Source organism: Bufo bufo, chromosome 4, assembly GCF_905171765.1.
Source record: "Bufo bufo chromosome 4, aBufBuf1.1, whole genome shotgun sequence".
Lineage (NCBI taxonomy): Eukaryota > Metazoa > Chordata > Amphibia > Anura > Bufonidae > Bufo > Bufo bufo.
The window spans coordinates 13,947,340-14,055,673 of record NC_053392.1 but is presented as its reverse complement, the minus strand read 5'-3'; the positions used below and the strand labels follow the sequence as shown (position 1 = coordinate 14,055,673).

General features: G+C 44.2%; 3 protein-coding genes across 3 annotated transcripts; all 3 read right to left on the bottom strand.

Annotated features, from left to right (window-relative positions):
• Positions 1-39,856: 39,856 nt before the first annotated feature.
• On the bottom strand, positions 39,857-98,196 carry LOC120998343 (oocyte zinc finger protein XlCOF7.1-like). The gene is made up of 4 exons (XM_040429008.1): positions 98,146-98,196; positions 68,558-68,713; positions 68,351-68,474; positions 39,857-42,004 (listed from the first exon to the last, which is right to left on the bottom strand). The coding sequence occupies exons 2-4, from the start codon at positions 68,579-68,581 to the stop codon at positions 40,716-40,718; spliced, it is 1,437 nt and encodes a 478-aa protein (XP_040284942.1). The 5' UTR covers positions 68,582-68,713; positions 98,146-98,196; the 3' UTR covers positions 39,857-40,715.
• On the bottom strand, positions 60,161-62,065 carry LOC120998367 (zinc finger protein 501-like). Its single transcript, XM_040429037.1, has 2 exons — positions 61,863-62,065; positions 60,161-61,759 (listed from the first exon to the last, which is right to left on the bottom strand). The coding sequence occupies exon 2, from the start codon at positions 61,507-61,509 to the stop codon at positions 60,295-60,297; it is 1,215 nt and encodes a 404-aa protein (XP_040284971.1). The 5' UTR covers positions 61,510-61,759; positions 61,863-62,065; the 3' UTR covers positions 60,161-60,294.
• On the bottom strand, positions 85,682-87,211 carry LOC120998372 (zinc finger protein OZF-like). Its single transcript, XM_040429041.1, has 2 exons — positions 86,493-87,211; positions 85,682-86,414 (listed from the first exon to the last, which is right to left on the bottom strand). The coding sequence occupies exons 1-2, from the start codon at positions 87,196-87,198 to the stop codon at positions 85,906-85,908; spliced, it is 1,215 nt and encodes a 404-aa protein (XP_040284975.1). The 5' UTR covers positions 87,199-87,211; the 3' UTR covers positions 85,682-85,905.
• Positions 98,197-108,334: the final 10,138 nt, after the last annotated feature.

Below are 108,334 nucleotides of genomic sequence, written 5' to 3'. Positions count from 1 at the left end.
GTATTCTGGGGGACATGAGGGTGTAGATCTGGGGAGGGGGGCTTTATGGGGTGTAAATCTGTGAGGGGGGCACGTGGTGTCATTGGGGGACATGAGGGTGCAGATCTGGGGAGGGGGGCTTTATGGGGTGTAAATCTGTGAGGGGGCATGTGGTGTATTCTGGGGGACATGAGGGTGCAGATCTGGTGAGGGGGGCTTTATGGGGTGTAAATCTGTGAGGAGGGGGCATGTGGTGTATTCTGGGGGACACGAGGGTGCAGATCTGGGGAGGGGGCTTTATGGGGTGTAAATCTGTGAGGGGGCATGTGGTGTATTCTGGGGACATGAGGGTGCAGATCTGGGGAGGGGGCTTTATGGGGTGTAAATCTGTGAGGGGGGCATGTGGTGTATTCTGGGGGACACGAGGGTGCAGATCTGGGGAGGGGGGCTTTATGGGGTGTAAATCTGTGAGGGGGGCCATGAAGGTGCAGATCTGGGGAGGGGGCTTTATGGGGTGTAAATCTGTGAGGGGGCATGTGGTGTATTCTGGGGGACATGAGGGTGCAGATCTGGGGAGGGGGGCTTTATGGGGTGTAAATCTGTGAGGGGGGCTATGAAGGTGCAGATCTGGGGGACACGAGGGTGCAGATCTGGGGAGGGGGCTTTATGGGGTGTAAATCTGTGAGGGGGCATGTGGTGTATTCTGGGGACATGAGGGTGCAGATCTGGGGAGGGGGCTTTATGGGGTGTAAATCTGTGAGGGGGGCATGTGGTGTATTCTGGGGGACACGAGGGTGCAGATCTGGGGAGGGGGGCTTTATGGGGTGTAAATCTGTGAGGGGGGCCATGAAGGTGCAGATCTGGGGAGGGGGCTTTATGGGGTGTAAATCTGTGAGGGGGCATGTGGTGTATTCTGGGGGACATGAGGGTGCAGATCTGGGGAGGGGGGCTTTATGGGGTGTAAATCTGTGAGGGGGGCTATGAAGGTGCAGATCTGGGGAGGGGGCTTTATGGGGTGTAAATCTGTGAGGGGGCATGTGGTGTATTCTGGGAGACATGAGGGCGTAGATCTGGGGAGGGGGGCTTTATGGGGTGTAAATCTGTGAGGGGGGCTATGAAGGTGCAGATCTGGGGAGGGGGCTTTATGGGGTGTAAATCTGTGAGGGGGCATGTGGTGTATTCTGGGAGACATGAGGGCGTAGATCTGGGGAGGGGGGCTTTATGGGGTGTAAATCTGTGAGGGGGGCATGTGGTGTATTCTGGGGGACACGAGGGTGCAGATCTGGGGAGGGGGCTTTATGGGGTGTAAATCTGTGAGGGGGGCATGTGGTGTATTCTGGGGGACACGAGGGTGCAGATCTGGGGAGGGGGCTTTATGGGGTGTAAATCTGTGAGGGGGGCATGTGGTGTATTCTGGGGGACACGAGGGTGCAGATCTGGGGAGGGGGCTTTATGGGGTGTAAATCTGTGAAGGGGGCATGTGGTGTATTCTGGGGGACACGAGGGTGCAGATCTGGGGAGGGGGCTTTATGGGGTGTAAATCTGTGAGGGGGGGCATGTGGTGTATTCTGGGGGACACGAGGGTGCAGATCTGGGGAGGGGGCTTTATGGGGTGTAAATCTGTAAGGGGGCATGTGGTGTATTCTAGGGGACATGAGGGTGCAGATCTGGGGAGGGGGGCTTTATGGGGTGTAAATCTGTGACGGGGCATGTGGTGTATTCTGGGGGACATGAGGGTGCAGATCTGGGGAGGGGGCTTTATGGGGTGTAAATCTGTGAGGGGGCATGTGGTGTATTCTGGGGGACATGAGGGTGCAGATCTGGGGAGGGGGGCTTTATGGGGTGTAAATCTGTGAGGGGGGCATGTGGTGTATTCTGGAGACATGAGGGCGCAGATCTGGGGGGGCTTTATGGGGTGTAAATCTGTGAGGGGGGGCATGTGGTGTATTCTGGAGACATGAGGGTGCAGATCTGGGGAGGGGGGCTTTATGGGGTGTAAATCTGTGACGGGGCATGTGGTGTATTCTGGGGGACATGAGGGTGCAGAGCTGGGGGGGGGCTTTATGGGGTGTAAATCTGTGAGGGGGGCATGTGGTGTATTCTGGGGGACATGAGGGTGCAGATCTGGGGAGGGGGGCTTTATGGTGTGTAAATCTCTGACGGGGCATGTTGTGTATTCTGGGGGACATGAGGGTGCACATCTGGGGGGGGCTTTATGGGGTGTAAATCTGTGACGGGGCATGTGGTGTATTCTGGGGGACATGAGGGTGTAGATCTGGGGAGGGGGGCTTTATGGGGTGTAAATCTGTGAGGGGGGCATGTGGTGTCATTGGGGGACATGAGGGTGCAGATCTGGGGAGGGGGGCTTTATGGGGTGTAAATCTGTGAGGGGGCATGTGGTGTATTCTGGGGGACATGAGGGCGCAGATCTGGGGGGGGGGCTTTATGGGGTGTAAATCTGTAAGGGGGCATGTGGTGTATTCTGGAGACATGAGGGTGCAGATCTGGGGAGGGGGGCTTTATGGGGTGTAAATCTGTAAGGGGGCATGTGGTGTATTCTGGGGGACATGAGGGTGTAGATCTGGGGAGGGGGGCTTTATGGGGTGTAAATCTGTGAGGGGGGCATGTGGTGTCATTGGGGGACATGAGGGTGCAGATCTGGGGAGGGGGGCTTTATGGGGTGTAAATCTGTGAGGGGGCATGTGGTGTATTCTGGGGGACATGAGGGTGCAGATCTGGGGAGGGGGGCTTTATGGGGTGTAAATCTGTGAGGAGGGGGCATGTGGTGTATTCTGGGGGACACGAGGGTGCAGATCTGGGGAGGGGGCTTTATGGGGTGTAAATCTGTGAGGGGGCATGTGGTGTATTCTGGGGACATGAGGGTGCAGATCTGGGGAGGGGGCTTTATGGGGTGTAAATCTGTGAGGGGGGCATGTGGTGTATTCTGGGGGACACGAGGGTGCAGATCTGGGGAGGGGGGCTTTATGGGGTGTAAATCTGTGAGGGGGGCCATGAAGGTGCAGATCTGGGGAGGGGGCTTTATGGGGTGTAAATCTGTGAGGGGGCATGTGGTGTATTCTGGGGGACATGAGGGTGCAGATCTGGGGAGGGGGGCTTTATGGGGTGTAAATCTGTGAGGGGGGCCATGAAGGTGCAGATCTGGGGAGGGGGCTTTATGGGGTGTAAATCTGTGAGGGGGCATGTGGTGTATTCTGGGAGACATGAGGGCGTAGATCTGGGGAGGGGGGCTTTATGGGGTGTAAATCTGTGAGGGGGGCATGTGGTGTATTCTGGGGGACACGAGGGTGCAGATCTGGGGAGGGGGCTTTATGGGGTGTAAATCTGTGAGGGGGGCATGTGGTGTATTCTGGGGGACACGAGGGTGCAGATCTGGGGAGGGGGCTTTATGGGGTGTAAATCTGTGAGGGGGGCATGTGGTGTATTCTGGGGGACACGAGGGTGCAGATCTGGGGAGGGGGCTTTATGGGGTGTAAATCTGTGAAGGGGGCATGTGGTGTATTCTGGGGGACACGAGGGTGCAGATCTGGGGAGGGGGCTTTATGGGGTGTAAATCTGTGAGGGGGGCATGTGGTGTATTCTGGGGGACACGAGGGTGCAGATCTGGGGAGGGGGCTTTATGGGGTGTAAATCTGTAAGGGGGCATGTGGTGTATTCTAGGGGACATGAGGGTGCAGATCTGGGGAGGGGGGCTTTATGGGGTGTAAATCTGTGACGGGGCATGTGGTGTATTCTGGGGGACATGAGGGTGCAGATCTGGGGAGGGGGCTTTATGGGGTGTAAATCTGTGAGGGGGCATGTGGTGTATTCTGGGGGACATGAGGGTGCAGATCTGGGGAGGGGGGCTTTATGGGGTGTAAATCTGTGAGGGGGGCATGTGGTGTATTCTGGAGACATGAGGGCGCAGATCTGGGGGGGCTTTATGGGGTGTAAATCTGTGAGGGGGGGCATGTGGTGTATTCTGGAGACATGAGGGTGCAGATCTGGGGAGGGGGGCTTTATGGGGTGTAAATCTGTGAGGGGGGCATGTGGTGTATTCTGGAGACATGAGGGTGCAGATCTGGGGAGGGGGGCTTTATGGGGTGTAAATCTGTGAGGGGGGCCATGAAGGTGCAGATCTGGGGAGGGGGGCTTTATGGGGTGTAAATCTGTGAGGGGGGCATGTGGTCTATTCTAGGGGACATGAGGGTGCAGATCTGGGGAGGGGGGCTTTATGGGGTGTAAATCTGTGAGGGGGGCATGTGGTGTATTCTGGGAGACATGAGGGTGCAGATCTGGGGAGGGGGCTTTATGGGGTGTAAATCTGTGAGGGGGGCATGTGGTGTATTCTGGGGGACACGAGGGTGCAGATCTGGGGAGGGGGCTTTATGGGGTGTAAATCTGTGAGGGGGCATGTGGTGTATTCTGGGGGACATGAGGGTGCAGATCTGGGGAGGGGGCTTTATGGGGTGTAAATCTGTGAGGGGGCATGTGGTGTATTCTGGGGGACATGAGGGTGCAGATCTGTGGAGGGGGCTTTATGGGGTGTAAATCTGTGACGGGGGCATGTGGTGTATTCTGGGGGACATGAGGGCGCAGATCTGGGGGGGGCTTTATGGGGTGTAAATCTGTGAGGGGGGCATGTGGTGTATTCTGGAGACATGAGGGTGCAGATCTGGGGAGGGTGGCTTTATGGGGTGTAAATCTGTGACGGGGCATGTGGTGTATTCTGGGGGACATGAGGGTGCAGATCTGGGGAGGGGGCTTTATGGGGTGTAAATCTGTGACGGGGGCATGTGGTGTATTCTGGAGACATGAGGGTGCAGATCTGGGGGGGACTTTATGGGGTGTAAATCTGTGAGGGGGGCATGTGGTGTATTCTGGAGACATGAGGGTGCAGATCTGGGGAGGGGGGCTTTATGGGGTGTAAATCTGTGAGGGGGGCATGTGGTGTATTCTAGGGGACATGAGGGTGCAGATCTGGGGGGGGGGCTTTATGGGGTGTAAATCTGTGAGGGGGGCATGTGGTGTATTCTGGGGGACACGAGGGTGCAGATCTGGGGAGGGGGGCTTTATGGGGTGTAAATCTGTGAGGAGGGGGCATGTGGTGTATTCTGGGGGACATGAGGGTGCAGATCTGGGGAGGGGGCTTTATGGGGTGTAAATCTGTGAGGAGGGGGCATGTGGTGTGTCGGACCCATGCAGATCAAACCAGGGGCCCTCGTGCTGCTGTCTGTGGGAGAGGGGTGACATGACGAGTGGCTCTGGCAATGTGGGGGTCAGTGGGGTATGTGTGGGTATATGTGACCCATGCAGAAGTACTTGTCCTGCTGTCTGCTAGAGTGGGGTGGCATGAGGAGTGGTCCTAGGACTTTTTAGTGTAGTCTCTAAAGTCAGGAGGCCGTCAGATGTAGTATGTTTATGGGGTATAGGAACTACACCGTCTGGAGTAGGGGGTGTTGCTCTGAATTAGGTCAAGGCAGTTACAGGGAATTGTACGGCAGGTCTGTCTGGAATGTGGCTCCTAGGTTTGGGCTTCATGTAGTGGTTTGGAGTTTAATGCCTCATCTAAAATTTTCTACTTATGTGGCTGTGGTGACATTTTTGTGTTTTTGCACCCCATAAATCTTATTCCTAGTAGCTTAATGGCACAAGAGAGGGGTGTCCAGTCACTAAAGCCAGTGGTGAGGAGCGCTCCAGTGCTGGATCCTGTACAGACAAAGAGGAGCGCTCCAGGGCCGGACCCTGTACAGACGCAGAGGAGCGCTCCAGTGCTGGATCCTGTGCAGACGGAGAGGAGCGCTCCAGGTCCGGACCCTGTACAGACGCAGAGGAGCTCTCCAGGGCCGGACCCTGTACAGACGCAGAGGAGCGCTCCAGGGCCGGACCCTGTCCAGACGCAGAGGAGCGCTCCAGGGCCGGACCCTGTCCAGACGCAGAGGAGCGCTCCAGGGCCGGACCCTGTCCAGACGCAGAGGAGCGCTCCAGGGCCGGACCCTGTACAGACGCAGAGGAGCGCTCCAGGGCCGGAGCCTGTACAGACGCAGAGGAGCGCTCCAGGGCCGGATCCTGTACAGACGGAGAGGAGCGCTCCAGGGCCGGATCCTGTACGGACGGAGAGGAGCGCTCCAGGGCCGGACCCTGTCCGGACGCAGTGGAGCGCTCCAGGGCCGGACCCTGTCCGGACGCAGAGGAGCGCTCCAGGGCCGGACCCTGTCCGGACGCAGAGGAGCGCTCCAGGGCCGGACCCTGTCCGGACGCAGAGGAGCGCTCCAGGGCCGGACCCTGTCCGGACGCAGAGGAGCGCTCCAGGGCCGGACCCTGTCCGGACGCAGAGGAGCGCTCCAGGGCCGGACCCTGTCCGGACGCAGAGGAGCGCTCCAGGGCCGGACCCTGTCCGGACGCAGAGGAGCGCTCCAGGGCCGGACCCTGTCCGGACGCAGAGGAGCGCTCCAGGGCCGGACCCTGTCCGGACGCAGAGGAGCGCTCCAGGGCCGGACCCTGTCCGGACGCAGAGGAGCGCTCCAGGGCCGGACCCTGTCCGGACGCAGAGGAGCGCTCCAGGGCCGGACCCTGTCCGGACGCAGAGGAGCGCTCCAGGGCCGGACCCTGTCCGGACGCAGAGGAGCGCTCCAGGGCCGGACCCTGTCCGGACGCAGAGGAGCGCTCCAGGGCCGGACCCTGTCCGGACGCAGAGGAGCGCTCCAGGGCCGGACCCTGTCCGGACGCAGAGGAGCGCTCCAGGGCCGGACCCTGTCCGGACGCAGAGGAGCGCTCCAGGGCCGGACCCTGTCCGGACGCAGAGGAGCGCTCCAGGGCCGGACCCTGTCCGGACGCAGAGGAGCGCTCCAGGGCCGGACCCTGTCCGGACGCAGAGGAGCGCTCCAGGGCCGGACCCTGTCCGGACGCAGAGGAGCGCTCCAGGGCCGGACCCTGTCCGGACGCAGAGGAGCGCTCCAGGGCCGGACCCTGTCCGGACGCAGAGGAGCGCTCCAGGGCCGGACCCTGTCCGGACGCAGAGGAGCGCTCCAGGGCCGGACCCTGTCCGGACGCAGAGGAGCGCTCCAGGGCCGGACCCTGTCCGGACGCAGAGGAGCGCTCCAGGGCCGGACCCTGTCCGGACGCAGAGGAGCGCTCCAGGGCCGGACCCTGTCCGGACGCAGAGGAGCGCTCCAGGGCCGGACCCTGTCCGGACGCAGAGGAGCGCTCCAGGGCCGGACCCTGTCCGGACGCAGAGGAGCGCTCCAGGGCCGGACCCTGTCCGGACGCAGAGGAGCGCTCCACTGAGTGTGATAACAGGATGTATAGGGCTGTGTGGTTGAGTCTCTGAGCCGGATATGTCATTTTCAGAGCCTTTGGATTATAGTTTTATAGAGTGCAAACATTAGTGGAGGGGGCAGTTTGTGAGGGGGTGAGCGGAATGCAGAGCAGTAAGGAGGCTGTGTGTGCGTGGTCATGGAGGTCTATTCTGTGTGAGGCAAGGACACTCTATAGACAGCTGTTCAGGATCACTTTGTTGTCAGGTGGCATCTTTGTATAATGAGAGAGTTGTGGAAAAGTGTGGGATATAAACTTCTAGCTGCTTTTAGCTCTTCTAAATCAGAAAAAACAGAGCCATTTTATTTTGGGCATCGGTTTGTCCAGGGACGCACCGCGAATTAGACGAGGTGAGGCGATCGCCTCAGGCGGCGCGGCCCTGGTGACAAGTAGGGGGCGGCAGGTGACATTGTGGAAGTGTTCATCTCTATACTCATCTGTATCGCCATCCTCAGGACAGTAATACGGATGGCTGTGCTGTGGGGCAGGCGAGAGGCGTCTCCCTTCCCCGATCCTCTGATAGAGGCCTGTGCAGGCGGTGCAGTGATGTCATCGCGCCGCCTCAGCCGTACAGAGCAGGACACGGGCCTGAAGAATATTGTGAAAAGGTTGAATATTCTCGGCTCAAAGTGTCACCCTCTAGTCCGCTAATTAATCCGTACCCCCTGAGCAAAGGGGACCTGAGATTGTGACTTTGGGGTTTCATAAGCTATAATCATCCGAATGATTACAAACCAGCAGAAGGACCCGGCGTCACACGGGATAGTCATCTATGTAATGTCATCCTTCTGTGTGTCGTAAAAGATATCAATAGTAACCCCCATAACAGTGACATCTACAGCCCCCCACTGTCTGCTGTGTATCTAATCCTATCCTGTGTGATACTGTCTGCTGTGTATCTAATCCTATCCTGTGCGATACTGTCTGCTGTGTATCTAATCCTGTCCTGTGTGATACTGTCTGCTGAGCTGTGTATCTAATCCTATCCTGTGTGATACTGTCTGCTGTGTATCTAATCCTATACTGTGTGATACTGCCTGCTGTGTATCTAATCCTATCCTGTGTGATACTGTCTGCTGTGTATCTAATCCTATCCTGTGTGATACTGTCTGCTGAGCGATGTATCTAATCCTATCCTGTGTGATACTGCCTGCTGAGCTGTGTATCTAATCATATCCTGTGTGATACTGTCTGCTGAGCTGTGTATCTAATCCTGTCCTGTGTGATACTGTCTGCTGTGTATCTAATCCCATCCTGTGTGATACGGTTTGCTGAGCTGTGTATCTAATCATATCCTGTGTGATACTGTCTGCTGAGCTGTGTATCTAATCATATCCTGTGTGATACTGTCTGCTGTGTATCTAATCCTATACTGTGTGATACTGTCTGCTGTGTATCTAATCCTATACTGTGTGATACTGTCTGCTGTGTATCTAATCCTATCCTGTGTGATACTGTCTGCTGAGCGATGTATCTAATCCTATCCTGTGTGATACTGTCTGCTGAGCTGTGTATCTAATCCTATCCTGTGTGATACTGCCTGCTGAGCTGTGTATCTAATCATATCCTGTGTGATACTGTCTGCTGAGCTGTGTATCTAATCCTATCCTGTGTGATACTGTTTGCTGAGCTGTGTATCTAATCCTATCCTGTGTGATACTGTTTGCTGAGCTGTGTATCTAATCCTATCCTGTGTGATACTGTCTGCTGAGTTGTGTATCTCATCCTATCCTGTGTGATACTGTCTGCTGAGCTGTGTATCTAATCCTATCCTGTGTGATACTGTCTGCTGAGCGGTGTATCTAATCCTGTCCTGTGTGATACTGTCTGCTGAGCTGTGTATCTAATCCTATCCTGTGTGATACTGACTGCTGAGCTGTGTATCTAATCCTATCCTGTGTGATACTGTCTGCTGAGCTGTGTATCTAATCCTATCCTGTGTGATACTGTTTGCTGAGCTGTGTATCTAATCCTATCCTGTGTGATACTGTCTGCTGAGCGGTGTATCTAATCCTGTCCTGTGTGATACTGTCTGCTGAGCTGTGTATCTAATCCTATCCTGTGTGATACTGTCTGCTGAGCTGTGTATCTAATCCTATCCTGTGTGATACTGCCTGCTGAGCTGTGTATCTAATCCTATCCTGTGTGATACAGTCTGATGAGCTGTGTATCTAATCCTATCCTGTGGGATACAGTCTGCTGAGCTGTGTATCTAATCCTATCCTGTCTGATACTGTCTGCTGAGCTGTGTATCTAATCCTATCCTTTGTGATACTGCCTGCTGAGCTGTGTATCTAATCCTATCCTGTGTGATACTGTCTGCTGAGCTGTGTATCTAATCCTATCCTGTGTGATACTGTCTGCTGAGCTGTGTATCTAATCCTGTCCTCTGTGATACAGTCTGCTGAGCTGTGTATCTAATCATATCCTGTGTGATACTGTCTGCTGAGCTGTGTATCTAATCCTATCCTGTGTGATACTGTCTGCTGAGCTGTGTATCTAATCATATCCTGTGTGATACTGTCTGCTGAGCTGTGTATCTAATCCTATCCTGTGTGATACTGTCTGCTGAGCTGTGTATCTAATCCTAACATGTGTGATACTGTCTGCTGAGCTGTGTATCTAATCCTATCCTGTGTGATACTCCCTGCTGAGCTGTGTATCTAATCCTATCCTGTGTGATACAGTCTGCTGAGCTGTGTATCTAATCCTATCCTGTGTGATACTGTCTGCTGAGCTGTGTATCTAATCATATCCTGTGTGATACTGCCTGCTGAGCTGTGTATCTAATCCTATCCTGTGTGATACTGTCTGCTGAGCTGTGTATCTAATCATATCCTGTGAGATACTGCCAGCTGAGCTGTGTATCTAATCCTATCCTGTGTGATACTGCCTGCTGAGCTGTGTATCTAATCCTATCCTGTGTGATACTGCCTGCTGAGCTGTGTATCTAATCTATCCTGTGTGATACTGCCTGCTGAGCGGTGTATCTAATCCTATCCTGTGTGATACTGTCTGCTGAGCTGTGTATCTAATCCTATCCTGTGTGATACTGTCTGCTGAGCGGTGTATCTAATCCTATCCTGTGTGATACTGTCTGCTGAGCTGTGTATCTAATCCTATCCTGTGTGATACTGTCTGCTGAGCTGTGTATCTAATGCTATCCTGTGTGATACTGTCTGCTGTGTATCTAATCCTATCCTGTGTGATACTGTCTGCTGTGTATCTAATCCTATCCTGTGTGATACTGTCTGCTGAGCGATGTATCTAATCCTATCCTGTGTGATACTGTCTGCTGAGCTGTGTATCTAATCCTATCCTGTGTGATACTGCCTGCTGAGCTGTGTATCTAATCATATCCTGTGTGATACTGTCTGCTGAGCTGTGTATCTAATCCTATCCTGTGTGATACTGTTTGCTGAGCTGTGTATCTAATCCTATCCTGTGTGATACTGTCTGCTGAGCGGTGTATCTAATCCTATCCTGTGTGATACTGCCTGCTGAGCTGTGTATCTAATCCTATCCTATGTGATACTGTCTGCTGAGCTGTGTATCTAATCATATCCTGTGTGATACTGCCTGCTGTGTATCTAATCCTATCCTGTGTGATACTGTCTGCTGAGCTGTGTATCTAATCCTATCCTGTGTGATACTGTCTGCTGAGCTGTGTATCTAATCCTATCCTGTGTGATACTGTCTGCTGAGCTGTGTATCTAATCCTATCCTGTGTGATACTGTCTGCTGAGCTGTGTATCTAATCCTATCCTGTGTGATACTGTCTGCTGAGCTGTGTATCTAATCATATCCTGTGTGATACTGCCTGCTGAGCTGTGTATCTAATCCTATCCTGTGTGATACTGCCTGCTGAGCTGTGTATCTAATCCTATGTGATACTGCCTGCTGAGCTGTGTATCTAATCCTATCCTGTGTGATACTGTCTGCTGAGCTGTGTATCTAATCATATCCTGTGTGATACTGCCAGCTGAGCTGTGTATCTAATCCTATCCTGTGTGATACTGCCTGCTGAGCTGTGTATCTAATCCTATCCTGTGTAATACTGTCTGCTGAGCTGTGTATCTAATCCTATCCTGTGTGATACTGCCTGCTGAGCTGTGTATCTAATCATATCCTGTGTGATACTGCCTGCTGAGCTGTGTATCTAATCATATCCTGTGTGATACTGTCTGCTGAGCTATGTATCTAATCCTATCCTGTGTGATACTGTCTGCTGAGTTACTATTATCAGTAATATAAGCTGCAGAGATGTTAGAAGGAGGTCCTCCTCTATTATCAGTAATATAAGCTGCAGAGATGTTAGAAGGAGGTCCTCCTCTATTATCAGTAATATAACCTACAGAGATGTTAGAAGGAGGTCCTCCTCTATTATCAGTAATATAACCTGCAGAGATTTCAGAAGGAGGTCCTCCTCTATTATCAGTAATATAACCTACAGAGATGTTAGAAGGAGGTCCTCCTCTATTATCAGTAATATAACCTGCAGAGATGTTAGAAGGAGGTCCTCCTCTATTATCAGTAATATAACCTGCAGAGATGTTAGAAGGAGGTCCTCCTCTATTATCAATAATATAAGCTGTAGAGATGTTAGAAGGAGGTCCTCCTCTATTATCAGTAATATAACCTGCAGAGATGTTAGAAGGAGGTCCTCCTCTATTATCAGTAATATAACCTGCAGAGATGTTAGAAGGAGGTCTTCCTCTTTTATCAGTAATATAAACTGCAGAGATGTTAGAAGGAGGACCTCCTCTATTATCAGTAATATAACCTGCAGAGATGTTAGAAGAAGGTCCTCCTCTATTATTAGTAATATAAGCTGTAGAGATGTTAGAAGGAGGACCTCCTCTATTATCAGTAATATAACCTGCAGAGATGTTAGAAGGAGGTCTTCCTCTTTTATCAGTAATATAAACTGCAGAGATGTTAGAAAGAGGTCCTCCTCTATTATCAGTAATATAAGCTGCAGAGATGTTAGAAGGAGGACCTCCTCTATTATCAGTAATATAACCTGCGGAGATGTTAGGAGGAGGTCCTCCTCTATTATTAGTAATATAATCTGTAGAGCTGTTAGAAGGAGGTCGTCCTCTATCACCAGTAATATAAACTGCAGAGATGTTAGAAGGAGGTCCTCCTCTATTATCAGTAATATAAGCTGCAGAGATGTTAGAAGGAGGTCCTCCTCTATTATCAGTAATATAACCTGCAGATATGTTAGAAGGAGGTCCTCCTCTATTATCAGTTATATAAACTGCAGAGATGTTAGAAGGAGGTCCTCCTCTATTATCAGTAATATAAGCTGCAGAGATGTTAGAAGGAGGTCCTCCTCTATTATCAGTAATATAACCTGCAGATATGTTAGAAGGAGGTCCTCCTCTATTATCAGTTATATAAACTGCAGAGATGTTAGAAGGAGGTCCTCCTCTATTATCAGTAATATAAGCTGCAGAGATGTTAGAAGGAGGTCCTCTATTATCAGTAATATAACCTGTAGAACTGTTAGAAGGAGGTCCTCCTCTATTATCAGTAATATAAGCTGTAGAGATGTTAGAAGGAGGTCCTCCTCTATTATCAATAATATAAGCTGTAGAGATGTTAAGAGGAGGTCCTCCTCTATTATCAGTAATATAAGCTGCAGAGATGTTAGAAGGAGGTCCTCCTTTATTATCAGTAATATAACCTGCAGAGATGTTAGAAGGAGGTCCCCCCCTATTATCAGTAATATAAGTTGTAGAGATGTTAGAAGGAAGTCCTCCTCTATTATCAGTAATATAAACTGAAGAGATGTTAGAAGGAGGTCCTCCTATTATCAGTAATATAAGTTGTAGAGATGTTAGAAGGAGGTCCTCCTCTATTATCAGTAATATAACCTGTAGAGCTGTTAGAAGAAGGTCCTCCTCTATTATCAGTAATATAAGCTGCAGAGATGTTAGAAGGAGGTCCTCCTCTATTATCAGTAATATAAGCTGTAGAGATGATAGGAGGAGGTCCTCCTCTATTATCAATAATATAAGCTGCAGAGATGATAGGAGGAGGTCCTTCTCTATTACAGTAATATAAGCTGCAGAGATGTTAGGAGGAGGTCCTCCTCTATTATCAGTAATATAACCTGCAGAGATGTTAGAAGGAGGTCCTCCTCTTTTATCAGTAATATAAACTGCAGAGATGTTAGAAAGAGGTCCTCCTCTTTTATCAGCAATATAAGCTGCAGAGATGTTAGAAGGAGGTCCTCCTCTATTATCAGTAATATAAGCTGCAGAGATGTTAGGAGGAGGTCCTCCTCTATTGTCAGTAAAATAACCTGTAGAGCTGTTAGAAGGAGGTCCTCCTCTATTATCAGTAATATAACCTGCAGAGATGTTAGAAGGAGAACCTCCTCTATTATCAGTAATATAAGCTGTAGAGATGTTAGAAGGAGTTCTTCCTCTATTATCAGTAATATAACCTGTAGAGATGTTAGAAGGAGGTCCTCCTCTATTATCAGTAATATAACCTGCAGAGATGTTAGAAGGAGGTCCTCCTCTATTATCAGTAATATAAGCTGCAGAGATGTTAGAAGGAGGTCCTCCTCTATTATCAGTAATATAAACTGTAGAGATGTTAGAAGGAGGTCCTCCTCTATTATCAGTAATATAAACTGAAGAAATGTTAGAAGGAGGTCCTCCTATTATCAGTAATATAAGTTGTAGAGATGTTAGAAGGAGGTCCTCCTCTATTATCAGTAATATAACCTGTAGAGCTGTTAGAAGAAGGTCCTCCTCTATTATCAGTAATATAATCTGCAGAGATGTTAGAAGGAGGTCCTCCTCTATTATCAGTAATATAAGCTGTAGAGATGATAGGAGGAGGTCCTCCTCTATTATCAATAATATAAGCTGCAGAGATGATAGGAGGAGGTCCTTCTCTATTACAGTAATATAAGCTGCAGAGATGTTAGGAGGAGGTCCTCCTCTATTATCAATAATATAACCTGCAGAGATGTTAGAAGGAGGTCCTCCTCTTTTATCAGTAATATAAACTGCAGAGATGTTAGAAAGAGGTCCTTCTCTTTTATCAGCAATATAAGCTGCAGAGATGTTAGAAGGAGGTCCTCCTCTATTATCAGTAATATAAGCTGCAGAGATGTTAGGAGGAGGTCCTCCTCTATTGTCAGTAAAATAACCTGCAGAGATGTTAGAAGGAGGTCCTCCTCTATTATCAGTAATATAAGCTGCAGAGATGTTAGAAGGAGGTCCTCCTCTATTATCAGTAATATAAACTGCAGAGATGTTAGAAGGAGGTCCTCCTCTATTGTCAGTAATATAAGCTGTAGAGATGTTAGGAGGAGGTCCTCCTCTATTATCAGTAATATAAACTGCAGAGATTTCAGAAGGAGGTCCTCCTCTATTATCAATAATATAAGCTGTAGAGATGTTAGGAGGAGGTCCTCCTCTATTATCAGTAATATAAACTGCAGAGATGTTAGAAGGAGGTCTTCCTCTTTTATCAGTAATATAAACTGCAGAGATGTTAGAAGGAGGTCCTCCTCTATTACCAGTAATATAAACTGCAGAGATGTTAGAAGGAGGTCCTCCTCTATTATCAGTAATATAAGCTGCAGAGATGTTAGAAGAAGGTCCTCCTCTATTATCAGTAATATAAGCTGCAGAGATGTTAGAAGGAGGTCCTCCTCTATTATCAGTAATATAAGCTGCAGAGATGTTAGAAGGAAGACCTCCTCTATTATCAGTAATATAACCTGCAGAGATGTTAGAAAGAGGTCCTCCTCTATTATTAGTAATATAAGCTGTAGAGATGTTAGAAGGAGGTCCTCCTCTATTATCAGTAATATAACCTGCAGAGATGTTAGAAGGAGGTCCTCCTCTATTATCAGTAATATAACCTGCAGAGATGTTAGAAGGAGGTCTTCCTCTTTTATCAGTAATATAAACTGCAGAGATGTTAGAAAGAGGTCCTCCTCTATTATCAGTAATATAAGCTGCAGAGATGTTAGAAGGAGGACCTCCTCTATTATCAGTAATATAACCTGCGGAGATGTTAGGAGGAGGTCCTCCTCTATTATTAGTAATATAATCTGTAGAGCTGTTAGAAGGAGGTCCTCCTCTATTATCAGTAATATAAGCTGTAGAGATGTTAGAAGGAGGTCCTCCTCTATTATCAGTAATATAAGCTGCAGAGGTGTTAGAAGGAGGTCCTCCTCTATTATCAGTAATATAACCTGCAGAGATGTTAGAAGGAGGTCCTCCTCTTTTATCAGTAATATAACCTGCAGAGATGTTAGAAGGAGGTCCTCCTCTATTATCAGTAATATAAGCTGCAGAGATGTTAGAAGGAGGACCTCCTCTATTATCAGTAATATAACCTGCGGAGATGTTAGGAGGAGGTCCTCCTCTATTATTAGTAATATAATCTGTAGAGCTGTTAGAAGGAGGTCCTCCTCCATCATCAGTAATATAACCTGCAGAGATGATAGGAGGAGGTCCTTCTCTATCACCAGTAATATAAACTGCAGAGATGTTAGATGGAGGTCCTCCTCTATTATCAGTAATATAAACTGCAGAGTTGTTAGAAGGAGGTCCTCCTCTATTATCAGTAATATAAGCTGCAGAGATGATAGAAGGAGGTCCTCCTCTATTATCAGTAATATAAGCTGCAGAGATGTTAGGAGGTCCTCCTGTATTTGCTGTGGCTTATTGAATTCATATTGGTCCTCTCTGTGGAGTCCTTTATCTAGTCGGCTGTGGCAGATTAAACTGTGAAGTTACCATATTTTTCGCCCTATAAGACGCACTGGCCCATAAGACGCACCTAGGTTTTTGAGGAGGAAAATAAGAAAAAAAATATTTTGAACCAAAAGGTGTGCTTTTGGTAGGTTTTAAACTAATTGTGGTCTGTGGATGGCACTGTTATGGGGGATCTGTGGGTGACACTTATGGGGGATCTGTGGGTGACACTTATGGGGGATCTGTGGGTAGCTCTTATTGGGCTCTCTGGATGGCACTGTTATGGGGGATCTGTGTATGACAGTTATGGGGGGGATCTGTGGATGACACATATATAGCATCTTATGCTATGTGTCATCCACAGATCCCCTCCATAAGTGTCCCTGTAGTGAATGACCCTCAATACACGGGCTGGGGGCCGGCATCTGCTTTTATAATGACAGCGGGGCCCGTGCAGTGACTGTATTCTACTACACGGGCCCCGCTCACTGTATAATCCTATGTCTAATATTTAATTGTAATTGTATGTAATCACATAAGGAGCGCTGTGTATTACCGGTACTTATAACTACAAGCGCTCGCCGCTCGGTAGGTAGCAGAGAGGAGGGAGGAGGCAGGCCGGGAGGACGGACGCTGGCAGCGTGAGTCATACGTCATGCGCCTGCTTCATTCATAAAGTGGGCGGCGCAGGCGCATGACGTAGTGACTCACGCTGCCAGCGTCCGTCCTGCCGGCCGGCCTCCTCCCTCCTCTCTGCTACCTACCGAGCGGCGAGCGCTTGTAGTTGTAAGTACCGTAATACACAGCGCTCCTTATGCGATTACATACAATTAAATATTAGACATAGGATTATACAGTGAGCGGGGCCCGTGTAGTAGAATACAGTCACTGCACGGGCCCCGCTGTCATTATAAAAGCAGATGCGACCCCCAGCCCCTCCTCCCTCACAGCTGATACACCCGCTGCACGGCATCGCGGCGGGTGTATCATTGAAAACTCAGCAAAATCAGCAGCATTCACCGTATAAGACGCACTGCTATTTTCCCCCCACTTTTGGGGGGGGGAAAAGTGCGTCTTATACGGCGAAAAATACGGTAAATACATGAAGGGTGTGTTCACGTGGTGGATGTGGCTTTAGAAGAGGCATTTTGATTGACTACGTGTCTTGGTGGTGTTTTATTGGCAAAACCACACAGCTATAAGAGGGTTAGCGGCTGCGCATTTTTGCCACAAAATGGCCGTGCTGTGTGAACACAACCGTAAAACTCTGAATTTGATCATGTATTGAAAAATGTATGGGGTCATTTATTAAGACTAGAGTTTTAGACGCCAATAGTAACCCTGCGCGGGCGCTTGATGCGCCTCAACCGGCGTACAACAGCCTGAAATCTACACCGGCTCCGTTACTGCCTTAGACTTAGACCATTTTCTAATGATAAATGAGACGGCCGGGCCACCCCTCCCCCGCCCACCGCACTTACTTACTTTTATACTAGTGTGAGGGACTTAGAAGGGGAAGAAGTCTCAGATTTTGCCGCAAATCACCTTTGTGAAAAAATCTGCGCCAAATATACACCAAAAAGTGGTATATATTCGGTCATAAATGACCCCCTTAGTTCTATTTTTATTTATGTTTGAAAACAAGCAGAATGGAGATTTTTTCTATTGCATCAATAAAAATACATGTGAAAAAATAATGATATAGGAAATACATAAATCTAGTGAAACAGTTTCCTGAATTAAGAACAGGAGAACCTCCTCCTGACAACTCCACTCTAGTCTCAACCCACAGCAGTGACTACCGACCAGGACCTGCTCTGGATCTGCTGCACTGCAAGAGCTGAAGGACCTGGGATTACGTCACTGTCATGTGATCAGGAGGGGCGGAGCTCAGCAGTAGAAAAGGACCTGGGATGATGTCACCGTCATGTGATCAGTGCAGGGGGCGGAGCTCAGCAGTAGAGAAGGACCTGGGATGACGTCAGCGTCATGTGATCAGTGCAGGAGGCGGAGCTCAGCAGTGGAGAGACGAGAACAGAATTCTGTGAAGGAAATTTTAACTCTTAGTGTACCGTCATGTGATGCTTTGCAGAGACTAGATATACTGGGGTGTAATGCTCTGCAGAAACTGGATATCCTGGGGTGTAATGCTCTTTAGGGACTGGATATACTGGGGTGTAATGCTCTGCAGAAACTGGTTATACTGGGGTGTAATACTCTGCAGAAACTGGATATACTGGGGTGTAATGCTCTGCAGGGATTGGATATACTGGGATGTAATGCTCTGCAGGGACTGGATATACTGGGGTGTAATGCTCTGCGGGGACTGGACATACTGAGTGATGCTCTGCGGGGACTGGATATACTGGGATGTAATGCTCTGCGGAGACTGGATATACTGGCGTGTAATGCTCTGGGCGGGACTGGATCTACTGGGATGTAATGCTCTGCGGAGACTGGATATACTGGCGTGTAATGCTCTGGGCGGGACTGGATATACTGGGATGTAATGCTCTGCAGGGACTGGATATACTGGGGTGTAATGCTCTGCAAGGACTGGATATACTGGGGTGTAATGCTCTGCAAGGACTGGATATACTGGAGTTTAATGCTCTGCAGGGACTGGATATACTGGGGTGTAATGCTCTGCAGGGACTGGATATACTGGCATGTAATGCTCTGCAGGGACAGGATATCCTGGGATGTAATGCTCTGCAGGGACTGGATATACTGGGTGTAATGCTCTGCGGGGACTGGATATACTGGGGTGTAATGCTCTGCGGGGACTGGATATACTGGGGTGCAATGCTCTGCGGAGGACTGGATATACTGGGTGCAATGCTCTGCATGGACTGGATATGCTGGGGTGTAATGCTCTGCGGGGACTGGATATACTGGGGTGTAATGCTCTGCAGGGACTGGATATACTGGGATGTAATGCTCTGCAGGAACTGGATATACTGGGATGTAATGCTCTGCGGAGACTGAATATCCTGGGATGTAATGCTCTGCAGGGACTGTATATACTGGGGTGTAATGCTCTGCAGTCACAGTCCGTCAGTTTCTTTTCACTGTATTGTGTTTATTCTCTTTTCTTGTGCATGGCGGATCGGGCGGACAGGGGGGAGGGGCTGGAGAAGGTCCAGCGGTCACGGTCCATATCGGAACCAATGACAAGGTTAGCGGTAGGTGGAGCCTCCTAAATAATTTTAGGGATTTAGGTCACAAGCTCAGGGCCCCGGCAGGGGACAGATGGGAGAACCGTGTTACCGGCTGGGTCCCGATCCGGAGCGATTCCTCTCTATATCCATGGAAAAGGAGGAAAGTAAGATGTCAGACTGCAGAGACTCTGGTCGGAAAGAGAAGAACATCTACATCAGAGGAGACGTCACTGGATGTAGGGGGCGCCGTATTCTCCTGTATGTTTGATAGCACCAAATATAGTGTGTCTGTAAACCTCAGTGCTCGGTACAAATGTGTATAATATGTAAGTGGAGGAGGTAAGTCTACCGTAAGTGCACCTCTGTGTAATGTATAGACTGTATGATGTATATTGTAGACCAACCTCACATCTAATGTGTAGATGACACCGGGGTCCAGCAGAATATACTGAGCCAACGCAAGAACAGAACCAATAACCCCAAAGGAAGATGGGAGAGACGCACATATAAAACATACAGTACAGACCAAAAGTTTGGACACACCTTCTCATTCAAAGAGTTTTCTTTATTTTCATGACTATGAAGGCATCAAAACTATGAATTAACACATGTGGAATTATATACATAACAAACAAGTGTGAAACAACTGAAAATATGTCATATTCTAGGTTCTTCAAAGTAGCCACCTTTTGCTTTGATTACTGCTTTGCACACTCTTGGCATTCTCTTGATGAGCTTCAAGAGGTAGTCCCCTGAAATGGTCTTCCAACAGTCTTGAAGGAGTTCCCAGAGATGCTTAGCACTTGTTGGCCCTTTTGCCTTCACTCTGCGGTCCAGCTCACCCCAAACCATCTCGATTGGGTTCAGGTCCTGTGACTGTGGAGGCCAGGTCATCTGGCGCAGCACCCCATCACTCTCCTTCATGGTCAAATAGCCCTTACTTTCAAAGTTTTCCCAATTTTTCGGCTGACTGACTGACCTTCATTTCTTAAAGTAATGATGGCCACTCGTTTTTCTTTACTTAGCTGCTTTTTTCTTGCCATAATACAAATTCTAAGGCCTCTTTCACACTTGCGTTGTCCGGATCCGGCGTGTACTCCACTTGCCGGAATTACACGCCGGATCCGGAAAAACGCAAGTGTACTGAAAGCATTTGAAGACGGAACCGTCTTCCAAATGCTTTCAGTGTTACTATGGCACCCAGGACGCTATTAAAGTCCTGGTTGCCATAGTAGGAGCGGGGAGCGGGGGAGCGGTATACTTACAGTCCGTGCGGCTCCCGGGGCGGTCCAGAATGACGTCAGAGCGCCCCATGCGCATGGATGACGTGATCCATGTGATCACGTCACCCATGCGCGTGGGGCGCCCTGACGTCACTCTGGAGCGCCCGGGGAGCCGCACGGAAGGTAAGTACACTGCTCCCCGCTCCCCGCTACACTTTACCATGGCTGCCAGGACTTTAGCGTCTTGGCAGCCATGGAAACCATTCAGAAAAAGCTAAATGTCGGCTCCGGCAATGCGCCGAAACGACGTTTAGCTTAAGGCCGGATCCGGATCAATGCCTTTCAATGGGCATTAATTCCGGATCCGGCCTTGCGGCAAGTGTTCCGGATTTTTGGCCGGAGCAAAAAGCGCAGCATGCTGCGGTATTTTCTCCGGCCAAAAAACGTTCCGTTCCGGAACTGAAGACATCCTGATGCATCCTGAACGGATTTCTCTCCATTCAGAATGCATGGGGATAATCCTGATCAGGATTCTTCCGGCATAGAGCCCCGACGACGGAACTCTATGCCGGAAGACAATAACACAGGTGTGAAAGAGCCCTAACAGTCTATTCAGTAGGACTATCAGCTGTGTATCCACCTGACTTCTCCTCAACACCACTGATGATCCCAACCCCATTTATAAGGCAAGAAATCCCACTTATTAAACCTGACAGGGCACACCTGTGAAGTGAAAACCATTTCAGGTGACTACCTCTTGAAGCTCATCAAGAGAATGCCAAGAGTGTGCAAAGCAGTAATCAAAGCCAAAGGTGGCTACTTTGAAGAACCTAGAATATGACATATTTTCAGTTGTTTCACACTTGTTTGTTATGTATATAATTCCACATGTGTTAATTCATAGTTTTGATGCCTTCATAGTCATGAAAATAAAGAAAACTCTTTGAATGAGAAGGTGTGTCCAAACTTTTGGTCTGTACTGTATGTCATTCATTAAGACATGATCAAAAAACAGACCATATATAAGACATAAGGCACAGGGGTACAGGAGAGGGGGGGACCTCATGTGAGGAGGTCATGTACAACCTCCCTCCCAAACACCCAGCTGGCAGGGAGAAAGAGGTCACAGTCCTGGGTATACACCAGCATGGAGTATGTGAGAACTGGAGGTTCACTCAACGTAACAAGAAAAAGTAAATAAACAAAATGCACGAAAAGACCACACATGGCAGACAAGCCCACCCAGGGGCCAAGGATAGCCGCATGAAATATGCAAATAGCCTGTGAGCTGTAAATACAAGCAGAGGCAAGTGTGGACAGTGATAAAAAGTGACAGGTAACTGAGCATAGCAACATAACATATATTACCCATGATGTGCTGGACCCAGGGTGTGTGTGACCAAGAGCTGCACCTCGACGTACGTTTCACCTGGAGAGGCTTCGTCAGGAGGTATATTGTATACATGATATATGTGAGTGTAGTGACTATATAGTCTATATGTGCAAACCTCCTAACCGCCCCGGGTCCAGTATAACTACTGTGTGTGGAGACTAAGCAGCGGTGGGACATGGACGGACACCGGGTGGAGTTAGAGCTCTGGGTCAGCAACGCTGATAGTTTGGCTCCTTAGGCTTGTTAAAAGTTGGGTGGTATGTGTGTAGTGTATATATGGTGTGTGTAGTGTATATATGGTGTGTGTAGTGTATATATGGTGTGTAGTGTATATATGGTGTGTGTAGTGTATATATGGTGTGTGTAGTGTATATATGGTGTATTACTGTATATGTAGTGTATACTGTATATGGTGTGTGTGTGTAGTGTATACTGTATATGGTGTGTGTAGTGTATACTGTATATGGTGTGTGTGTATACAGTATATGGCGTGTGTGTAGTGTATACTGTATATGGTGTGTGTAGTGTATACTGTATATGGTGTGTGTGTAGTGTATACTGTATATGGTGTGTGTAGTGTATACTGTATATGGTGTGTGTATAGTGTATACTGTATATGGTGTGTGTGTAGTGTATACTGTATATGGTGTGTGTAGTGTATACTGTATATGGTGTGTGTATACTGTATATGGTGTGTGTGTATACTGTATATGGCGTGTGTGTAGTGTATACAGTATATGGCGTGTGTGTAGTGTATACAGTATATGGTGTGTGTGTAGTGTATACAGTATATGATGTGTATGTAGTGTATACTGTATATGGTGTGTGTAGTGTATACTGTATATGGTGTGTGTGTAGTGTATACTGTATATGGTGTGTGTGTGTAGTGTATATAGTATATGGTGTGTGTGTGTGTAGTGTATACAGTATATGGTGTGTGTAGTGTATACTGTATATGTGTGTGTGTGTGTGTAGTATATACTGTATATGGTGTGTGTGTAGTGTATACAGTATATGATGTGTGTGTAGTGTATACTGTATATGGTGTGTGTGTAGTGTATACTGTATATGATGTGTGTGTGTAGTGTATACAGTATATGGTGTGTGTAGTGTATACTGTATATGGTGTGTGTGTAGTGTATATAGTATATGGTGTGTGTGTGTAGTGTATACTGTATATGGTGTGTGTGTGTAGTGTATACTGTATATGGTGTGTGTGTGTAGTGTATACTGTATATGGTGTGTGTGTAGTGTATACAGTATATGATGTGTGTGTAGTGTATACTGTATATGGTGTGTGTAGTATATACTGTATATGATGTGTGTGTAGTGTATACAGTATATGGTGTGTGTAGTGTATACAGTATATGGTGTGTGTGTAGTGTATACTGTATATGGTGTGTGTAGTATATACTGTATATGATGTGTGTATAGTGTATACTGTATATGGTATGTGTATAGTGTATACTGTATATGGTGTGTAGTGTATACAGTATATGATGTGTGTGTAGTGTATACTGTATATAGTGTGTGTAGTATATACTGTATATGGTGTGTGTGTGTAGTGTATACTGTATATGGTGTGTGTGTAGTGTATACTGTATATGGTGTGTGTGTAGTGTATACTGTATATGGTGTGTGTGTAGTGTATACTGTATATGGTATGTGTATAGTGTATACTGTATATGGTGTGTAGTGTATACAGTATATGATGTGTGTGTAGTGTATACTGTATATAGTGTGTGTAGTATATACTGTATATGGTGTGTGTGTGTAGTGTATACTGTATATGGTGTGTGTGTAGTGTATACTGTATATGGTGTGTGTGTAGTGTATACTGTATATGGTGTGTAGTGTATACTGTATATGGTGTGTGTGTAGTGTATACTGTATATGGTGTGTAGTGTATACTGTATATGGTATGTGTGTAGTGTATATGGTGTGTAGTGTATACTGTATATGGTGTGTGTGTAGTGTATACTGTATATGGTATGTGTATAGTGTATACTGTATATGGTGTGTGTGTAGTGTATACTGTATATGATGTGTGTATAGTGTATACTGTATATGGTGTGTGTGTGTGTATACTGTATATGGTGTGTAGTGTATACTGTATATGGTGTGTGTAGTGTATACTGTATATGGTATGTGTATAGTGTATACTGTATATGGTGTGTGTGTAGTGTATACTGTATATGATGTGTGTATAGTGTATATGGTGTGTGTATAGTGTATATGGTGTGTGTATACAGTATATGGTGTGTATGTAGTGTATACTGTATATGGTGTGTAGTGTATACTGTATATGGTGTGTGTGTGTAGTATATACTGTATATGATGTGTGTGTAGTATATACTGTATATGATGTGTGTGTAGTGTATACAGTATATGGTGTGTGTAGTGTATACAGTATATGGTGTGTGTGTAGTGTATACTGTATATGGTGTGTGTAGTATATACTGTATATGATGTGTGTATAGTGTATACTGTATATGGTATGTGTATAGTGTATACTGTATATGGTGTGTAGTGTATACAGTATATGATGTGTGTGTAGTGTATACTGTATATAGTGTGTGTAGTATATACTGTATATGGTGTGTGTGTGTAGTGTATACAGTATATGGTGTGTGTGTGTAGTGTATACTGTATATGGTGTGTGTGTAGTGTATACTGTATATGGTGTGTGTGTAGTGTATACTGTATATGGTGTGTGTGTAGTGTATACTGTATATGGTGTGTAGTGTATACTGTATATGGTGTGTGTGTAGTGTATACTGTATATGGTGTGTGTGTAGTGTATACTGTATATGGTATGTGTGTAGTGTATATGGTGTGTAGTGTATACTGTATATGGTGTGTGTGTAGTGTATACTGTATATGGTATGTGTATAGTGTATACTGTATATGGTGTGTGTGTAGTGTATACTGTATATGATGTGTGTATAGTGTATACTGTATATGGTGTGTGTGTGTATACTGTATATGGTGTGTAGTGTATACTGTATATGGTGTGTGTAGTGTATACTGTATATGGTATGTGTATAGTGTATACTGTATATGGTGTGTGTGTAGTGTATACTGTATATGATGTGTGTATAGTGTATATGGTGTGTGTATAGTGTATATGGTGTGTGTATACAGTATATGGTGTGTATGTAGTGTATACTGTATATGGTGTGTAGTGTATACTGTATATGGTGTGTGTGTGTAGTATATACTGTATATGATGTGTGTGTAGTATATACTGTATATGATGTGTGTGTAGTGTATACAGTATATGGTGTGTGTAGTGTATACAGTATATGGTGTGTGTGTAGTGTATACTGTATATGGTGTGTGTAGTATATACTGTATATGATGTGTGTATAGTGTATACTGTATATGGTATGTGTATAGTGTATACTGTATATGGTGTGTAGTGTATACAGTATATGATGTGTGTGTAGTGTATACTGTATATAGTGTGTGTAGTATATACTGTATATGGTGTGTGTGTGTAGTGTATACAGTATATGGTGTGTGTGTGTAGTGTATACTGTATATGGTGTGTGTGTAGTGTATACTGTATATGGTGTGTGTGTAGTGTATACTGTATATGGTGTGTGTGTAGTGTATACTGTATATGGTGTGTAGTGTATACTGTATATGGTGTGTGTGTAGTGTATACTGTATATGGTGTGTGTGTAGTGTATACTGTATATGGTATGTGTGTAGTGTATATGGTGTGTAGTGTATACTGTATATGGTGTGTGTGTAGTGTATACTGTATATGGTATGTGTATAGTGTATACTGTATATGGTGTGTGTGTAGTGTATACTGTATATGATGTGTGTATAGTGTATACTGTATATGGTGTGTGTGTGTATACTGTATATGGTGTGTAGTGTATACTGTATATGGTGTGTGTAGTGTATACTGTATATGGTATGTGTATAGTGTATACTGTATATGGTGTGTGTGTAGTGTATACTGTATATGATGTGTGTATAGTGTATATGGTGTGTGTATAGTGTATATGGTGTGTGTATACAGTATATGGTGTGTATGTAGTGTATACTGTATATGGTGTGTGTGTAGTGTATACTGTATATGGTATGTGTATAGTGTATACTGTATATGGTGTGTAGTGTATACTGTATATGGTATGTGTGTAGTGTATACTGTATATGGTGTGTAGTGTATACTGTATATGGTGTGTGTGTGTAGTGTATACTGTATATGGTGTGTGTGTGTGTAGTGTATACTGTATATGGTGTGTGTGTGTAGTGTATATAGTATATGGTGTGTAGTGTATAGTGTATATGGTGTGTGTAGTGTATACTGTATATGGTGTGTGTGTGTAGTGTATATAGTATATGGTGTGTAGTGTATACTGTATATGGTGTGTAGTGTATACTGTATATGGTGTGTGTGTAGTGTATACTGTATATGGTATGTGTATAGTGTATACTGTATATGGTGTGTGTATAGTGTATACTGTATATGGTGTGTGTGTAGTGTATACTGTATATGGTATGTGTATAGTGTATACTGTATATGGTGTGTAGTGTATACTGTATATGGTATGTGTGTAGTGTATACTGTATATGGTGTGTAGTGTATACTGTATATGGTGTGTGTGTGTAGTGTATACTGTATATGGTGTGTGTGTGTGTAGTGTATACTGTATATGGTGTGTGTGTGTAGTGTATATAGTATATGGTGTGTAGTGTATAGTGTATATGGTGTGTGTAGTGTATACTGTATATGGTGTGTGTGTGTAGTGTATATAGTATATGGTGTGTAGTGTATACTGTATATGGTGTGTAGTGTATAGTGTATACTGTATATGGTGTGTGTAGTGTATACTGTATATGGTGTGTGTGTAGTGTATATAGTATATGGTGTGTAGTGTATACTGTATATGGTGTGTGTGTAGTGTATACTGTATGTGGTGTGTGTATAGTGTATACTGTATATGGTGTGTGTGTGTAGTGTATACTGTATATGGTGTGTGTGTAGTGTATACAGTATATGGTGTGGGTAGTGTATACTGTATATGGTGTGTGTGTAGTGTATACTGTATATGGTGTGTGTGTGTAGTGTATACTGTATATGATGTGTGTGTGTAGTGTATACTGTATATGATGTGTGTGTGTAGTGTATATAGTATATGGTGTGTGTGTGTAGTGTATATAGTATATGGTGTGTGTAGTGTATATAGTATATGGTGTGTGTGTAGTGTATACTGTATATGGTGTGTGTGTGTAGTGTATATAGTATATGGTGTGTGTGTAGTGTATACTGTATATGGTGTGTGTGTAGTGTATACTGTATATGGTGTGTGTATAGTGTATACTGTATATGGTGTGTGTGTGTGTATACTGTATATGGTGTGTGTGTAGTGTATACAGTATATGGTGTGGGTAGTGTATACTGTATATGGTGTGTGTGTAGTGTATACTGTATATGATGTGTGTGTGTAGTGTATACTGTATATGATGTGTGTGTGTAGTGTATATAGTATATGGTGTGTGTGTGTAGTGTATATAGTATATGGTGTGTGTAGTGTATATAGTATATGGTGTGTGTGTAGTGTATACTGTATATGGTGTGTGTGTGTGTAGTGTATATAGTATATGGTGTGTAGTGTATAGTGTATATGGTGTGTGTAGTGTATACTGTATATGGTGTGTGTGTGTAGTGTATATAGTATATGGTGTGTAGTGTATACTGTATATGGTGTAGTGTATAGTGTATACTGTATATGGTGTGTGTAGTGTATACTGTATATGGTGTGTGTGTAGTGTATATAGTATATGGTGTGTAGTGTATACTGTATATGGTGTGTGTGTAGTGTATACTGTATGTGGTGTGTGTATGTGTATACTGTATATGGTGTGTGTGTGTAGTGTATACTGTATATGGTGTGTGTGTAGTGTATACAGTATATGGTGTGGGTAGTGTATACTGTATATGGTGTGTGTGTAGTGTATACTGTATATGGTGTGTGTGTGTAGTGTATACTGTATATGGTGTGTGTGTAGTGTATACAGTATATGGTGTGGGTAGTGTATACAGTATATGATGTGTGTGTAGTGTATACTGTATATAGTGTGTGTAGTATATACTGTATATGGTGTGTGTGTGTAGTGTATACTGTATATGGTGTGTGTGTAGTGTATACTGTATATGGTGTGTGTGTAGTGTATACTGTATATGGTGTGTGTGTAGTGTATACTGTATATGGTATGTGTATAGTGTATACTGTATATGGTGTGTAGTGTATACAGTATATGATGTGTGTGTAGTGTATACTGTATATAGTGTGTGTAGTATATACTGTATATGGTGTGTGTGTGTAGTGTATACTGTATATGGTGTGTGTGTAGTGTATACTGTATATGGTGTGTGTGTAGTGTATACTGTATATGGTGTGTAGTGTATACTGTATATGGTGTGTGTGTAGTGTATACTGTATATGGTGTGTAGTGTATACTGTATATGGTATGTGTGTAGTGTATATGGTGTGTAGTGTATACTGTATATGGTGTGTGTGTAGTGTATACTGTATATGGTATGTGTATAGTGTATACTGTATATGGTGTGTGTGTAGTGTATACTGTATATGATGTGTGTATAGTGTATACTGTATATGGTGTGTGTGTGTGTATACTGTATATGGTGTGTAGTGTATACTGTATATGGTGTGTGTAGTGTATACTGTATATGGTATGTGTATAGTGTATACTGTATATGGTGTGTGTGTAGTGTATACTGTATATGATGTGTGTATAGTGTATATGGTGTGTGTATAGTGTATATGGTGTGTGTATACAGTATATGGTGTGTATGTAGTGTATACTGTATATGGTGTGTAGTGTATACTGTATATGGTGTGTGTGTGTAGTATATACTGTATATGATGTGTGTGTAGTATATACTGTATATGATGTGTGTGTAGTGTATACAGTATATGGTGTGTGTAGTGTATACAGTATATGGTGTGTGTGTAGTGTATACTGTATATGGTGTGTGTAGTATATACTGTATATGATGTGTGTATAGTGTATACTGTATATGGTATGTGTATAGTGTATACTGTATATGGTGTGTAGTGTATACAGTATATGATGTGTGTGTAGTGTATACTGTATATAGTGTGTGTAGTATATACTGTATATGGTGTGTGTGTGTAGTGTATACAGTATATGGTGTGTGTGTGTAGTGTATACTGTATATGGTGTGTGTGTAGTGTATACTGTATATGGTGTGTGTGTAGTGTATACTGTATATGGTGTGTGTGTAGTGTATACTGTATATGGTGTGTAGTGTATACTGTATATGGTGTGTGTGTAGTGTATACTGTATATGGTGTGTGTGTAGTGTATACTGTATATGGTATGTGTGTAGTGTATATGGTGTGTAGTGTATACTGTATATGGTGTGTGTGTAGTGTATACTGTATATGGTATGTGTATAGTGTATACTGTATATGGTGTGTGTGTAGTGTATACTGTATATGATGTGTGTATAGTGTATACTGTATATGGTGTGTGTGTGTATACTGTATATGGTGTGTAGTGTATACTGTATATGGTGTGTGTAGTGTATACTGTATATGGTATGTGTATAGTGTATACTGTATATGGTGTGTGTGTAGTGTATACTGTATATGATGTGTGTATAGTGTATATGGTGTGTGTATAGTGTATATGGTGTGTGTATACAGTATATGGTGTGTATGTAGTGTATACTGTATATGGTGTGTAGTGTATACTGTATATGGTGTGTGTGTGTAGTATATACTGTATATGATGTGTGTGTAGTATATACTGTATATGATGTGTGTGTAGTGTATACAGTATATGGTGTGTGTAGTGTATACAGTATATGGTGTGTGTGTAGTGTATACTGTATATGGTGTGTGTAGTATATACTGTATATGATGTGTGTATAGTGTATACTGTATATGGTATGTGTATAGTGTATACTGTATATGGTGTGTAGTGTATACAGTATATGATGTGTGTGTAGTGTATACTGTATAGTGTGTGTAGTATATACTGTATATGGTGTGTGTGTGTAGTGTATACAGTATATGGTGTGTGTGTGTAGTGTATACTGTATATGGTGTGTGTGTAGTGTATACTGTATATGGTGTGTGTGTAGTGTATACTGTATATGGTGTGTGTGTAGTGTATACTGTATATGGTGTGTAGTGTATACTGTATATGGTGTGTGTGTAGTGTATACTGTATATGGTGTGTGTGTAGTGTATACTGTATATGGTATGTGTGTAGTGTATATGGTGTGTAGTGTATACTGTATATGGTGTGTGTGTAGTGTATACTGTATATGGTATGTGTATAGTGTATACTGTATATGGTGTGTGTGTAGTGTATACTGTATATGATGTGTGTATAGTGTATACTGTATATGGTGTGTGTGTGTATACTGTATATGGTGTGTAGTGTATACTGTATATGGTGTGTGTAGTGTATACTGTATATGGTATGTGTATAGTGTATACTGTATATGGTGTGTGTGTAGTGTATACTGTATATGATGTGTGTATAGTGTATATGGTGTGTGTATAGTGTATATGGTGTGTGTATACAGTATATGGTGTGTATGTAGTGTATACTGTATATGGTGTGTGTGTAGTGTATACTGTATATGGTATGTGTATAGTGTATACTGTATATGGTGTGTAGTGTATACTGTATATGGTATGTGTGTAGTGTATACTGTATATGGTGTGTAGTGTATACTGTATATGGTGTGTGTGTGTAGTGTATACTGTATATGGTGTGTGTGTGTGTAGTGTATACTGTATATGGTGTGTGTGTGTAGTGTATATAGTATATGGTGTGTAGTGTATAGTGTATATGGTGTGTGTAGTGTATACTGTATATGGTGTGTGTGTGTAGTGTATATAGTATATGGTGTGTAGTGTATACTGTATATGGTGTGTAGTGTATACTGTATATGGTGTGTGTGTAGTGTATACTGTATATGGTGTGTGTATAGTGTATACTGTATATGGTGTGTGTATAGTGTATACTGTATATGGTGTGTGTGTAGTGTATACTGTATATGGTATGTGTATAGTGTATACTGTATATGGTGTGTAGTGTATACTGTATATGGTATGTGTGTAGTGTATACTGTATATGGTGTGTAGTGTATACTGTATATGGTGTGTGTGTGTAGTGTATACTGTATATGGTGTGTGTGTGTGTAGTGTATACTGTATATGGTGTGTGTGTGTAGTGTATATAGTATATGGTGTGTAGTGTATAGTGTATATGGTGTGTGTAGTGTATACTGTATATGGTGTGTGTGTGTAGTGTATATAGTATATGGTGTGTAGTGTATACTGTATATGGTGTGTAGTGTATAGTGTATACTGTATATGGTGTGTGTAGTGTATACTGTATATGGTGTGTGTGTAGTGTATATAGTATATGGTGTGTAGTGTATACTGTATATGGTGTGTGTGTAGTGTATACTGTATGTGGTGTGTGTATAGTGTATACTGTATATGGTGTGTGTGTGTAGTGTATACTGTATATGGTGTGTGTGTAGTGTATACAGTATATGGTGTGGGTAGTGTATACTGTATATGGTGTGTGTGTAGTGTATACTGTATATGGTGTGTGTGTGTAGTGTATACTGTATATGATGTGTGTGTGTAGTGTATACTGTATATGATGTGTGTGTGTAGTGTATATAGTATATGGTGTGTGTGTGTAGTGTATATAGTATATGGTGTGTGTAGTGTATATAGTATATGGTGTGTGTGTAGTGTATACTGTATATGGTGTGTGTGTGTAGTGTATATAGTATATGGTGTGTGTGTAGTGTATACTGTATATGGTGTGTGTGTAGTGTATACTGTATATGGTGTGTGTATAGTGTATACTGTATATGGTGTGTGTGTGTGTATACTGTATATGGTGTGTGTGTAGTGTATACAGTATATGGTGTGGGTAGTGTATACTGTATATGGTGTGTGTGTAGTGTATACTGTATATGGTGTGTGTGTGTGTAGTGTATAGTGTATATGATGTGTGTGTGTAGTGTATACTGTATATGATGTGTGTGTGTAGTGTATATAGTATATGGTGTGTGTGTGTAGTGTATATAGTATATGGTGTGTGTAGTGTATATAGTATATGGTGTGTGTGTAGTGTATACTGTATATGGTGTGTGTGTGTGTAGTGTATATAGTATATGGTGTGTAGTGTATAGTGTATATGGTGTGTGTAGTGTATACTGTATATGGTGTGTGTGTGTAGTGTATATAGTATATGGTGTGTAGTGTATACTGTATATGGTGTAGTGTATAGTGTATACTGTATATGGTGTGTGTAGTGTATACTGTATATGGTGTGTGTGTAGTGTATATAGTATATGGTGTGTAGTGTATACTGTATATGGTGTGTGTGTAGTGTATACTGTATGTGGTGTGTGTATGTGTATACTGTATATGGTGTGTGTGTGTAGTGTATACTGTATATGGTGTGGGTAGTGTATACTGTATATGGTGTGTGTGTAGTGTATACTGTATATGGTGTGTGTGTGTAGTGTATACTGTATATGATGTGTGTGTGTAGTGTATACTGTATATGATGTGTGTGTGTAGTGTATATAGTATATGGTGTGTGTGTGTAGTGTATATAGTATATGGTGTGTGTAGTGTATATAGTATATGGTGTGTGTGTAGTGTATACTGTATATGGTGTGTGTGTGTAGTGTATATAGTATATGGTGTGTGTGTAGTGTATACTGTATATGGTGTGTGTGTAGTGTATACTGTATATGGTGTGTAGTGTATACTGTATATGGTGTGTAGTGTATACTGTATATGGTGTGTGTAGTGTATACTGTATATGGTATGTGTGTAGTGTATACAGTATATGGTGTGTGTAGTGTATACTGTATATGGTGTGTGTGTAGTGTATACAGTATATGGTGTGGGTAGTGTATACTGTATATGGTGTGTGTGTAGTGTATACTGTATATGGTGTGTGTGTGTAGTGTATACTGTATATGATGTGTGTGTGTAGTGTATACTGTATATGATGTGTGTGTGTAGTGTATATAGTATATGGTGTGTGTGTGTAGTGTATATAGTATATGGTGTGTGTAGTGTATATAGTATATGGTGTGTGTAGTGTATATAGTATATGGTGTGTGTGTAGTGTATACTGTATATGGTGTGTGTGTGTGTGTAGTGTATACTGTATATGATGTGTGTGTGTAGTGTATACTGTATATGATGTGTGTGTGTGTAGTGTATACTGTATATGATGTGTGTGTGTGTAGTGTATACTGTATATGGTGTGTGTGTAGTGTATACTGTATATGGTGTGTGTGTGTAGTGTATACTGTATATGGTGTGTGTGTGTAGTGTATACTGTATATGGTGTGTGTGTGTAGTGTATACTGTATATGGTGTGTGTGTGTAGTGTATACTGTATATGGTGTGTGTGTGTGTAGTGTATACTGTATATGATGTGTGTGTGTAGTGTATACTGTATATGATGTGTGTGTGTAGTGTATACTGTATATGATGTGTGTGTGTGTGTGTGTGTAGTGTATACTGTATATGATGTGTGTGTGTAGTGTATACTGTATATGGTGTGTGTGTAGTGTATACTGTATATGGTGTGTGTGTGTGTGTAGTGTATATAGTATATGGTGTGTAGTGTATACAGTATATGGTGTGTAGTGTATACTGTATATGGTGTGTGTGTAGTGTATACTGTATATGGTGTGTGTGTGTGTAGTGTATATAGTATATGGTGTGTAGTGTATACAGTATATGGTGTGTAGTGTATACTGTATATGGTGTGTGTGTGTGTGTAGTGTATACTGTATATGGTGTGTGTGTAGTGTATACTGTATATGGTGTGTAGTGTATAGTGTATATGGTGTGTGTAGTGTAGTGTATACTGTATATGGTGTGTGTGTAGTGTATACTGTATATGGTGTGTGACACTGTTCAGAGAGGTGTACTGTTTTCCCTCCTTGTAAATCTCACATTTGATGATGGACCACAGGTTCTCAATGGGGTTCAGATCAGGTGAACAAGGAGGCCATGTCATTAGATTTTCTTCTTTTATACCCTTTCTTGCCAGCCACGCTGTGGAGTACTTGGACGCATGTGATGGAGCATTGTCCTGCATGAAAATCATGTTTTTCTTGAAGGATGCAGACTTCTTCCTGTACCACTGCTTGAAGAAGGTGTCTTCCAGAAACTGGCAGTAGGACTGGGAGTTGAGCTTGACTCCATCCTCAACCCGAAAAGGCCCCACAAGCTCATCTTTGATGATACCAGCCCAAACCAGTACTCCACCTCCACCTTGCTGGCGTCTGAGTCGGACTGGAGCTCTCTGCCCTTTACCAATCCAGCCACCGGCCCATCCATCTGGTCCATCAAGACTCACTCTCATTTCATCAGTCCATAAAACCTTAGAAAAATCAGTCTTGAGATATTTCTTGGCCCAGTCTTGACGTTTCAGCTTGTGTGTCTTGTTCAGTGGTGGTCGTCTTTCAGCCTTTCTTACCTTGGCCATGTCTCTGAGTATTGCACACCTTGTGCTTTTGGGCACTCCAGTGATGTTGCAGCTCTGAAATATGGCCAAACTGGTGGCAAGTGGCATCTTGGCAGCTGCACGCTTGACTTTTCTCAGTTCATGGGCAGTTATTTTGCGCCTTGGTTTTTCCACACGCTTCCTGCGACCCTGTTGACTATTTTGAATGAAACGTTTGATTGTTCGATGATCACGCTTCAGAAGCTTTGCAATTTTAAGAGTGCTGCATCCCTCTGCAAGATATCTCACTATTTTTGACTTTTCTGAGCCTGTCAAGTCCTTCTTTTGACCCATTTTGCCAAAGGAAAGGAAGTTGCCTAATAATTATGCACACCTAATATAGGGTGTTGATGTCATTAGACCACACCCCTTCTCATTACAGAGATGCACATCACCTAATATGCTTAATTGGTAGTAGGCTTTCGAGCCTATACAGCTTGGAGTAAGACAACATGCATAAAGAGGATGATGTGGTCAAAATACTCATTTGCCTAATAATTCTGCACGCAGTGTATACTGTATATGGTGTGTGTAGTGTATACTGTATATGATGTGTGTGTAGTGTATACTGTATATGGTGTGTGTGTAGTGTATACTGTATATGGTGTGTGTGTAGTGTATACTGTATATGGTGTGTGTGTGTAGTGTATATAGTATATGGTGTGTAGTGTATACTGTATATGGTGTGTAGTGTATACTGTATATGGTGTGTGTAGTGTATACTGTATATGGTGTGTGTGTAGTGTATACTGTATATGGTGTGTGTGTGTAGTGTATATAGTGTGTAGTGTATACAGTATATGGTGTGTGTGTAGTGTATATAGTATATGGTGTGTAGTGTATACAGTATATGGTGTGTAGTGTATACTGTATATGGTGTGTGTGTAGTGTATACAGTATATGGTGTGTGTAGTGTATACTGTATATGGTGTGTGTGTAGTGTATACTGTATATGGTGTGTGTGTAGTGTATACTGTATATGGTGTGTGTGTAGTGTATACTGTATATGGTGTGTGTAGTGTATACTGTATATGGTGTGTGTATAGTGTATACGGTGTGTGTAGTGTATACTGTATACGGTGTGTGTAGTGTATACCGTATATGGTGTGTGTAGTGTATACTGTATATGGTATGTGTATACTGTATATGGTGTGTAGTGTATACTGTATATGGTGTGTGTGTAGTGTATACTGTATATGGTGTGTGTGTGTGTAGTGTATATAGTGTGTAGTGTATACTGTATATGGTGTGTGTGTGTAGTGTATACTGTATATGGTGTGTAGTGTATACTGTATATGGTGTGTGTATAGTGTATACTGTATATGGTGTGTGTATAGTGTATACAGTATATGGTGTGTGTATAGTGTATACAGTATATGGTGTGTGTGTAGTGTATACAGTATATGGTGTGTGTGTAGTGTATACTGTATATGGTGTGTGTGTAGTGTATACTGTATATGGTGTGTGTATAGTGTATACAGTATATGGTGTGTGTGTAGTGTATACAGTATATGGTGTGTGTGTAGTGTATACAGTATATGGTGTGTGTGTAGTGTATACTGTATATGGTGTGTGTGTAGTGTATACTGTATATGGTGTGTGTAGTGTATACTGTATATGGTGTGTAGTGTATACTGTATATGATGTGTGTGTGTAGTGTATACTGTATATGATGTGTGTGTGTAGTGTATACTGTATATGATGTGTAGTGTATACTGTATATGATGTGTGTGTGTGTAGTGTATACTGTATATGATGTGTGTGTGTGTGTAGTGTATACAGTATATGGTGTGTGTGTAGTGTATACAGTATATGGTGTGTGTGTAGTGTATACAGTATATGGTGTGTGTGTAGTGTATACTGTATATGGTGTGTGTGTAGTGTATACTGTATATGGTGTGTGTATAGTGTATACTGTATATGGTGTGTAGTGTATACTGTATATGATGTGTGTGTGTAGTGTATACTGTATATGATGTGTGTGTGTAGTGTATACTGTATATGGTGTGTGTGTAGTGTATACTGTATATGGTGTGTAGTGTATACTGTATATGATGTGTGTGTGTGTAGTGTATACTGTATATGATGTGTGTGTGTGTGTGTAGTGTATACTGTATATGGTGTGTAGTGTATACTGTATATGATGTGTATGTGTGTAGTGTATACTGTATATGGTGTGTAGTGTATACTGTATATGATGTGTGTGTGTGTAGTGTATACTGTATATGATGTGTGTGTGTAGTGTATACTGTATATGATGTGTGTGTGTGTAGTGTATACTGTATATGGTGTGTAGTGTATACTGTATATGATGTGTATGTGTGTAGTGTATACTGTATATGGTGTGTAGTGTATACTGTATATGATGTGTGTGTGTGTAGTGTATACTGTATATGGTGTGTGTAGTGTATACTGTATATGATGTGTGTGTGTGTAGTGTATACTGTATATGATGTGTGTGTGTATAGTGCAAGTGTTTTTTTTTTCTTTTTTTACTACTGTTTTTCTTGTTTGGATCCTTCCCCTACCAGTTACAGGGATACGGAGTGATAGACTTTCATGTTGGCTCCTGCCTTAGGGCTCCTTGAGGTGGAGCTGGTTGTAAGGCCCTCGGCCCCTCTTCGTTTGGCCCATATCTTGTAGACTGCCAGGCTTGGCCTCTTTTCTCCACCTGGTTATGTGTGCTGACGAGCACCATGTTTGTGCTTCTCTTACGTTGTTCTGACACTGGTTTTTCTTTTGGTTTGTTGGTTACCGCTGGTCATTTGTGGGTTGTATTTGCTCGGAGGCTCCTGCAGATGGCGACGTTGGGTGCCTTCCCGGACCCATACAGCTTTCAGTGTTAGGGTCCATTCACACGTCCTTATGAATGGTCTGGATCCGTTCCGCAGATGTGGACCCATTCATTTTCAATGGGGTTGGAAAAGATGCGGACAGCACACAGTGTTCTGTCCGCATCCGCATTTCCGGTCCGCGGCTCCGCAAAAAAATAGAACATGTCCTATTCTTGTCCGCAGCTCCTCTATATAGTGCCGGTGATGTGTGGTGTCAGTGTTTTGCGGTCCGCGTCTGAATGGACCCTTACTCAATTAGGTGTACGATGGTAACTCACAATGTAAAGGGGTTTAACTCCCCGCAGAAACGCAAAATGGCGTTCTCCACCTCCCTAAAACACGCGCCCGATGTCGCCTGTCTGCAGGAGTCCCACTTCACCCCGACTTCTCATCTGAAATATCTCCACCGCCGAACACTAGATGTTTCTCTTCTACATACATGCCTTTGAATCCCTCTCCGTGGCGGACACGTGGAGAGAACATGATGGCCCCAGAGGAGTTATATTACTCTCCAGTCCATCAGCTACAGACCCGCATTGGTATGATCTTGGCCTCTACGTTGGGCACATTGTGTCCCCATGGTCTGATCATGATGTAGCCTTGATGGAGTTTGCCTTTTCGAGACCGGGCTCTATACCGTTCTCCTGGAGATTGAACAAGTCTCTTTTAATTCGTCCCATTTTACACGATCAGTTCCACTCTGAGCTGTTGACCTTTTTCACAGAGAATGCCACCCCTGAGGTAGACCCCATGTTAGTTTGGCTGACTCATAAAGATTTCATGCGGGGGAAAATTATAGGAATAGCATCCCAACACGAGAAGGAACAGGACTTTACTCAGAGTGGGTTGGAAGCTAAACTTTCTAGGTTGGTTCAGGCCCATCAAAGGACTCCATCGCTTTACCTCTATTCTGCCTCGACGACTTAACAGGTTCTTACCGGATCTAATTTATGAAGATCAAGTTGGCTTCATACCAGGTACGAAAGCTCCAGATAACATTCGAAAAATTTAGAACTTAGTTTATGCTGGTAATAAGTCCCTTGTCCACTAGCGGTTTTAGATCTTGATATTGAAAAGGTCTTCGACACCGTGTCATGGGACTATCTCTCGCACATTCTGGGTGCTATGGGCATCAGGGGATCTTGAAACTCATCTATCTGAAACTCCCTGCTACCCATTTCTCACCTATTCAGATCCAACATGGTGCTCCTCAGGGTTGTCCCCTGCTTTATTTGGCATTGCAATGGAGCCCCTTCTTATTTATAATGGATCTCACCCCAACATTGCTGGTCTTTCTGTGGGTAATACTGAGAAGTTGAACCTTTTTTCTGATGACCTCCTTCTCCCCCTCACTTAACCCATCATGTCACTTCCCGTCCTGTTAAAGGTGTTGGAATCTGTGATGGACTGAACCGTCACTGGGGCTGCTGGAGACCCTGAGGGCTAGCATCCTTCCTACAGACTATGGACCCAGAACTATGGAGACCCCCCTCAGAACTATTAACACTGATTTATGTGTGGAGTTTATAGGCCACCTCTTTCCTATTGCCCATTAAAGGTGCAGGGTGTGAATCCAGCAACACAAAAAGTGTTACCTCTGCACTGAGACTCCCAATGAATGTGTTAGTTTATTTGTCCCTTTGTTCTATTGTGTTAGTGATGGGATTAAGAAGTAGCCAACTCCGGTGTAGAGGAGTAGATCACCCTATGATACACTCAGGAGATAATCCCATCACGTGTCTCCTCTCTCCCTATTCTTTTATTAAGATACTGGGGAGGGGATGTCTGTTTGCATGCTGTTCATGTTTGATTGAGTTATGTTGTTAGACTTCTTGAACTGTATATATACTGAGTTGGTCTTCAATAAAGTCAGTTCTTGATTTACTCTTCAACATTGGTGTTGGCTGATTGAGGAGTTTAGCTTTCTGTCCTCATATATTGGCTCTGTCCAATTATTAGGCAGGTTTGGGCTTAGGACACTGGAATGCGGGTTCCAGCGGAGCTGTTTTCTGACGGAGGTACCCAGTCAGGGTACTAGGCGGTCCGTCACAGAATTTTTCTCCGCAGTCTCGAGGCAGTCTATCAACCACTCTAAATCAGAGCTTCTTTGCAATGTCACACATCAGACCAGATCCTTTCCCTCTCAAAAGTTCCCATTTCGCTCTCAAAAGTTCCTATTTCAAGTACACTTGAGCTGTCAGATCAGAGGTACACACGAGCGGTCAGAACAGAGGTACACACGAGCGGTCAGATCAGAGGTACACACGAGCGGTCAGATCAGAGGTACACATGAGCGGTCAGATCAGAGGTACACACGAGCAGTCAGATCAGAGGTACACACGAGCAGTCAGATCAGAGGTACACATGAGCTGTCAGCTGACGGAATTCAAAGAAAACAAATGTCACAGTTTGCAGACTCATTCTTGTTTCTCAGAAAGGGCTGATCATTTTTAATAAAGATCAATTGGAAAAAAGATTTTTAGCCCAAAATGATTAAAATGCAATCATAGCAAATGCCCCCAAAGGTGTCCATAGCCTTTGACTTATTACTTCTTAGTTAGACTACTGGGGAATGCATTAGATGGAGCGCTCCTCTAATAGTTTGCGTCGGATCATATATTTGTCTCCGTTACCTGCGGCCCGATTTTCGTATTCTCATTTAGATCTAGGAGTGATTTCATTTCCCGTTTGCTTAGGTTCCACTTTATAAAAAGGGGACTGAAGTTTCTATGTCCTTATCTGTGTCGTCAATAAGAATCAGGGACTTCGGGGGTTTCTAGGAGGGATGAGACGTGGGTTGTATAGTGAAATTGGCCATATCTAGATTACTGTTCTGTCCGTTACTAGTAGATGGTGTAGTAGGTCCAGGGGTGGAGTACAGATGCACATGCCTTTGGTATACTAGTGGATATCCCTAATTTAGCTGGAGTGCATGGTGCGCTGTGATCGAACCTGCCTTGTACTGCTGATGTTTGGCCTTTATAGCTTGATATCTTTCCAGAAAAGTGGTCAGAGATAGCTTGTACTGCGACCTTTGGTTGTGGATTCCATAGAGTATGTATCTTCCAGGCAACTAAAGCCTCCTGCCTGAAAAGCAGGTATGCTAGAGTAGGGGTGCACCACCGATGAGGCCAGGTGAGGCAATAGGGGGGCAGCGAAAGGGCCATCGGCAATGAGCGATTTCATTGTGGCAAAGGGGTTGGGTTAAGAAATTGGCATTGGCGGGGGGTGCCGTTTCAGTTTTCATATCAGGCAACAGAAAGTCTAGGTGCACCCCTGTGCTCGAGGTGTCAGGTGGGTTTCTAGGCTTGCGGTTTGAGTAAGTCAGAATGATTCAGATGGTTATCAAAATGCAGAGCCTCTGGGGATATGTGGCTTGTTGTTCTTCGCTAGGATTGTCTTAGCAATATAGTGTTAGAGTTGGTACTAAATGTCCAGCATTAGGATTGTATGGTTTATTAAACTGTTGGAAGATACATGTCGTGGATTCATGTTGGTTTCTCCCCTGTGTGACATCTCTGATGAACCTTGAGCTGGTTTTTAGTAATAAAATTTTCCCCACATTCTGAGCATGAATACGGCTTCTCTACTGTGTGGATTCTCTCATGCCTCACAACTTGTGATTCATACATAAAACATATTCCACATTCTGAGCATGAATACGGCTTTTCTCCTGTGTGAATTCTCTGATGTCTAAGAAGACTTGCTTTATCTGTAAAACATTTCCCACATTCAGAACAGGAATACGGCTTCTCTCCGGTGTGATGTCGCCGATGCTTGACAAGACCTGATTTATCTGTAAAACATTTCCCACATTCTGAACATGAATATGGCTTCTCTCCTGTGTGAATTCTCTGATGAATTCTGAGGTTGTCTTTAGTAATAAAACCTTTTCCACATTCGGAACATAAATATGGTTTTTCTCCTGTGTGACTTCTCTGATGGACCTCGAGCATGTTTTTAGTAATAAAACATTTCCCACATTCTGAGCATGAATATGGCCTCTCTCCTGTGTGAATTCTTCTGTGTTTATATAGATTTGAGAGGTTTGTATACAGTTTTCCACATTCCCCACACTGATGCCTTTTACCCCCCAGGGTATATGTGGTCATCTGTGATTGGTCAGGAAAAGGTTCCTCATTATTAGAATTATTTGATAGATATAGATTTGAGGTAATAATCTGTGCTTGGTCAGGAGAAGGTTCCTCGTGATTAGGGGAATCGTACGATAGGTCTGTACTGTGAAGTCCTAGATGTACATTACAAGTGATTAGGTTCTCTCCTGAAGAACGCTGCCTGATATCTTCATCTACTACTTCATAATCTAGTGATAAGTTTATGACATTCTCTTCTGAAGTGCACGGCCTGATATCTTCATCTTCTACTTCATAATTTAGTGATAAGGTTGGGAGGTTTTCTTCTGAAGTGCACGGCCTGATATCTTCATCTTCTACTTCAGAATTTAGTGATAAGTTTATGATGTTCTCTCCTGAAGAGCGCGGCCTGATATCGTCATCTGCTACTTTATAATCTAGTGATAAGGTTGGGAGGTTTTCTTCTGAAGAGCGCGGCCTGATATCGTCATCTTCTACTTTATAATCTAGTGATAAGGTTGGGAGGTTTTCTTCTGAAGAGCGCGGCCTGATATCGTCATCTTCTACTTTATAATCTAGTGATAAGGTTGGGAGGTTTTCTTCTGAAGAGCGCGGCCTGATATCGTCATCTTCTACTTTATAATCTGGAGATAACATGCCCTCAGAGTTCTTTCTAGGAATTTCTGTTAAGATAAAAAAAAAAAGTTTTTTTATCCAAACCACACACATTTATAACCTTTCTACTAAGCTGGAAGCACACATGCAGTTTTTGAATAAGACAAAAAGAAGTAGTACAAGTCCTTCCTTTATATTCCCTTTTCAATTTAAATCCACTCCTTGCTTTGGGTAAAAAAAAACAACTAAAAACTTGCCTGTGCGACTCCTCCCTTATAAATCTCTATATAACACTTTATAATGGATGGGTGATAAAGTCCAGGACTCTGCTCTACACTCACTGATCACTTCTATTACATAAACCGACCTGAGAACATTCAGAAATCTAAAAACCACAACCTTCTCTGACAATCAGGTCTGTCCTCTGCCAGCACATTAGGCCGTTCAATACCAATTGGGCATGACTTTAATACAATAACTTAACCCCTTAGAGTCCAGCCCATTTTGGGCCTGAAAGGGGTTCTTCAGTTTCATAATGACATTTTTTTTAATCTGCTTAGAATACCCTAAACATTGCAAATTTTTGCCCCATATACCTGTTTTTCATGTCAGAGATTTCCTTCCCCTGTCCTCCGTATCAGCTCATCTGGGCAGGATGTTTACATGCAGAACTTCCTGCTGAGTTTTTTAACCAAGTCCAGCATGCGTTTGATCTTTAATATTTCACAGGGCTTGCTCCACTTGGCTGACATGGAGAGGGGAGATGTAGGGGGTGTGATTACTGCAGATCGAAGAGTGCATCACGTAGAGCAAGTCCTATGAAACATTACAGAGCAAAGCATGCTGGGTTTGGTTCGGAAACCCAACAGGAAGCTGATGACAACAGGAAGTTCTGCATGTAAACATCCTGCCAAGATGCAGTGATACTAAAAAGAAAGGAGAGGGAAAATTCTGACATGAAAAACAGGCATATGTGCCAATAAGGTATTTGAGGTACTCTAGGCAGGTAAGAAATGTCATTACTAAAATGGAGAACCACTTTAATAACCAAATTGTCCCATTCTGAGAACAGGGAGGCAGAGGTGAAGGTGGATTATCAGCTCGCTCAGGTTATAGCTGAAGTTCATAGAACTTCAGGTAGAGGGGAGAAAGCAGCATGATAGAAAAGTGAAAAAGATGAAACACCCAGAGCGGAGTCAGCATGAGAGGAGCGTCCTCTGGTTCATTTATACTTTGTGGACTCTCAATACCAAGAAGGCGTCCCCTATTATATTTCTCACTGGACACAATCCTGAGGAATCCTGTGTGGATATAAGGGACTTTTCCTTCTGAAGGAACCATATCATTTCCTTTGAATCTCGTTTGCATCAAGTCTGTTAAATAACTTTCTTTGTAGCTTTTAGCAATAAAATGGTGGAGTGACCTCTACCCTCCAACCTGCTTTAAGTGCATTTTTCTTCTTCCATATAATTACCAGTATCAGAGCCCGCCCGCAGCGCCCGGGTACATTCACCCACCGCTATATTGGTATACTTTACCTCTTTGTGTATTAATACTACCTTTCTTGCTGGATTTGCGCTTCCCTATTCCACAGTACTAACTGTGGTTTTTTTGTTTTATATTTTTGGCGCATCATATATTGTTACCACACAGTGTTTTTTTGTTTATTTATTTTTAATATCGGGAAGGGTGCGATTTACATTTATCTTTTATTTATTTATTTTTAACGTCCCCATAGGGGACTTGAACATGTGATTGTCTGATCTCTTCTCCCATGGACTCCAAGAATTAACATTGCAGTCTATGGTAGATTAGCTATGTTCTTATCTGCCACAGGAACGGCTACGGCCACACAGAGTATTTTGGAAGAGGTTTTTAGGCAGATCTGCCCGCAGTTTTTCCAAAGTCAAAAGTGGATTTGAAAGGAATCAGAAATATGAAAGGAAGAATTTATACTTCTCTTTCCTGGTGAATCCACTTCTGGCTTTGGCCTACTTTGGCCTACCCAAAGGCTCCCTTGATCTCGACTGCTCAGATTCAATGGACTCAACTGACCACGGCATCTGAGGGGTTGAATGTCCATGATCGGTGATGCTGCCGATCATAGACATTGCCTAAGTAAGTGTTTTTAATCTTATTTGTTTCCATGAATTAAATAAAAATTTTACGAATTGCTAGATACTGTGTCTTCTGTGGATCTCACAAGGCCTCGCAGGACTTGCTCAGCTGAATGTAATGACACCGTTCACTTAGCGATCCGTTGTGTCAGTCTGGAGATAATGAAGATTTCATCTACATGCGAATGAGCGGTTCAGTGCACTGAGGGTGGTCCATGGCACTCTGTGCCTCCTCCTGCTTCCTCTGCCGGCCCCTCCCTCTCCTTTTAGATTGGCAGGGCCTCTTCAGATGACTATTGAGAAGTCAACTAACCTCTTGGCTCCACATGATCTCATGATGGGGTGAGAGACGCAGCTTCCTCCCTCATTCTAACCATTTCAATGCTGTGATCAGCACTGACAGCAGCATCTAAGAGGCTAAACTCTGATCCCAGCAGTATGATAGTATACGATGGTGTGATCAGCGCTGACAGCAGCATCTAAGAGGCTAAACTCGGATCCCAGCAGTGACAGCAGAGTGCCAGCTGTATGATAGTATAGGATGGTGTGATAAGCACTGACAGCAGCATCTAAGAGGCTAAACTCTGATCCCAGCAGAGTGCCAGCTGTATGATAGTATAGGATGCTGTGGACACTGCCACTGTGCGCCAACTACTTACTTCAGTGCTGCCCATGTCCGGTGCAGAGCATCACCTGACAATAACCTGGTGACAGAAACCCCCTGTCTGTGCTCCACACTGCAGGTCTGGGCAGGCGGCGGGCGGCCAGCAGCACAGTCTGGGGAACGAGGTGAGTATATGGAGTATATTATTTTTACTGCCCGTGAAGGGGGTCACAATCCTGGGCATATTACTGTGAGGGGGCACACATCTGGGCATATTACTGTGAGGGGGCACACATCTGGGCATAGCTACTGTGAGGGGGCACATATCTGGGCATAGCTACTGTGAGGGGGCACATATCTGGCCATAGCTACTGTGAGGGGGCACATATCTGGCCATAGCTACTGTGAGGGGGCACATATCTGGCCATAGCTACTGTGAGGGGGCACATATCTGGCCATAGCTACTGTGAGGGGCACATATCTGGGCATAGCTACTGTGAGGGGGCACATATCTGGGTATAGCTACTGTGAGGGGGCACATATCTGGGCATTGCTACTGTGAGGGGGCACATATCTGGGCATTGCTACTGTGAGGGGGCACATATCTGGGCATAGCTACTGTGAGGGGGCACATCTGGGCATTGCTACTGTGAGGGGGCACATCTGGGCATTGCTACTGTGAGGGGGCACATCTGGGCATTGCTACTGTGAGGGGGCACATATCTGGGCATTGCTACTGTGAGGGGGCACATATCTGGGCATTGCTACTGTGAGGGGGCACATATCTGGGCATTGCTACTGTGAGGGGGCACATATCTGGGCATTGCTACTGTGAGGGGGCACATATCTGAGCATAACTACTGTGAGTGGGCACATATATGGGCATAGCTACTGTGAGGGGGCACATATCTGGGCATAGCTACTGTGAGGGGGCACATATTTGGCAATAACTACTGTGAGGGGCACATATCTGGGCATAACTAGTATGAGGGGGCACATATCTGGGCATTGTTACTATGAGGGGCACATATCTGGGCATAACTACTAAGAAGGGCAAATATCTGGGTATAACTACCATGAGGGGCACATATCTAGTCATCGCTACTGTGAAGGGGCACATATCTGGGTATAACTACTGTAAGTGGGCACATATTTGGGCATATATACTGTGAGGGGGCACATATCTGGGCATAGCTACTAGGGATCGACCGATATAGATTTTTTAGGGCCGATACCGATAATTTGTGAACTTTCAGGCCGATAGCCGATAATTTATACCGATATTCTGGGAATTTTCATTTTTGAGAAAAAAAAAATTCCTACACAAATCTGCTGAAAATTAATATGTTTATTGTTAATGTGTATTTTTTTTTGTTTATTGTTAATGTGTATTTTTTTTTTATAAATCTTTTTCATTTATACTTAATATTTTTGTGTTTTTTTTTTTACTAACTTTTAACCCCCTTAGGGACTAGAACCCTTGTCCTATTCCCCCTGATAGATCTCTATCAGGGTGAATAGGATCTCACACTGTCCCTGCTGCTCTGTGCTCTGTGCACACAGCAGCATGGAGCTGAACATGGCAGCCAGGGCTTCAATAGCGTCCTGGCTGCCATGGTAACCGATCGGAGCCCCAGGCTTACACAGCTGGGGCTCCGATTGGAGGAGCAGGGAAGAGGGGATCCTGTGGCCACTGCCACCAATGATTAATACTGGGTGGGGGGGGGAGCACTGCGCCACCAATGTTTTTACTATTGGCCGGGATTGGGATGGGGGTGGGGGGCGCACTGCGCCACCAATGATTAATATTGGGGGGGCGCACTGCGCCACCAATGAAGATAAGTCTCTCGATCATTCATATACAGGAGGCGGGAGCTGGCTGCAGAATCACATAGCCGGCTCCCGACCTCTATCAGCGGTAGCTGCGATCCGCGGCACCTGAGGAGTTAACTACCGCGGACCGCAGCTATTGCTCATAGAGGTCGGGAGCCGGCTATGTGATTCTGCAGCCAGCTCCCGCCTCCTGTATATGAATGAATGAGAGGCTTATCTTCATTGGTGGCGCAGCGGCCACAGCCCCTCCCCTCCTCTTGTCCTCCCTCCTCTCATTGGCGGCAGCGGCAGCACAGGGGGAGGAGACACTGCTTCCTTCTCCCCTGTGCTGCGGAGGGAACACAGAGAGCGCTGAGAGCAGCGCGTTCTGTGTTCCCAATACGTTATCGGTATATCGGCAAAATAGATGCCGATACCGATAACGTTCAAAATCCTCAATATCGGCCGATAATATCGGCCAAACCGATAATCGGTCGATCCCTAATAGCTACTGTGAGGGGCACATATCTGGGCATAGCTACTGTGAGGGGCACATATCTGGGCATAGCTACTGTGAGGGGAACATATCTGGGCATAGCTACTGTGAGGGGCACATATCTGGGCATAGCTACTGTGAGGGGAACATATCTGGGCATAGCTACTGTGAGGGGCACATATCTGGGCATAGCTACTGTGAGGGGCACATATCTGGGCATTGTTACTATGAGGGGCACATATCTGGGCATAACTACTATGAAGGGCAAATATCTGTGTATAACTACCATGAGGGGCACATATCTGGGTATAACTACTGTGAATGGGGCACAATGCTGGCATAACTACTGTGTGGTGGCATAAAGGGGTAATGGGAGAATAATTACTATGTGGGTGGCATTTAGCGGACTGGGTGGGATCAGGTGCTTAGTTATGTTTTGGGCGAAGTTAGAGCCGTGGCCTCGAGCAGGAAACATTTGCTTCACGCGCTGCACATAATCCTCCTCTAACTTCTTCTCAAAAGCTGGGAGGTTTCCATTATTACTGCTGCCTATGAGCAGAAGCTCCTGTCTCCATGTGCAGTCTATGGGCAGACATGACAGCAGCTCCTCTCCACCCAGCACCTCAGAGACAGCTGAGAAGTACAGACAGAGACAGCCGAGAATTACAGACAGAGACAGCCGAGAATTACAGACAGAGACAGCCGAGAATTACAGACAGAGACAGCCGAGAATTACAGACAGAGACAGCTGAGAATTACAGACAGAGACAGCAGAGAATTACTGCGCAGCCCAGTATCACAGAACATGAGCGCGCTCCTGTCAGCGCGCCATGTTCCCTCCGCAGCACAGTGGAGGAGTCACTCTCTCCCTCCCCCTGTGCCACCGCTAACAATAAGAAGAGAGAGGGGCGGACGCACTGCGCCACCAATGATAATTAATGTCTAATACAGATACAGGAGACGGGTGCCAGCGGCAGAATCACATAGCCTGCACCCAACCGATGTGACAGGGAGCTAGGTGCAGCACCTGAAGGGTTAACTTCCGCGGATCGCAGCGCCCTGTCACAGAGGTCGGTGCAGGCTATGTGATTCTGCCGCCGGCACCCGCCTCCTGTATCTGTATTAGACGTTAATTATCATTGGTGGCGCAGTGCGCCCCCCTGCCTAGTATTAGAGTAATTAGTGGCGCAGTGCGCCCCCCCAGTATTAAAATCATTGGTGGCAGTGGCCACAGGGTCCCCTCCTCCTCATTGGTGGCAGTGGCAGCTTCTGATCGGAGCCCCAGCAGTGTAATCCTGGGGCTCCGATCGGTTACCATGGCAGCCAGGATGCTACTGAAGCCCTGGCTGCCATGGTAACCTCCCTGCTGCTGTGTGCACTATACACAGGGCAGCCGGGACAGTGTGAGGTCCGTCACCCTAACAGAGCTCTATCAGGGTGAATGGGACAAGGGATGAAAGATCCCAGGTTCTGGCCCCTAAGGGGGGAAATAGGTATTAAATAAACTGTAAAAAACAAACAAACAAACACCAAAATATTAAGTATAAATCACCCCCTTTTCCCAATTTTACATATAAAATATATAAACAGTAAATAAATAAACATATCGCCACGCCCGAAAAGTCCGTACTACTAAAATATAAAAAAAATCTCCTATGCGGTGAGCACCGTAACAGAAAAATAGTCACCATGTCCCCCCAAAAAATAGGATCGGACTGTTCTATTATGGGCCGGACGTTCCATAAAATGTAGAATACACGCGGCTTTTTTTGGTGTTTTATTTTTTCCGCGTGGTATCAAAATCGAATCAAAATTTTGGTATCGCAACAACCCTAGTGTGTGTAATGCCGTCCAGCACATCCATACGTCAGCGCTATATAAGTGCAGAAAATAAATCCATCCATCCCCTGCTGCAGGAACATCCACATTCTGATACACAGGACGGACTTCAGGTGCGGAAACCTCTACAACAAACCTGCCATGTGTGAACACACCCTAATGCAGCAGTACAGTAAAGCGAGAAACGTGTGTGTGTGGAGCTCAGGGATCGGCCGCTGATCGGGGACGTCTGTCACCCCCCTATGTATCCTGGAGCAGATACTTAGAGTAGGAGAAAGCGGAGCCCATGACATATTGTGGAGCCTCCGCAGCCTGAACACTCCGGGCCGTACATCTACTGCTAGAAGACACATGTCCGCTCTGACAGGACCATCAGACTGGAGGAGGAGAGAGAAGAGCCCGGTGATCCCACCTTCTCCTCCGGTCACACATAGCACCTTGTGTCTTCTCTGCTTGTGGAGTGACTAGAGGATCCCAGACATGAAGGGAGGAGAACTACTGGAATAAGGATGTGTTCACACCACGTCTGAGCCTTCCATCAGAGGTAGATAACATGTGGAGCTCCTACATCACATGTCATTACACGCGTGTACACACTGCACATGACCGGACTGAGGCTCTAACACGGCCTCTTCTCACCTCGTCTCTTCTTACCTGGTGATGTCAGAGGTCGGGGAACCTCCATCATGGCCTCCTTGTACAGATCCTGGTGTCCTTCTACGTACTCCCACTCCTCCATGGAGAAATAGACCGCCACATCCTGACACCTTACAGGAACCTGACAACACAATGACACCGTCATCACCCAGACCCTCCAGTGCTGTTACTGGAGAATTTCCCAGCATTCCCAGCAGTGTCACCTCTCCAGTCAGCAGCTCCATCATCTTGTGGGTGAGCTCTAGGATCTTCTGCTCATGTATCAGGGGAGGAGGCTCTGTGATGGGGGTCCTGCTCCACCCTTCTGACTCATGGAGGATGGGAGTCCCCCCCGATGTCTTCTTCACTATGGTGTAATCCTGTGGATGGAGAGAGACACTTAGGGAAAGAAATTCCTTCCTGACTCCAGATCTGCACTCAGAATCCCTCCCTGGATCATGGCCCCATCTCCAGTAATCTAGTCACTAGAAGCTGGGATATTATTACCCTCCAGACCTCCAGGCCCCTTCTGGACTCTTCTAGAGAATCCCCCATGACGCCTTCCTCTGGCAGAGAGCTCCATAGTCTCACTGCTCTTACAGTAAAGACTCCTCTTCTATGTTGGTGGAGAAACCTTCTTTCATCTAGATGTAGTGAAGGCCTCCTTGTTATAGTCCAGTATCATCTAGATGTCAGACTAGTGGTAGAAATCCTCCCTCCAGGCCACACTCCGGCCATCTCCTCCTCTGCTTCCTCTCCTCCTGGGTACAACGTGCCTACTTACCTCCTCATGGCTTCTACAACATGACTATTGGTCTCCATGATCCATCACTGACCATACTGGTGGCTGATCTTCAGGTTCTCCATCACTTGGAAGGTCTGGAGGCCGTTCTCCAGGACCCTGGACTCTTCCTATCACTTCCTATGATGGATTCTCCTTCCCAATGTCTGACTTTTTACAGAATACAATAAAGAGGAGAGAAATCTAGAAAAGTTTACCTCTCCGCTCAGCAGGGAGATGATCTCCAAGGTGAAGTCTAATATTCTTCTGCTGATCTCCTTCCTGTCCATCCTTGGTGGTCATTCAGGAGAAGAAGAGAGACCTGGAGGAGCTGGAGGCTTCTAGTACTGCAGGCGCCTTTATGAGGAGAGGAGAGGCTGGAAATCCTCCAGGGACAAGAGCATTAGTGAGATCCAGAACCGCACTTACTGCTCCTGGAGAGACCCCGCTTCTCAGAGCCCCCAGCACCAGGGATAAAGGGGGATTCTGGAGAAATGGCTGATACCAGAGAGAAGAAGAGGCTCCAGACACCACAGCAGTGACTACCGACCAGGACCTGCTCTGTATCTGCTGCACTGCAAGAGCTGAAGGACCTGGGATGACGTCACCGTCATGTGATCAGTGCAGGGGGCGGAGCTCAGCAGTGGAGAGAAGTAGTGCTGAAGGACCTGGGATGATGTCACTGTCATGTGATCATTGCAGGGGGTGGAGCTCAGCAGTGGAGAGAAGTAGTGCTGAAGGACCTGGGATGTTGTCACTGTCATGTGATCAGGAGGGGCGGAGCTCAGCGGTGGAGAGATGAGAACAGACTTCTGTGAAGGAAATTTTAACTCTTAGTGTACTGGCTCTGCAAAGACTGGATATACTAGGGTGTAATGCTCTGCAGAGACCGGATATACTAGGGTGTAATGCTCTGCAGAGACCGGATATACTGGGGTGTCCATTGCGGGATCATGCTCCGTTTATGAGCATGATCCTCCGTTCTGGACTTGCAGGAGTGTCGGGCAGTACACTGATTTATAATGCTGTGTGTCTCTGCCTGATGTAGTGTCCCACTAGGTAAAGGTGGGCACTACACAAGGGTTAATGTGTTTATTGCATTTACTGCCATGTGTTGTATTCCCCTGTGTTAGCTGGGTGTCAGGCCTGTCAGGATGCAGTTTAGCCTCCCAGGCGTTAGAGGGAGCTAGAGAGCCCTGGTTATATATAGGTAGGCCCAGACAGGGGAGAGTTAGTGTATTCCAGGGGACTAGAGGAGTCACTTAGTCGACCTGAAGCTCCTGAGGCTAGGCTTAGCTCAGTGGAGACACCCCAGTAGTAGGAATGGACCTCCTGGGAGAAACCTGCAGCTTCCCTACCAAGCACTGCAAAGTATTAGTTGTATACCCTCCAAGTATCATGCATGATTTATACTTGCCATTATATGGAAAGACAACCTGCTTGTGAAGTATTGTTCAAGGGACTGCATTACCGTCTACTGTAACTGTCTGTACAAAGTTGGACTGTTTTTCCACCAAGTAAAGCAACGTTTGGTTTACCAACTGCGTACTCTATTAATCCTCCTATAAATCGGTGTGCCACCGTTACAGGCACTGGCGTCATGAACCTTAAAGGGACCTTGCCTCAGGCACTCTAAACACCTACAACATCCAGGATACCTCACATACCATCAGGCCTGGTCTCTACATCCCGAGTGTGCCCCAGAGGAACTAGTGTCTGCCTCTCCTTCATTGCCGCATGCCTGCCCAGGGTTCTCCTCAGAAAGGTGAGTAACCCTCGATTGCCCGTACCGTGACCTCCCTGTCGCTATACCCTGCAGGTCTGGCGTGCTGCACTGCCTACAAAAACTGAGCCCCCACACATCTCCGTAGACATAACTATAAAAAGTTATGGGGGTCAGAATATCACGATAAAAAGAATTTGAGTTCTGACGTTTACAGCACTGACTGACGGGGTTTGCTGCAGTGAGTGGGCCTGGTCCTGAGCGGGGGTGCTATCACGGTTGACACCTTTCCCAACAAAAAATCCACGTCAAGTTAAAAAGGTTGACGTGGATTAACACAGGTGTTATTTAACCCCTTCAAGACCAAGCTAGTTTTTACCTTCCTGCCCAGGCCATTTTTAGCAAATCTGATCAGTGTCACTTTATGTGGTAATAACTTTAAAACGCTTTGACTTATCTAGGCCGTTCTGAGACTGTTTTCTCGTCACATATTGTACTTCATGACAGTAGTAAAATTGAGTCAAAAAATGACATTTTTATTTATAAAAAAAATACCAAATTTACCAAAAATTAGGAAAAATTAGCAAATTTCCAAATTTTAATTTCTCTACTTCTATAATACATAGTAATACCTCCAAAAATAGTTATTAATTTTCATTCCCCATATGTCTACTTCATGTTTGGATCATTTTGCGAATGCCATTTTAATTTTTGGGGACGTTAGAAGGCTTAGAAGTTTAGAAGCAAATCTTTTATAAAGCTTGCATAATAGAAACCACCCAAAAATGACCCCATTTTAGAAACTACACCCCTCAAGGTATTCAAAACAGATTTTACAAACTTTGTTAACCCTTTAGGTGTTCCACAAGAATTAAAGGAAAATGGAGATGAAATTTCAGAATTTCACATTTTTGGCAGATTTTCCATTTTAATCTATTTTTTCCAGTAACAAAGCAAGGGTTAACACCCAAACAAAACTCAATATTTATTACCCTGATTCTGTAGATTACAGAAACACCCCATTTATGATCGTAAACTGCTGTACGGGCAGACGGCAGGGCGCAGAAGGAAAGGAACTCCACATGGTTTTTGGGGGGCCATGTCCCATTTGAAGCCCCCCTGATGCACCCCTAGAGTAGAAACTACAAAAAATTACCCCATTTTGGAAACTACGGAATAAGTTGGCAGTATTGTTGGTACTATTTTAGGGTACATATGATTTTTGGTTGCTCTATATTACACTTTTTGTGAGGCAAGGTAACAAAAAATAGCTGTTTTGGCACCGTTTTTATTTTTTGTTATTTACAATTTTCATCTGACAGGTTAGATCATGATCTATTTTTATAGAGCAGGTTGTCACGGACGCGACAATACCAAATATGACTACTTGTTTTGGTTGTTTATTTCAGTTTTACATAACAAAGCATTTTTGAAAGCCGTAGTTTTATTTACTTTTTGGGCGAATGTCTTATGTAGGGTCTCATTTTTTGCAGGATGAGATGACGGTTTTATTGGTACAATTTTGGAGTGTGTATTACATTTGATCGCTTGGTATTACACTTTTTGTGATGTAAGATGACAAATATGTATACTTTTTTTATTTATTAAAGTTTTACACAATAACAGCATTTTTAAAACAAAGAAAATCATGTTTTAGTGTCTCCATATTCTGAGAGCCATAGGTTTTTTTATTTTTTGGGCGTTTGCCTTAGGTAGGGTCTCATTTTTGGCGGGATGAGATGACGGATTGATTGGTATGATTTTGGGGTGCGTATGACTTTTTGATCGCTTGGTATTACACTTTTTGTGTTGTAAGGTGACAAAAAATTGCTTTTTTACCACAGTTTTTATTTTTTTACAGTGTTCACCCGAGGGGTTAACTCATGTGATATTTTTATAGAGCAGGTCATTACGGACGTGGCAATACCTAATATGTCAACTTTTATTAAAGTTTTATACATTAATATTTTTGAAACAAAAAAAATCATGTTTTAGTGTCTTCATAGTCTGAAAGCCATATTTTTTTATATTTTTTGGGCGATTGTTTTAGGTAGGGGCTAATTTTTTGGCGGGATGATGTGACTGTTAGATTGATACTATTTTGGTGGTGAAAAGCCCTTTTGATCGTTTGGCGTTGAACTTTTAGTGATGTAAGGTGACAAAAAAATGTTTTTTTTAGCACAGTTTTTATTTTTTGACAGTGTTTACCTCAGGGGTTAGATCATGTGATGTTTTTATAGAGCCAGTCTATACGAACGCGGCGATATGTAATATGTCTACTTTTCTTTTCTTTCTTTTTTTTTTTTACAAAAATTTTTTACTTTATTTTGGAAAAAGGACATTTTTATTTTTACTTGAAACTTACATTTTTTTATTATAACAAAAACACTTTTTTTTTCCCTTTACTTTTTATATTTGTCCCACTTTGGGACTTCACCACTGAGAGTTGCCTAGGAGACCCAGTGCTCAGGCTGGATTTCCTTGGCTTCCGTAGGCTGGCAGCTCCGATGCCTGTGTAAGGCATCGGGGCTGCCATGGCAACCATCGACCCCCTGCCAGCGCAGCATAGGGGGGCGATGGAGTCAGAGGGAGCCCCTCCCTCTGTATACCCCGCACGTGCCGCGGTCAGCGCTGACTGCCGCACGTGAAATGGTTAATCCGCCGGCATCACCACACAGCGATGCTGGCGGATGCAGCAGGGGCCCGGTTATCAGTAACAGCCGGGCCCGTGCTGCAGATCGGGCGGGTGCAGCTCCTGCACCCGCCCGATCCCATCACGTACATGCACGTGAGGATGCAGCAAGGAGCCACATTTGCTCATGTACATGTACGTGAGGATGCGGGAAGGGGTTAATCATAATTTACGTTTTGCTCTATTTTATTTTTCAATAAAGTCAAACTTTTCACTCTTGGGGACACCCTGTGTATTTAAGTTTAATTTAGCCTCTATTTTTTAAAATGTTTCTACTGGGATTTGAACTCACAGCCATCTATTTTAAAGGCAAGAACCTTAACCACTGAGCTATAGAGCTCAACGTTAAACTGCTGAAAATATATTATGGCTAAAAACCTCAGTAGTAGTTTTCCATGTATTGTACATTCATATATATCAGAGGTATCATTTTATATTTTTTTTAGTAATTACGTATTTATTTTTGTACCATTACTAAAAAAATATAAAATAATACTTCTGCTGTATATGAATACCTAATACATGACAAACTACTCTGAGGTTTTTCTGCAACAGTTTCACATTGAGCTCTATAAACGGTCTCTAGAAAAGTTTCAAAAAAAGGAGCTAAATAAGACTTGAATACACAGGGTGTCCTCAGCATATGGACAATGCTTGGGTGTACCCCCTTCATGTTCATAGCACTGACTCCATATATGGACACAGCCATATATAGAGTCGGAGCAGGGACTCCTGAACCAGGGACTGGAGTCCTGACTAGGTCCTGTCTGTCAGTGGTTTGCTGTTCAGCAGCAGTGAAGCAGGGGACTGGCCCTGCATAGAGGATCTGTACCAGGATCAGTGGATCTGTAGAGACCATAAGAATCTGTACTGGGAGCAGTGGAGACAACAAGGATCTGTGTCAGGTTAGTTTCACACTAGCGGTAAATTCTTCCAGGAGGCTGTTCCAGCAGGGAAACAGGCTGCTGAAAGACATTGTATCCAGCATCACCGAATACTACCGGATTAGCAGGGATCCAGCTTGTTTCTGGCATTAGTGCCAAGATCTGTCCTGAAAAAAAATGCTGGGATTTAGGTCAAAAGCTGAGGGCAAGGACCTCAAAGGTAGTATTTTCCGAAATACTGCCTGTACCACGGGCCACACAAGAAAGGCAGCGGGAGATTAGGGAGATTAACAAGTGGCTCAAGAACTGGTGTAGGAAGGAGGGGTTTGGGTTCCTGGAGAACTGGGCGACTTCTCTATTGGCTACAGGCTCTATCGTAGGGACGGGCTGCACCTCAATGGGGAAGGGGCAGCTGTGCTGGGGAGAGAGAAAGATGGCTAGAAGGTTGGAGGAGTGTTTAAACTAGGGACTGGGGGGGAGGGTAATTACGTTATAGGAGGGGAAGATAGTGCAGATAGAGACCGGGGGCAGGTAATAAGAATGGGGGAGGAATGGAAGGAGGGACTAGAACAATTCAGAAGGAAAGGTGTAGGGTAAAAAATATACATAAACCTCTCAAATGTATGTATACTAATGCCAGAAGCCTGACTAATAAAACTGGGGAACTGGAATTAGTGATGTGTGAGGAGGACTATGATATAGTGGGAATAACTGAGACATGGCTGGATGATAGCTATGACAGTGGGAATAACTGAGACACGGCTGGATGATAGCTATGACAGTGGGAATAACTGAGACACGGCTGGATGATAGCTATGACAGTGGGAATAACTGAGACATGGCTGGATGATAGCTATGACAGTGGGAATAACTGAGACATGGCTGGATGATAGCTATGACATAGTGGGAATAACTGAGACACGGCTGGATGATAGCTATGACAGTGGGAATAACTGAGACACGGCTGGATGATAGCTATGACAGTGGGAATAACTGAGACATGGCTGGATGATAGCTATGACAGTGGGAATAACTGAGACACGGCTGGATGATAGCTATGACTGGGCGGTTAATGTACAAGGTTACAGTCTGTTTAGAAAGGATCGTCAAAACCGGAGAGGGGGAGGGGTCTGCCTTTATGTAAAGTCCTGTCTAAAGCCCACAGTCCGAGAAGATATAAGTGAGGGACATGAACATGTGGAGTCACTGTGGGTAGAGATACATGGAGCTAAAAACAACAATAAATTACTAATAGGAGTTTACTATAAACCACCTAATATACCAGAGTCCACAGAAAATCTACTACTAAACGAGATAGACGAGGCGGCAAATCATAATGAGGTGGTTATTATGGGGGACTTCAACTACCCAGATATAGACTGGGAAACTGAAACTTGTATATCTCATAAGGGAAACAGGTTCGTGGCTATAACCAAAGACAATTACCTCTCCCAACTGGTTCAGGACCCGACTAGAGGGACGGCCATACTGGACTTAGTACTAACCAATAGACCTGACAGAACAACAGACGTGCAGGTCGGGGGACACCTGGGAAATAGTGACCATAAAGTAATAACCTTCCAATTATCATTCAAAAGAGCGTTTCTACAGGGAGGAACAAAAATACCAAACTTCAAAAAAGCTAAATTTAGCCAACTAAGAGAGGCCATAGGCCAAACTAACTGGGACAAAGTCCTCAAAAATAAAAATACAGACACAAAATGGGATATCTTTAAAAACATCCTAAAAACTCATTGTGAGAGGTACATACCATATGGGAATAAAAGGTTAAGGAACAAAAAGAAACCAATGTGGATAAACAGAACTGTAAAGAAAGCAATAAATGACAAAAAGAAAGCATATAAAACACTAAAACAGGAGGGTTGCACGGAAGCACTGAAAAACTATAAGGAAAAAAATAGAACATGTAAAAAACAAATAAAAGCGGCCAAACTAGAGACCGAGAGATTAATTGCCAAAGAGAGTAAAACTAACCCTAAAATGTTCTTCAATTATATAAATGTTAAAAAGTATAAAGCTGAAGGTGTTGGCCCTTTAAAGAGTAATGAGGGGGGAGTCGCAGAGAGCGACGAGGAGAAAGCAAAGCTGTTAAATATTTTTTTCTCCAATGTATTCACTGAGGAAAATAAATTGTCAGATGACATGCAGAATGCAAAAATAAATTCCCCATTAAAAGTGTCCTGTCTGACCAAGGAAGAAGTACAGCGGCGTCTTAAAAAGATTAAAATAGACAAATCACCAGGACCAGATGGCATACACCCCCGTATCCTAAGGGAATTAAGTAATGTCATAGCCAGACCCTTATTTCTGATATTTGCAGACTCTATACTGACAGGGAATGTCCCACAGGATTGGCGCGTGGCATATGTGGTGCCAATATTCAAAAAGGGGCCAAAAACAGAGCCTGGAAACTATAGGCCGGTAAGTTTAACATCTGTTGTGGGTAAACTGTTTGAAGGTTTTCTGAGAGATGCTATATTAGAGCATCTCAACGGAAATAAGCAAATAACGCCATATCAGCATGGCTTCGTGAGGGATCGGTCATGTCAAACTAATTTAATCAGTTTCTATGAGGAGGTAAGTTCTAGACTTGACAGCGGCGAATCAATGGATGTCGTATATCTGGACTTCTCCAAAGCATTTGACACTGTACCGCATAAAAGGTTAGTATATAAAATGAGAATGCTCGGACTGGGAGAAAACGTCTGTATGTGGGTAAGTAACTGGCTGAGGGATAGAAAACAGAGGGTGGTTATTAACGGTACACACTCAGATTGGGTCACTGTCACTAGTGGAGTACCTCAGCGGTCAGTATTGGGCCCTATTCTCTTCAATATATTTATTAATGATCTTGTAGAAGGCTTGCATAGTAAAGTATCAATTTTCGCAGATGACACTAAACTGTGTAAAGTAATTTACACAGAAGAGGACAGTATACTGTATATATACTACAGAGGACAGTATACTGTATATATACTACAGAGGACAGTATACTGTATATATACTACAGAGGACAGTATACTGTGTATATATATACTACAGAGGACAGTATACTGTATATATATACTACAGAGGACAGTATACTATATATATACTACAGAGGACAGTATACTACTACAGAGGGATCTGGATAGATTGGAGGCTTGGGCAGATAAGTGGCAGATGAGGTTTAACACTGATAAATGTAAGGTTATGCACATGGGAAGGAAAAATGCAAGTCACCCGTACATACTAAATGGTAAAACACTCGGTAACACTGACATGGAAAAGGATCTAGGAATTTTAATAAATAGCAAACTAAGCAGCAAAAACCAGTGTCAGGCAGCTGCTGCCAAGGCCAACAAGATAATGGGTTGCATCAAAAGGGGCATAGATTCCCGTGATATGAACATAGTCCTACCACTTTACAAATCACTAGTTAGACCACACATGGAGGAATGTGTACAGTTCTGGGCTCCTGTAAACAAGGCAGACATAGCAGAGCTAGAGAGGGTTCAGAGGAGGGCAACTAAAGTAATAACTGGAATGGGGCAACTACAGTACCCTGAAAGATTATCAAAATTAGGGTTATTCACTTTAGAAAAAAGACGACTGAGGGGAGATCTAATTAATATGTATAAATATATCAGGGGTCAGTACAGAGATCTATCCCATCAGCTATTTATCCCCAGGACTGTGACTGTGACGAGGGGACATCCTCTGCGTCTGGAGGAAAGAAGGTTTGTACACAAACATAGAAGAGGATTCTTTACGGTAAGAGCAGTGAGACTATGGAGCTCTCTGCCTGAGGAGGTGGTGATGGTGAGTACAATAAAGGAATTCAAGAGGGGCCTGGATGTGTTTCTAGAGCGTAATAATATTACAGGCTATAGCTACTAGAGAGGGGTCGTTGATCCAGGGAGTTATTCTGATTGCATGATTGGAGTCGGGAAGGAATTTTTTATTCCCCTAAAGTGGAGAAAATTGGCTTCTACCTCACAGGGTTTTTTGCCTTCCTCTGGATCAACTTGCTGGATAACAGGCCGAACTGGATGGACAAATGTCTTTTTTCGGCCTTATGTACTATGTTACTATGTATATTTGTCCAGCCGAATCCCACACTAATGCCGGAAACAGGCCGGATCCCCCTCCAAGTCTGGGCCTTTTCCAGCTGTGCCGGATATGATGCATTTAGGAGGCTATTCCTCTGCCAAAAGAATTTACCGCTAGTATGAAGCCTTAGGCCCAATTCTTTTTATCAGTAAAGTGTCAGATTGTGCTGATACAAAACTGTAGAATACTGAGTAGTTATGAGCGAGCCTAGGATGCTACATCTGACATCGCTTTGTTCAAGACTTCGAATTAATACTGTACGGAGATCCGTCTTCGTACAGTATTAGAATGTACGAGCTCCGATTGGCCGAATTAAGTTATTCACGAAGTCGCGTGTGACTTCATTGAATAACTTCGGTAGTTGGTTTTTAAAGTGGAAAACCACTTTAAAACTTAAAGCGAACTCGGCTTCAGTTCCGACTTGTACCAAAGTTACTCAACGAAGTCTCATGCGACTTCGCGAATAACTAATTTCGGCTCAATGGAGCCCAAACATTTTAATACTGTACGGAGACGGATCTCCATACAGTATTAATCTGACGTTTTGAACGAAGTGAACATTTCCCACATCTCTATATGTATAAAGCTTCTCTCAAGTGTGATATCTCTCATGTCTAACAAATTGTAATTTATTTGTAAAGCATTTCTAACATTCTGAACTTTAATATGGCTTCTCTTCTTTGTGAATTCTCTGATGTTTAACAAGACTTGATTTATGTTTAAAACATTTCCCACATTCAGAACATGAATACAGCTTCTCTCCTGTGTGATGTCGCTGATGCATGACAAGACCTGATTTATCTCTGAAACATTTCTTGCAGTCTAAACAGATAAATGGTTTTTCTCCCGTGTGAATTCTCTGATGAACCAAGAGCTTGTCCTTAGCAGTAAAGGATTTCCCACATTCTGAACATGAATACAGCCTCTCTCCTGTGTGAATTCTCTGATGTTTAACAAGACTTGGTTTATGTTTAAAACATTTCCCACATTCTGAACATGTAAATGGTTTTTCTCCTGTGTGAATTCTCTGATGAATCTTGAGCTTATCTTTAGTAATAAAACATTTCCCACATTCTCTACATGAATACGGCTTCTCTCCTGTGTGACTTCTCTCATGTATATTGAGTTGTGATTTATCTGCAAAATATTTCCCACATTCTAAACATTTAAATGGCTTCTCTCCTGTGTGACTTCTTCCATGTTTCACTAGTTCTGACTTATCTGTAAAACATTTCCCACATTCTCCACATGAATACGGCTTCTCTCCTGTGTGAATTCTCTCATGTGTAACAAGACTTGACTTTTGTGTAAAACATTTCCCACATTCTAAACATTTAAATGGCTTCTCTCCTGTGTGACTTCTCTCATGTTTCACAAGATGTGATTTATCTCTAAAACATTTGCCACATTCTGAACATGTAAATGGTCTTTCTCCTGTGTGAATTCTCTGATGAATCTTCAGCATGGTTTTAGTAATAAAACATTTCCCACATATTGAACATGAATATGGCTTCTCTCCTGTGTGAATTCTTTTGTGTTTATGCAGATTCGAGCTGTAGGGAAACTGTTTTCCACATTCTTCACATAGATACATTTTACCCCCTTTCTTCTTGGTACTTGTGGTAACAATCTGTGATTGGTCAGGAGAAGGATCCTCATGATTAGGAGGATTATATGATAGATCTGTTCTGTGAAGTCCTGTATGTACATTATGGGTAATGAAGTTTTCTCCTGAAGAGCCATGCCCGATATCTTCATCTTCTCCTTTAAAATCTAGTGATAACATGAAGATTCCCTCAGAGATCTTACTGGGATGTGCTGTTAGGATTAAAAAGAGATTTACTTTTTTTTTATCCAAATCACAACGTAGACACATTTCCTATTAAGATGGAAACACACAGGTACTTTTTGATCCAGTTTTTGAGCCCAAATAAGAAGTGGATCCAGCAGGAAGAAGTATAAGCCTTTACTTTATATTTCACATTCCATTCAAATCCACTCCTGATTTTTGTTTAAAAAAGCTGCATTTTAAACTGCATGTGTGACTGCAGCCTTATACACCTCGGTAGAACACTTTATAATGGATGATAAAGTACAGGATTCTGCTCTACACTCACCGAACACTTCTATTACTTAAACCCAGAACTGAGAACATTAAGAAATCTGAGAATCACAGCCTTCTCTGACAATCAGGCCTTACCTCTGTCAGTACAGTTGGCCCTTCAAAACCTATTGGGCATGTCTTTACTACAATAACCTAACCCCTTAGTAACCATTCCATTTAGGGCCTGAAAGGGTTTAGGGTTCACATATTTTTTGCCCCATATACCTGTTTTTCATGTCAGGGCTTTCCCCTGTCCTCCGCATCAGCTCATCTTGGCAGGATGTTTACATGAAGAACTTCCTGTTTTCAACAGCTTCCTGCTGTTTTCTAACCAATTCCAGCATGCTTGCACCATAATGTTTGAAGGGCTTGTTCCGCCTAGCTGACATGGAGAAAGGAGGTGTAGGGGATGTGACTATTTCAGATTGAAGAGTGTGTCAAGTAGAGCAAGTCCTGTGAAACACTACAGAGAGAAGCATACTGGGATTGGTTAGAAAACCCAACAGAAAGCTGATGAAAACAGGAAATTCTGCATGTAAACATCCTGTCAGAGAGGGAAAATGTTAACGTGAAAAATAGGTATATGGGTTAAAAATATGCAGTATTTGGAGTACGAAAATGGAGAACCCCTTTAATAACCAAATTGTCCCATTTGGAGAGTAGGGCGGCAGAGATGAAGATGTATTACTACCTTGCTGAGAAATCAGGTTATAGCTGCAGTCCATAGAACTTTATGTAGAGGGGAGAAAGCAGCAGCTAGAGGGAGAAAGAGGCAAATACACACACACACACACAGAGGCTGCTACTAGTTCCAGTAAGTGTTTTACTACCTCACACTTAGACTGGATTTACAACTACACTGCTCAGTACAACTGTATCTTCTTTCTACTTCCATCATGAGTGAGAGGAGAACACTGGTTTATGCATTTAGGGGCTTCGTAGACCTTATTGGTCTTTTAGGCCAGTGATCTCAAACCTGCAGCTCCCAAGCTGTGTGCTGGGCTTTCTGTATCCTCCTACTCTTGCTTGGATGATCTGAGCAAGTGAGGGAGATGGCCTGCACTAAAAATCTGTAAATTCCCGTTGGCCCGCTGATGAAGGAGAGAAAATGCTTATTAATATTGATAATTGTAATCAAATATTACCAATTATCAGATGACAACGGTCATGGGATTGTTCTCAGTTTATACTTCAGCTACAGTATGTTGCCTCGGTATCAACCAGGAATAACACAAAACTCTGCAAATGTAACATAAAAGACACCTTTACAGAACTCTGAACTACAATGTACATATACACATACTAGCTATATCATGGTGATATCAGTATACATCCACCATGTAACCGCCCTATAGTCTATATACTATCAGTATCATGGTGATATCAGTATACATCCACCATGTAACCGCTCTATAGTCTATATACTATCAGTATGTGTGCACATTTACCCAATGGGCCGTAAAGGACATGTATTGTCCTTGACCATAGTTACAGCTCCACACATCGGCACTGCCGTGCACTTTGGCAGACACCGACAGGCTCAAGGACTGGCCCACCTTCTGTTCTACATATGTGTGCAGGGCTGGTACTGCCTTTTTCACAAAGAAATGACAGCTTGGGACTCTCCACCTCGGCTCGGCACAAGCCACTAGTTCTCTGAAAGGTGCAGAGTCCACCACTTGGAAAGGGAGGGACTGCAGCATCAGCAATTTGGACAGGGGCACATTCAGCTTCTGCGCCGTTGGATGAGTGCACGCATACTGTTGTCTCTTGGCAATCACTTCGGTGATCGATTGCTGACGGAATGACTGACAAGGAGTGGGAGGTCGAGGAGCAGGAGCATCAGGACCAGCAGATGATGGGAAGGACTACATAATCATCATCCATTACTGTCTGCACTTCACTGATGTCCCTCTCAACGGTCTCAGGGCCAGGAGCCTGATCGCTCACAACTGCTTCCACGCAACTCTCATTATGACTACCGGAGGAAGCGGCGGATGTCTCCTCCAGATCTTGGCTGGCCAGTAGCTGCTGACTGTCCTCTAGAAGCTCGTCCTCACTGTATAGTGGAGCTGAGCCCACAGAATACAATACTTCTCGCGCTGAGGGAACTGAAAACGACAGAGGTAGGTTCAGGACTGGTAGGGGCACAGGGCCTGCTCCCGGGCCATGCCAACTAAGCATTGTGTCAGAGGAACCCCCGACTCTTGGCTGGGGCTGTCTAATGTCACTTGTGATGAAGTCGAAGACCGAGTCAACCATTCAAGAACCGCTGGGTTGCTGGTCAAGACACGAGCGCTAGATGACACCGAGAGCTCAGGCCAATCGCTGCGACTCCTGCTGCCTGCGACAGAAACATTTTGGCCATTGCCTGTTCCCTTTGAAGGGCCTGTTACCTGTCTGTCTGACATACTGTATAATAAAAATAATTTGTTAATTGATTTTTCAGCACAATAAAGTTTTTTATAGCACTGTCCCTACCGCCTGCTGACGTCTCTCCCTGCACTAGAAAATGGCAGAATCCAAGATGGCTGAGGCTATTTATAGGGCTGTGACATCACAGGGCTGGCTGGCTGCTGATTGGCTGAATGCATGGCATTATGGGTGATCCTTCGTTCCCAGAGTTCTTTGTTCAATGTTCTAAACACATGCAGCAGCCATTTTAGGAAAAAATGTGATTCGTTACCACTAAGCGTGAGGAAATTCATCTTCGGTGTGAATCGAATTATTCCTGAAATTCGGATCGAATTCCACTTCGATTCCCTCATCTCTAGTCATGGCACACGGTTACCTGGGTAAGGGGCCCACTTAGTTGTCGTGCTTCGCACTCCTCAGGTTCTGCTCCACTAGATACACCTCTGTTTTAACCAGACAGACTAAGGCAGTTTGTGCAGGATAAATAATTCAATAGTCTGGATGAAAGTGGCGATACTAATCATGTGTTTTTTGTTTATTGTCATATGAAATGCGGAAAAGGGGGTATGAATGAAAAGGTTATTAAACTTTGTCTTTATGTCCCAGTAGGGAACGTGAACATGTGGTCACTAGGTATCTCTGTACTGCATGTGACCTCCAATCCCAGCACCAGGCAGGTCTCCAATGTAAAATACAGCCAGCAACATCCACGTATGGAGCGGACTCAGCTTACTTTACTGGAGCCTCACCTGAAGAAACCTCCCAATTCCCTTCCTCCATTCATTACTCTATACCTGTGGTCACATGGACTGGAATGTCCTCCTCCACCTCACTCTTACACGGGGGATCGCCCATCATCCGCTCTTCTTCTTCCTCCACTTTAATATCAGTCACATCTTCCCCCTGATTTGTCATCTGTAACAATTCAGTACAATACAGCAGACAGGTGGAAAATCTAACAGATCCACATAAGAGACCCCCACAATCTATGACCCCTCTATGACTGCAGGACCCCCCTATATAGATGTGTATAGGGCTCAGCTCCATCTACCTGATGGTTCTCTGGAAGCTTCTCCTCTGGACAGTCCTGGGAATACAGAGGACGGGGACATCTCTCGGGGGGATTTCCTTCTATGAGTCCATCTGTAGGAAACACACAGGGACAGGAGAGATTATTACATGTGATGAGATGATGATGGGAGTAGCATCTATATGACCCTGAAAACAGACATGAAAGTCACCACCCTTCTTACATTGCTGATCGCCCCATACATCCATCTCTTCTTCTTCAACTTTAACTTCAACCTTAATATCAATAAGATTTTCATCCTGAAGAAGAAAAAAATGTAAAATGATCTTTGGTTCAATCACTTTCAAATCAAATTCTGGGGAGACTTCAGCTCCATCTACCTGATGGTTCTCTGGGAGCTTCTCCTCTGGACAGTCCTGGGAATACAGAGGACGGGGACATCTCTCGGGGGCATTTCTCCTCCTGGATCCATCTGTGGAGACACAAGCACACAGTGACTGAATACAGTAACAATTCACTATTCTTGCATGTTTTCCAAAGCGAGGAATGTGTGTGTGGAGCTCAGGCATCGGCCGCTGATCAGGGACGTCTGTCACCCAGGGTACACCTAATCTTTGCTGCCTGAGGCGAAAACTAAAATGCCCCCCCCCCCCAATGCCATATTCTTAACCTAAACTCTTTGCCAGAATAAAAGCACTCATTGCCCATGGCCCTTCTGCTGCCCCCCTCTTGCCCCTACCTGGTGCTGCCTGAGGCGATCGCCTCACCTGGCCTCATTGGTGGTGCACCCCTGCTGTCACCCCCTCAGGCTGCCCAATTCATCTGCACCCCTCATGTCACCCCACTCCTATGTATCCTGGAGCAGATCCTCAGAGTAAGCGAAAACGGAGCCCATGACATATTGTGGAGCCTCCGCAGCTAGAACACTCCGGGCCGTACATCTACTGCTAGAAGTCACATGTCCACTCTGACAGGACCACAGACTGGAGGAGGAGAGAGAAGAGCCCGGTGATCCCACCTTCTCCTCCGGTCACACATAGCACCTTGTGTCTTCTCTGCTTGTGGAGTGACTAAAGGATGCCAGACATGAAGGGAGGAGAACTACTGGAATAAGGATGCGTTCACACCACGTCTGAGCCTTCCATCACAGGTAGATATCAGGAGGGTTTCCTAACGTAGTGACGTCTCCCCTGTACAGTCCTATCATTCTATATAGTCACACAGGGGCAGACGTCACCCATAAGCCCCATGTATACAGCACGGCGCAGGTTTTCCTGCAGGATCCTCTATATAGAATAGTGTCATCTATTGTACCGGCCGATGGAGGCCAAGAGGATACTATATCTGTCAGGGGGATGGAGCCTATGGAGAAGTGTGATGTACAGTGGGATGCGAAAGTTTGGGCAACCTTGTTAATCGTCATGATTTTCCTGTATAAATCGTTGGTTGTTACGATAAAAAATGTCAGTTATATATATCATATAGGAGACACACACAGTGATATTTGAGAAGTGAAATGAAGTTTATTGGATTTACAGAAAGTGTGCTATAATTGTTTAAACAAAATTTGGCAGGTACATAAATTTGGGCACCACAAAAAAGAAATGAAATCAATATTTAGTAGATCCTCCTTTTGCAGAAATTACAGCCTCAAAACGCTTCCTGTAGGTTCCAATGAGAGTCTGGATTCTGGTTAAAAGGTATTTTGGACCATTCCTCTTTACAAAACATCTTTAGTTCATTCAGGTTTGATGGCTTCCGAGCATGGACAGCTCTCTTTAAGTCACACCACAGATTTTCAATTATATTCAGGTCTGGGGACTGAGATGTTTATTCCAGAACATTGTACTTGTTCCTCTGCATAAATGCCTTAGTGGATTTTGAGCAGTGTTTAGGGTCATTGTCTTGTTGAAAGATCCAGCCCCGGCGCAGCTTCAGCTTTGTCACTGATTCCTGGACATTGGTCTCCAGAATCTGCTGATACTGAGTGGAATCCATGCGTCCCTCAACTTTGACAAGATTCCCAGTCCCTGCACTGGCCACACAGCCCCACAGCATGATGGAACCACCACCATATTTTACTGTAGGTAGCAGGTGTTTTTCTTGGAATGCTGTGTTCTTTTTCCTCCATGCATAACGCCCCTTGTTATGGCCAAATAACTAAATTTTAGTTTCATCAGTCCACAGCACCTTATTCCAAAATGAAGCTGGCTTGTCCAAATGTGCTTTAGCCCACCTCAAGCTGCACTTTTTGTGCTGTGGGCGGAGAAAAGGCTTCCTCTGCATCACTCTCGCATACAGCATCTCCTTGTGTAAAGTGCGCCGAATGGTTGAATGATGCACAGTGACTCCATCTGCAGCAAGATGATGTTGTAGGTCTTTGGTGCTGGTCTGTTGGTTGACTCTGACTGTTCTCACCATTCGTCGCTTCTGTCATTCCGAGATTTTTCTTGGTCTGCCACTTCGAGCCTTAACTTGAACTGAGCCTGTGGTCTTCCATTTCCTCAATATGTTCCTAACTGTGGAAACAGACAGCTGAAATCTCTGAGACAGCTTTCTGTATCCTTCCCCTAAACCATGATGGTGAACAATCTTTGTCTTCAGGTCATTCAGGAGTTGTTTTGAGACCCCCATGTTGCTACTCTTCAGAGAAAATTAAAAGAGGACGGAAACTTACAATTGACCCCCTTAAATACTCTTTCTCATAATTGGATTCACCTGTGTATGTAGGTCAGGGGTCACTGAGCTTACCAAGCCAATTTGAGTTCCAATAATTAGTTCTAAAGGTTTTTGAATCAATAAAATGACAACAGTGCCCAAATTTATGCACCTGCCTAATTTTGTTTAAACAATTATAGCACACTTTCTGTAAATCCAATAAACTTCATTTCACTTCTCAGATATCACTGTGTGTGTCTCCTATATGATAGATTTAACTGACATTTTTTATCGTAACAACCAACGATTTATACAGGAAAATCATGACGATTAACAAGGTTGCCCAAACTTTCGCATCCCACTGTATATGGGAAATGTAGGCTCTAACGTGATGTGACGGGAGAATAACATGTGGAGCTCCTACATTACATGTCATTACACGCGTGTACACACTGCACATGACCGGACTGAGGCTCTAACACGGCCTCTTCTCACCTCGTATCTTCTTACCTGGTGATGTCAGAGGCCGGGGAGCCTCCATCATGGCCTCCTTGTACAGATCCTGGTGTCCTTCTACATACTCCCACTCCTCCATGGAGAAATAGACCGCCACATCCTGACACCTTACAGGAACCTGACAACACAATGACACAGTCATCACCCAGACCCCTCCAGTGCTGTTACTGGAGAATTTCCCAGCATTCCCAGCAGTGTCACCTCTCCAGTCAGCAGCTCAAGCATCTTGTGGGTGAGTTCTAGGATCTTCTGCTCATGTATCAGGGGAGGAGGCTCTGTGATGGGGGTCCTGCTCCACCCTCCTGACTCATGGTTGATGGGAGTCCCCCCCGATGTCTTCTTCACTATGGTGTAATCCTGTGGGTGGAGAGAGACACTTAGGGAAAGAAATTCCTTCCTGACTCCAGATCTACACTCAGAATCCCTCCCTGGATCATGGCCCCATCTCCAGTAATCTAGTCACTAGAAGCTGGAATATTATTACCCTCCAGACCCCCATGACTCCTTCCTCTGGCAGAGAGCTCCATAGTCTCACTGCTCTTACAGTAAAGACTCCTCCTCTATGTTGGTGGAGAAACCTTCTTTCCTCTAGACGTAGTGGAGGCCTCCTTGTTATAGTCCAGTATCATCTAGATGTCAGACTAGTGGTAGAAATCCTCCCTCCAGGCCACACTCCGGCCATCTCCTCCTCTGCTTCCTCTCCTCCTGGGTACAACGTGCCTACTTACCTTCTCATGGCTCCTACAACATGACTATTGGGCTCCATAATCCATCACTGACCATACTGGTGGCTGCTCTTCAGGTTCTCCATCACTCGAAAGGTCTGGAGGCCGTTCTCCAGGACCCTGGACTCTTCCTATCACTTCCTATGATGGATTCTCCTTCCCGATGTCTGACTTGTTACAGAATACAATAAAGAGGAAAGAAATCTAGAAAAGTTTACCTCTCCGCTCAGCAAGGAGATGATCTCCAAGGTGAGGTCTAATATTCTTCTGCTAATCTCCTTCCTGTCCATCCTTGGTGGTCATTCAGGAGAAGAGGAGAGAACTGGAGGAGCTGGAGGCTTCTAGTACTGCAGGCGCCTTTATGAGAAGAGGAGAGGCTGGAAATCCTCCAGGGACAAGAGCATTAGTGAGATCCAGAACCGCACTTACTGCTCCTGGAGAGACCCCGCTTCTCAGAGCCCCCAGCACCGGGGATAAAGGGGGATTCTGGAGAAATGGCTCCAGACACCACAGCAGTGACTACCGACCAGGACCTGCTCTGTATCTGCTGCACTGCAAGAGCTGAAGGACCTGGGATGATGTCACTGTCATGTGATCAGGAGGGGGTGAGTCTAATCTGTGAATAGGAGAAGTGTTGCTGAAAGACCTGTGATGACATCAACATTATGTGAGCAGTGGAGAAGGGGGCAGAGCTCATTAATGGAGAGAAGTGGTGGTGGTGAGGGACCTGTGATGATGTTACAGTCATGTGACCAGACTCCCATGAGGGGGGAGATATTTAACTCTTAGATACCTGCACATGGGTGCAGATAAACATGCAGAAGATCCACACAAAATTCCTTGCTGATTTCTGTGCATTTCTGCACCAATCCATATTAAAATTTGCATGTGTAATGAATAGGAGTTCTGCATTTACAATTCATCTCACCAACTGGCTGCACAGGGACATGGGACAGTTTCCACCCCAAACACATAAAAAACTCCATCTACAGTCAAGCTATCAGATCCAATGGCATATGTTCAAACTCTGCAGACAGAGATGATTACTTTGGAAACCTCAAAAAGACATTTTGGAATCAGGGATACCATCCAACTACATTCGGAAATCAAATTGCCAGAGCCACCAGATTACAAAGAGTGAGCTCCTAAAATACAAAACAAAACAAGAAAATCATCGGGTACCTCTAGTAGTCACCTACAACCCAAATCTGGAAATTCTAAGAAGGGTTGCTCGGAGACTGCATCCAATACTACAAAAGATGACTGATTAAGATCCATATTTCCGGACCCCCCACTCCTGTGCTACAGACAGCCCCCTAATCTCAAAAACATCATTATCAGAAGCTCACCGTCCTCTCCAACAACAACAGGAACATTCCTCGGCAAACAGACCAAATGTAAGACCTGTCCATACAGAATGACCACTGAGAAGATGAAGGTTCCCAATACAGATCAGGACTACAATATCCCAGGTACGTTCACCTGCACCACGTCAAATGTGGTCTATCTGACTGTATGTACCAAACGTCCTACTGGAGGTCTCTATGTCGGTGAAACTGGCCAGAAACTCAGAACAAAGAAGGAAAGGAAAGGTTTTCCTGCACCGAAACACTTTTGCAGCCATGACCACAACATCACAGGCATGAAAGTGTTGATAGTAAAGCGGAATTTCAAATCACAGAGGGACCGGAGAATCTGAGAATACAAGTTCACAATGACCTTTGACACACTTAGATCAGGAATGAATGTCTCTCATGGATTTATGTCCACCTACATCTCTTAAGGAATGTGGCTCTCAGATCTCTTTGGTTCATCACATTCATGGACAGAACATCAGAGGACAATAAAACTTTCACACTTCTTATCTATAATCCTCATGTAGAAATGCTCCAACAATTTACTGTTACAACTGTTTGTTTCCTCCTCCATCATACTGATGTGCTGTACATCACTTGTCTCGTCTACCTCATTGCTCCTATGTACTTTGGTGTGTACATTTGTGGATCTTCAGACACTGTCTGACGAAGAGGCCCAAGTAGCCTTGAAAGCTTGCAATTTTGGCATCATATTGTCAGTTAGCCATTAAAAGGGATCAACCACTGAGGAAACTCAATCTTTTTTTATCCAATATGTCTCACACATCCCTTTGTCTCTCTTATTGTAGGGTCATTTAGAATTAATAAGCTGTGTCTATAGGATGGTTCATACTGGACAAGACCAGATCATACTGGTACAGTATTGGGGGCAGGAGACCCTCCGTGTGGACATATATGTCCCCCGTGTAATCTCCGTCATGTCCAGTCTTCACAGTAATAGGTAAATGTGCGGTTCTGCCTTACACTGATGTGATGAATGTAATCCGCCTGATTATGTCTGCTGATAATAAATTACTCTCCAGTTGAAGACACCTGGAATCATTGTATGTGTGTCTATAGGATGGTTTATACTGGACAAGACCAGTTCATACTGTATAAGGGATCACTCTCTCAAGCAGGGTTGCGATGACAGATTCCTCCTCAGACAATGGGGTTCAACAAGTCCAAATAGTGCTTTATTTTGGCTCTTCAGCACCAGCACAAACATAAACCAAAATTCAACACCTGCCCATCTAGGCACTACCTAATACATACAGGGAGTGCAGAATTATTAGGCAAGTTGTATTTTTGAGGATTAATTTTATTATTGAACAACAACCATGTTCTCAATGAACCCAAAAAACTCATTAATATCAAGGCTGAATATTTTTGGAAGTAGTTTTTAGTTTGTTTTTAGTTTTAGCTATTTTAGGGGGATATCTGTGTGTGCAGGTGACTATTACTGTGCATAATTATTAGGCAACTTAACAAAAAACAAATATATACCCATTTCAATTATTTATTTTTACCAGTGAAACCAATATAACATCTCAACATTCACAAATATACATTTCTGACATTCAAAAACAAAAACAAATCAGTGACCAATATAGCCACCTTTCTTTGCAAGGAAACTCAAAAGCCTGCCATCCATGGATTCTGTCAGTGTTTTGATCTGTTCACCATCAACATTGCGTGCAGCAGCAACCACAGCCTCCCAGACACTGTTCAGAGAGGTGTACTGTTTTCCCTCCTTGTAAATCTCACATTTGAGGATGGACCACAGGTTCTCAATGGGGTTCAGATCAGGTGAACAAGGAGGCCATGTCATTAGATTTTCTTCTTTTATACCCTTTCTTGCCAGCCATGCTGTGGAGTACTTGGACGCGTGTGATGGAGCATTGTCCTGCATGAAAATCATGTTTTTCTTGAAGGATGCAGACTTCTTCCTGTACCACTGCTTGAAGAAGGTGTCTTCCAGAAACTGGCAGTAGGACTGGGAGTTGAGCTTGACTCCATCCTCAACCCGAAAAGGCCCCACAAGCTCATCTTTGATGATACCAGCCCAAACCAGTACTCCACCTTCACCTTGCTGGCATCTGAGTCAGACTGGAGCTCTCTGCCCTTTACCAATCCAGCCACGGGCCCATCCATCTGGCCCATCAAGACTCACTCTCATTTCATCAGTCCATAAAACCTTAGAAAAATCAGTCTTGAGATATTTCTTGGCCCAGTCTTGACGTTTCAGCTTGTGTGTCTTGTTCAGTGGTGGTCGTCTTTCAGCCTTTCTTACCTTGGCCATGTCTCTGAGTATTGCACACCTTGTGCTTTTGGGCACTCCAGTGATGTTGCAGCTCTGAAATATGGCCAAACTGGTGGCAAGTGGCATCTTGGCAGCTGCACGCTTGACTTTTCTCAGTTCATGGGCAGTTATTTTGCGCCTTGGTTTTTCCACACGCTTCTTGCGACCCTGTTGACTATTTTGAATGAAACGCTTGATTGTTCGATGATCACGCTTCAGAAGCTTTGCAATTTTAAGAGTGCTGCATCCCTCTGCAAGATATCTCCCTATTTTTGACTTTTCTGAGCCTGTCAAGTCCTTCTTTTGACCCATTTTGCCAAAGGAAAGGAAGTTGCCTAATAATTATGCACACCTAATATAGGGTGTTGATGTCATTAGACCACACCCCTTCTCATTACAGAGATGCACATCACCTAATATGCTTAATTGGTAGTAGGCTTTCGAGCCTATACAGCTTGGAGTAAGACAACATGCATAAAGAGGATGATGTGGTCAAAATACTCATTTGCCTAATAATTCTGCACTCCCTGTAGGTCGTCTCTACCTCACCTATAGAGCACAGTTCACACACAGAGTTCAGACACTCAGCAGGTCATCTCACCAGGCACAGTCCCACACAGGGTAGAGATCCGGGTTCACACAGCCTCGTGGCCCCTCAGCCCTCTTTGCTGAGACCACACAGAGCCTCAGAGGCTTCCCCCTCTCTAGGGTCACTTCCTCTCCCCCAGACTCATACACTGAGGGTTGGTTTATCCCTTATTGATTACAGCCCAGTTGGCCTCACTTGTGATCTCCTCAGCTAAAGGCAATATGTGTACTGGAATGGTGTGGACTGGCAGATCCCACTACCAAACCATAAAATCCAGCCCTGAACAGAATCTAGATAAACCTGTCTCAGCAAACTACACTGCATCTTTCTGGATTTTAGTTATCTCACCCAGCTGAGGTATCTGGGTGGGATATACACGCCCTCCAGCACTATACTGCACATATTACCACAACTGGTATAGTACTGGGGCAGGAGACCCTCCGTATGGACATATATGTCCCCTGTGTAATCTCCGTCATGTCCAGTCTTCACAGTAATAGGTAAACGTGCGGTTCTGCTTTACACTGATGAGATGAATGTAATCCGCCTGATTATGTCTGCTGATAATAAATTACTCTGCAAGACATTGTTCCCCAGAGAAAGACAGGAAACATTGTATCTACGTCTTTCTTTCTCTCAGGTGCACTGTAACAGACCCAATTTTATCCACGCTTACAGACTTGGAGGCCCTATGAAGTCTCTCCTAAATTCCAGAGAAGAGGGTTTCCATAACAGTCTATGGTGTTAGAAACCCAGGATGGTCAACAGACTTCTTTTGGCTGACCAGGAGGATCTTCCACGATATTACTGAAATTGAACAACTGCTGTGGGTAACCCTTTGTGTTACTATGCCTTTCAGTACTCTGTGGTGGTCCGGGACAGGCAAGCAGGGGTCTAACAAGACTTTCTTTAGTGAACCTCTATCAACCAACTTAGATGACATAGACTCCCCCTCCCATGTTCTAAAAAGAAAAAATCTCTACTAGTGTCTTCTGAAAAGTCTACTAGACACTTGGGAACCACATGAATCCACTACTGTTATATTGCAGAGTGTGGATGATCTCTTGCTATGTTGTGGAACAGTGTCCTGTTAAGGCAAAGTCACTTCTTTTATTTTTGGCTGCAAATTGGTGTAAGTCTTCGAAAGAGAAAGCATAGCTTAGTCAAACAACAGACACCTTTTTAGGTCATTGTCTATCTCCAGGCATTAAACATTTGACAACTAGTAGACTTGAGGTCATAGCCAAAGTCCCACTACCAAAGTCTTCAAAGTCAATATGTCCCTTTTTTAGTCCTCATACAGTATTGTTGCCTTAGGAAACGTAATTCCTCCGGTACAAAGGTCCCTTCCTTTGCATGCCTCAAGTTGAAAGTTTACATTCATTTATCATGAATAAGCAGGGCAAGCCACTGGGTTCGGGATCAAACACAAGGGCAAGCAGAGACCTTTGGGAAACCATTCGGCCACTCTGGATGCCGTAATCCCCTTCCTGAGTACAAGCAGTTGCAACTGTAGCTGAATTAATCAAGAAGACAGTGGACATGGTCCTTGGAAGCCCTCTCATATTGCAAGGGCCCCATTTGGTGTCTAAAACCTTACAGCAAGCCCAGACCAAACACCTTTTCTCTTTTTTTTTATGTGTGCAGTAGTCAAAAGTATAATGTGTATTGACACCAATGAATTAGGTGGTGTTAATGGCATATACAAACTAGGATTACATCTACTAACATTATCAATGTAATTAGATGTAATGTACAGGGTGGGCCATTTATATGGATACACCTTAATAAAATGGGAATGGTTGGTGATATTAACTTCCTGCTTGTGGCACATTAGTATATGTGAGGGGGGGGAACTTTTCAAGATGGGTGGTGACCATGGCGGCCATTTTGAAGTCGGCCATTTTGAATCCAACTTTTGTATATTGACATCTATGAAACATGTGGTATTAATGGTATACAAAAGATAGAGTAACACCTATTATAAGGTGTATTGACATAAATATAGAATGCAGTAGTCTATTGTATAATGAGTATTGACACCTATGAACATCCGCGGTAGTCAAGTCATGTATTATGTGCATTGATATAAATGCGGTAGTCAAATGTACAATGTGTATTGACACCTATGAACTAGGTAGCATCTGTGGTATAAAAGATAGGAGAACATCTATTAATATTATCAATTTGTGATAGTCAAATGTATTATGTGTATTTACACAAATGTGGCAGTCAAAGGTATAGTGTGTACTGACATCTAACATTTATGGTATAAAAGATAGGATAACATCTACTAAAATAATTATCAATATAAACTAATGAGATAACTAAATGTATCATGTGTATTGACACAAATATGTAATGCGGTAGTTAAAGGTATAATATGTATTGACACCTATGAACTAGGTTGTTCCCATCATGATCCGGTCCGGAAATTGAAATTGACCCAGAATAGTTTAAAACTCGGCCGTCAGGTTCAAGCAGCCTTTCATTGCCCTTTTACCACTGAAGAAGGAACTACTAGTCACGAAACGCATCTGGTGGTGGTTTCTGAACGGACGGTGTGGATTGTCATACATAAAGAATTTTGGCATAGCGCAACTCCGGCTATTTGCTTGGTGTCCCGGCAAGTCCAACACGCATGCCTGAGAAGACGCACAGCAAGGAGCGATACAATCAAGCCATCACGATCCAAGGCAGGTTGGAGGTAAAGCAGCGCAGACTGTACCAAGATCATGAGTAATATACACAGCGAATGCCGTGGAAACCAATTGTGGATCAATAATAATATGCCGCTAATATATGTGCCTAAGGAATGAGCTACTTGAGAACTGGCACTGCACATTCAAACAATATAACAGATCGCGAGGAAGCTTTGCAAGCCTATAACTTATCGATAGAACTATGTGAATGCATACATAACAACTAATATTACTAACCACACGTCCAGAGTGAAGCAACAAATAAGGAAACAGTGTTTTTATCTCTACTTTTTTTATTATTTTTTGATACATGCGTGAGCTCTGCATTTATAGGGACCTTGTTCATGAAATGGACGATATGAATTGTGTTTTTCAGACAATATAAATGTAGAGAGTTTTTAATGCATTGTGTTTTATATTAAATGGTGGAATTGTGTGCAAATTACTGTGAGCTAGCCATTATTATTACTATTATTTTGGTTATAGCAATTCTGAGGGGTGGTCAGTGGGCTGGGCTCCAGGGTAACTGCTGAGCCTCCTCTACCATATTAAAATTTTGCTAAATTATTTTGCACATTTTGTCTTAATTTTCTCATTATGGAGGATTGAATGCAGAGTGATGGGGAAAAACTTGAATTATTTTTATTTTAGTATAAGGTCACAACATAACAAAATGTGAAAAAGTGAAAGGGTCTGAAGACTTTCTGAATGCATTGTAGATCTGCCAGTGCTGTCAGTGGCCCAATGATGGAACTGCAGCTGCCAGTCCATCATGTTCTTTACTGTATTACTACTTTTCTGCCACAGCTGCTGCTCCCACTACTGCCCCTGCACAGCCACATATTTCCTGCCCGTCAGGTTCCATACTGTACTGCTGCTCCTCTCCCCCAAAAAAGGAGATATTTCTGGATGCTTGTTCAGAACAAGAAACTGCTTTTTTCTTATACTATAGATATGTATAGACCAGGCATCTGTGGTATATAAGGCATCATTTTTTTTAACCACTTGTTTATAATATTGCTTTTTACATCACTACCATGTGTGCATAAACACCAACGGGCATCTTCCCTCTATAAGGAACAATTTTTTGAGCATTTTTTAATTTTAAAAAGCATAACAAATGAAACTGCACAGCGTACTTTTAAGCAGGCTGTTTGTTAACACGGTCAACCATACGCTTACCCATAGCTATACAGTGGAGGAAATAATTATTTGACCCCTCACTGATTTTGTAAGTTTGTCCAATGACAAAGAAATGAAAAGTCTCAGAACAGTATCATTTCAATGGTAGGTTTATTGTAACAGTGGCAGATAGCACATCAAAAGGAAAATTTAAAAAATAACTTTAAATAAAAGATAGCAACTGATTTGCATTTCATTGAGTGAAATAAGTATTTGAACCCCTACCAACCATTAAGAGTTCTGGCTCCCACAGAGTGGTTAGACACTTCTACTCAATTAGTCACCCTCATTAAGGACACCTGTCTTAACTAGTCACCTGTATAAAAGACACCTGTCCACAGAATCAATCAATCAAGCAGACTCCAAACTCTCCAACATGGGAAAGACCAAAGAGCTGTCCAAGGATGTCAGAGACAAAATTGTAGACCTGCACAAGGCTGGAATGGGCTACAAAACCATTAGCAAGAAGCTGGGAGAGAAGGTGACAACTGTTGGTGCGATTGTTCGAAAATGGAAGGAGCACAAAATGACCATCAATCGACCTCGCTCTGGGGCTCCACGCAAGATCTCACCTCGTGGGGTGTCAATGGTTCTGAGAAAGGTGAAAAAGCATCCTAGAACTACACGGGAGGAGTTAGTTAATGACCTCAAATTAGCAGGGACCACAGTCACCAAGAAAACCATTGGAAACACATTACACCGCAATGGATTAAAATCCTGCAGGGCTCGCAAGGTCCCCCTGCTCAGGAAGGCACATGTGCAGGCCCGTCTGAAGTTTGCCAATGAACACCTGAATGATTCAGAGAGTGACTGGGAGAAGGTGCTGTGGTCTGATGAGACCAAAATAGAGCTCTTTGGCATTAACTCAACTCGCTGTGTTTGGAGGAAGAAAAATGCTGCCTATGACCCCCAAAACACCGTCCCCACCGTCAAGCATGGGGGTGGAAACATTTTGCTTTGGGGGTGTTTTTCTGCTAAGGGCACAGGACAACTTATTCGCATAAACGGGAAAATGGACGGAGCCATGTATCGTGAAATCCTGAGCGACAACCTCCTTCCCTCTGCCAGGAAACTGAAAATGGGTCGTGGATGGGTGTTCCAGCACGACAATGACCCAAAAAATACAGCAAAGGCAATAAAGGAGTGGCTCAAGAAGAAGCACATTAAGGTCATGGAGTGGCCTAGTCAGTCTCCGGACCTTAATCCAATCGAAAACCTATGGAGGGAGCTCAAGCTCAGAGTTGCACAGAGACAGCCTCGAAACCTTAGGGATTTAGAGATGATCTGCAAAGAGGAGTGGACCAACATTCCTCCTAAAATGTGCGCAAACTTGGTCATCAATTACAAGAAACGTTTGACCTCTGTGCTTGCAAACAAGGGTTTTTCCACCAAGTATTAAGTCTTTTTTTGTTAGAGGGTTCAAATACTTATTTCACTCAATGAAATGCAAATCAGTTGCTATCTTTTATTTAAAGTTATTTTTTCGATTTTCCTTTTGATGTGCTATCTGCCACTGTTACAATAAACCTACCATTGAAATGATACTGTTCTGAGACTTTTCATTTCTTTGTCATTGGACAAACTTACAAAATCAGTGAGGGGTCAAATAATTATTTCCTCCACTGTATATGTTAGTGTTACTTTGGCATTGCTATTGCTGTCTTTGCGTTAATAAGCTTAAAAGAGGAGGGAAAGAGACGAGAGAAAAAAAAAAAGGAGATCTCAAAATATTATACACAACTTTTCAGGGCAATTTGAGCACTTTTCTGTTCACAATTGAATTTATTTGTACAAGAATTGAATCTTCTAATAGTTACATAGTTGCTACGGTTGAAAAAAGACATAAGTCCATCAAGTTCAACCAAGGGATAGGTGGGGACGCGAATCCCAGAAGGAAGTGAGACTCAGATTTCTAATGCTTACTTTTAAGAATTCATCTAACCCCTTTTTAAAACTGTTCCTAGTTATAGAAGAAGAAACGAACCCACGCTGACTCAGATGAAGTACTAATATATTGGTAAAGTAAACAGTACTTGCCGTAGAGTATAATAGTTTCAAGTTTCTTTCGCTTTCACTCTCTTCAAGATTGGTAGCGCTGTCTTCGGCTCTTTTCCTACCTCGGCGCGTGGCCTCGGCCGGCAGCTCGCACGCGCAAGGGGGATGTGCACTTTAGTTTTCCAGGAGAAAGGGACTTCGGTGTGACGTCACACGCTCTTGTCTACTGATGCCTCCTGAGGACACACTTCCTCCAACGCGTTTTGGAATACTCGGATTCCTTCATCAGAGATAAGTGTGTTGCTTTCAGTCTAAGGCTTTATAAGTGTCCGTCTCCATGGTAACCAATTCTTGTGAACAAAAGCTGATAAGTGCTCCCTTTTTCTCTCCTTGGGTCCTGAACTATCCCTACCTATATAATAATAAGATTCAAACAAAAATAAGATGTGTATATATACACTTATCAAAAATATAGACGCAGCACTTTCGGTTTTGCTCCCATTTTGCATGAGCTAAACTCAAAGATCTGAAACATTTTCTACATACACAAAAGACCTATTACTCACAAATATTGTTCACAAATCTGTCTAAATCTGTGCTAGTGAGCACTTCTCCTTTGCCAAGATATACCATCCCACCTCACAGGTGTGGCATATCAAGGTGCTGATTAGATAGCATGAATATTGCACAGGTGTGCCTTAGATTGCCCACAATAAAAGGCCACTCTGAAATGTGCACAGTTTTGCCTTACTTGGGGGAAGGAGGGGGGGGGGGGGCAGAAAACCAGTCAGTTTCTGGTGTGGCCACCATTTACCTCACGCAGTGCAACACATCTCCGTCGCATAGAGTTGATCAGGTTGTTGATTGTGGCCTGTGGAATGTTGGTCCACTACTATAATGACGTGATAGTGGATGACCATCAAACTTTTGTTTATGTTTCTTATATGTTCATTTATTAAAATTTTTAACGGTCGTTTAGTTCTTCCCACATACAATTTCTCACAATGACATTTGATGTAATAAATAACTCCACTTGAGTAGCATGTGAGGTAACTTTTGATTTTATATGTTTTTTGTCCGGCCTTGAATCCAGTAATGGGCTTTTTGCACTTTACAAGTTGGCAGGCTTTACACATTTTACAGGGGAAGAAGCCTTTTATTTTCTCGTTATTTTGGCTTCCACCCCTACCTATATTTATTTTAACTGATGGAGCTATGAAATTCCATAGGTTTTTTGCTTTCCTAAAAACATGTTTAAAACCGTCCACTGTTCCTGCTGTGACCCCGTCCTGAGGATGTCTATTCCACAGATTCACAGATCTTACAGTAAAGAAGCTTTGACGCTTCTGGAGACTGAACTTTTTCTTCTCCAGTCGGAGGCAGTGCTCCCTTGTCTTTTGAGCACATTTCACATGGAACAGTTTTTCACCGTATTTTTTGTATGGCTCATTTATATATTTGTATAGGTTAATCATGTCCCCCCCCCCCCCTTAGACGTCTTTTCTCAAGACCAAATAAATTCAATTATTGTAATCTTTCTTCGTAACTAAGACCCTCCATGCCTCTTATCATTTTAGTCGCTCTCCTCTGTACTTTTTCCAGCTCCAGGGCGTCCTTTTTATGGACCGGTGCCCAGAACTGAACAGCATATTCCAGATGAGGCCGCACCAACGCTTTGTAAAGTGGTAGTATTACATCCCTGCCCCGCGAGTCCATGCCTCGTTTAATGCATGACAATATCCTGGTCGCCTTAGAAGCAGCTGATTGACATTGTATGCTGTTATTTAATCTGCTATCTACAAGGACACCCAAATCCTTCTCTATAGGGGACTCTCCCAGTGTTACATCCCCTAGGACATATGATGCACAGAGATTATTACTACCAAGATGCAGAACTTTACATTTGTCCACATTGAACCTCATTTGCCAAGTTGATGCCCAATCACTCAGAGTGTCCAAGTCAGCTTGTAGTTTGTGGACATCTTCCATAGACCGTACAGTTCTAAACAGCTTAGTGTCATCTGCAAAAATAGATATGGTGTTATTAATCCCATCCTCAATATCATTAATAAATAAATTAAATAATAGAGGACCCAGCACTGAACCTTGGGGTCACCACTTATAACCTGAGACCATTTGAATAGGAATCATTGACCACAACTCTCTGGACATGGTCCTTCAGCCAGTTTTCAATCCAATTACAAACTATACTTTCCAAGCCAATAGACCTTACTTTACTTATTAAGCGTCTATGAGGGACAGTATCAAAAGCCTTTGCAAAATCCAGAAACACTACATCCACAGACGCCCCTCTGTCCAGGCTTCCACTCACCTCACTACATCCACAGCCGCCCCTCTGTCCAGGCTTCTACTCACCTCACTACATCCACAGCCGCCCCTCTGTCCAGGCTTCTACTCACGTCACTACATCCACAGCCGCCCCTCTGTCCAGGCTTCCACTCACCTCACTACATCCACAGCTGCCCCTCTGTCCAGGCTTCCACTCACCTCACTACATCCACAGCTGCCCCTCTGTCCAGGCTACTACTTACCTCACTACATCCACAGCCGCCCCTCTGTCCAGGCTACTACTTACCTCACTACATCCACAGCCGCCCCTCTGTCCAGGCTACTACTCACCTCCTCATAGAAACAAATCAGGTTAGTCTGACACAACTTCTGTCCTTGGTAAACCCATGTTGGTTGTCACTTATAATATTATTTACAGTCACATACTCCTGTATATAGTCCTTCAAACATTTTTCCCACAACAGAAATTAAACTAACTGGTCTATAATTACCTGTGAAGGACTTTGATCCTTTGAATATGGGCACCACATTTGCCTTGCCCCAATCACTTGGCACTGTACCAGTACCTAGAGAATCTTCAAAAATCATAAACAGGGGCACAGCAATGACTGAACTGAGCTCTTTAAGCACTCTTAAATGGGTGTAATCCATCTGGACCCGAAGCCTTGTTCACATTTACCTTATTTAACTTATCTTGGACCATATCTACAGTTAGCCAATTGAGTATATCACTGGATGTACTAACAGCCCCAGCACCACAGATATCAGTTCCTTTCTCTTATTTTGTATATACAGAGCTTAAAAAAAACATTTAGGAACTCTGCCTTTTCCTTATCTTCAGTGACTACCCCTCTTTACCATTATTTAGGGGACCTACCTGCTCAGACCTTGTTTTTTTAGCGTTTATATATTTAAAGAATTTTTGGGGATTTGTTTTGCTCTCTTTTGCCACTTGCTGTTCGATTTGTATTTTTGCAAATTTTATATCCTTTTTACAGATTTTATTAAACCCTTGTAAACTTCAAACGCTACAGCTGACCCCTCAGATTTGTATTTTTTAAATGCCCTCTTTTTGTCATTTAGTGCCCTTTTTACAGTAGCTGTAAGCCATGGGGGTTTAGTTTTAGCCGTTTATACTTGTCACCTAAAGGAATACATTTTTAGTGCAATTACTCAATGTGGATTTAATGCTCTCCAAGTATTATTATGTGACAGTAGCTGCTCCCAGTCTACGCCCTGAAATACTGCCCTCAACCCATGGAAATTTGCCTTTTTAAAATCCAGTGTCTTTGCTCTGCCTGACAGAGTTTGCTTCTTATAGTTTAGGGGGAATATAATTATACTGTGGTCACTATTACCTAGTGTTTCTCGAACAGTAACATTTGCAACAAGTTCTGCATCTTTAAAAAAATTACCAGATCCAACAGAGCATCGCCCCTTTTGGGAGCTTCTACAAACTGGCCCATAAAGTGGTTCTGCAGGAAGTTGAGGAATCTTCTCCCCTTTGCGGTTGAGGCAGAACCGTGACCCCAGTCAATGTCTGGGAAGTTAAAATCTCCCATTATGAGCACTGTACCAGCCTGTGCAGCCGCTCTATTCGGTTATACAGTTGCGTTCTTTATGTGATGTTAGGGGGTCTATAGATTACAAGTATTATTTTTTCTGTGTTTATATCTCTTTGTAATTTGTAATCTAATGAAAGGTATTTGGGAATATATTTATAATAAAGTAATATTAAAGTATTTTCATTTTATTAATTCCCGGAGAACCCCTTTAAGAACTGGTTATACCATTCCACCCAAAAGGTTTCCACATCCTCAACATCCGCACCCACAATTGCCTCTTTCACACTTGTCTTTAGGTCACTCTTCACATACAGGCACCGACTTTTCTATTGACCCGGTCTTTCCTAAATAGTGTAAAACCCTCAATATTAACAACCCAGTCATGTGAAGAGTCCAACCATGTCTCAGCCACAACAAATACATCTATGTGTTCTTCTAGTACCATGGCATTTGTGAAAATACATTTTAAATTACTATTACCTGTAAAGTGAATATCTGGGATTTTTGGGTTACCTTGGTTGATGTTTGTATGTAACAGGTTCTTGTTACCAGCAGTTCTATTTTTCATTGGTGTATAGTTCAGCCCAGTCTTCTCCCTATTTTCCTCACTAACCCCAGCCTCCACTAAATCCCCACTGTCCCCTCCTATATCCCACTCTCTATCTACACTATCTACCCCCTTAATAGATTTTTTGCAATTGGACCCATACTAATTTAAAAGAAAAATTGCTCATAGAAGCCATCCAGTTTTCATGTTAAAAAGGTTATTCACAATAATTTCAAAGATAAAAATAACTATAAAATAGCATAAAATAATATATGTACAGTTCACGTACAGGAAAAAATATAGTAAAAAAAATATCAGGTGAACAAGCCGTAGTAAGAAGGTATATATATATACTCTGCAGGGCTCTCACAGAATATTGTTGTATTCCACATAGAGTGGTGGCTAGGACGGAAATGATGACATCATCAGATTAAAGCTATCCGCCTTACTGCATTGAAGTATATAGGCAGTATATGGCTCTGAATGTATATGACCAAGATTCCAGTCTGCATGCTCATCTGCAATATAAATAAGCGCCAGGTATCCTGAGGTATCCATAATTCTGTATACAGTGTGGGGACTCGCTCTGGTAGTCAGGACAAGCGGATGCAGTATAGAGGCAAAGTGCACAGTTCTTGAATCACAAAACGCAGGAGGCTTGGTGTTTGTTCACACACAAGGAAAGTCCATAAACAATAAAAGTAACCTTTTCTCCTGGGTGTTAATTCACACCCTGTTAGCAGTTCAGCCTGATCAAGTCCATAGGCGGCCTGTTCGCCTTTAGAGGTGCCCGAGTCCTCCAGCCTGGCTCAAACCTCAGCACAGCCCTCAGTTCACAGCACACAGACTCCTGAGCTCCACTGTCAGAGGGAGGTAAATCCACACACCTGGCAGTGTTGGCTGGTTTTTATGCCTGGCAAAACCCGGCCTGGAAAATGGGGAGTGGTCACCCACCCAGCACTTTGACTACTCCCAGTAAGAGCCGTCCCGAATCAGCTCGGACAGCCATGCTAAATCTCACTGTGTCAATTAGCAATAGCTGCTGCTGACACATAAAACACTGGCTCTAACTTCACCGAGGCCAGGAACCTCGGTGACACATACCTTCCATCCACAATGATTCCAGGTACCTTCTTACAACAGGCAGTGTGATGAAGGCTCACCGCTCTTGGTGTCTTGCTGCATTATATACTCACAGCTGGTGGCCGCGCTAGGTATGGGCGGCCCTCCTGCTAATAGCCGTAGCGCTGGTGGACACAGTCTAGATTAATTAGGCTGGTTTCACACGCATTTTGGTCCGCCAGCTGTTCCAGCATTGCCAGAAACTACAGCGTCACCGCTACGCCCTATTCACTATAATGGGGACTGAAAGCCATAACTTTTTTTTTTATATCTCTGTCTACAAAGCTATAGGAGGGTTTGCTTTTTTTGGGTGAACTATAGTTTTAATTTTAATTTATTTTAGTATTAATTTATTTTTAGAAAACACTCTGTAAAGTGTCCCCTTAGGGTTCATGCACACGACTGTTGGCTTTTTTATGGTCTACAATTTGCAGATCCTCAAAGCACAGATACCAACCGTGTACATTCCGCATTTTGTGGAAATGGATGGCCGGCCCCTAATAGAACAATCGTATCCTTGTCTGTAATGGACAGGCGGATGTGGCCCCATTGAAGTGAATGGGTCCGCATCCGATCCGCAAAAAATGCAGATCGGATGCAGATCTAAACCATAGTCATGTGCATGAGCCCTAAGTGAAACTCTGAGCATTACTAATCCGACTGTTGGCTGTTCTGCTCAGTAGAATGGGGCTGCAGTAATTGGCACTGGTAACAAGTCACATAGGTAGGGACAAGTCAGAAAAATGGGGCTGTAAATGTAGGTAGGCAGGGGCTGGAGTAGGGAGAGAAGAGGCAGGCTGAGAAGTCTTATACATAGCCATCCTCAGAATACAGTAATGCTCCATAGTAATACTCCGAACGCTAAGGAAGAGCTTTACAGGCTTTTTTCTAAATAAAAAAAACACAAAAGAAGCGAGTTTCATGGGGAAAATTCATCTTTAATGCTCTGACGGTAAACAGTGCTCCTCCTTTTCTTTCTTATATCCACCATGCTATTCCTCCATGGATCCCAGTCACTGATGACCTCTAGTTAATATAATTTCGGTGTTTGGGAGAGAATGTATGTGAATAACTTAATGGGTTTAATACCTCATAACATTTCCCATGATCCAAACAAGAATATAGTTTACTCTCTGTGTTTTCTCTCTGATGATCTCAAAATTTTCTCACCCCTGTGTGAATTCTCTTATGTGTAACGAGATTTGTCTTTTGTGCAAAACATTTGCCACATTCTGAACATATAAATGGCTTCTCTCCTGTGTGAATTTTCTGATGTCTTAGAAGATGTGATTTGCCTGTAAAATATTTTCCACATTCTGGACATGAATATGGCTTCTCTCCTGTGTGACTTCTCAGGTGAAGCTTCAGGTTGTCTTTAGTAATAAAACATTTCCCACATTCTGAACATGAAAATGGCTTCTCTCCTGTGTGAATTCTCTCATGTCTAAAAAGATGTGATTTATTTGTAAAACATTTACCACATTCTGAACATGAATACGGCTTCTCTCCTGTGTGACTCATCTCATGTTTAACAAGATATGATCTGCCTGGAAAACATTTCCCACATAATAAACATGAATATGGCTTCTCTCCTGTGTGAATTCTCAGATGAACCTTGAGGGTGGCTTTAGAAGTAAAACATTTCCTACATTCTGAACATGTAACTGACTTTTCTCCTGTGTTAATTGTCTGTTGTTTCTTGAGTTTGCATTTACTAATAAACCATTTTCCATATTCTGAACGTAAATATGGCTTCTGTCCTGTGTGATGTCGCTGATGTTTGACAAGACCTGATTTATCGCTGAAACATTTCTCACATTCTGAACATGAATACGGCTTCTCTCCTGTGTGATATCTCTGATGTTTGACAAGACCTGATTTTTCTGTAAAACATTTCTCACATTCTGAACATGAATAAGGCTTCTCTCCTGTGTGATGTCGCTGATGTTTGACAAGACCTGATTTTTCTGTAAAACATTTCTCACATTCTGAACATGAATACGGCTTCTCTCCTGTGTGACTTCTCTGATGGACCTTAAGATTGTCTTTAGTAGAAAAATATTTCCCACATTCTGAACACAAATATGGCTTTTCCCCTGTGTGAATTCTCTCATGCTTCACAAGCTGAGATTTATACATAAAACATTTCCCACATTCTAGACATGAATATGGCTTCTCTCCTGTGTGAATTTTTCTGTGGGTAAAAAGACCTGAGTGTTGTGTAAACTGTTTTCCACATTCCTCACACTGAAACGTTTTGCACCTTTTCTGCCTGGTACTTGTAGTAACAATCTGTGATTGGTCAGGAGAAGGTTCCTCATCATTAGGAATATTATATGATAAATCTGTACTGTGAAGTCCTGGATGGACTGTAAAGATAATGAGGTTTTCTTCTTTAGAGGGCTGCTCGATATCTTCATCTTCTTCTTTACAATCTAGTGATAACATGAAGCTTTCCTCAGAGTTCATATCTGTAGGTTTTTCTCAAAGATGCAGTTTGAGTATAACCAAACTCAGAATGCTTTGCTTTAATTTTGTGAAACATTACAGACCAAAGTATACTGGGTTTGGTTAGAAAACCCAGCATAAATCTGATGAAAACAGGAAGTTCTGCATGTAAACATCCTACTAGGATACAAAAAAGGGGAAGGAAGGTGCTGACATAACAAAACTGGTACATGGGACAAAAAACATGCAGTATTGGGGGTATTCTTGGTAGATAAATGAAAGTTTGATCATGAAACCATATTAGTGCCCATTCAGTGAGAAGGGAGGCAAGATGAAGATGTAGCTTGCTGAGAAACCATGTTATAGTTGCAGTTCATAGAATGGAGAGGGTAGAACGGAGCAGCTACAGAGAGAAAGATCCAGAGACACACACACAGGCTGCTGCTGGTCTAATGCTGGATTTACAACAACGCTGCTCAATGCTACTTTATCTTTTCTCTGCGCCCAAGGGACACCAAAAACATTCATGGTATATCTGCTCCTTTATTGTAAATCCTTGTTAAAGTCCATAGTGATAGGAAAGTGGAAAAGACGAAACCATAGTCAGCATGAAAGGAACACACTTTAGTTTATGCATCTAGGCAACTTGTAGACCTAGTTAGCCTGTTGGGTCATGACTGTGGCTTGATACCAATGGCAGACATCTGGGTCTTTGTTAGGGGACCTGATGGAATCACAGAGGGTTTGTAAGAAAACTAAAAAGGTCACCAAACAAAAAAACTGCTACTAATCTTTCTTCACCAAAACTAGGGCTACTCCTAAGTTCTTCACGAGAGCCTGACACAAGGCCAGATGAACTGGCTGCTTAGGACCCTGGTTGTGGAATAGAAAACGATGCAAGATCACTAGTAGCAGACCTACCAGCATGATCAAGTGGTACAGAAGAGAAGCCCGCAAGCAGGATCAGAACAAGGAGAGTTAGTAGGAGCTAAATCAGTAGACGAGGGGTAAATCCAAAGACAAGGCAAAGTAAGTCCACGGAAGAGTGATGAGCAGGAGAGTAGCACAATGCACAAATGAAGTTACAGGAGCCAGACCACAATCAAAATCACAGCCAGAGCCTTGATTGGCTCTGCACCCCCTCAGGTGATGCTCCTTCAGTACCAATGCATGGACCCAAGCTGAAGCTGGTGGGCGGAGAGGTAGACACATCAGGATCATGGCTAGGTAAGTTCATGGCAGGGTTTTTGGGGAATTTGTTATAATTTTGTTTTGTTTCATACAGTCAGGTCCATAAATATTGGGACATCAACACAATTGTAACATTTCTGGCTCTATACACCACCACAATGGATTTGAAATGAAACAAACAAGATGTGCTTTAACTACTACTGGCCCATTAGGGGGGCCTCTCGTTACTGGCCCATTAGGGGGGCCTCTCATTGCTGGCCCATTAGGGGGGGGGGCCTCTCATCACTGGCTCATTAGGGGGGGCCTCTCGTTACTGGCACATTGGGGGGGCCTCTCGTCACTGGCACATTAGGGGGGCCTCTCGTCACTGGCACATTAGGGGGAGGCCTCTCGTCACTGGCACATTAGGGGGGGGGCTCTCGTCACTGGCACATGATTGGGGGGTCTCTCGTCACTGGCACATGATTGGGGGCCTCTCGTCACTGGCACATGATTGGGGGGGCTTTTGTTACTGGCACATGATTGGCGGGGCTCTTGTTACTGGCACATGATTGGCGGGGCTCTTGTTACTGGCACATGATTGGCGGGGCTCTTGTTACTGGCACATGATTGGGGGGCTCTTGTTACTGGCACATGATTGGGGGGGCTCTTGTTACTGGCACATGATTGGGGGGGCTCTTGTTACTGGCACATGATTGGGGGGGCTCTTGTTACTGGCACATGATTGGGGGGGCTCTTGTTACTGGCACATGATTGGGGGGGCTCTTGTTTTTTTTTTTTTAACAAATTTTTATTAAAGGAGATTCAAAGCACATACAGACACTGTATAACGTTTCATACATTGTTCTTAGTACATAAATACATTACCATCCGTATTGCATAATATCAATATTCCATTTACCATCTCCTCATACATTTTTAAGGATTCCCTTCCCCTCCCCTTCCCCCAACAACAAAACAAACATTACAACCAGAATACCTTTGGTCACAATCTATATGCTTCGTAGCAGATTTGGGCTCAGTTTCAATACCATCCTGCCTCCCATCCGTTCGGTCTCCTCCAAGTGACTTGTCATCTAACATATCTAATTAAACCACCTTAATCCAATACCAGATTTCCTAGTTTCCCCTTCAGTTGTTCTTCCAGGTACCATTTGGTATTAATAAAAAGAGTTATAACCTCTTTTCTTTCCAACAATTCCAAGGAAAATTCTATGAACTGTCTCCACTTATGAAAGAACTGCTTGGTCGATCTCTCTTTATTATTCTCCACGTCTAACCTATCCATGTAAAGGACATGTTTCATCGTCCCTATCGCTTCATCTAGTGTGGGTATAGATGCCTTTATCCAGTGCCTAAGAATAGTTTTCTTAACTGCCAATAAGAATAAATGGACCCCCCTAATATGTGTAGAATGTGTAATTTCGCCCCTCTGATCCAACGGCACATAGTGAAAGATACAATTAAGTGGGGTAAGCTGGGGTTCTATCCCCCAGACCTCTTTTATGTATTTAGTAGTTTCTTGCCATAGCGGCTGCAATACAGGGCAATCCCATAGCCCGTGCAACAAACCTGCTTTTGGCAGGTGACATTTCGGGCACCACCTTAGGTAATGACTTGGGGCATCTCTATACGAAAGATCAAATGCATATGTCGCCTTATGTAGTATTCTAAAGTGCATTTCCCTCCTCTCTCACCCTTTCCAAGCCTTCCCGTAGTTTCCCTGACAGAGAAGTGTCTCCTAATTCCTCCTCCCGTTTTTTGAACACCTTTTCCCCAGTAGGGGACAAGTATACATTTCTAATTTTTTTGTATAAATCAGACAGCGATGTCTCCTGGGATCCCACCAAGTGCTCAAACCATCCGATCCTTTCTGACTCTCCCAAAGTCACCGATTGTGCCCTGCAATATGACAAAATCTGCCTATATGGTAAGAAATGGGAGGCCGGCAAATCAAATTTAGATTGGAGATCTCGCCACCCCATTATCTCCGTTCCTGAGGTAGACAAAATCTGTTTTACCGTGTGTATACCCTTCTCTCTCCACTGTACAAACATCTTGGATTGTCTACCCTGAGAAAAACCTGGCAATGACCACAATGGCATATACGGGGTAATATACATAGGCAATTTATATAACTTCCTTACTAATCTCCAAGCTGTCATAGTATCCCTAATCATACTATAGTGTTTTATTCTCACTGGGGTATCTCTGATCCTGGTATGCAAAAGGGCAACCAGGTCCCATGGATAAGCCAATTCCCTTTCGAGGGGGGTATTGGAAAAATGTGACGTATTCCTCACCCAATCTCTCACGTCTAAGGCTACTTTCACACTTGCGTTCGGAGCGGATCCGCCTGATGTTTCATCAGACGGATCCGCTCCGATAATGCAGACGTTTGCATCCGTTCAGAACGGATCCGTCTGCATTATAACTTAGAAAAATTTCTAAGTGTGAAAGTAGCCTGAGCGGATCCGTCCAGACTTTACATTGAAAGTCAATGGGGGACGGATCCGTTTGAAGATTGAGCCATATTGTGTCATCTTCAAGCGGATCCGTCCCCATTGACTTCCATTGTAAGTCTGGACGGATCCGCTCGCCTCCGCACGGCCAGGCGGACACCCGAACTCTGCAAGCAGCGTTCAGGTGTCCGCTCACTGAGCGGAGGCTGAACGCTGGCAGGCGGATGCATTCTCAGTGGATCCGCCTCCACTCAGAATGCATTAGGGCCAGACGGATGCGTTCGGGGCCGCTCGTGAGAGCCTTTAAACGGAGCTCACGAGCGGAGCCCCGAACGCAGGTGTGAAAGTAGCCTAAATAGTGATGCCACATTATAGATTCTAATATTTGGTAGCTGCAGACCTCCCTCCCACTTTGTTAGACATAGCTTGTCATATGCGATACGCGGTCTCTTTCCCCTCCATAAGAAACGTGAGAAAGCTTTTTGTAGCCTGCTCACATCCCTATGCTTTATTAACAATGGTATGGTCTGCATGGGGTATAGCAGTCTGGTGAAGCTCACCATTTTCAAAAGGTGCGCCCTTCCAAACAAAGTTAACGGCAATTGCATCCATTTCTCTAGTTCCAACTCAATTTTCCGTATCAACGGGTCATAGTTCAATTGATAGAGGGCGGAAGGTTTCCTCCCTATCTTGATTCCTAGATAGGTCAGGTAAGTATGAGCTATGTCAACCTCTGAGGTCCCCCCCTCCTTCACTCCCTGTCCCTGGATCCCTAAGATATAATAATTGACTCTTACCCACATTTATTCGATATCCCGTGACCCTACCATAATATAAGATGGAATCTAAAATATCCTTAAGGTGATCCTTCGGTGAGTTCACAAATAACAAGACATCATCCGCGAAGCAGATTAGCTTTACCTCTCTATTCCTAATTTTAATACCCATATATGGAACTAACCCGTTTGGAACTAACGGTTCCAAAGCAAGATTAAAAAGTAAAGGTGACAAAGGACAGCCCTGCCTTGTACCCCTAAAGAGACAGAAAGGGTCCGACAAAAATCCCGGGTTATTTACCCTTGCTTGAGGATTTTTATATAGTCTCTCCAAGAAAACCCCAAAGGGACCACTCAGACCGAAGACTTCCAGAGATCTCCTGAGCCATTTCCAGTTCACGTTGTCGAAAGCCTTCTCTGCGTCTATTGATAGCAAGGCAGGGCTGCATTGATCATTATCACCTCCGGATAGGTAATCCTGGACTGCTAGTACCGTCCTTATGTTTGACACTGCTGCCCTACCTGGTGGGGGCCAATAAGGTTAGGCATATATATTGCTAACCTATTTGCCATCAGCTTGGTCAATATTTTTAAATCCTGGTTAATTAATGAGATTGGCCTATATGAGCTGGGTAATGTTAAATCCTTCCCAGGTTTAGGAATAAGCTTGATATGAGCCATGTTGCCCGAGGCCATTATATCACTTCCCTGTAGGCATGAGTTAAAAAGGGCCAGGGCCGGGCCGACACAGAGGCTGGGGAGGCTCCAGCCTCAGGGCGCAGGCTGGGGTGGGCGGAAAAACAAACCTCTTTTTTTTCTATCACTTACTTGCCAGCAGCGCAGCGCTGCCAGGCGCCCTCCCCAGCCAGTGTTCACTCTAAGCTGCGCTTGTAGATAGGAGCAGGAGGCTGCTGATTGGCCAGTATCAGCTAGCTGCCCTGCCATTGGTCCATCCTTTCACACCCCCTTCTCTCTGGAGCTGAACACAGCAGGAGGCAGGCGTTCTCACAGTGGATCATGTGACCAGTGACGTCACAGACCTCCTTCTAACAAATCCATTCTAGCATCTACCCAGCATGTATGGCAGGACTCTGCTGAGCAAAGACCATGTGCCCAGGTGAGGTGACCACAGAAGTGCCCTGGCATCTGTCTGCTGCTGGAAGCTCAATGTGGAGCTTTATGAATGTAAAAACTAAGATACCCAAGAGGCTAAAGAAGCCCTGCTTGTCGGCTTCTGACCCTAATCTTAACACATAACGTTCATTTGATTGCAATCTACCCTAACACCTAAAGGGATTTTTTTTTAAAACCTGCTGTTTCTCTAGAAGATGACCTTATGCTGATAGTAGTGTTAATAGAGTCTCAAAGGTCTGTAAAAATAGGGTAACTGCTTTTATAGACCCTTGAGACTCTATTAACACTACTATAAACATAAGGTCACCTAGAGAAAGAGCAAGTTTTTTAAATAATTTTTTTCCTTTAGGTGTTAAAACACCTTAGGTGTTAAAAAACATTTGATTGCTTGAACACCTAAAGGAAATCAAATAAAAAACCTGCTGTTTCTCAAGATGACCTTATGTTGATAGCAGTGGTAATAGAGTCTGAAAGGTCTGTAGAAGCAGTTACCCTATTTTTACAGACCTTTGAGGCTCTATTAACACTACTATCAACATAAAGTCATCTAGAGACACAGCAGGTTTTTAAAAAGATTTTTCCTTTAGGTGTTACAGCAATCAAATGAAAGTTATGTTTTAACACCTAAAGGAAAAACATAATTAAAAAACATGCTGTTTCTCTAAATGACCTGATGTTGATAGTAGTGTTAATAGAGTCTCAATTCTAGGTTTGTAAAAATAGTGTACCTGCTTCTATAGACCTTTGAGACTCTATTACCACTACTTTTAGCATAAGATCGTCTGGAGAAACATCAGGTTTTAATTTATTTATTTTTTTCTTTAGGTGTTAGAGCAATCAAATGGAGGGGGAGAAATGTGACCTGGGTGAGGATGGGGGTTACATGATGGGCCGGAGACAATGTCTGTAGTCTGTCTGTGCCATGGACGGGGAGAAATATGACATGGAGGGCTGATGGCTGACATGGGGGTCTGATCTGAGGCATTGGGGCTGTGCCTGTGAGCTGGGGTCTGATTGCTGGTCTGACCTGAGGTGGAATGAAAAATATTGTTTCCTATTATCCTCCTCTAAAACCTAGGTGCGTCTTATGGGACGAACCTACATTTTGGCGCATCCCCCCTTTTCCCAGGTGAGCTGAAGGGGAAGGGGGGGTCGGGGGCGCCAAAATGTAAGTTCGCTTGTGTTGGTAAAAAACCTTGCACCGTCCCTGGGCGCAGGCAAGGGGGGGGGGGGGGGGGGGGGGGGCGCACTTGGGCAGCTCAGCCTCTTTTGGTGGTGGACCTTGTCCCAGCCCTGAAAAGGGCAGTTAAAGTTGGGGTCACCTCTGTATGTAATGCCTTATAGAATTCCGCCGAATATCCATCCGGGCCCGGCGCCTTGCCATTTTTCAGTGACTTTATAGTCAGTTTGACCTCCTCCTCAGTGATCTGTCTATTTATTTGAGATAGCATCTCCTCTGACAATTTTGGAAGAGAAACACCAGCAAGGAGTTCCTCCGCCCTAGTTGACTCATATTCTTCCTGCATATATAATTGCTCGAAATATCGTCCAAGGTGATCTGATGTAATATAAAGAGATCCCTATACTGCTCCCACCCCCCACCAAAACGGCACATTATTTTTGAAAGCCCGACTTCTCCCCCCTTTTTATTTATTTTTATTTTTTATTCCCAGACTCTTTAGCATTCCTATATAACAGTTGCGTATGAAACCTAGGCTAATACCCCTATCCTTAGTAAACTCCCAACTACTACCTACATTCTGGCTGACCACATTTCCCTCCCTTCTCAACAAACAGCCCCTGACATCCTGAAAGGGTTAACAACCCATGTCCAATACTTGCAGCAGGATTTTCATTCCCATTCCGGGCTGGATGATGGGTCCCGCTCTCTCGCCGGTGATCTCCGGGCCCGGCCGATGGCTGTGGTATCGCTGCGGACCTCCTGACGTCTTCCCCTGGGTGAAGATCTTGCTCTTGGTGAGGAGGCGTTTCCGCCGTTAACCCCGGAGTCACCAGATTGTAAAGCATCCCAAGCTTCTTTGGGCGACATGAAAGTGTCAATCCTGCCGTCTTGCCTGAAGATCCTCAGGATAGCTGGGTATATAAGAGCAAACTTCGTCTTCTGCTGCACCAAATGAGTGCATAACTGCGAAAAGGCCCTCCGCTTCCTTGCCACCTCCGCCGAATAGTCTCCAAAAAGCAAAATTCGGTGACCTCTCACTTTCAAAGGCTGATTAAGGCGTCTGTACTTTTGAAGGACAGCTTCCTTGTCTGCGTAATTTAGATATTTAGCATTCGCGGGGCCCGGTCTCACTCTCGACCCCTCTGCTGTGGTTTCTCTCGGTGGGCCCGTTCTATGCGCCCTTTCCACGGTCACTGGGGATTGGAGTCCCAGAGCCTTTGGTATTTCCTCTGCACAAATGTTCATAAGTTGTTGTGCCGAAATACTTTCCGGAATACCAATTATACGCAAATTGCTCCGCCGTGAGCGGTTCTCCAAATCCTCAATTTTATCTCTGAGCATTTGATTATTACGCAGAACTTCTCTAATTTGAGACTGGGCCTTCTCTAACTCTTCTTCTATCAGTCCCACTCTCTGTTCCAGTTCTGAAATCTGAGCCGCATTCTGTGCTACTTCTCCCTGCAGCTGTTTCAAGGTAGTCACTACCGTTGCCTCCAATGTGGCCTTGATGTCTGGGGCAAGTAACTGTGCGACTGCTATGGCCATTTCTTTGCATGGTAGGTCCATGCCTTGTACATGCTGGGATGTGTCCTTCAGCAACCCTTGGGAGTCACTTACTTCTGGGCAATGAGGTGGTTGTGAGGAGGCGCGGGTGTTTCTTTTTTTCCCGTCCGCCATCTTCTCCCTCTGCCGCTCTGCCGACTCGCGCTGCGGGCGTGGAAGCTCTGTTTGTAGGGCGCCGCCGCGCTTAAGATATTTCTCCATTAACCTCCTAAGCACTTCAGGAGGTGGATTTGGTGGGTTTTTATCCCCGATCTGCGGCGATTCCCCACGATATGTGGAGGGATGACACGGAGCACTCACCCGCCGTCTCCTTACATGTGCGCGCCGGAACCGGGAGTCGGGCTCTTGTTACTGGCACATGATTGGGGGGCTCTTGTTACTGGCACATGATTGGGGGGCTCTTGTTACTGGCACATGATTGGGGGGCATTTTACTGGCACATGATTGGGGGCACTTCTTACTGGCACATTATTGGTGGGCACTATAGGGGCATCTACTGAGGCCACATAGAAGGGGTATTTTATATAGGGGGCTCTGTACAGTAGCATTTTATACTGGGACACATTATGGTGGGTACTATGGGGAAGGGGGGAGAGGAGTACTATGGGGTCATCTACGGGGGGCACTAAAAAGTGGTATTGTATACTTGCAAATTATGAGGGACACTGAGGGCATCTACTGGGGCACTATATAGGGGTATTTTATACTGGCACAATATGGGGGCACTATGGGGACATTAGCTCAACTGGGGGCATTACAAGGGGGTATTTTTTGCACTGTCACATTATAAGGAGAATTATTACTACTGGGGGGGGGGGGGGGGGGCATTAGTAGCAGCACCAGCCTCTCCCTGCTCTGCTATCCCTCTGCCCTTTCTCCAAATCCTTATTATGAAATCTTCTCATTAGGATAAAGCACAACTGTCACTACGATCCCTACTCAATAGATCACGTCACTGGGGTGAAGTATACTAGTGAGCTCATCAAGTTACCACATAAATTCCCACCCACCTATTCTAGATGACGGAATTACTCTAACTTACTCCCCTCGATTGTAACACCCCAATATTCTCTATCACAATAGCTGCCACCACCTATACTATAAGGCAGTAGGGGCCCAGACTCAGATATTCTCTCAACCCAAATTTAACACAAGTTATCTATATGGGACCTAAAATCCTCTGAAACACTACTGGTAACGTCATCCCCTCCGAAAGAGCAAGTTCTATAAGACCATAAGGAAGGGACTTATCAATGTTTAAATGTAATACACAATAGTGCAGTGCAAAACAGAAAGAAAGTGTCAGATAAAAATATACATACAATAACAATGCAGTAAACAGATAAAATAAATGCAATACTGCTCTACAGTGATGTCACCGACATCCTACTACACCCTGCCAGAGAAATAGGGACTATAAGACTTCAGAGGCCGGGCATCCTGCAGTTGTATCATACAAAGGGAGGAGCGGGGACAACATCAGCTTCTCTCTGCTCAGATGTCACCACAAAGCACAGTCTCTGCAGCTAGAAGACCCCAGGACCATTAATAGAAGTCACATGACAAACTACATCACATGTCATTACACACGTGTACACACTGCACATGACCGGACTGAGGCTCTAACACGGCCTCTTCTCACCTCCTCTCTTCTTACCTGGTGATGTCAGAGGCCAGGGAGCCTCCATCATGGCCTCCTTGTACAGATCCTGGTGTCCTTCTACATACTCCCACTCCTCCATGGAGAAATAGACCGCCACATCCTGACACCTTACAGGAACCTGACAACACAATGACACCGTCATCACCCAGACCCCTCCAGTGCTGTTACTGGAGAATTCCCAGCATTCCCAGCAGTGTCACCTCTCCAGTCAGCAGCTCCATCATCTTGTGGGTGAGTTCTAGGATCTTCTGCTCATGTATCAGGGTGGGAGGCTCTGTGATGGGGGTCCTGCTCCACCGTCCTGACTCATGGATGATGGGAGTCTCCCCCGATGTCTTCTTCACTATGGTGTAATCCTGTGGATGGAGAGAGACACTTAGGGAAAGAAATTCCTTCCTGACTCCAGATCTACACTCAGAATCCCTCCCTGGATCATGGCCCCATCTCCAGTAATCTAGTCACTAGAAGCTGGAATATTATTACCCTCCAGACCTCCAGGCCCCTTCTGGACTCTTCTAGAGAATCCCCCATGACTCCTTCCTCTGGCAGAGAGCTCCATAGTCTCATTGCTCTTACAGTAAAGAATCCTCTTCTATGTTGGTGGAGAAATCTTCTTTCCTCTAGACGTAGTGGAGGCCTCCTTGTTATAGTCCAGTATCATCTAGATGTCAGACTAGTGGTAGAAATCCTCCCTCCAGGCCACACTCCGGCCATCTCCTCCTCTGCTTCCTCTCCTCCTGGGTACAACGTGCCTACTTACCTTCTCATGGCTCCTACAACATGACTATTGGTCTCCATGATCCATCACTGACCATACTGGTGGCTGATCTTCAGGTTCTCCATCACTTGGAAGGTCTGGAGGCCGTTCTCCAGGACCCTGGACTCTTCCTATCACTTCCTATGATGGATTCTCCTTCCCGATGTCTGACTTGTTACAGAATACAATAAAGAGGAGAGAAATCTAGAAAAGTTTACCTCTCCGCTCAGCAGGAAGATGATCTCCAAGGTGAGGTCTAATATTCTTCTGCTGATCTCCTTCCTGTCCATCCTTGGTGGTCATTCAGGAGAAGAGGAGAGAACTGGAGGAGCTGGAGGCTTCTAGTACTGCAGGCGCCTTTATGAGGAGAGGCTGGAAATCCTCCAGGGACAAGAGCATTAGTGAGATCCAGAACCGCACTTACTGCTCCTGGAGAGACCCCGCTTCTCAGAGCTCCCAGCACCGGGGATAAAGGGGGATTCTGGAGAAATGGCTGATACCAGAGAGAAGAAGAGGCTCCAGACACCACAGCAGTGACTACCGACCAGGACCTGCTCTGTATCTGCTGCACTGCAAGAGCTGAAGGACCTGGGATGACGTCACTGTCATGTGATCAGTGCAGGGGCGGAGCTCAGCAGTGGAGAGAAGTGGTAGAGAAGGACCTGTGATGATGTCACCATCATGTGATCAGTGCAGGGGGCGGAGCTCAGCAGTGGAGAAGTGGTAGAAAATGACCTGGGATGATGTCACTGTCATGTGATCAGTACAGGGGGCGGAGCTCAGCAGTGGACAGAAGGACCTGGGAGGACGTCACCATCATGTGATCAGGAGGGGTGGAGCTCAGCAGTGAAAAGTATAAGTGGTGGTGAAAGACCTGTGATGATGTCACTGTCATGTGATCATTGCAGGGGGTGGAGATCAGCAGCAGTAATGTGGTGATGAAGGACCTGGGATGATGTCACAGTCATGTGATCAGTGCAGGGGGCGGGGCTTAACAGTAGAGGAGAGAAGAAGTAAAGGACCTCTGATGACATCATCATGTGATCAGTGTAGGCGGGGCCTTGATAACAGTTGCTTATAGTAGATATGGTGTCACAGGAGTAGGCAGAGTCTGATCGATTACTGGGCGGGGTTTCCAGAGCAGGAGGGGCGGAGCTCAGCAGCTGAAATAAATAGTGTTGAAGGACCTGTGATGATGTCATTGACATGTGATCAGTGCAGGAGGGGGTGGAATGAAAAGAACATGGAGAACGGAAGGAGTCATTGTGAGAGGGTTGTGACTAAATCCTATCCTCCGTAAGGACCTGGTCTCGAGCGTAAGGACCTGGTCCGGAGGTTGTGACTAAATCCTATCCTCCGTAAGGACCTGGTCCGGAGGTTGTGACTAAATCCTATCCTTCTTTAAGGACCTGGTCTCGAGCGTAAGGACCTGGTCCGGAGGTTGTGACTAAATCCTATCCTCCGTAAGGACCTGGTCCGGAGGTTGTGACTAAATCCTATCCTCCGTAAGGACCTGGTCCGGAGGTTGTGACTAAATCCTATCCTCCGTAAGGACCTGGTCCGGAGGTGGTGACTAAGTCCTATCCTCCATAAAGGACCTGGTCCGGTTGTGACTAAGTCCTATCCTCCGTAAGGACCTGGTCCGGAGGTTGTGACTAAATCCTATCCTCCGTAAGGACCTGGTCCGGAGGTTGTGACTAAATCCTATCCTCCGTAAGGACCTGGTCCGGAGGTTGTGACTAAATCCTATCCTCCGTAAGGACCTGGTCCGGAGGTTGTGACTAAATCCTATCCTCCGTAAGGACCTGGTCCGGAGGTTGTGACTAAATCCTATCCTCCGTAAGGACCTGGTCCGGAGGTTGTGACTAAATCCTATCCTCCGTAAGGACCTGGTCCGGAGGTTGTGACTAAATCCTATCCTCCGTAAGGACCTGGTCCGGAGGTTGTGACTAAATCCTATCCTCCGTAAGGACCTGGTCCGGAGGTTGTGACTAAATCCTATCCTCCGTAAGGACCTGGTCCGGAGGTTGTGACTAAATCCTATCCTCCGTAAGGACCTGGTCCGGAGGTTGTGACTAAATCCTATCCTCCGTAAGGACCTGCTCCTCACCAGTGATAGGAGATAGCCGACTCTACAGGAGCTGGCTATCTCCCATTATCTGTAGGGACCTCTTCTTCTGCCTCGTTGATCTGGTTACTGAACTGTGTTAGGATTTAGTTGCTTCTCAATGACTCGGCTAAATCCCCTTGTCTATCAGGACCTGCTCATTAAAAGGGGTTTTGCAGTTAGTTTTAACTGATGATCTATCATCAGCTTCTGATCGGTGGGGGTCCGACACCCAGGACCCCCGCCGATCAGCTGTTTGAGAAGGCAGCGGAGATGGCAGTAGCGCCGCGGCCTTCTCGCTGTTTACCGCTGGCCCAGTGACGTCACGACTAGTATCAACTAGCGTGGGCGGGGCTAAGTTCTGTTCACTTGAATGGAGCTTAGCCCCGCCCACGCTAGTTGATACTAGTCGTGACGTCACTGGGCCAGCGGTAAACAGTGAGAAGGCCGCGGCGCTGCTGGAGCACCGCTGCCTTCTCAAACAGCTGATCGGCGGGGGTCCTGGGTGTCGGACACATCTTCTACATGGACGCAGTGTTATAGTCTACGATAACGTTCTATAGGTGACTATTGGAGAATAAGCCTCTTTTATGTTTATTTGTATTTCTGAAAAATCTTTACAATAAACAATATTGTGACTTCTGAGCACTTGTATCTGCAGAATTGTCCGGTCCTGTGATATTCATGGTAAAGCGATTTGCAGAAACATCTGGTCATGTGATCTCTGTACTTTTAATAGAAGTGAAAGGGGTTATCCGATATTGAAAATATCCCCGCCAATGCCCGGCCAGCGGTGGCCATTGAGGAATCCGGAGCGACACCCGTGCCCTGAGCATGTACAGTTGTGTTCAAAATAATAGCAGTCAGACATCACTAACCTGATCAATCACTGTTTTTAGTAGAAATGATATTTCTACATGGCAAATAATTTACTAGCAGGTGTAATAGAGTAATAGAAACCCAACAGTCATGACATGCATGCTGCTGATTCAGTGTAATTGAATCACTAATTGAAAGGGCCATGTTCAAAATAATAGCAGTGTGGAGTTCAATGAGTGAGGTCATTCATTCTTTGAAGAACAGGTGGCAATTATTGCCCTTATTTAAGGAAGGAAGGCAGAAAATGTCGTACATGCTGGTTACAGTGCGTTTCTCTCTGAAATTCTGAGGAAAATGGGTCGTTTCAGACATTGTTCAGAAGAACAGCGTACCTATGCTTTAAAATGGCAACCAAAACCTGAAAGACGCGGAAGAAAGCGAAAAAATACCATTTTAATGGATAGAAGAATAGCCAAAATGGCAAGGACTCGGCCAACAATCAGCTCCAGGAAGATGAAAGAAGGTGTAAAGTTCCCTGTGAGTCCTGTTACAATTAGAAGACGCCTATGTGAAGCCGAGCGATCTGCAAGAAGCCCCCGCAAAGTCCCACTGATGGAAAAAAGACATGTGCTGAAGAGCTTACAATCTGCCAAAGAGCTCATTGACCGGCCTTAAGAGACATTTTGTGGACTGATGAAAGTAAGATTGTTCTTTTTGGGTCTAGTGGCCGGAGACAGTTTGTCAGATGACCCCCAAACACTGAATTCAGCCCCAGTAGACTGTGAAGACGGTGAAGCATGGTGGACAAGCATCATGATATGGGGATGTGTCTCATACTATGGTGTTGGGCCTATTTATCGCAGACCAGGGATCATGGATCAGTCTGAATCCATCAGAATACTTGAAGAGGTCATGCTGCCTTATGCTGAAGAGGAAATGCCCTTGAGATGGGTGTTCCAACAAGACAACGACCCCAAACACACCAGTAAACGTGCAACGTCTTGGTTCCAGACCAACAAGATTGATGTTATGGAGCGGTCGGCCCAATCCCAGGATCTAAATCCAATAGAAAACTTGTGGGCGGACATCAAAAATGCAGTTTCTGAGGCAAAACCAAGAAATAGAGAAGAACTGTGGACTGTGGTCCAATCCTCCTGGGCTGGAGAACCTGGTCACAGGGGCCCGAAGGTGGTGACTCCGAGCAGCACAGACGTCCAGCAGTTCTCAGAAACAGCGGTTATACAACTAAATATTAGTTAAAGGGAGTCTGTCACCGAAATATGATGTTATACACCGATATCCCACGCGCGCAGTGCACCATTGGCCCGGGCAGCAAACCCGTGAAACCAGTGACAAGGGGGCGGACCAGAAGCAAACAGGAGGACTGGAGGCCAGCGCACTACATGTAGCGATGCCGTGCCCACAATGGGCATCACAGTGCGCATGCCCGGGCCAGCGGGGCACTGCGCACGCGCGGGATATCGGCCAGTCCTGTGGATGAAGTAAGGGACTTGCAGGACGGGCCAAGGAAGAGGCTGGCGAGGAGTTATGCTGGGGCTCCTACACACCGAACGCCGCCCCTGGGCACTTGCGAGCCCTCATTTACATATGGATTAAACGTCGTTTTTCCTGCTGGTGAAAGTCAGAAGAAAATTACAAAGGTACCGTCTGAATCATGGATAGGTGCTAGAGGGCCATGGAAGTGGTGTGTAACGTCATATTGTGGTGACAGACTCCCTTTAAGTGATTCAAAGGAAAACTAAATCTTCAAACATTGTTCAGTTTATAGAGTGAATGTTTGAGTTTGTAAAGAAGAATACAAACACTGCTAATTTTTTGAAGAGTCTAATATTCACTTTTCTTATTTTTTTTTTAGAGGAACAACACAAATGTGATATATTTTTCTTCATGTTTTGATTCGGAATAGAACGTGTAGTGTTCCCAATGCATCTGTGTGGATGGAAATAGAAGCTATTAGAAGGATTTTGAGCTTTATTCACTTTTTTAAACACACTGCTAATATTTTGAACACAACTGTATAATCCATACAAGGGGCCTGGGCATTGGAGGGGATACTTTCGAAATCAGATAACCCCTTTAACATTATTTGTTTAAAAAACAAATTGGAAATGTCCTATATTCTCAAAAGGACCTTTTCCATCTATTATATACTAGGAAGGATTCATACTCCTGAGGTCCTTTTCAGGGATAGGATTTAGCCGGCTCACACTGAAGTGGATATTTCCCGTACCCCAAAAGGACCTTTTACATCTAATATGGAGTATTTATACTGCTGAGGTCCTTTTCAGGGATAGGATTTAGCCGGCTCACACTGAAGTGGATATTTCCCGTACCCCAAAAGGACCTTTTACATCTAATATGGAGTATTTATACTGCTGAGGTCCTTTTCAGGGAAAGGATTTAGCTGACTCACACTGAAGTGACTATTTCCCGTACCCCTAAAGGACCTTTTACATCTAATATGGAGTATTTATACTGCTGAGGTCCTTTTCAGGGATAGGATTTAGCCGACTGACACTGAAGTGACTATTTCCCGTACCACAAAAGGACCTTTTACATCTAATATGGAGTATTTATACTGCTGAGGTCCTTTTCAGGGATAGGATTTAGCTGACTCACACTGAAGTGACTATTTCCCGTACCACAAAAGGACCTTTTACATCTAATATGGAGTATTTATACTGCTGAGGTCCTTTTCAGGGATAGGATTTAGCCGACTCACACTGAAGTGACTATTTCCCGTACCCCTAAAGGACCTTTTCCATCCATTATGTACTAGGTCCTTTTCCTGCTGAGGTCCTTTTCAGGGATTTAGCTTACTTACATAGAAGTGACTATGTTCCTTACCCCCAAAAGGACCTTTTCCATCTATTAACAAGGAAGTTGTTACACAAACTTTATAAAAATACAGTGATCATGATCGTGGTTCAGAAATGGCCTTTCAAAATGCATCCCTTTAGGAGGGGCAGATCCTGGACGGAGCTGACACATTACTAGTGGACGGGGGCAGTGAAGTCAGAATAGTAGGAAGAGGCAAAAAATCTGGGTGACGTCACTGTCAGAGGTAACATCATCCTGTTGTCAGATGATGTAGTTGATGGCTCAGTCGTCCTTTCCACATTTTCATCTCCTTTATCCATAATAACAGTCGCCCATCAGTTAGCGGAGTCACTGGTTAATACTGACTGGGAGGCTGGTGCCGAGTCTGACAGTGCCGCCACCGCCACTGACATTACTGGTGGTTTTTCCTCCATTATCCCGTCCTCTTTCATTTTCTGTTGCCAAACATATCCTAATCAAATATGACTCTGTTTTCAACTACTCACCAAACTGCCGTCTGTGATGCAAGAAATTATTTTCCTGTCCTACATGCAATATTCCAGTGGACGTTTTTATTTAAATACACACATAAATGGTGATTGTACACAGAGTGATGCAAGAAAGTGAATTGCCTTAGAAAATGCAATATTGAAATGTAGGTTTTCTCAAATACGCACCAAAATGCCGTGGGATGATTGTCTGCTGTACAAAATGCGGGTTTTGTTCAAATTAATAAAAAAGAAAAATTTAATTTTGGCTGGCACTGCACTAAATACAGAATGTGCAGTCACTTAATTCTCACTTTTCTTTTGCACAGATAGATTGTGTGTGTCACGGTGTGAATGACTCCCTCCCTGAACTCTCTATATTTTCACTATCCCTAAATCTATCCAGCTATTATTTAAATAACTATTCGCTTGTATTCACACACTACATTGCTCACACTATCGACACCACTCACTTGGCTTGTGGGTGAAATATCAGGATGAACCTAAAATGCCCTCTAACCTTTACTGGTGAACTTAATGTGACCTTCTCTAAACCTTTGAATGCACACGTCCAGCTGTTCAGTGTTTTCAGGACTTTTTGCACAACTTGCTGTTCTCTAACAAGGAGCTTAACAGCAAAATTCACAACAGGTGTTTGATCTATGAATCGCCTAATAAATTTCCTGGTTCAATAAGAATTAGTCCTCCTCATCATGCTGTTCACATTTTACCATCATGAGACCAAGGCGACACCTAACAATTCATCAGCAGTAATTCGCCATTGCGAGGCTTCAAGCAGGATGTTCTCACATGGAAGTGGCCACTGAGCTTAGAGTGTCACAGAGAGTCATCAGCAGGTTGTATCAGAGATACAGAGAGACTGGAAGAGTCACAGAAAGGCAGAGAAGTGGACGTCCTTTGGTCACATCCCACACTGATGACCACTTCATTGTGAGCAATGCCCTGCAGAACCGGATGATGAAGATCAGGTCAGACCATTGGAAACCGTTTACATCAGCGCGGTCTGCGTGCTGGACAACCTGCAAGGGTACCTGACCACACCACCAGGCATAGGCGTCATCGTCTTGCATGGGCCAGGGAGCATCTACGCTGGACGAGGGACCAGTGGGCCTCAGCGCTGTTCACTGATGAAAGTTGATTCACGATGAGCAGAAATGATGGCGGCCAACGATGTTTGAGATGTCAAGGAGAGCGCTCTGCATCAGCCACTGTTGTCACCAGACGAGCCTTTGGTGGTGGTGATACAGTGTGGGCAGATGTCTAGTCAATACAGAACCTCCCTACACTTTGTGAATGGCCCATACTACTTGAAGAACATCATTAATCCAGTCATTGTGCCTCTGCAGGAACAACACAGGCCTAATGTCATCTTCATGGAGGACAATGCATCAGCTCATCGAGGTCCATCATTAGGGAACAACTGCTGGAGACTGGGGGACCATGAAGAGACTCGTAACTCTGTACCCTAGAACCTTAATGACCTGAGGGCCGCCCTTCAAGAAGAGTGGGATGCCATGCCTCAGCAGACAATAAGTCGACTTGTGAACAGCAGGAGACATCGTTGTCAAGCTGTAATTGATGCTAAAGGCCACAGGACAAGTTCTGGAGACACTGACATTTTGTGGCGGTATACCCAGCACTGGTGTTGGCTTTTGTTTCAATAATGTGTTTGAGATGAGGAAATCACCATCGCTGCTTCTACTTAAATCCCTGACTTTCATGATATATTATCACTGGAGCCGGATTTACATTTTACATAAATTTCTCCCGAAAGCCAAATATCCCTAACTTTTTGTTAGTTGTGTATGTTTTTATTCTTTTTTTAATACTTTGCTGGCAGATTAGCACATACAGTTGCAAGAAAAAGTATGTGAACCCTTTGGAATGATATGGATTTCTGCAAAAATTGGTCATAAAATGTGATCTGATCTTTATCTAAGTCACAACAATAGACAATCACAGTCTACAAAAGAGCACCTGGATGTTCCACAGCAGTACTGGCAAAATATTCTGTGGACAGATGAAACCAAAGTTGAGTTGTTTGGAAGAAACACACAACACTATGTGTGGAGACAAAGAGGCACAGCACACCAACATCAAAACCTCATCCCAACTGTGAAGTATGGTGGTGGGGACATCATGGTTTGGGGCTGCTTTGCTGCGTCAGGGCCTGGACGGATTGCTATCATCAAAGGAAAAATGAATTCCCAAGTTTATCAAGACATTTTGCAGGGGAACTTAAGGCCATCTGTCCACCAGCTGAAGCTCAACAGAAGATGGGTGTTGCAACAGGACAACGACCCAAAGCATAGAAGTAAATCAACAACAGAATGGCTTAAACAGAAGAAAATCCGCCTTCTGGAGTGGCCCAGTCAGAGTCCTGACCTCAACCCGATTGAGATGCTGTGGCATGACCTCAAGAAAGCGATTCACACAAGACATCCCAAGAATATTGCTGAACTGAAACAGCTCTGTAAAGAGGAATGGTCCAGAATTACTCCTGACCGTTGTGCACGTCTGATCTGCAACTACAGGAAACGTTTGGTGGAAGTTATTGCTGCCAAAGGAGGTTCAACCAGTTATTAAATCCAAGGGTTCACATACTTTTTTCCACCTGCACTGTGAATGTTTACATGGTGTGTACAATAAAAACATGGTAACATTTAACTCTTTGTGTGTTATAAGTTTAAGCAGACGGTGATTGTCTATTGTTGTGACTTAGATGAAGATCAGATCACATTTTATGCCCAATTTGTGCAGAAATCCATATCATTCCAAAGGGTTCACATACTTTTTCTTACAACTGTATATGATGCTGTCTAGTCTCTTTTTTCTTCCCCACAAAATGGCACCGTTCTGGGTATCGCTGATCCCACCAGGAAACACATTCAGTGCTGCAACCAAACATGATACTTTCACACCTGCGTTAGGTGCGGATCCGTCTGGTATCTGCAGAGACGGATCTGCACCGATAATGCAAACGCTTGTAGCCGTTCAGAACGGATTTGTTTGCATTATTCTTTAAAAAAAAAGTCTAAGTCAAAACGGATCCGTCCTGACTTACATTGAAAGTCAATGGGGGACGGATCCGTTTTCAATTGCACCATATTGTGTCAGTGAAAACGGATCCGTCCCCATTGACTTACATTGTAAGTCAGGACGGATCCATTTGGCTCCGTATCGTCAGGCGGACATCAAAACTCTGCAAGCAGCCTCCAGAGTGGAATACAGGGGCAACGGAGGCCAACTGATGCATTCTGAACGGATCCTTATCCATTCAGAATGCATTGGGGCTGAACTGATCCGTTTTGGACCGCTTGTGAGAGCCCTGAAACGGATCTCACAAGCGGACCCAGAAACGCCAGTGTGAAAGTAGCCTAGAGGGGTGATCCGAGAACAAAACAGTCCCGCACTGGTGATGATACTCACCTGGTCCCCGCTGCTGGATTCGGTCTGTATGAAGTCACACCTGACATAAGGGGAAGAGGTCACCGCTGAAGCCTGTGGTGCCATCCCGGGAGCCACACAGGCCGAATTCAGCAGCGGGGACCAGGTGAGTATAATCGCCAGTGCGGGTATGCCAGATCTAGGACGTCGGTTTTTCTCTTGGATAACCCCTTTAACCCATTCAGGACAGGGCCATTTTAGTTTTTTACTGCCAGCCTTAACTTTTTTTTTTTTTTTCACATAGCCATGTTGTACTTTCTAGTAATTTTATATGGCATATGATGTAGTGGAAAGCTGAAAAATACATTCCAAATGGGGTGGAATTGGAAAACAAAAGTCAGTTCCACCATAGTTTTATAGGTTTTGTGTTCCCTAAGAGATAAAACTGACCTGTTCTCTTCATTCTCCAGGTCAGTACGATTACAGTGATACCACATTTATATAGTTTTATGGGTTTTGTTTTTACAGTGTTCCGTATGAGATAAATCTGACCTGTTCTCTTCATTCTCTGTGGAATTGTATGGAGGGGGGGCTGCTGCTGTGTGAGATTGTATGGAGGGGGGGCTGCTGTGTGAGATTGTATGGAGGGGGCTGCTGTGCGAGATTGTATGGAGGGGGGGCTGCTGTGTGAGATTGTATGGAGGGGGCTGCTGTGCGAGATTGTATGGAGGGGGGGCTGCTGTG

Coding starts and splice junctions, on each gene's coding strand:
- LOC120998343 (XM_040429008.1), bottom strand. CDS start 68,581: ATGCTTGAGCTGCTGACTGGAGAG. Junction 68,475..68,557: donor TTGAGCTGCTGACTGGAGAG/GTGACACTGCTG, acceptor TTGTGTTGTCAG/GTTCCTGTAAGGTGTCAGGA. Junction 42,005..68,350: donor CCGGCCTCTGACATCACCAG/GTAAGAAGATAC, acceptor TTATCTTAACAG/AAATTCCTAGAAAGAACTCT.
- LOC120998372 (XM_040429041.1), bottom strand. CDS start 87,198: ATGTTATCACTAGATTGTAAAGAAGAAGATGAAGATATCGAGCAGCCC. Junction 86,415..86,492: donor AGGACAGAAGCCATATTTAC/GTTCAGAATATG, acceptor GAGAAAAGTCAG/TTACATGTTCAGAATGTAGG.
- LOC120998367 (XM_040429037.1), bottom strand. CDS start 61,509: ATGTGTCTACGTTGTGATTTGGATAAAAAAAAAGTAAATCTCTTTTTA.